General features: G+C 46.0%; 2 protein-coding genes across 4 annotated transcripts; both read right to left on the bottom strand.

Moving 5' to 3' along the window:
- Nucleotides 1-15,960: 15,960 nt before the first annotated feature.
- Nucleotides 15,961-37,588, bottom strand: LOC309557176 (uncharacterized protein; the record flags this gene model as incomplete). 3 transcript variants are annotated; one of them, XM_082259835.1, is made up of 4 exons in its annotated part: nucleotides 37,552-37,588; nucleotides 36,666-36,733; nucleotides 30,577-30,920; nucleotides 15,961-16,129 (listed from the first exon to the last, which is right to left on the bottom strand). In XM_082259835.1, exons 2-4 carry the CDS (start codon nucleotides 36,714-36,716, stop codon nucleotides 15,961-15,963), a joined length of 564 nt encoding a protein of 187 aa, XP_082115961.1. In that variant the 5' UTR covers nucleotides 36,717-36,733; nucleotides 37,552-37,588. The 3 variants fall into 3 exon arrangements, with proteins under 3 accessions (XP_082115961.1, XP_082115959.1, XP_082115960.1); XM_082259833.1 differs by lacking the exon at nucleotides 37,552-37,588 and adding an exon at nucleotides 37,028-37,477; XM_082259834.1 differs by lacking the exon at nucleotides 37,552-37,588 and adding an exon at nucleotides 36,934-37,023.
- Nucleotides 37,589-41,201: 3,613 nt separating this feature from the next.
- LOC309555668 (zona pellucida sperm-binding protein 2-like) lies at nucleotides 41,202-91,360 on the bottom strand (the record flags this gene model as incomplete). The annotated part of the gene is made up of 16 exons (XM_082257700.1): nucleotides 91,298-91,360; nucleotides 90,862-91,014; nucleotides 82,407-82,445; nucleotides 79,898-80,068; nucleotides 74,744-74,840; nucleotides 70,603-70,790; nucleotides 70,368-70,494; nucleotides 68,125-68,303; nucleotides 67,951-68,042; nucleotides 63,102-63,232; nucleotides 61,744-61,933; nucleotides 61,223-61,355; nucleotides 60,477-60,570; nucleotides 60,309-60,398; nucleotides 60,106-60,217; nucleotides 41,202-41,568 (listed from the first exon to the last, which is right to left on the bottom strand). The coding sequence occupies exons 2-16, from the start codon at nucleotides 90,970-90,972 to the stop codon at nucleotides 41,202-41,204; spliced, it is 2,121 nt and encodes a 706-aa protein (XP_082113826.1). The 5' UTR covers nucleotides 90,973-91,014; nucleotides 91,298-91,360.
- Nucleotides 91,361-144,179: the final 52,819 nt, after the last annotated feature.

The raw sequence follows: 144,179 nt of genomic DNA, 5'->3' as shown, positions 1-144,179 counted from the left end.
TTTTCAGTTGGAGCTTCACATTGATCCACATGTAAAGCCTATTGCACAGCCAGTACACAGACTTCCTTATAGCCTGAGATCACCTGTTGAGCACAAACTGGCAGAGCTGCTAGACCTTGACATTATTGAACCTGTGGAAGGGCCCACTCCGTGGGTATCGCCGTTAGTTGTTGTACCAAAGGGCACAGATATTCGGATTTGTGTGGACATGAGATGTGCTAACCAAGCTGTGCAGAGAGAGAGACATCCAATTCCCACTATTGAAGATGTTCTACATGCAATGAATGGGGCAAGTGTCTTCAGTAAACTGGATTTGAAATGGGGTTATCATCAGATTGAATTGACCCCAGCATCTAGAGTCATCACTACATTTGCAAGCCATAAAGGTCTTTTTAGATACAAGAGGTTGATGTTTGGCGTATCGTCCGCACCGGAGGCCTATCAACATGTGATTCAGCAAGTGCTACATGGTTGTGAAGGCACGCATAACATTTCTGATGATATAATTGTGTGGGGAACAAACACACAGGAGCACGATGAACGTCTCTGTGCAGTGCTAAATCGCTTGAAGGAGAAAGGGTTAACATTAAATGAGAAGAAATGCACATTTCAAATGAATAAAATGACTTTTATGGGCCATGTGCTGTCTGACAGGGGCATTGGTCCGGAGGACTGTAAAATTAAAGCTGTGTCTGATGCCAGAAATCCTGAAAACCCTGCAGAAGTACGCAGTTTTCTTGGGCTAGTGAATTACTGTGCCAAGTTTATTCCAGATATGGCGACTGTCAGTGAACCTTTGAGAGTGTTGACTCGCAAAGCAGTCCCTTGGAAGTGGGGCTTTTTGGAACAAGGTGCATTTGATGAACTTAAGAGACGGCTGACTTGCGCCACAACTTTGGCTTATTTCAATCCTACTGCACACACCCAAGTTATTGTCGATGCTAGCCCTGTGGGGTTAGGCGCCATCTTGGTTCAGAGACAATGCACAGGCGATTACAGGCCTATTCAGTATGCAAGCAGATCCCTCACTGATGTAGAGAGACGTTATTCTCAGACCGAGAAAGAAGCTTTGGCTGTTGTTTGGGGATGTGAAAGGTTTCACACCTATCTCTACGGCCTTGATTTTGAAATCATCACAGACCACAAGCCTATGGAAGTGATATATTCGCCACGCTCAAAACCATCCGCCAGAATTGAGAGATGGGTTCTCAGATTGTTACCATATCGCTTTACAGTGCGGTACAGACCTGGACCGACTAATGCGGCAGATGCACTTTCCAGATTGCCTCAGTCTTCTGCACCTGTTCATAACCTGGCAGAAGAGTACATTAGTTTTGTGGCTACTAACGCCATGCCTCAGGCATTGACACCGCGGGAGGTTGAAGAATTGTCATCTGTAGATCCGGAAATTGCTCGGTTGAGAAAATGTGTAAGACAAGGGGTTTGGGTGGATTGTGACCCAAGCTATCACAGAATCAAACAAGAGCTGAGTATTGCAGGACAACTAGTTCTACGTGGCAATCGTATTGTGATGCCTAAAGACTTACGGAAACGTACATTACATTTAGCCCATGAGGGCCATCAAGGCATTGTACGCACCAAACAAAGATTACGCGAGAAAGTCTGGTGGCCAGGAATTGACAAGGATGTGGAACGTTTGGTTTCTTCATGTCGAGCATGTCAGTTGGTGGGCAGCAAACCTAAACCAGAACCAGTAACTCACACTGTTCTACCTGAGGGACCATGGGAAGATTTAGCCATTGATCTGTGCGACATTCCATCTGGACACCATCTTTTAGTTGTTGTGGACTATTATTCAAGGTGGCAAGAGGTGGTAGTTCTCACTAAAGCTACATCATCAACTGTAATTGAGGATTTGGAGAGCATTTTTGCATCTCATGGGTTGCCTAAACGGATTGTGAGTGATAATGGTGCCCAATTTACTTCTCAGGAATTTCAGGATTATCTGAAATCAAATGCTATTGAACATCATCGTACAACTCCATACTGGCCACAGGCTAACGGGGAAGTGGAACGCCAGAATCGAACCTTGCTGAAAGCTTTGCGGATTGCTCATTTAGAGAGAAGAGACTGGAAAAAGGAACTGTGGCGTTTTCTTTTGGCTTATCGCACAACTCCGCATACTGTCACTGGCGTTAGTCCTGCGGAACTTCTTTGTGGTCGCAAATTCCGGACAAAATTGCCAGACATTGGGGGTCCTCCTACAAGTCAGAAACCTTTTCGGCATATTGATGAGGAAAGGAAGATCCGGGCTGAACAGTATGCAAACCACCGCCGCCATTGTCAACCTAGTGGCCTTCAACAGGGTGATAAGGTGTTGCTTCAAAGTGATCGGTTTAACAAACTGGCTCCGTCCTTTGAACCTGAGCCTTATGTTGTAAAGGAGAAAAGAGGTACTCAAGTGGTTTTAGAGGATTTAGATGGTCACACAAAAGTGCGTAATTCCTCATTTGTGAAGAAATTTATTGAGTCAGAAGGTCAAGTATCGGAAGATGGCGAACAGGCAAAGAGTAGTGATGATACTGCCAGTGATCCAGACTTCAATCCACAACCATCCACATCGGAATATCCAAGAGAAAAACGAGCAACAAATCCACCGGCCTACCTTAAGGACTATGTGTATAGTCAGGAGTTTATAGGTTACATTTTTAGTTGTTCATCCATGCATTTTGTTAATCTTATTAATACGTTGTGCATGTTATGTTTTATTCAAAGAGAGGAGGGAATGTAGTATGGTAAGCAACGGGTTAAGTTGCTGTCTGCAAAATGTTACAATTATGTATATGTCTGGGAGCTGGGTGTGGCTGAGGTTAGTTGCATGCTGATGTGCAGTGAATAAAGAAGCAACCTGTACAGCCTGTCTGTGTTAATACACTACAATTGGTTCTTCTGTATGCTGCCCCCCGCCACTCCTCCTATCCAGTTTACTTGTGTTCTGCTGTCTCTGGGCCCCTGTGTGCTCCCCTGGTCCCCCCCCCCCCCCACTGCTTCCTCCCTCCCCTCTCCTGCTGGCTGCTGCTGGGGATGTGTCACAATAGAGAACCAGGAAGGGGTCGGTAAATATGTAATTTGCCAGCTCCTACCTTTTCTGAATGGACAGAGTCATAGTCAGTCACATTGTAAAAAAAATAAAATTATAAAAAAATAATACAATTAAAATACCAAAAAATAAAAACCACTGACACCAGTGGGTGAACTTCCAGGATTGCAAAGGTCACACTTGTGACCGGGCCCTGGCATTCCACCACCGTGGGGAGGCCTCAAGATGAGAGGAAGGGGGCCCACTGCAGAACTTGTGAAAGGGTCCCGCTGCAGGACTGTAATAAAGGGCCCCGCAATGAGAGTAACAGGCCCCAGGCTCAGTGGGAAGAGCCCCAGGCTGGAAGGGAAGGGCCCTGGCCAGGGGTCCGGGGGGGGCCCTTCATGGTTTCTTGCACCGGGGCCCTGAAAGTTCTAGTTATGCCTCTGGCTTGACGTTACCCAGTCCGTTGCTCGGATTATACAGATTCATGGTCAGATTAAGATCGGCAGTGTTTAATGGCTTATTTCTCAGTGTTTTCGAGCCGGCGGGGGACAGATGCAGCATCGGACCAATGCTACATCCACCTAGGAGCGAGCCCAAGCGCTAACCAGTCAACCATTACAGATATTTGGACCTAAAAGTTGTTTATACATCCATCAAAGGGAACTGGCTGCTACTACTCTAAATGACAGCTCATTATCTGTTCTTGATGGATCAGATGCTGAGAAGGAAGTAGCATTCATAATAGAAGCCATAAACTATCTACCAAATTCAACTGAAGGAAGTCTTCTTCGTTCTGAGGTACTATTATTTTGAGAGAGAAGAGGGATGTCATATCTGTGACGGTGTTCACCGTCACTGGAATTTAAGGACAGATGGGGGATGGTTTGGATTGCTTCATATTTGTCAGCAATGTCTCCATGAAGAAATATTGAGATTTGTTCCCATTTGCCATGAGGTCTTTGGCCAGGAAGTACAACTCCTAATATGGTCATTCCAGGAAGTTCAATGAGGAGACTGACTGTCTAACAATGTTGCTTTTGTCTGAGGTGGCTTTCCATTCACCTATTGTCGGGGGTGCTAATGAACTCACCTGCTGTCTGCTAAGGGATGTATTGACACTCAGAGTAATGTGTATTGGGGGCTCGTTATGGAACCATTGTTCTGTGTCTGGCTATTGTGCACATCGATTGTCTCCTGGGGGTTTCTGTCTCATTACACATAACAGTCCTTCTGGTCAAGCTAACTGGCCGATCCCTGCTGACTCATTTTCAAGTCCTCATTTGCATGGCTAAGGAGGACCTGAAGGAGAACTGCATGTACTGTGCGATTGAGCAATGGGAAAGCTGTTGTTGGGGGCAGGATGTTCCAAATTCTGTATAAAAGTGTGCTGTGTTCTTCCAATAAATTGTCTTCCTGTTTGAACTTACATAAGGCCTGCTTGGTGTTTGTTCTAATGGATTCCGAACGGCACATAGCTGTAGTTCGGATCCCGGAGCCTTGGTTGACCGAACCATCAGACGTTGCGATCTGGAAGCTGACTCACTAAAAACAGAGGAGTGTCGGGAGAGCGGAAGCGAGCAAGCAAGGGTCTCGTCACAATATCTATTTCATATCTATGTCATATATGTCATATCATATTTTATCATCATATCCACATCCACTGGTTACATCTGATTGAATTCTGCCAGTAAGGGACTTTTGTATAGACCATACATTGATATCTCTATAGATATATTGGCCACTTGAGTATATATCAGGCCATTCAGTATCTATCGGTCAGTTCAGTACATGTCAGCAGTGCAGTATATATCAGCAGTACAGTATATATATATATATTATATATTAATCAACCAGTAATAAACCCCCCCCTCCCCCCAAAATCCACATCATGTCCGAAAGGCCGACAAGGAGAGGCAGACGCTCATAGGCCACGAAAAGAGGGCAAGCAGCCTCTGTGTCCATTGTGAAAAGTGGTGGTCACAGACATGGTGCATCCACTGCAGGCAGGGCACGCCCGTCCTTTTTTTCCGGTGCTGGCTGTGTTATTGAGCCACAACAGCAATAACTAAGCCATCCTCATCCTCCTCGTCCTCTTACACACAGGCTAATACTAGTTTGCCTTCCACCACAGCTGCCAAAGCAGCCCGTTTCACAGGCTCCTTCTCCACAGCTACTCCTTCTGTATCCTGAATTATTCGATCATAGTGTCTGTCAGTGACATGCTGCTGGAGGATGCGCAGCAATTTGAATGCTCCGATATTGATTCCCAGGTTGAGGAAGGAAACAACATGAGCCTAGAGAGAGGGGGTGACAATGACAGACAAAAAACTAGCAGTCACGTTCCCACAGTTGCAGCATACTGCCAAGTTTGCTCCAGTGACGAGGAGGGAGGGGATGATGAGGTCACTGACTGTACTTGGGTGCCTGAGAAAATAGAGGAGGAAAGTGAGGGGGAGGAGGAGGAGGAGGAGTTAGCACAACTCCAACGAGGCAGGATGTGCTCCAGGGGCCGCAATAGGAGTAGCCAACCTATTGCATCACACCACAGAGCTTCACAGGTGCAGGGTGCTGCAAACTCCCCGCAGACTTCCCAAAGTTCATTGGTATGGGCTTTTTTCAACACATGTGCAGTAGACCGCAGAATTATTGTTTGCGATATCTGTCTGAAGCGGATCAAGCGTGGCCAGAACACCAGCCGCTTGGGCACCACATGCTTGACAAGGCATATGACGACCTGCCATGCAGTCCGTTGGCAACAGCACCTGAAAGAGCCACAAGATAAAAACAAGCATACATCACCTTGCTCCTCATCTGGGATCTCTAACCCTACTATACCTCATGTCTTCTCAAAAACCTGCATTGAGAGGGTTGATAGTATAGCAATGAGTGCCACAGATACTTGCACCCAATCTGCTAGCAGTACATCACCTCTTGATTTCACCAGCAGGCAAATTTCACTACCCCAAATGCTGAACCATAGAAAAAAAAATACTGTCCCAGCCATCCACATGCTCAGCGTCCTAATGCTAGCTTGGCCAAATTGATAGCACTACAAATGCTGCCTTTTCATCTAGTAGACTCTGTCCCCTTTCATGAATTTAGGGAATGTGCCGTACTACAGAGGCAGGTTCCAAAAAAGACATTTCTTTTCACGTAAGGCCATTCCAGCTCTCTACCGTCATGTGGAAGGTAGTGTTTTGGCCTCGTTGGACAGAGCAGTCAGCAGGAAGGTTCACATTACTGCTGACTCTTGGTGCAGCAGGCATGGACAGGGACGTTACATTTCCTTCACGGCGCACTGGGTAACTCTGCTGGCAGCTGGGAAGGATGCAGGAAAGGGTTCGGTGTAGTGATCGACCGATATAGTTTTTTTATTGCCGATACTGATATTTTGGTGATTGCATATCGGTATCGGCCAATATTGGCCGATGTTTTCATACATTAAAATGTTTTTATTTTTTTTTGACAGGTACTCTTGTGGAGGGATCTGGGGGTCTAAAAGACCCCAAACCCCTCCTCTGCACTTAAAAGCATTCAAAATGCCAAGTTTGGCTGTTTTGAATGCTGTAATTTTTTTGAATTTGTCATGACATCACTTCCGGGTTTTTACATGGAAACCTGATTCAGTGCCGAATGCGGCTTTGATCAGGTCTTCTCTTTGGTGGCCGTGCAGGCTGGTTGCCCGGGTCTCCCGTTGGGATGGGAGACCCGGGCGAGCCGCAGAAGGCAGCGGAAGGGGGGGACGTCCCCTCCCGCTCCCTGTAATGATAGCCAAGCGGCTTCTCAGCCGCATCGGTTGTCATTACAAAACAGCCAACCGTCGGCTATGGACGCCAGTACTGGGGTGATGCCTCTAGCTGCAGCATTACTCCGGTACAAGCACTTTCCCGAAATATCGGCAATATCGGTAACCTCAGGGGCCGATTCTGATATATCGGGGAAAGTGCATATCGGCCCTCGATATATCGGCTTTGCCGATAATCGGTCAATCCCTAGTTCAGTGCTGGTGCTTGTTTTGCCACCACGCCTCCAAAAAGCTGGTGCTGGTTCTGCCACATCTGGCTACTCCACCTCCTCTTCTTCTTCCTCTATGTCCTCTTCTGCTGAATTTCTCCTCTGAAGCAGCAGTTCTCCCTAAGATGCCATGCAGTGCTTCAGTTGATCTGTCTAGGGGATAGGAGTCACACCGGTGCAGAGATTCTGTCAGCTCTGCAGGGGCAGGCTCAGAGGTGGTTGATGCCATGACAGCTTGAGCCAGGAGTGGTTGTATGTGACAATGGCAACCTTCTCTCCGCCCTCCGACAAGGACACTTGACCACATGTTCCATGCTTGGCACATGTCCTGAATTTGGTGGTGCAACATTTCTTGAACAGGTACCCGGGCTTACAAGATCTCCTCAGGCAGGCCAGAAAAGTCTGTGGCCATTTCTGGCGTTCATACAATGCCAGTGCTCAGCTATCTGACATTCAACGGGAATTCAACCTGCCCACCAACCGCCTCATTTGTGACATGCCCAACAGGTGGAACTCAACATTGGCAATGCTGCAGTGGCTGCTCACGCAGCAGAAGGCCATCAATGAGAACCTGTGTGAGTATGGCACAAGGACAGGCTCAGGGGAGCTTGGCTTCTTTTCGCCGTGACAGTGGCTAATGATAAAGCATGCATGCACCATCCTGTCAACATTTGAGGAGGCCACAAGGATGGTGAGCCGGGACGATGCATGCATCAGTGACACTATCCCTCTAGTCTACCTGCTGGAGCACACACTTCGTGGAATCATGGACAGGGCACTTGAGGCAGAACAGCGGGAGGAAGAGGAGGACTTTCTTTCCTCACAAGGCCCTCTTTATGCAGATATCATTCCTGCAGGGCCACAAAACACACAGGAGGAAGAGGAGGAGGAGGATTGTATGTAGAGGATAACATACAGCAGTCTTCAAGGGATGGTTTTCATTCCCCAGAAACCCCAAGAGTTGTAGGTGGTTGGGAAGAGGCTGCTCCTGACAATGTCATCCTTAGTGACCCAGAGGACTCAGAAGCTCATGCCTCCTCAAACTTACGTTGCATGGGCTCCCTGATTCTGCAAAGCATGCGAAAGGACCCGAGGATTCGTGCTATCAAGGAGAGGGATATTTACTGATTGGCAACCCTTCTTGATCCACGTTACGAGGGTAAAGTTGCAGAGCTCATCCTGCCTTTGCAGAGGGAGCAGAGGATGAAACATCTTGAGGATGCCTTGAAGAAAATTTTGTGGAACACCTTTTCAGACACTGGGAGGTTAACATTCTCTGGACGTGTTTCTGAGGCATCATTCGGCCAAAGGAGGAGTGGTGGAGAAGGCCGCCAGCTGACCGATGCCTTTAAACAGTTCTTTAGTCCTCAGCACCCAGGGCTTTAAGGTTTAAGCAACCATCGGCAGCATCTCCATCACATGGTGCAGGATTATCTAGGGGCAAGAGCAGACTTGGAGACCTTTCCAACTGAGCATCTACTGGGTTACTGGGTCTTGAGGATGAACCACTGGCCAGAACTCAATATGCAATGGAGCTACTGGCCTGTCCTGCTTCCAGCGTGTTTTCTGAATGGACATTCAGTGCTGCTTGAGGTTTTGTGACAGACAAAAGAGTGTGTTTGTCCACATACTCTGTTGACCAGCTGACTTTTATCAAAATGAACCAGTCCTGGATCAATAGCAGCTATCAAGCCCCTGATGCTGATGTAACTGATTGAATTTGCTATGGGTCTGCTAAACCCTTGAAGACTGCATATGCTGCCTATCCTATTCCTCAATTTTGATTCTGCTAGCTTCCAACAATTGTTTTTTGGTTTAGGTCACCACCAACCCCCAAGGCCTAATTTTTCTGCACTTGTATGACAGGTGCACACAATTTAAATTTCGTTTGTAACTGCAAGAGTAACTGTGAGGGGTTACGGTGTTCAGGTACTACCAACACCATAGGCCCAATTTTTCTGCACCCGTATGACAAGTTCATGCGATTTCAATTTTGTATCTAATTTTTAACGGCAGGGTCTGTCCCTGTGCCCAGCAAGAGAAACTGTGAGAGGTTACGGTGTTCAGGCACCACCAACACCAAAAGCCCAATTTTTCTGCACCTGTATGACAAGTACATGCGATTTTAAATCAAGTTTTTTACAGCATGGCTCGTTCCTGCGCCCTGCACCTGCGCTTTTTTTTTAAATTTTATTTTATGTTGGCCATTTTTTTCATCTTACCCCCCAGGCAAGATATATAAAGGAATTTTTCATTTTTATAGTTTCACTTTAAGCATCATTAAAATCACTGCTCCTTTAAAAACTATTGGTTTTTTTAAAAAAAAATTGCATTGGTACATGTCCCCCAGTACAGTACCCGGACACCCATACACTTTTTGGGGCAATAACTTGCATTTAAGCCTTTAAAATGAGGACTTTTGATTTTTGATGTTCGAGTAAGGATGTAAGGATCATTCTTCCCACTGACCACCAATGTAAGGGACATTCTTCCCACTGACCACCAATGTAAGGGACAGGGGCGTAACTACAAGGGTTGCAATTGCAACCAGGCTCCATGCTCCAGGCCTGTGCGGCTCCCCTGTACACCTGGATAGGAGGGAGGGCAGGGCAGCATGTAGAAAAATCACGGTCCTCCTTTTTCCTCCTGTAGCTGCAGGAGGAAAATGGAAGAGATTGGTTCCTCTGAATGCTGCCCCTGCCACTCCTCCTATCCAGTTAACTTGTGTTCTGCTGTCTCTGGGCCCCTGTATGCTCCCCTGGTCCCCCCCCCCCCACTCTGCTCCCTCCCCTCTCCTGCCGGCTGCTGCAGGGGATGTGTCACAATAGAGAACCAGGAAGGGGTCGGTAAATATGTAATTTACCAGCTCCTTCCTTTTCTGAATGGACAGAGTCATAGTCAGTGACATTGTAAAAAAAATAGAATGATAAAAAATAATACAATTAAAATACCAAAGAATAAAAACTACTGACACCAGTGGGGGAACTTCTAGGATGGCAAAGGTCACACTTGCGACCGGTCCCTGGCATTCCACCACTGTGGGGAGGCCCCAAGATGGCAGGAAGGGGGACCCACTGCAGAACTTGTGAAAGGGTCCCGCAACAAGAGTAAAGGGCCCCAGGATCAGTGGAAAGAGCCCCAGGCTTGAAGAGAAGGGCCCCAGCCAGGGGGCCCATCATGGTTTCTTGCACCGGGTCCCTGTAGGTTCTAGTTACACCTCTGGTAAGGGGCATTCTTCCCACTGACTGTGTAAGAGAGAACTTCTCCACTGACCATCAATATATCAGGGTCACTTTCCCATTGACCACCAATGTGAAAGAATTTTAAAGTTTTCACCATTTTATTTTAAATAGTATCAATATTGTTTTCATAAAGAGCATCCCTGAATATCAAACATGCTAAGCACACCACTATCTTTCTTTTTTTTTTATTCTTAGATCCACAACTTACTGTTCACACAAATGTCTTGTGAGCTGCAGATAGAGGAATTATCTTCTGGGGTTCCCCAAGAGTTGAAAGTTATTTTAGGGGTTCCTCTGGGAAATGCTGCTGTAGATAAGCAACACCAAGCTACACAAACCTAATATCTGAAATACGTTCCGCCATTATGTGGGCTCCACTGGACCTCCCCGGCCTAAGAAATACCGAGTGTGGGACATCTTCTACAAAACCAGCATCTATTTCTCTGTGTTCTATGACTCCAATCATTCAGAATTGTTCCTTCAGTAACAAAGAACGTGGAAAACAAAATATCCGTGTGATGTAAAAAATGACGCACTTTTTTGCAAAGATTCATTGGGAAACTATAAAGGTTTGGAGTAAATATAATTTTTTAAACATTTCTAAACATATATTTTTGTTTAGTTTACTATATATACAGTATATACAATATTGTTTTTTACAAAAAATACTTAATTTAAATATATTCCTCAATAGTTACAAAGGATATAAATCCACTTTGTGTGCACTAAATGCCTTTGCAAACCCAGATATTACTTTGTGATAATAACAGTGAACCAATACATTTCTGTACATAGTCTGTACAGAGCTGTGGGAGGGGCCCCACCGACTGCAGAAAACTACTGGAGGGGGTGGAGATAAGACTGGTCACCCTGCTCAAGGAGAGAGCAGAGGTGTAGGAGGGACCCAGTAGGCTCCACCCACTCCAAAATCTACCAGAGTGGGCAGAGACAAGACCCGTCACCCTGCACAAAGGAGAGGGGGCAGAGGTTTGGGAGGGACCCAGTATGCCCCACCCACTACAGAAAAGGGGCAGAGACAAGACCAGCCACCCTGCACAAGGAGAGGGAGCAGAGGGGTGGGTGAGGTCCAACAGGCTCAACCCACTACAGAAAACTACCGGAGAGGAGACAAGTCCGGTCACCCTGCACAAGGAGAAGGGGCAGAGATGTGGGAGGAGCCTAGCAGGCCTCACCTACTACAGACAACTACTGGAGGGGGTGGAGATATGTCCTGTCATCCTGCTCAAGGAGAGAAAGCAGAGGTGTGGAAGGGACCCAGCAGGTCCCACCCACTACAGAAAACTACTGGAGGGGCGGAGACAAGACCGGTGACCCTGCACAAGGAGAGAGAAAGCAGAGGTGTGGGAGGGACCCATTATGCCCCACCCACTACAGGAAAAGGGGCAGAGACAAGACTGGTCATCCTGCACAAGGAGAGGGAGCAGAGGGGTGGGTGAGGTCCAGCAGGCTCCACCCACTACAGAAAACTACCGGAGAGGAGACAAGACCGGTCACCCTGCACAAGGAGAAGGGGCAGAGATGTGGGAGGAGCCCAGCAGGCCTCACCTTCTACAGATAACTACTGGAGGGGGCGGAGATATGTCCTGTCACCCGTCTCAACAGGTCCCACCCACTACAGAAAACTATGGAGTGGCGGAGACAAGACCGGTGACCCTGCACAAGGAGAGAGAAAGCAGAGGTGTGGGAGGGACCCGTTATGCCCCACCCACAACAGGAAAAGGGGCAAAGAAAAGACTGGTCATCCTGCACAAGGAGAGAAAGCAGAGTTGTGGGAGGGAACCAGCAGGCTCCACCCACTATAGAAAACTACTGAAGGGGGTGGAGATAAGTCCTGTCACCCTGCACAAGGAGAGAAAGCAGAGTTGTGGGAGGAAACCAGCAGGCTCCACCCACTCCAAAAACTACCAGAGGGGGCAGAGACAGGACCCATCACCCTGCACAAGGAGAGGGGGCAGAGGTGCGGGAGGGACCCAGTATGCCCCACCCACTACAGAAAAGGGGCAGAGACAAGACTGGTCATCCTGTACAAGGAGAGAAAACTGAGTTGTGGTAGGGAACCAGCAGGCTCCACCCACTACAGAAATCTACCGGAGGGGGTGGAGACAAGACCAGTCACCCTGCACAAGGAGAAGGGGCAGAGTTGTGGAAGGGAACCAGCAGGCCTCACCTACTACAGATAACTACTGGAGGGGGCGGAGATAAGTCCTGTCACCCTGCTCAAGGAGAGAAAGCAGAGCTGCGGGAGGGGCCCGGCAGGCACCACCCACTACAAAAACTACAGGAGGGGTAGCGGGGACAAGACCAGTCACCCTGCACAAGGAGAAAGAGCAGCAGTGAGCGGTCTTTATTACAGGAAGCTCTGTACTTTGCATAGGGAAAATGTAGGATTTATTTTTATGCTGGATTACCACACAGATGTGAAAGAATTATACAAAGGATACCAAGATTTAAGTAAGAAGACACATGATCAATGGGTTTAGATTAAATCTGTTTATCCCAAAATTCAGCTTTTAAGGGCTTGTTGACAGCAGGTGCATTGAGCTGCGGTGATGTGCATTGATTAATGCATGCTCAATGCAAGGACACTCTAAAAAGAATTCATGCCTATGTGCCCAGTTTATGTGTGTATTGAGGAAAAAAATATAAGCACGTTGCATAAAAAATATATGCATGCTGCATTTTTATGCAGCACAACACACAAAAATATTAACACATTACGCCTATCAAAATACCAAAAAAAAAAAAAGAATCCTAATATAGCTTGCACAGAAAAAAGTAGAGAGCAACGCATTTCAATGCACAGTAAATGCAGCGCAAACCATTAAAAAAAGCATAGCAATGCATTTTAACTGCATGTTACTGTGTGTTTTGGTGTGAATAAGCCCTAAGGGGGGGGGGGAGTCACTGTTCTGATTCAGTTCTATGTCATTTCCATCTTCAGCTAAAGGCTTTGAACAACAAGAGTATGAAAAAGCAGGAGAAGTCAAGAGCTCCATCTGTAGATGAAAATACAATAAAAATATTCATATGCAATATTTTCATAATAACCTGACAAAAAATAAAAGAAAAAGCATTTCATTTTTCAGTCCTGACCATAATAAAGAAAGAAAGGAAGGAATATATTTACAAAAACCAGCACACGTTCCCTTTAAAGTGCAGCCCAGCTACGGTTGGAAGGATTTGTATTTGGTAAGTACGGCACACCTAACAGGCTGTATGCACCGTTTCTAAGCGATTTTGTTCTGTGCGGAAGCCAGTGTCACCTTATTTATTACAGTACTGTAGTGTGCTGCTGTAGGGTTCTTTAACCTTTATTTTTTCACTTACAACATAATACACCATTCACAACCTCAAAAGCAGGCACCTTTTGGCTTTGAAACCTCCATCGGCTTGTAGCACCTGGAGAACCCAAAATCTCAACTATGGAAGAGGTCTCCAAGAAATGCAGAAGGTGTGGTGTGCTCCAAACGGTATTGCCGCCAAGCACAGGAGAGTGCTGCAGAGAATTATGGCGGACAGTGCCACCATCAAGGATTCTCAAAGGCAAAGCATCCACCAGAAAATCTTACGATCCTCCAAGAGCAGTTTATTAGCCACCAATACAGTGACATTTTGGAAGCTAAAGTAGCAACTTCATCAGGCAGCAATCCACCATCTTGGACTATAGGTTATTGCCTATGGTACCAATATGGCACTTTTCCACTGCAAGTACCGGCTCGGCTCTACTCGGCCCTGCTTGGCCCGGTTTGCTTTTCCACTGCTGGTACCGCATGGTACGGTGTTGGAACGGTTCGGTACGGTACGGTATGGTTTGCTTTTCCACTAAAGTAGTACTAAAGTTAAGTGGGTGGGATAACAATGGGGTGGGTGGGATTCTCTGACCAATCAGTGGCTAGTAGTGACTGCATGCAAAGGATTGTGGGATATGGTACCGGGTATGGTACCTGTTGGAGCCACAATCGAGTAGGTACTGTTTTTGAGAGCCATACCGTTCGGTTCCATGCAGTGGAAAAGCGCCGCCGTACCGTACCGTACCGAACCGTTCCTACACCATACCATGCGGTACCAGCATTGGAAAAGCACAAAAGCAAGCCGAACCGTTCGGTTCCATGCAGTGGAAAAGCGCCACAGTACTGTAGTATGCTGCTGTAGGGTTCTTTATTCATTTTTTTTCACATACAACATAATACACCATTCACAACATCAGACGCAGGCACCTTGTTGGTTCGAAACCTCCATCGGCATGTAAGTATTTGGAGAGCCCAAAATCTCCACTATGGAAAAGGTCTCCAAGAAGTGCAAAAGGTGTGGTGCACTCCCAATGGTATTGCTACCAAACACAGGAAAGCGCTACAAAGAAAGATGGTGGATGGCGCCACCATCTAGGATTCTCAAAGGCAAAACGTTCACCAGAACATCCTAAGATTCTTCAATAGCAGTAAATTAGTCAATAATACAGTGATATTTTGGAAGCTAAACTAGAAACTTCATCAGACCGCAATCCACGATCTTGGATGATATGTAGTTGCCATGGTTTGGCCCAAAACTTCCTGTTGTCCTCCTAGTGGCACAAATGGCACCAATACATTTATGCCTAAAGGGTGGTCAAATGCTGGGCATTTTACACGTGTTATATGTCTTCCAGGATTCAAAGTACCCCAATATACTGGAGTATTCTGATAGTTGGGTAAAATGGTGATTGTATGTTTGGCAAGTCAGTCAAGCCCATCTAGTTCAACCAAAATGTAATTGATTACTGCATATTGGGAGTGGTCACTGCTAGGTATTTGAAGAGTTGCCTTTCCATTGGTTCTGGTTCACTCTCTATGTTTCAAGCTCTCATTTTGTTGTCACCATCTACCTGATGAAGGAGCTAGTTTAGGCACCAAAACAATGTTCTTATTATGTATTTGTGACTAATAAGCTGCTCTTGATGAAGCTTGTGATGTGCTTGTGACATTTTGTCATTGACAACTATTGCAAAAGCCAACTCAGCTCCATCAGTAACACAACCCATTCCATTTTCTGTACCTCCTAATTAGCCCATGATCATCAGGCATCATACAAATGGACCAGAGGGGAGGTACTGGAGGCCACAAGCCAACCAAATGTACCACAGGTAAGGTACCAGAAGCCACGACCCAAGCAAATAGGCCACAGGTGAGTTACCAAAGGCCACAACCCAAGTAAATGGACCATAGGTGAGGTACCAGAGGTCACAACCCAAACAAATGAACCACAGGTGTGGTACCGGAGGCCACAACCCAAACAAATGGACCACAGGTGTGGTACCGGAGGCCACAACCCAAACAAATGGACCACAGGTGTGGTACCAGAAGCCACAACCCAAACAAACTGACCACATGTGAGGTACTGGAGGCCACAACCCAAACACATTGACCAGAGGTGAGATACCAGAGGTCACAACCCAAACAGATGGACCCTAGGTGAGATTCTGGAAGACACAACCCAAACACATGCTCAATGATGGACAACCAGTATCTGCATAAATCATTCCCCTGGAATTCAGGACTCATAAGGGTTATGTGCAGGCTTTCCAGAAACATTATTACTCCCAAGTGCCTGCTTTTCAGGTCAGGTCTGCAAATGGTTAAAAATTGTCAAAGCCAAAACATTCTAGTCAAAAGCCATGAACTCCGCTGCATAGTCGTTGCACGAGTCCTGATCAGGAAAGGCAGCTCTGACTTTGTTCACGGTGCATGCGGGAACTGGTCTTCGTGCTCCGCTCCCCAGTTGGCCATGGATCCATGCGCTAAAGCCTCTGTAGGCAGTCTTCCTAAGTGACCTTAACAGGAATAAATTGAAAAAAAAAAAATATTAACATTGCGACCAACAATTTTTGCTTTACTTCATAAACACCATTTAACTGCTAATTAAAAAATTATTTATGGCTAGTGCTAGTTGGTCACTTTAAACTGGACTCATTCTGTAACAATAACCACTTCAATACCAGGCACTTTCACACCCTTCCTGCCAAGACCAATTTTTAGCCTTCAGCGTTGTCACATTTTGAATGACAATTACGTGGTCATGCAACACTGTTCCAAACTGAAATTTTAAAAACATTTTTCACAAAAATAGAGCTTTCGTTTGGTGGTATTTAATATCCACTGGGGTAGTAAATGGACAGGCTAGGATAGTATATAGACTGGCTAGGGTAATATATAGACAGGCTAGGGTAGTATATGGACAGGCTAGGATAGTATATAGAGGCTAGGGTAGTAGAAGGAAGGCTAGGGTAGTATATAGACAGGCTATGGTAGTATATAGGCAGGCTAGTGTAGAATATGGACAGGTTAGAGTAGTATATAGCCAGGCTAGGGAAGTATATGGAAAGGCTAGGGTAGTATATAGACAGGCTAGGGTAGTATAAAGACAGGCTAGGGTAGTATATAGGCAGGCTAGTGTAGAATATGGACAGGTTAGAGTAGTATATAGCCAGGCTAGGGAAGTATATGGAAAGGCTATGGTAGAATATAGACAGGCTAGGATAGTATATAGACAGGCTAGGGTAGAATATGGACAGGCTACAGTAATATATAGACAGGTTAGGGTAGTATATGGAAAGGCTAGGGTAGTAAATGGAAAGGCTAGGGTAGTATATAGACAGGCTAGGGTAGTATATGGACAGGCTTGGGTAGTATGTAGACAGGCTAGGGTAATATATGGACAGGCTAGGGTAGTATAAAGACAGGCTAGGGTAGAATATAGACAGGCTAGGGTAGTATATAGACAGGCTAGGGTAGTATATGGACAGGCTAGAGAGACTAGGGTAGTATAGGGACAGGCTAGAGTAGTATATAGACAGGCTAGGGTAGTATATGGACAGGCTAGGGTAGTATATAGACAGGCTAGAGAGACTAGGGTAGTATAGGGACAGGCTAGAGTAGTATATGGACAGGCTAGTGTAGTATATGGACAGGCTAGGGTAGTATATAGACAGGCTAGGGAAGTAAATAGACAGGCTAGGGTAGAATATGGACAGGCTAGGGTAGTATATAAATAGGGTAATATAAGGGCGGGCTAGTGTAGTATATAGACAGGCTAGCGTAGTAAATAGAGAGACTAGGGTCGAATATGGACAGGCTAGGGTAGAATATGGACAGGCTAGGGTAGAAAATAGACAGGCTAGGGTATAATATAGACAGGCTAGGGTAGTATATAGACAAGCTATGGAAGTACTGTATATAGACAGGCTGGGGTAGTATATGGAATGGCTAGGGTAGTATATGGAATGGCTAGGGTAGTATATAGACAGGCTAGGGTAGTATATAGACAGGCTAAGGAAGAATATGGACAGGTTAGGGTAGTATATAGACAGGCTAGGGTAGTATATGGACAGGCTAGGGTAGTATATGGACAGGCTATGGAAGTACTGTTTATAGACAGGCTGGGGTAGTATATAGACTGGCTAGGGTAGTATGTGGACAGGCTAGGGTAGCAGGCTAGGGTAGTATATAGATAGGCTAGGGCAGGGCTTTTTTTCTCAGAGAAAAGGTGCAGGAACTGCCCTTTCAAGTCATCCCTTGTCTCTGCCCCTACCAACCTCTGAGCACCATCCCTTGATTCCTCCCTCTATCCACCTTCCAGTTCCACCAAGTATCATTTTGTAGTAATTTTATGGAATTTGTTATTGATAAGCCATAAAATATATCCCCTGCATCCAGCAACAATACACACCCCTTTAATCAATAGTTTTCCCCAGCAACAAAAGGCCCCCCCTACAACAAAGTACCCCCCAAGCAACAATGGATCCATCACAGCATTATGAAGGCCCCCCCCAGCAACAATAGATCTCCTAGCAGCCGGCATCAAAAGACCCTCCAGCAGCCAAAAGTAGACCATCCCTCAATAGTAGATCCCTCCCAGCAACAAATGAACCCCAGCAACAATAGATCCTCCAGCACACCTCAACAACCCTTGCCATTTCATGCATTCAGTGCTAGAGGTGCCGGAACTGCGTTCCCCCGCGTTCCCGCTGAAAAAAAGCCCTGGGCTAGGGTAGTATATAGATAGGCTAGGGTAGTATATGGACAGGCTAGGGTAGTATATAGACAGGCTAGGGTAGTATATGGACAGGCTAGGGTAGTATATGGACAGGCTAGGGTAGTATATGGACAGGCTAGGGTAGTATATGGACAGGCTAGGGTAGTATATAGACAGGCTAGGTTAGTATATGGACAGGCTAGGGTAGTATATGGACAGGATAGGGTGGTATATGGACAGGCTAGGGTAGTATATGAACAGGATAGGGTAGTATATAGATGGGCTAGGGTAGTATAGACAGGCTATGTAAGTACTGTATATAGACAGGCTGGGGTAGTGTAGCACCCTCCTAGATAGGTGCTAGAGAGTGAGTATGGTTTTGACTGTGTCTGCCTATCAGAGGAGCAGCAGGTAAATTCTATATTCTCTCTGCTTAACAGGGAGCAGGATCTGGGGGTTAGGTCTGCTCAATGTGCCCAGTGTGTGATTCATATGTTCTGAGGGAGTGTCCCCAATGTGCCCAATAGGGAGGCACATTGGACAGTGGAGGAAACGTGGCCAATGAGGCCACAGGCTTTTGATACAGCCCCAGGGATTGGCACAGACTGCTGTCTTGGTGCATTGTGGGGTGGGGTATAAAAAGCCAGGGGCACGTGTGCACGAGGTCTTTGGCGGGACACAGAGTCCCGGAAGGAGGGTGGCGGCTGCCTCCTCTTCTGAAGTGGTTGGTGCGTGGTCACAGGCAGTCGGCCTGGTGAACCAGAGGTGTGGAGCTGAGCCCAGGGGTCCAGGAGAGCTGACTGGAGGAGTCAAGGCACTGTGAGAATCTGGAAAGCAGTATTATGAGTACAGAGGATCTTGCCTAAGGGTCTGCCCAGGAAGGGGACCACTCTGGAGAGTGTAGTTAGTGGACGGGTGTCAGCTGGAGGAAAGGGGGTACTGGGTGAGTGCCCTGAAGAGAAATACTATAAGGGACTTTTACCTCAGATTCATCCAGTGGCAGAATGAAGTAGTGGCCTTTCTGCATCCTCAAGTTAGAAGTGCTCACAATTGTGAATAGTTCAAGTGTTGGAGTATCCCACTCATCCCATCCCCATATAAAATAAAAACAGCAAAAACATCAACCCCTAGACTGATCATTGACTGAGCCAAGAACGTAAAGTGCTAAGATTTCTGCTTGCAGTTGCTATGGGTAACCCATGGGAATCCAAAAGTGTTAAAAAACCAGCAGCTCTTAAGGGGGCAGTGCTACAGTAGTATATAGACAGGCTAGGGAAGAATATGAATAGGCTAGGGTAGTATATAGACAGGCTACGTTAGTATATGGACAGGCTAGGGTAGTATATAGAAAAGCTATGGAAGTACTGTATATAGACAGGCTGGGGTAGTATATGGAATGGCTAGGGTAGTATATGGAATGGCTAGGGTAGTATATAGACAGGCTAGGGTAGTATATAGACAGGTTAGGGTAGTATATAGACAGGTTAGGGTAGTATATAGACAGGCTAGGGTGGTATATGGACAGGCTAGGGTAGTATATGGACAGGCTTTGGTAGTATATAGATAGGCTAGGGTAGTATATGGACAGGCTTTGGTAGTATATAGACAGGCTAGGGAATAATATGGACAGGCTAGGGTAGGGTTCTGTCCTGGGACCAATCCTGTTTAATTTATTCATAAATAATCTAGAGGAGGGGATATCGAGTAAAATCTCAGTATTTGCGGATGATACTAAACTAAGCATGCCAATATCTTCTATGCAGGATGTGGAAACCTTACAAGCGGACCTGAACAGAATAATGGGGAAACCTCTGGGTGGGTCTAGGATGGAAAAGGACCTGGGGGTACTGGTAGACAACAAGCTTGGCAGTGGCATGCAATGCCAGGCCGCTGCAAGCAAAGCCAACAGAATACTGGGATGTATAAAAAAGGGGATTCACTCCAGAAATAAAGAGATTATTCTCCCGCTCTACAAGACTCTGGTCCGGCCACATCTGGAGTATGCTGTCCAGTTCTGGGCACTGGTCCTCAGGAAGGATGTGCTGGAACTGGAGAGAGTCCAGAGAAGGGCAACAAAAATAATTAGGGGAATGGAGGACATCAGCTATGAGGAAAGACTACAAGCACTGAACTTATTTTCTCTGGAGAAGAGACGATTGAGGGGGGATATGATATCAATGTACAAATACTGTACTGGTGACCCTAGTATAAGGAACAAACTATTCAGAGAAAGGAAATACAATAAGACACGTGGCCACTCACTAAAACTAGAGGAAAGGCGGTTTAACCTTAAAATACGTAAAGGGTTCTTTACTGTCAGAGCAGTAAGGATGTGGAATCCTCTTCCACAAGCAGTGGTATCAGCGGGGAGCATTGATAGTTTCAAAAAACTATTAGATGGTCACCTTAAAGACCACAACATACAGGGGTATACAATGTACGGTTAGCAGCAAACACACACACACATCATAGGTTGAACTGGATGGACTGATGTCTTTTTTCAACCTCACAAACTATGTAACTATGTATATAGATAGGCTAGGGTAGTATATAGACAGTCTAGGGTAGTAAATAGACAGGCTATGGAACTATATAGACAGGCTAGGGTAGTATATAGACTGACTATGGTAGTATATAGACAGGCTAAGGTAGTATATAGACTGGCTAGGGTAGTATATGGACAGGCTAAGGATAGTATATAGAAAGGCTCAGGTAGAATATGGACAGGCTAGGGTAGAATATGGACAGGCTAGGGTAGTATATAGACAGGCTAGGTTAGAATATGGACAGGCTAGGGGAGTATATAGACAGGTCAGGGTAATATATGGAAAGGCTAGGGTAGTATATAGACAGGTAAGAGTAGTATATAGACAGGCTAGGGTAGTATATAGGTAGGCTACTGTAGAATATGGACAGGCTAGGGTAGTAAATAGACAGGCTAGGGTAGTATATAGACAGGCTAGGGTAGTAAATAGACAGGCTAGGGTAGTAAATAGACAGGCTAGGGTAGTATATAGGCAAGCTACTGTAGTATATGGACAGGCCAGGGTAGCAGTGGCGTCACTAGGGTTGGTGTCACCCGGTGCGGTAACTCATGGTGTCACCCCAACCCCTTTTAATAATGTTTTTTTTATGGCACTGATGGCCACTCCAGACCTTTGCCGCTCGTCTCGTTTGCCTGCTCCCAGGACCCCAGCAATGTACAGTACACAGGAGGAGCCAAGCCGAGGAGGTGGGGTCAGGTAACACACCCACCATCTGTTCGTGACAAACACTGCTGGAGGAGGCTGCTGGTCTGAATAGATTATAACACACTGCAATTTCGGCGGCCGCGAGACACAGAGGCAGCGAGTGGTGGGGCCACAGACTGGCAGCTTCGGCTCCCGCCTCAGGTACACTGGTGTCACCAGTGTTGCCAACCTACCAGACTGAAATTCACTGACACGACACTCAAAATTTACTGGCACAGCCAAGTTTTTACTGGCATTTTCCAAAAGTTACAAAATGACAGGTTTATTGCAAATTTCAGTGCATAAGCTACAAACAAGTACAATATGCAATTAGCAATGTGGTTTAAGATAGACATTAAGGTAAAATAACATATTTCTTATGTTATTTTTGATATAGTAAGCCAGATTAGATTATAACCCATCAGATTTTGTCACCTATGTCAAACTGGAGAGATTTCCCCTTAATTTCTGTTCCATAGCCATCACAGAAAGTGGGGGGAAATCCCTGGAAGCCACCAGGATCACCCAAATATTATGTCCCCAATTCTAAGGACCGCCTGTCTGTCTCCATCACTCCATCCCTCCATCACCTCCTGTCTCCATCATCTTCTGACGCCATCACCTCCTGTCTCCATCACTCCATCCCCCATCACCTCCTGTTTCCATCCCTCCATCATCTTCTGACTCCATCCCCCCGTTTCCATCACTCCATCACCCCCTGTCTGCATCACTCCATCACCCCCTGTCTGCATCTCTCCATCACCCCCTGTCTCCAACCCTCCATCACCCCCTGTCTCCAACCCTCCATCACCCCCTGTCTCCAACCCTCCATCACCCCCTGTCTCCAACCCTCCATCACCCCCTGTCTCCATCCCTCCATCACCCCCTGTCTCCAACCCTCCATCACCCCCTGTCTCCATCCCTCCATCACCCCCTGTCTCCAACCCTCCATCACCCCCTGTCTTCAACCCTCCATCACCCCCTGTCTCCAACCCTCCATCACCCCCTGTCTCCATCCCTCCATCACCCCCTGTCTCCATCCCTCCATCACCCCCTGTCTCCATCCCTCCATCACCCCCTGTCTCCATCCCTCCATCACCCCCTGTCTCCATCCCTCCATCACCCCCTGTCTCCATCCCTCCATCACCCCCTGTCTCCATCACCTCCTGTCTCCATCACCCCCTGTCCATCCAACCTTCCCTCCCACCACTTCACCCTCCATTATTTTCATTTTTCCATAACTCCATCGTTTTATCTCTTGGTCCATCCGTCCCTTGCTTCATTTGTCTGCCCCTTGCTCCATCTCTCCATCATACTGTCCATCCAAAAATCCTTGTGCCCTATATATCCCTCCCCCTTTTCTACCCACCATCACTTTTATCCTATTATTCTGTCTGTCTCTCACACTCTTTCCATAACTCCATCCCTCCATCACCCCATCCCTATATCCTTTGCTCCATTGTTCCATTTCTCTGTGTCTCTTACCATCCCTCCATCCCTTCCTCTATCTGTCACCCAATCTATACCTCCATCCCTTACTCACTCCTCACTCTTTCCATCTCTCTGTCCATCTTCCTCCCCCATCACTCCACCACTCTGTCTCTGTCTTTCCATTTTACACTAATAAAAATGCTCCAGAGCACTTCCACTGCAAATGTGCTCTCTACTTACTCTGATAGGTATATGAATGGTAAGCACCTTAAGACCACCAAGCACAATAAATAAATAATGATCATACAGTATACAGTACATATACACTATGCAAATTTAATCTGAAAATCAGCCTGATCTGTCTGCTGCTGCCTCCCCTCTCCTGGCATGCTTGGATTTGTAGTGCCACAGACATGAGGTGGTAATGCAGGAGAGGAGTCTGTGCCTGAACTGGACTGATGAGCAGGTAAGGGATAGGGATTCTAGGGAGGTGTATTAGACACTGGGGTAGAATGTAGAAAATATCCACCCTTCAGAAGCAGAGTAGATCTCACACAAAAAAAAAAAAAAAAAAAAACACAGACAGCAGCCTGCTAGAGAGAGCCCATTCTCTCCCCCCTCCCTCTAGACAACAAGCTACGGACATGACATGTTTATTGCCGAGTTTAGCTAGCAGCTTACCTTAGTGCTAGGCTAAACAAGTCTGTCCTCCCCTGCAGACTGCACTTCTCCCCCCTCCCGGCATCTCTTCCTGTTTAGATCAAATAAGGCGCGCTGGAGAAGGGGGAGGGTGCAAGAAGCATCAGAAGCACTCAGAAAGATCAGTGGAGACTCGTCAGGCAGGCTCCGGAACTGCAAGTGTCACAGACACAGGCTGAGACAGGCTGTTTTTTTTTTTTTACTGTCTGGCAGCCTTTTTACTTTACACTGGGTGTCACCCCCCCTCGATGGACACCCTGGTGCGGCCCGCCCCCCCCGCACCCGGCTCGTGACGCCTGTGCAGGGTAGTATATAGACAGGCTAGGGTAGTATAGGGGCAGGTTAGGGTAGCATATAGACAGGCTAGGGTAGAATATGGACAGGCTAAGGTAGTAGATAGACAGGCTAGGATAGTATATAGACAGACTAGGGTAGAATAAGGACAGGCTAGGGTAGTACAGTAGCTCACAAAAGTGAGTACACCCCTCACATTTTCTCAAATAAGAGGAACACAGGATCCCTGTGTTGATTGCTGACAGAACAGAGGTCTTCTGTGTTTACAACAGCACACCGCCTTTCTGTCTCCACGGGGAGCAATCGCAGGTGCCCGGCAGCAATCGCAGTCGCCAGACCCGCAGATCAGCTTCCCTGCTGGCGAATGGGCACGCGCGCAGGTCCCCATGATTGCTCCCGCAAAGCGTGGGAACCTGCTGACCTGCTGCCGTAAACCTGCTGCGGCAGGTCGGCAATTGGTTAATCGGCACTGATTAGAGTAAACTAAGGGTTAATAAAGGTTTAAACAGACGCTAAACAGAAGAACATTTTATGTAAAAACATGTCAGGTTGGTTTAATTTGCATCATCTGCAGATCTAAGTTCATTCCTTCGATCCTTTGATGAGAAAGATACAAATGTAACAATATGTTATTTTGTATCTTTGTATCTGAAGCATTGCTGTTTGTAAACATTGATTCAGACTCTTTTTTAGGCCTCTTTCACAGGGTTGGACCTATAGGGTCCGCCTGTCATTTTTTTAGGTGGACCTGATCAGACCATCCATTGCCCTCTATGGAGCAGCGAGGTCCGTTGACACCCGTCAAAATCTGATCCGATCCTATCTGCTAAAAACAGCCAGGTGGGGGATCCTTTACCCAGCCATCTGACGGATCGGATGACAGTGGGGTATAAACGGTCAGGCGGTCTACATCTGACTGCCCATAGAGGAGAGTGGGCTGTGTCTGTGTCCGCTCTGCATAAGCGGACACGGACCTGTCATGCGCCTGCTTAGAGGGGATCCACTAACAGATTCCCTGCTGAGTTGGCAGAGAGTGCCAGCGTGAAAGGGGCCTTACAGCTAGAGCTATTGACTTTACAATATACTCAGAGAAGAAGTTTGTATACAGGGAAAGAGGGTCCCAGAAGCAGGGCAGGGAGATTAGAGTTGCTACACACATCCTGTGTACAATGATGAGCTTTTTGTGGGCGTGTGTAGCATGCCCAAAGTCTGCAATTATTTAAACAGGTCTGTGTCATTTTCTGGTGAATATGTTGTGCTGTGATTGCGGGAATTCACAAGCACCGGCAAGGCCGGGACAAGGGGTGGGCAGGAGGGGCCGGCTGCCCTGGGCACCGTGGTACTATGAGAGGTGGGTGCGCTTAAAGGAGATTGGGAGAGAGGGGATTTGTGCTTGGAGGGGGAATTTTGGTGGTGATTGGGAGTATAAATTGTTCTGACAGTGGGGGGGGGGGGGGATTTGTGCTAGTAGGGAAGGATGGGGGGCATTTGTGCTAGGAGGGGAAATTTGGGGAGGAGAATTTGTGCTGGGAGAGGGGATTTGGAATGGAGGGAGAGGATGTGTACTGGAAGGGAATATTTGAGGGACAAAGGATTTATTTTAGGAGTTGTTTTTTTTTTTTTGGGACGATTTGTGTGGGAGGGATTTGCAGAGAGAGAGGATTTAAGCTGGGAGGGGGGATAGGAGGCAAAGATGCATGCTGGGAGGGGGGATTTCAGCAGGTGGTGGATTTGTCCTGGGAGGAGGGGGAATTTATGCTTAGGGGGTAAGCATGCAGATGAATGCTCATATTTGTTTTTTTTTTTGAGGGGGGAGGGGGGTTTGCTTACATATAATGCTTGTACATCTTGGGGAGGGGACAATTTGGCATGTTCGGCCTGGGCTCTAGATGACCTTGTCTCTGCACTAAGCACATGTGTCTGCAATTATATCCTAAACCCATCCAGAAATGTCAGAGAGTGCAGAGCTGTTGGCAGAATCATGGACACAAGAACGTAGGACCCGACACATCTAGTGGCTCCTTCAGGGGTAAGCGCTACACCTAGCAACAGAGAGATCTTAAAATGCGTGCATGCTAAGTAAGGAGTAGGTGTCTGGGGGAAACGAAGAGAAGCTTTCATGCTGCACATGATGTATGAGAAGAGAGAAGACTCCTTATACAAAATACAGAGGATGGGGACAGTGGCGTCACTAGGGTTGGTGTCACCCGGTGCGGTAACTCATGGTGTCACCCCAACCCCTTTTAATAATGTTTTTTTTATGGCACTGATGGCCACTCCAGACCTTTGCCGCTCGTCTCGTTTGCCTGCTCCCAGGACCCCAGCAATGTACAGTACACAGGAGGAGCCAAGCCGAGGAGGTGGGGTCAGGTAACACACCCACCATCTGTTCGTGACAAACACTGCTGGAGGAGGCTGCTGGTCTGAATAGATTATAACACACTGCAATTTCGGCGGCCGCGAGACACAGAGGCAGCGAGTGGTGGGGCCACAGACTGGCAGCTTCGGCTCCCGCCTCAGGTACACTGGTGTCACCAGTGTTGCCAACCTACCAGACTGAAATTCACTGACACGACACTCAAAATTTACTGGCACAGCCAAGTTTTTACTGGCATTTTCCAAAAGTTACAAAATGACAGGTTTATTGCAAATTTCAGTGCATAAGCTACAAACAAGTACAATATGCAATTAGCAATGTGGTTTAAGATAGACATTAAGGTAAAATAACATATTTCTTATGTTATTTTTGATATAGTAAGCCAGATTAGATTATAACCCATCAGATTTTGTCACCTATGTCAAACTGGAGAGATTTCCCCTTAATTTCTGTTCCATAGCCATCACAGAAAGTGGGGGGAAATCCCTGGAAGCCACCAGGATCACCCAAATATTATGTCCCCAATTCTAAGGACCGCCTGTCTGTCTCCATCACTCCATCCCTCCATCACCTCCTGTCTCCATCATCTTCTGACGCCATCACCTCCTGTCTCCATCACTCCATCCCCCATCACCTCCTGTTTCCATCCCTCCATCATCTTCTGACTCCATCCCCCCGTTTCCATCACTCCATCACCCCCTGTCTGCATCACTCCATCACCCCCTGTCTGCATCTCTCCATCACCCCCTGTCTCCAACCCTCCATCACCCCCTGTCTCCAACCCTCCATCACCCCCTGTCTCCAACCCTCCATCACCCCCTGTCTCCAACCCTCCATCACCCCCTGTCTCCATCCCTCCATCACCCCCTGTCTCCATCCCTCCATCACCCCCTGTCTCCATCCCTCCATCACCCCCTGTCTCCAACCCTCCATCACCCCCTGTCTTCAACCCTCCATCACCCCCTGTCTCCAACCCTCCATCACCCCCTGTCTCCATCCCTCCATCACCCCCTGTCTCCATCCCTCCATCACCCCCTGTCTCCATCCCTCCATCACCCCCTGTCTCCATCCCTCCATCACCCCCTGTCTCCATCACCTCCTGTCTCCATCACCCCCTGTCCATCCAACCTTCCCTCCCACCACTTCACCCTCCATTATTTTCATTTTTCCATAACTCCATCGTTTTATCTCTTGGTCCATCCGTCCCTTGCTTCATTTGTCTGCCCCTTGCTCCATCTCTCCATCATACTGTCCATCCAAAAATCCTTGTGCCCTATATATCCCTCCCCCTTTTCTACCCACCATCACTTTTATCCTATTATTCTGTCTGTCTCTCACACTCTTTCCATAACTCCATCCCTCCATCACCCCATCCCTATATCCTTTGCTCCATTGTTCCATTTCTCTGTGTCTCTTACCATCCCTCCATCCCTTCCTCTATCTGTCACCCAATCTATACCTCCATCCCTTACTCACTCCTCACTCTTTCCATCTCTCTGTCCATCTTCCTCCCCCATCACTCCACCACTCTGTCTCTGTCTTTCCATTTTACACTAATAAAAATGCTCCAGAGCACTTCCACTGCAAATGTGCTCTCTACTTACTCTGATAGGTATATGAATGGTAAGCACCTTAAGACCACCAAGCACAATAAATAAATAATGATCATACAGTATACAGTACATATACACTATGCAAATTTAATCTGAAAATCAGCCTGATCTGTCTGCTGCTGCCTCCCCTCTCCTGGCATGCTTGGATTTGTAGTGCCACAGACATGAGGTGGTAATGCAGGAGAGGAGTCTGTGCCTGAACTGGACTGATGAGCAGGTAAGGGATAGGGATTCTAGGGAGGTGTATTAGACACTGGGGTAGAATGTAGAAAATATCCACCCTTCAGAAGCAGAGTAGATCTCACACAAAAAAAAAAACACAGACAGCAGCCTGCTAGAGAGAGCCCATTCTCTCCCCCCTCTAGACAACAAGCTACGGACATGACATGTTTATTGCCGAGTTTAGCTAGCAGCTTACCTTAGTGCTAGGCTAAACAAGTCTGTCCTCCCCTGCAGACTGCACTTCTCCCCCCTCCCGGCATCTCTTCCTGTTTAGATCAAATAAGGCGCGCTGGAGAAGGGGGAGGGTGCAAGAAGCATCAGAAGCACTCAGAAAGATCAGTGGAGACTCGTCAGGCAGGCTCCGGAACTGCAAGTGTCACAGACACAGGCTGAGACAGGCTGTTTTTTTTTTTTTACTGTCTGGCAGCCTTTTTACTTTACACTGGGTGTCACCCCCCCTCGATGGACACCCTGGTGCGGCCCGCCCCCCCCGCACCCGGCTCGTGACGCCTGTGGATGGGGATATCATGTGATGTAGACTGCGGTCATGTGATGTGAGGTTACTGAAAAACTGTGAGACCATTGGAGCCCTTTCATCACCTACGTACCCGCACACCTTCAACCATCTCCTCCATGTTCTGTCAGCAGAAGTCCCTCAAAAATTGATAATGCCGACTCATGTCACTGACCAGCAAGGAGGAGCGGGTTCTATGAGAGAGGCCAGGGAGGTGGTTGGGTCAGTCTAGTGAGCTGTTAATAACAGCCAGTAGCAGTGGGTTCCAATGGAAAAGGCATTGCCTGCCTTGGTATGTGTACTGGTGATTACCAACACCTGGCCTAGCAGCTGCACCGCGGACGCTCTTCAGGGTTTAACCCAAAATATGCCCCAGGTAGGTGTAACAATGCCAAAATAAGTTACAACCCCACACCATCAGTCTGTTTGTTAGGACCCGGGTCAGAACCTGTGACCTCTGATGTGTCTGGTGATGTCTCATCTTGCTGAGCCACCTGAGATGCTGGACAGCTCCATGTCTCATCCATTTGACAATCTGGTGCCTTGTTTCTGCTGAACCTTGAACCCTTTGCTCCACGCAACCTCCTATTTAAGCCATGTCTCTGCACTTCCTGTTTGCCAGATTATTCTGGCAGGGGCCAGGCTCGGAGACCAGTCGCTATAGCTGACCAGCTGGATAAGCACACAAGCAGTTCACCCTGACAGATGACATTGGCTCGCCCAAGGTGAGGGGGGTCTAAGCACTAACCAGTATTCACCAGAGCTTCTGATGGGTGGGATGGGTTTTGCTGCATGTTAGTACCAGGTTAAGCTGCTCAGGATTTCCCCACCAAGGGTTGAGCAAGCCGGGGTCCAGTAGTAGATATAGCAGGTAGGGATCAAGCAAAGGTCAGTAACACATGGGGACGAACTCGAAGAGGTTTGACCGCACTCCAGTGGATGAAGATAAAATGATCCTTTATTAAGATAGTAACAACATCAACAAAACAAGACAATCGAGCCACAGACAGTTGACACGTTTCATGATTCAAGATCACTTGATCAGGTTCCTTTCAGTCAACCAGTAGCACATGGGCACAGGTTGGAATCAAGCAAAAGTGTAGTTGAGGAACAAGGTAAAGGTCGGTAACGAGTGGTAGTGAAGATACGGACAGCAGATGGAGTAACAAAAGCAAGATATTGGCTGGAGAGAGCACACTAATCTGGTAAACAGGAAGTGCAGAGGCATGGCTTAATAAGGAAGTTCATAGGGGAAGCAAAGGGTCAAGGTTCACCGGAAACAAGGCACAAGACAGGATTGCCCTGTGGATAAGACAAGGGAGCTGTCCAGCATCTCAGGTGGCTGAGCAAGAAAGGGACATTGTCAGACACAGCAGAGGTCGCAGGTTCAGACCCGCGTCCTGACAATGTTGCTGCTAGTGATCCTTTAATTCATAAAACCCTTGCTTTTTTCCATGTGATAGGAAGGGGGGGGGGGGGCTTAATGTAAACACATGGTGTGTTAACATTTGTGATCACTGTGATTGGTCATTATAAGAAACACAAGGTACAGAGCTGCTCTGTACATTGTGTCTGATCTGAGCCACCTAATGACAGCTCAGATCACAATCACTCATGGGCACACTGGTATTCTCTGCAATGCCATATATAAATGGCATTGCAGAAGTAAGCTCTACCACTGCGCCATTCTTGAAGGTACAGCAGTAGTAAAAAGGGCGATGAGACAGTTTGTAGCCCCGGATAGTAACAATAGGAGATCTCACACCTCTTCTACTGACTCCCCAACAATAAAAACTGGACAGAACTTCCAAATAACATAAATAGGTAAAAAGGTTTTCTATATTAATCCGGCGGTGAGGACCATACCTGTTCTTGTCCTCCGGAGGGGCTGACCCCGGTGCCGCCAGCATGTTCATATGGATTTGCACAATGTCGCTGTTCTCACACATGTACGGGAAGTATCGGTGCTGAGTGACGCATTGTATTCCTTCTAGATGGGGCTGTATATTGCCGATTTCAGTACAACACACAGACTCTATCCCAGTAGGCATGGCGATGCAGTGTCCGCAGCTACACCAGTCCGTGTGACCAATCTTGTGCGTGTCTACATCCTCCATGCAGTGATTGGCGTAGTAGGAACCCCGTTTAGGGTGGGATGGGAAGCAGTCTTCCTCCTCCACTTGGCCATATTTTTCCCTCATTTGCTGTAGCTGTTAAGCAAAAAAATAATGTTACAGATTACAAATCTTTATACAGAACCAGTAACAGCATTGCAGGGACAAGGTCATCCAGCGCCCGGGGACAAAGATGTCAAACTGCGTCTTTCCCACCCCCTCTCCCGTTCATGATGTGCAAGCTTAGGGTATCCTAAACCCAGCAGCCACTCACTTGTTAAAATCACTGCCACTGTCAGCCTTGCAACAGAAGGAAGGCGCCCCCCCCACCCCTACAGCTCAGGGCAACCACCCCTCCTGCCCACCCCTTGTCCCGGCCCTGAGTAACAGTATGTTGGCAAAAGCCATTCTTGTGGCTAAAAAATGTTCTGCATTGTTCCACAGGGCATCCTGCGTCCAGCAATTCACCGTCAAATGACCGGCCGCCTTATGTAGGGCAACCAGTCCTATACTGTACTAGACCACAACCTGCAGCACTGCTGTGATGATGTCACGTGAAGAGTGTGGATCCTTCCTGCAGATCAACCTTGGTCTTACCCAGGATTGTTTTTTAGTTGGAATGCGGGGGGCATGCAATTCCGGCACCTCCAGCATTGAACCTCGGCAATGGCAAGGGGTGCTGAGGGTCTATTGATGCTGGCTCATTGGAGTGCGCAGCCTATTGCATTAGGGTGTGCACCCCAGAGCACAAACCATACATGCATGTATACCAGTAGAGCAGTGGATGGTGTCAGTAGAGCAGTGGATGGTGTCAATAGGGCAGTGGATGGTGTCAGTAGGGCAGTGGGTGGTGTCAGTAGACCAGGGGACGGTGTCAGTAGAGCAGTGGACAGTGTCAGTAGAGCAGTGGATGGTGTCAGTAGAGCAGTGGACAGTGTCAGTAGTTTTTTATTTTTATTATTTTTTTATTATTTCTTACAATTTTATTTTTTAACCACTTGACACCCATGCTATGGCCAAAAGATGGCTACATCGCTGGCTTTAAAAGCCAGGAGGGCGTACATGGTCATCCTCCCGTTCTCGCACAGGGTGGTGCGCTCTGTGATTGTGGAGTTCTTGGGACTCGGCTGATCACAGAGCAGGGTAAAGGGCCAATCACAGCAGGCCGTTTACCACGTGATTAGCTCTCAGCCAATGACAGCTGATTACGAAAGTAAATGGAAGCCGGTTACCAGCTTTCTTTCAGCGTGAAGAAAAGAAGAAAGCTGTTAACCGGCTTCTGTTAGAGGGACATCGGTCCCCTAAGTGCCCATCAGTACTGCTAATCAGTGCCAACCAGTGCCACCTATCAGTGCCCACCAAAGCTGCTAATCATTGCCCATTAGTACTGCTAATCAGTGCCTACCAGCACCACCTATCAGTGCCCATCAGTGCTGCTAATCAGTGCCAACCAGTGCCACCTATTAGTGACCATCAGTGCTGCTAATCAGTGCCAACCAGTGCCACCTATCAGTGCCAATCAGTGCTGCTAATCAGTGCCCATCAGTACTGCTAATCAGTGCCCACCAGTGCCACCTATCAGTGCCCATCAGAGCTGCTAATCAGTGCCAACCAGTGCCCCCTATCAGTGCCCATCAGTGCTGCTAATCAGTGCCAACCAGTGCCACCTATTAGTGCCCATCAGTGCTGTTAATCAGTGCCAACTAGTGCCACCTATCAGTGCCCATCAGTGCTGCTAATCAGTGTCCATCAGTACTGCTAATCAGTGCCCACCAGTGTCACCTCATCAGTGCCCATCAGTGCCACCTCATCAGTGCCCATCAGTGAAGGAAAAAAATTACCTGTTTGCAAAATGTTATAACATTTTATTTCATTTTTTTTTTTTTTTGTTTGTCAAAAAATGAAAAAAAACAAAACACATTGGTGATTAAATACCACCAAAAGAAAGCTCTATTTGTGTTAAAAATGATAAAAATGATAAAAGGTGAAAAAACCTTGAGCTTTTACAACCAAGGGCAGAGGGAGGATATTATCTACAGATCCATGGTCATTCCCAGCCACCACTAGTCTGGGATTTTGTCGGTCATGTATGCAGAGCTGCCATGATTAAGTCACTTCTATGAGGATGGATCCCTTCTGCGGATCCTCCATGGTCATTGCCTTCCCACCATAGTCTACAGTACTAACATGATGAAATAGTTTCCAGAGGGTAAGCTCTTTCTGTGGATCCCCCTTGGTCCTTCCCTGCCCTCCACTAGTCTACAGTACTAACCTGATTAAGTCATGTGGAGAGGTTAAGCTCTTTCTGTGGATCCCCCTTGGTTATTCCCTGCCCACCAATAGTCTACAGTACTACCCTGATGATGTCATGTGGAGAGGGCAAACTCTTTCTGTGGATCCCCCTCTGTCAATCCCTACTAACCTCTAACCTACTGTACTACCATAATGATGATATGTGGAGAGAGTAAGCTCTTTCTTTGGATCCCCATCAATTATTTCCTGTCCACCGTTGGTCTATAGTACTACCATGAGGATTTCATGTAAAGAGGTTACCCTCTTTCTGTGGATCCCCCTCAGTCATTCCCTGCCCACCACTAGTCTACAATACTACCTAAATGAAGACCTGTAGAGAGGGTAAGCTCTTTCTGTGGGTCCCCCTTGGTCATTGCCTTCCCACTACTAGTCCACTAGTCTATAGTACTACCATGATGATGTCATGTGGAAAGGGTAAGCTCTTTCTGTGGATCCCCCTGAATCATTTTCTGCCCACCACTAGTCCACAGTACTACCATGTTGATGTCATGTGGAGAGGTTAACCACTTTCTGTGGATCGCCTTCGGTCATTACCTGCCCACCACTAGCCTACAGTACTACCCTGATGATGTCATGTGGAGAGGTTAACCACTTTCTGTGGATCGCCTTCGGTCATTACCTGCCCACCACTAGGATACAGTACTACCATGGTGACGTCATGTGGAGAGTCTAAATTCTTTCTGTGGACCCTCTCGGTCAATCCCTGCCAACCACTAGTTTACATTACTACCATGGTGAAGTCCAGTAGATAGGGTAAGCTCTTTTTGTTGATCCCCCTCAGTCATTCCCTGCCCACCACTAGCCTACAGTACTACAATGATGATGTCATGGGGAGAGGGTAAGCTTTTTCTGTGGATCCCCCTTGGGTATTCCCTGCCCTCTGCTAGTCTGTTATCATGCTGGTAAAGTTCCTGCCTATCACCATAACTACAGTCCCAACGGAATATGGGACATGTATTTCTGTGAAGCACGCCTAATTTCAGATTCCTCCTCTGCGGCAGAAGAGGACAATTAGGAGACTGTTGATGACCTAACGGAAGTAAATGTGACAATTTTTTGGCTCTGTGTTGACTCGTTACAAAAAATTCAAGGGTGTTTCAGCTGTTATTGGGGAACGGAAACATTGGTCTCATGCTGGAGTTCAGCTTTAAATACAACCTTGGAAGGAAAATGTCAGGTAATGCAGCTGGAATTGAATCTGAAAATGTCACCTCCCGTGTTACTTCTCTACCTTTCACTGTCTCTCATTCCTGCCAAGCTGTCTGGTTTAATAGAAGCATTACTGGCATTTGTCAGTGGAAGGTGCTGAAGAGAGCACGCTCTACCCACTCATTTACACCCACTACATGGCCTGCAATGTTGCTGTGGGTGAGAAATGGGGGCGTGTCCATGACTGCACTATTGTAACTTACAGGGGCTTCTGCACACAGTGGTCAGAAGCATTGCCAGACTGCCATCAGTCAGTTATCATTCTTCCTCCCCTGTATTGCCCTCACTCCTCCACCTACCCCGGCCTTTAGTCAACTGCCACCCTTCCTCCTCTTTATTTCCCCAGGTTCTTAGTGAACAACCTACCTACTCTTTCTTCCCCTTGGCCATCAATCATCTGCTATCCTGCCTCCTTTCTACCCCCTCCTGCCCTCCTGCCTCCTCTTTACTTCCCCTGGTCCTCAGTTTCCAACTTGCCCCCTCTTTCTTCCCCTTGTCCCTCAATCAGAGGCCATCCTGCCTTCTCTTTCTTCACCCAAGTCCTTAATCACTTCCATCCAGTCTTCTCTTTTTTCCCCTCACCCCTCCACATACCCTGGTCCTCGGTCAACTTCCATGCTTCCTCCTTTCTACCCCCTTCCCACTGGGTCCACAATCAGCTGCAACCCTGCCTCCTTTCCACCCTTTCCCCCTGGGCCCACAATCAGCTGCCATCCTGGCTGCTCTTTATTTCCCCTGGTCCTCAGTTCCCAACTTTCTTCCTCTTTGGCCCTCAATCAGCCACCACCCTGTGTCCTTTCCACCCCTTGCCCCTTGGGTCCACAATCAGCTACCATCCTGCCTCTTTTCCAACCTCTTCCCACTGGGCCCACAATCAGCTGCTATCATGTCTTCTCTTTATTTCCCCTGGTCCTCAGTCCAAACCTGCCTCCTCTTTATTCCCCTTGGTCCACAACCAGCTGCCATCCTGCCTCCTTTCCACCCCCTTCTCCCTAGGTTCTCCCTAGGTTAGATGCCACCCTGCCTCCTCTTTCTCCCCCCTGGTCCTCAGCTGCCATCCTGCCTCCTCTTTCTCTCTTTCTCCCCCCTGGTCCTCAGCTGCCATCCTGCCTTCTCTTTCTCCCCCCTGGTCCTCAGGTGCCATCCTGCCTTCTTCTTCTCCCCCCTGGTCCTCAGCTACCATCCTGCCTCCTCTTTCTCCCCCCCTGGTCCTCAGCTGCCATCCTGCCTTCTTCTTCTCCCCCCTGGTCCTCAGGTGCCATCCTGTCTTCTTCTTCTCCGCCCTGGTCCTCAGCTACCATCCTGCCTCCTCTTTCTGCCCCCTGGTCCTCAGCTGCCATCCTGCCTCCTCTTTCTCCCCCCTGGTCCTCAGCTGCCATCCTGCCTCCTCTTTCTCCCCCCTGGTCCTCAGCTGCTATCCTGCCTTCTCTTTCCCCCCCCCCTGGTCCTCAGCTGCCATCCTGCCTCCTCTTTCTCCCCCCTGGTCCTCAGGTGCCATCCTGCCTCCTCTTTCTCCCCCCTGGTCCTCAGGTGCCATCCTGCCTTCTCTTTCCCCCCCCCCTGGTCCTCAGCTGCCATCCTGCCTCCTCTTTCTCCCCCCTGGTCCTCAGCTGGCATCCTGCCTTCTCTTTCCCCCCTCCTGGTCCTCAGCTGCCATCCTGCCTCCTCTTTCTCCCCCCTGGTCCTCAGGTGCCATCCTGCCTCCTCTTTCTCCCCCCTGGTCCTCAGGTGCCATCCTGCCTTCTTCTTTCTCCCCCCCCCCCCCTGGTCCTCAGCTGCCATCCTCCCTTCTTCATCTCCCTCTTGGTCCTCAGATGCCATCCTGCCTTCTTCTTCTCCCCCCCTGGTCCTCAGCTGCCATCCTGCCTCCTTCTTCTCCCCCCCCTGGTCCTCAGCTGCCATTCTGCCTTCTTCTTCTCCCCCTTGTCCTCAATCAACTTCCATTCTGTCTTCTCTTCCCTGACCCCTTTGCCATGGTCCATGATTAGCCACCGCTGCCCCCACCACTAGGCCACAACTGTGTACTGCCCTCCCTCCTCTCCCTTCCCATCCACACAGCAATCAGCTCTCACACTATCCCCCCAAACCTTCAGTCAAAGTGAAATGACACATTTATCTAAATAATATCTAACATAACTGACATGATATAGCCCTTAGCTGACGTCCTGTCCGATTGGGCAGTCAATATACAGGATAGGAATGTATCACTCCTAGGTCAAAGGCCAGGCCCCTTAATGGATCTCATCCATGAACAAGCATGCATTTGCTCATTTCCATAATGACAGGTTGACCATGAACGAGGGGGGTCAATGTACGTACCTTTTCGGCGCGGTTCGTGGCCTGGATGCTTGAACTTCCTCCCCCGTCCATTCTTCCAGCTACAAGATCTGAAAAGGTGAGAGGAGAGAGAAGACTTAATACTGTGCCACCAGCTCTAAGTGCTCATTACAGATTTATCCCTTCGGCTTTACATAAACTGTTCTTGAAATCTGTACTGTATGACTGCGATTGCTGTGACTGCGTAATAGCTTTCACACAAAACCACCTACAGACAAAAATCACCTGGAAGGAAAAAAAAAAAACTTACAGTGCCACTAAAGATACGGTAATTAACAAGGACTTCCAACGACACCCAACAGCAGACAGACACAAGAAACGAAGACTCGCGGAATGAAGCTTACCACACCGAGGCTCCTCTGAAGCTTTAACGGGGGAGAAAACGAGGCGTTCTGCAACAAGGTAAAATTAGAGCTACGGATAAGCGACACGCAAAAAAAAAAAAATGTGTCAGATCAAGTTTGCAATAAAAATCTGGCGATCCAGCTGCTTCATCGCTCCGATTGGACGAAAGGAACGCAGCTGCACGTTACCAAGGAGAGAGTGTTACCGAAAAACCCAGCATATGCGGTCCTTACACATTTTGTACAAACTTGGCTAAAAAAAGGGGGGCTCTGCGCTGAGCGGGAACAGATTGGCACCTTATTACTATTTATTCCGACCGAAAGCTAAATGTTTGGAAGCGCGGCGGCTGAACGCTTGATTCATCTCATCAATATTCTCTATTAAAACAGATGGGGTTAGAAATGACAGACTTCGCTGGTGCCTACAGCTTTTTTACACCGTAGGATTAATCATAGGCTGGGGGGGACATGTGATCAAAAAAAAAAGGAGTATTGTGCCACTTTTGTGATGCGGTGACTCATACCGCAGATTCACGCATCGCGCTCCGTCCGTAGGTAGAAGAGACAGATGCACATCTCGGCAGAGAGCTGTCATACAAACCTTTCTACACACACATGCCTCGGATTGTTCCACGTGATCCAGATAAATATATCACAGAATACAGTATAAGGGGGGAGAGGGAGACGGATCTCTCTCTTCTCTCTCCCTCCCTATCCATCTATACATATATATATATATATACATATATAACAGGTTGGTAACTATAAAGGGTGGGGATGCCCCAAGTTGCTATATTACTGGCTACGAATGTATCCTTACTGTACTGTAATATATATATATATATATATATATATATATATATATATATATATATATATTATCAGGGCTTTTTTTCTCAGAGAATAAGTGCAGGAACTCCCCCTGTTCTAAGTCACTTCGCCCCCTACCTACTTCCGAGCACTGATCCTTGGTTTCACCCCCCACCCAGCTCCCAGTACAGACCCCTTTTGGAGAATATAGGGCCAAGTATCATTTTGTAGTATGGAATTTGGTAATGATAGCAAGAAAAGCAATAAAATAGATCCCCCACAGCCAGCAGCAATAGACCCCCCCCCTCTCCAGCAACAACAGATCTCCCAGCAGCTAGCCACAATGGACTCTCCAGCAGCCAGCACCAGCAGACCCCTCCCTAAACAGTAGATCCCTGCCAGTCACAATTAACCCCCAGTTACAAAAGATCCTCCACCAGCAACAATAGATTGGCATGCAAAAATAGATCCCCTCCAGCATCAATAGATCCAGCATCAGTAGACCCTCCAGCACCCCTTGCCATGGCATACATTCAGTGCTAGAGGTGCCGGAACTGCGTTCCCCCGCGTTCCCACTGAAAAAAAGGCCTACATATAGGACATACAGTGGGTACGGAAAGTATTCAGACCCCCTTAAATTTTTCACTCTTTGTTATATTGCAGCCATTTGCTAAAATCATTTAAGTTCATTCTTCTTCCTCATGAATGTACACATAGCACCCCATACTGACAGAAAAACACAGAATTGTTGACATTGTTGCAGATTTATTAAAAAAGAAAAACTGAAATATCACATGGTCCTAAGTATTCAGACCCTTTGCTCAGTATTTAGTAGAAGCCCCCTTTTGATCTAATACAGCCAGGAGTCTTTTTGGGAAAGATGCAACAAGTCTTTCACACCTGGATTTGGGGATCCTCTGCCATTCCTCCTTGCAGATCCTCTCCAGTTCTGTCAGGTTGGATGGTAAACGTTGGTGGACAGCCATTTTTAGGTCTCTCCAGAGATGCTCAATTGGGTTTAAGTCAGGGCTCTGGCTGGGCCATTCAAGAACAGTCACAGAGTTGTTGTGAAGCCACTCCTTCGTTATTTTAGCTGTGTGCTTAGGGTCATTGTCTTGTTGGAAGGTAAACCTTCGGCCCAGTCTGAGGTCCAGAGCACTCTGGAGAAGGTTTTTGTCCAGGATATCCCTGTACTTGGCCGCATTCATCTTTCCCTCGATTGCAACCAGTCGTCCTGTCCCTGCAGATGAAAATCACCCCCACAGCATGATGCTGCCACCACCATGCTTCACTGTTGGGACTGTATTGGACAGGTGATGAGCAGAGCCTGGTTTTCTCCACACATACCGCTTAGAATTAAGGCCAAAAAGTTCTATTTTGGTCTCATCAGACCAGAGAATCTTATTTCTCACCATCTTGGAGTCCTTCAGGTGTTTTTTAGCAAACTCCATGCGGGCTTTCATGGGTCTTACACTGAGGAGAGGCTTCCGTCGGGCCACTCTGCCATAAAGCCCCGACTGGTGGAGGGCTGCAGTGATGGTTGACTTTCTACAACTTTCTCCCATCTCCTGACTGCATCTCTGGAGCTCAGCCACAGTGATCTTTGGGTTCTTCTTTACCTCTCTCACCAAGGCTCTTCTCCCCCGATAGCTCAGTTTGGCCGGACGGCCAGCTCTAGGAAGGGTTCTGGTCGTCCCAAACGTCTTCCATTTGAGGATTATGGAGGCCACTGTGCTCTTAGGAACCTTAAGTGCAGCAGAAATCTTTTTGTAACCTTGGCCAGATCTGTGCCATGCCACAATTCTGTCTCTGAGCTCTTCAGGCAGTTCCTTTGACCTCGTGATTCTCATTTGCTCTGACATGCATTGTGATCTGGAAGGTCTTATATAGACAGGTGTGTGGCTTTCCTAATCAAGTCCAATCAGTATAATCAAACACAGCTGGACTCAAATGAAGGTGTAGAACCATCTCAAGGATGATCAGAAGAAATGGAAAGCACCTGAGTTAAATATATGAGTGTCACAGCAAAGGGTCTGAATACTTAGGACCATGTGATATTTCAGTTTTTCTTTTTTAATAAATCTGCAACAATGTCAACAATTCTGTGTTTTTCTGTCAGTATGGGGTGCTATGTGTACATTCATGAGGAAGAAGAATGAACCTAAATGATTTTAGCAAATGGCTGCAATATAACAAAGAGTGGAAAATTTAAGGGGGTCTGAATACTTTCCGTACCCACTGTATGAAAAAGACATATGCATATATCCACCAGTGATTGTCTCTAATCTACATCTATACTATATATAGAAATACAAATTATAAATAATATACCAAACCAAAGCAAGTCCATAAAGACATGGATAAGCGAGTTTGGGGTGGAGGAACTTGACTAGTCCTGACCTCAACCCGATAGAACACCTTTGGGATGAATTAGAGCGGAGACTGCAAGCCAGGCCTTCTCGTCCAACATCAGTGCCTGACCTCACAAATGCGCTTCTGGAAGAATGGCCAAACTTTCCCATAGACACACTCCTAAACCTTGTGGACAGCCTTCTCAGAAGAGTTGAAGGTGTTATAGCTGCAAAGGGTGGGCCAACTCAATATTGAACCCTACGGACTAAGACTGGGATGTCATCAAAGTTCATGTGTGTGTAAAGGCAGGCGTCCCAATACTTTTGACAATATGGTGTATATATATATATATAAATTCTCTCTCTCTCCCCCCCCCCCCCCCCCCAGTGTCCAGGTCTTGCAAGGACCAGCAGGGTGTGTGGGTGTGAGTCTAGAGGACTGAGAGAGTCGAGATGACTGAGCAAGTCTAGGGAAGTAAAAAAAAGTAGAGACGACTAAGCAAGTCAAGAAGACAGAGAGAGTTGAGGTGACTGAGCGAGTCTAGAGGGCTAAGAGAATCCAGACGACTGACCGAGTCCCGAAGACTGAGAGAGTCAAGGCAACTGAGCGAGTCTAGAGGACTAAGAGAGTTGGGATGACAGGACAAATCTAGAGGACTGAGACAGCAAAACAACTGAGTGAGTCTAGAAGAATGAGAGAGACGAGACGACTGAGCGAGTCTAGAGGGCTAAGAAAGCAAAAACAACTGAGGATGAGAGAGTCGAGACGACTGAACGCGTCTAGACGACTGGGTGAGTCTAGAGGACTGAGAAAGTCAAGACAACTGAGCGAGTCTACATCACTGAGGGAGTTGAGACGACTGAGTGGGTCTAGAGGACTAAGAGAGTCGAGGTGACTGAGCGAGTCTAGAGGGCTAAGAGAGTCAAGACTACTGAGCGAGTTCGAAGACTGAGAGAGTCAAGGCAACTGAGCGAGTCTAGAGGACTAAGATAGTTGAGATGACTGAATGAGTCTAGAGGACTGAGACAGCAAAACAACTGAGTGAGTCTAGAAGAATGAGAGAGTAGAGACGACTGAGCGAGTCTAGAGGACTGAGAAAGCAAAAACAACTGAGCGAGTCTAGAAGAATGAGAGAGTCGAGACGACTGAACGTGTCTAGATGAGTAAGCTTGTCTAGATGACTGGGCGAGTCTAGAGGACTGAGAAAGTCAAGACAACTGAGCGAGTCTACATGACTGAGAGAGTTGAGACGACTGAGCGAGTCTAGAGGGCTAAGAGAGTCAAGACGACTGAGTGAGTCCCGAAGACTGAGAGAGTCAAGGCAACTGAGCGAGTCTAGAGGACTAAGATAGTTGAGATGACTGAATGAGTCTAGGGGACTGAGACAGCAAAACAACTGAGTGAGTCTAGAAGAATGAGAGAGTCGAGACGACTGAGCGAGTCTAGAGGACTGAGAAAGCAAAAACAACTGAGCGAGTCTAGAAGAATGAGGGAGTCGAGATGACTGAACGCCTCTAGATGACTAAGCGTGTCTAGACAACTGGGCGAGGAGTCTAGAGGACTGAGAAAGTCAAGACAACCGAGCGAGTCTACATGACTGAGAGAGTTGTGACGACTGAGCGAGTCTAGATGACTAAGAGAGTTGAGACGACTGAGCGAGTCTAGACCAGTGTTTCTCAACCTTTTTTAAGTCAAGGCACCCTCTGAAATTATGGACAGTCTCAAGGCACCCCATTCTAAAATGTAAAAAACTATTCTAATAGTGTTACATAATGCAGCAGCATTAACACACATAGGACACCTAACATTAGAGGTGATTTATTCTTCCAAAGCAAATACACTTTTGCATACTAGTCCTGACTAGTATTCCAGTGTTTCTCCTCTCCCTCAGTTTCTCTCCATCACTCAGCTAATGTGACCCCAGTGTTGATGGAGAGGGGAAGGGGAGGGTCAAACAAGGATGCCGTTCAGGCGACCGACACCCTTCTTATCAACACTGATGACATCACTGGCTGTTAGGGTGCCCTGGCTGGAAGGTTAAAATGGTGCACAATAGAAACCTTTAACTAAAGGCCGGGCTTAATCCACCTGCTGAAGCACATTTGTGAGGTCAGGCACTGATGTTGGACGAGAGGGCTTGGCTCACAGTCTCCGCTCTAATTTATCCCAAAGGTGTTCTATCATGTCTTTTTGGACCTTGCTTTATGCATTTGGTGGAGGGGGAATTATGGTGGGGGGTTGTTTTTCAGGGGATGGGCTTGGCACCTTAGTTCCAGGAAGGTTTACTCTTGAGACCTCAGCATACCAAGACATTTTGGACATTTTTATGCTCCCAACTTTGTGGGAGGAGTTTGGGGACGGCCCCTCCCTGTTCCAACATGACTGCGCACCAGTGCACAAAGCAAGGTCCATAAAGCCATGGATGAGCGAGTTGGAGGAACTTGACTGACCTGCACAGAGTCCTGACCTCAACCCGATAGAACAAAGGGGCAGGAGATTGAGCATTTTTTTTTTTTTTGTGAAGTGATGGTTACATAGTAGGTGAGGTTGAATAAAGACAATAGTCCATCCAGTTCAACCTGTGTAGGTGTGTGTGGCCGTAATCCTCTAACATACCCCTGAATGTTATGATCCTTGAGATGTACATCTAAGAGTCTTTTGAAAGCCACCATACTACCCGCAGAAACCACCAGAGAATTCCACAATCTTGTAGCTCTAACAGTAAAAGAACCCCCCACGTTGCCTGAGGTTAACTTAAAACGCTTCTCCTCCAATCGCATTGTATGCCCTCGAGTCCTCATGCAATCCTTTCGACTGAATAGCTTTTTTTCTATGCTGAGATCACCGTTGAGGTATTTGTAAATTGCTATCATGTCCCCCCTCAGGCGTCTTCTCCAGGGAAAATAAATCAAGCGATTGTAGACGCTCTTCATAATTAAGGTCCTCCAATCCCCTAATTAGTTTAGTTGCCCTTCTCTGGACTCTCTCCAGCTCCAACACATCCCTCCTGAGGACTGGCGACCAGAACTGGACAGAATACTCCAGATGATGGTGGAAATCTCTATGTGGGAAATGCAGACGTAAGGAACTTTGCTTTATTTTAAATAAAAGTGGGCCACCAAGTCCTAAAAAATGCACTTCCTGGTTGGCATGAACTCATTAACAAGCTCTAGACCAGGGGTCTCCAAACTTTTAAACAAAGACCCAGTTTACTGGCCCTCAGACCTTAGGAGGGCCGGATTGTGGCCAGTGGGAGTAGAAAACGTCCTGGCATCAGTGGGAGTATATAATGCCCCATCTTTGGTGTCATTGTGAGGAATAGTGCCCTATCAATGTCCCCCTCCAAACTGCGAACCAGGCCTTCTCGTCCAACATGAGTGCCTGACCTCATAAATGCGCTTCTGGAAGAATGGTCAAACATTCCCATAGACACTCCTAAACCTCGTGGACAGCCTTCCCAGAAGAGTTGAAGCTGTTATAGCTGCAAAGGGTGGGCCAACTCAATATTGAACCCTACGGACTAAGACTGGGATGCCAATAAAGATACTTTTGGCAGATAGATAGATAGATAGATAGATAGATAGATAGATAGATAGATAGATAGATAGATAGATAGATAGATAGATAGATAGATAGATAGATAGATAGATAGATAGATAGATAGATAGATAGATAGATAGATAGATAGATAGATAGATAGATAGATAGATAGATAGATAGATAGATAGATAGATAGATAGATAGATAGATAGATAGATAGATAGATAGATAGATAGATAGATAGATAGATAGATAGATAGATAGATAGAACATTATATATACTGTATATATCCCACAGACAGATAAATATACAGTATGCGTGTTTTCACTTAGCATAACTCTCCCAATGGTCCTATACTCCCCCCCATTCGGCACCCCCCACAATCTGCTCTCACTTTTTATATCTCTCCCACGATCGGTTCACGAGCCACGGCACACTTGGCTAGACGTTCCCGGCTAACATATTGTCTGATTGGGCATTGGGCTCGCCATTGTGTTAAGAATTACTCATCAGCCAAAATCCATTCAGCTTAAAATTAACCCGTTCATGAACTGGCACAAACATTTGCTAGGGGAGAAAAGAAAGATTGAAATCTCCATCGTTCCTTGCTCTCTATATGAATACAGCTATGGCCCCCCTGCTGCACCATTTACCGGGCTGGACCGTACGGGAACACACCTTGACCCCCTTCCCTTTTTTTCTTTCTCCTTCGCTGCCCACCGAGAAGTCTAGGCGACTCTTTTCTATTCCTCTTTCCTTTTCCTCGAACACGGTGTTCGCCCCGAAACATCATCCCTCTCCCCCTTTTTTCCCCCTTTCTTTTTTCTTTTCTCCTTTTTTTTCCCTGGATGAGACAAAGATTTTGGAGGATAGTCTTTATTGCCACTGGACCGCTCTCCAAGTTACAAACATAAAAGTATGGGAATTGTTTTTATTTTGGAATCATACTTACCTAGGTGGATTCTGCATCTGTCTCCCACCCAGGGGAGGACTGGGCCAGGGGGGGCAGGGGGGCAATTGCCCCCTGGGCCGCTCTGATGCCCCGTAAAAAGGCTGCACCGCTTCTGCCACAGACATGCCTAAAGGATTCTTGGTGAAGAGAAGTAAAAAGTCCCCAACGCTGACCTACTGAGTGCGGGATGAAGACGAGGACAGAGCGCAGGCCTCCCCCCCCCCCCCCCCCCCCAGCATGGATGGTGTAAACTGTGTCTGAGAAGAGGCCGGTTCCATGCACCACTGGAGACTCTCCTTTGCCAGGCAGCTCCGACCGAGCTGTCCCAGCTCCACCCAACCGCCCCCTGCTTGCCAGATCAGAAACCCAGATTCAGCCAGTGAGTAGAGAGTAACTGGCAGCCTGGAATGGGGGTCAGGAGAAGGATGGGAAGAGGGAGAGTGGGAGGGGGCCGAGTCACTGCACCATGGGCCTCTGGTTTGTACTTGCCCCATTGACCGAAAGTTGCCAGTCAGCCCCTGCTCCCACCGCCTCTGACACTGAGAACTGAGCATTCTCACAGCTACCTGAGCAGCGAGCTGCTACCTGTCAGCCACCAGCTCTTTGCTTTGGCCCTTCCTCGCTCACTGGAGGGCTGGGCTGTGGAGGGCATGGGATCGGCCGGCTCAGGCTCTCAGCGGCTTGTGAAGAGACTGAGCCGGGTGCCGGTCCAGGCTTGTAAAAGACCATGACCATATAGTCTGGATCTGCCCACATGCCTGGATCGGCACCCGGCTCAGCCCCTCAGCAAGCCGCTGAGAGCCTGAGCCAGCCGCTCCCACCCCCTATGTGACTTCAGCAGGCTTTGGCTCAATATCTGCAGAAAACGGGTCACAGGAGTGCAGAACAAACTGCATGTCTATGATCCATAGAAGTACAGCCAAACAAGCTTTCCCTGTACTTCTCCTTTAACGAATGCCCTTGTCAGTACCTTTCACTTATACTGTGACCTTCCTGTGCTCCCGCCTCATATCTGATGTAATTGTAACCCCTTTATTGCCTCCGAGGTTCTTTGTACACCGACTTCACCCCTTCACCTCTGCATGGTTTATCCACCTTCAATGCCAGGAAATGTGAGGGACAGTCTCATGAATTCTCTGATGGGGCACACCTGATGTAAAGGGGCACTCTGATGGGGCACATCTAATGTAAAGGGGGAACTCTGATGGACACACCTGATGTAAATTGGTACTCTGATGGGGAACACCTGATGTAAGGGAGCACTCTGATGGGTACACCTGATATAAAGGGGCACTCTGATGGGGCACACCTGATGTAAAGGGTCACTCTGATGGGGAACACCTGATGTAAAGGGGGAACTCTGATGGGCACACCCGATGTAAAGTAGCACTCTGATGGGGAACACCTGATGTAAAGGGGCACTCTGATGGGGAACACCTTAAATGAAGGGGCAGTCTGATGGGCACACCTGAATTAAAGGGACACTCTGATGGGGAACACCTGATATAAAGGGGCACTCTGATGGGGAACACCTGATGTAAAGGGGCACTCTGATGGGGAACACCTGATATAAAGGGGCACTCTGATGTAGAATACCTGATGTAAAGGGGCACTCTGATGGGGAACACCTTAAATGAAGGGGCACTCTGATGGGCACACCTGAATTAAAGGGACACTCTGATGGGGAACACCTGATGTAAAGAAGCACTCTGATGGAGAACACCTGAATTGAAGGGACACTCTGATGGGGAACACCTGAATTAAAGGGACACTCTGATGGAGAACACCTGAATTAAAGGGGCACTCTGATGAAGCAGACCTGAATTAAAGGGGCAGTCTGATAGGGAACGCCTGAATTATAGGAACACTCTGATGGGCACACCTGATGTAAAGGGGCACTCGGGTACACCTTAATTAAAGGGGCAGTCTAACTTAAAGAGGCACTCTGATCTGTACATTTAGTGAACAACTGAATTATAGGAGCACTCTGATGGGCACGCCTGATGTAAATGGGCACTCTGATGGGGAAGCCCTTAAATAAAGGGGCACTCTGATGGGGAACACCTAAATTATAGGGGCACTCTGATGGGGAACACCTGATGTGAAGAGGCACTCTGATGGAGAACACCTGAATTAAAGGGATACTCTGATGGAGAACACCTGAATTAAAGGGGCACTCTGATGGAGAACCCCTGAATTAAAGGGGCACTCTGATGGAGAACACTTGAATTAAAGGTGCAGTCTGATAGGGAACGCCTGAATTATAGGAACACTCTGTAAAGGAACAATCTAATGGGTACACCTGAATTAAAGCGGCACTCTGATGGGCTCACCTGATGTAAAGAGACACTCGTAGGGTGCAGCCTGACTTAAAGAGGCACTCTGATCTGTACATTAAATGTAAAGCAGCACTCTGATAGGTACTTCTAAATAAAAGGGGCACTCTGAAGGGCAAACCTGCTGCAAAGGGGCACACCTCATGTAAAGGGGGCATTCTGATGGGATGCCTGACATAAGGGAGCGCTTTGAAGGGGACACCTGCTGTAAAGGGGCACTCTGATGGGGAGCACATGATGTAAAGGGGCACTCTGATGAGCAGACCTGGTGTAAAGCGGCATTTTGATAGGAACACCCGAATTAAAGGGGCACTCTGATGAGGAACACCTGTATTATAGGAGCACTCGGAAGGACTCACCTGATGTAAAGAGACACTCGGATGGGTACATCTGAATTAAGGGGACAGCCTGACTTAAAGAGGCACTCTGATCTGTACATTTAATGTAAAGCAGCACTCTGATAGGTACATCGAAATTAAAGGGGCACTCTGAAGGGCAAACCTGATTTAAAGGGGCACTACGATCGGCACACCTGGGGCATTCTGGTGGGCATGCCTGACATAAGGGAGTACTTTGAAGGGGACACCTGGTATAAAGGGGGTACTCTGATGGGGAACACCTGATGTAAAGGGGCACTCTGATGAGCAGACCTGGTGTAAAGAGGCACTCTGATGGGCACATCTGATGTAAGAGGGCACTTTAAAGTGGACATCCAATGTAAGGGAGCACTCTAACGGGGACAACTGAATTATAGGAGCACTCTGATGGGCACACCTGATGTAAAGGGGCACTCTGGTGGTTAACCCATTAAATTAGGGGGCACTCTGATGGGGAACACCTAAATTAAATGGGCACTCTGATGGGGAACACCTGATGCAAAGAGGCACTCTAATGGAGAACACCTGAATTAAAAAGGCAGTCTGATAGGGAACACATGAATTATTGGAGCACTCTGATGGGCACACCTGATGGGGAACACCTGCATTATAGGAGCACTCTGATGGGCACACCTGATGTAAAGAGGCACTCTGATGGGGAACACCTGAATTAAAGGGACACTTATGATGAAGAACACCTGAAATAAAGGAGCAGTCTGATAGGGAACACCTAAATTATAGGAACACTCTGATGGGCACACCTGTTGTAAAGAGACACTCGGATGAGTACATCTGAATTAAGGGGGGAGCCTGACTTATAGAAGCACTCTGATCTGTACATTTAATGTAAAGCAGCACTCTGATAGGTACATCTAAATTAAAGGGGCACTCTGAAGGGCAAACCTGATTTAAATGGACACTCCGATGGGCACACCTGATGTAAAGGGGCACCCTGGTGGGCATGCCTGACGTAAGGGAGCAATTAGAAGGGGAAACCTGATGTAAATGTGGCGCTATGATGGCACAAACATGAGATTCAGACCTTGGCTAAAAGAAAAGTTTTGCGTCTGGATCTATTTGAATTTAATCCACCTGTTACACATTATTCATGGTGTTTATTTCATGTTGATAATTGGACTCCCTGGGGTGACCTCAGGAAATATCCCCGACTCCCGAGTCCTCCTGCTTTCCCATTCTACATCCTCTTCTGTACCTCGTTACTGCAGTGTTTGGTAACCATCACATCAGATGTACAATAATTCCACTAATCTTTCATTTTTCAGAATACATTTTGATACAAAATGTACATTTATGTTATGATTTTTTGTTCCTGAGGATTGTTCTATTTATCTCCTCTTCCATTCTTCATCCATCTAGATTTGTTACATCTTTTTTCGGTTTGCACTAGATGCAGACGTTACACGCCCACACACTTTTTTTTTTTTCCCCATTCTGCGTAATCCTGACATTTATTTATATTTCATCATCATTTTTTTGTTATTATATAATGATCATGTGACATCAGTTGTAATGTATTGTGCCTCATGCCACCATTTACTATGACTTCTCTATTCATAACCTCTTACATTGTATCATTATGCCTTCTGCCGGGAAGACTGATTGTTATTTATTATTCTATAGACCTCATATATTTTTCAGGCACCTGCAGCATAAGTAGTCTCCATGTCATTTCACATTGTTTGCAATAACTACCATTTCCCTAGCAGAGCAGACTCGGGTCTCAAATGTCACTTTATGCAAAAAAAAGTAAAGACATATCTATATATAGACAGGATGGCAACTTGCTGACTTCCCAATCTCCACAGGCAGCGTAAAATTAAATGTAGCTTTATTGCAGGATGGCATGAAACCCAAAAATGTCAAAAATTGCAGCCTACCAATCAGACATAATGGCTGCATTTGTTTTTTTTTTTAAAGGCTTTTCCTAACAGTAATCGGCCCAGTAACACACCTACTGTGTTAGTGTCAGTGCTGTATTTTGGTTTTGTGCTGCCCTAGGCAAGACTAAAATTGGGCGCCCCCCTTCCCCCTCCTATGTAAATTTGCCCACCCTTTCCTGTTTAACGGATGTGACTCCCCTCCAAAATTGAAGGACTACAAGTCCCAGCAAGAACCCCTGGGAGGGCGTGGGCGAGAGAAGGGGGTGGCTGAGAGAAGGGGGTGGCTCAGAGGGGGTGGGGTAGAGAAGAGGGTGGGTGTGTGAGAGAAGGGGGTGGGCGAGAGAAGCAGGTGGGTGAGAGGGGGTGGGTGAGAGTAGGGGGTGGGTAAGGGAGGCTGTGGGGGGGATGAGTGAGAGACAGAGAAGGGGGGGTGGGAGAAGGAGGGGGGAGGGAAGGGGGAGAGAGGGGGTAGGGCCAGGGAGTCACAGCCGTGACGTCACTAGTTGCTAGACGATGATAAACATATGCACTGTTACTGTAAAAATGACACTGGCAGGGAAGGGGTTAACTTTATTGGAGAAGGAGGGGTTAAGTGTGTCCCTAGGGGCGTGTTTCTAACAGTAAAGGGATGTGGCTGTTTGTGTAACAACAGAGAAATACGATCCAACATAGCAGGACCGTATGATCTCTGCTGTTACGCAGGGGAGAATGACAGGCGGATGTGTTTACATTAGCCGCCTGCCTTTCTCCCTCTTCACCTGACTATCGCGAGTGACCGGCGGACATCAGGTCCGCCGGTAACACACGTGGGGGGGGGGGTAAGGGGGTCCGCGAGCGCGCGCCCTCTAGAGGCTCACAGGCAAGCGACGTAGACCTACGTCGCTTTGCCTGTGAGGGCCTGAATGCCACAGTAAATATACTGACAGCAGTCAGCAAGTGGTTAATAAGTGAAAAAAGTTTTTGATTCCCTATGAATCAGCAAGATTTCTGGCTCCCAGGTGTCTTCTATACAGGTAACAAGCGGAGATTAGTAGGATTCTCTTAAAGGGAGTGCTCCTAATCTCAGCTTGTTACCTGTATAAAAGACACCTGTCCACAGAAGCCATCAGATTCCAATCTCTCCACCATGGCCAAGACCAAAGAAGGATGTCAGGGAGAAGATTGTAGACCTATACAAGGCTGGAATGGGCTACAAAACCCTCTCCAGGCAGCTAGGGGAAAGGGTGACAACAGTTGGTGTGATTATTCGCAAATGGAAGAAACCAAAAATAACTGCCAATCTCCCTCGGTCGGGGGCTCCATGCAAAAATCTCACCGCAATGATTATGAGAACGGTGAGGAATCAGCCCAGAACTACACGGGAGAATCTGGCCAATGACCTCAAGGCAGCTGGGATCATAGTCACCAAGAAAACAATTGGTAACAGTACCCCATTGTTGGAGGCAACATGTGTTTTTCACGTTCTAATATCAGAGGTGTTGAACAATCTTTTCTATGAATAGTGTAGGACCCACTGAAAATGGGGTACTTTGACGTAGTGGTGGGCTTAGCCACAATATGGCCATATGGTGTGACCAAATCCCCATATTTACTAATAAGAGCAGGTGTTTTTAAGTAGCCTTGCAAGATTTGAAAGCAACTTTTTTTGTGCATGTGTGCGCGCCCCCCCCCCCCCCCCCATCCATGCGTCCGGCCCCCTAATCTACATGCGGGGCGCCGGACGCATGAATTCCAATGGGGATTTTTTTTTAAGCACCTGATTAGAGCCAGAGGCTGCAATAGGCTTCAAAAAAAAGGGGGGGCTTGGGGTGCAGAGAATATTTATTCGCTATTGTCACACTGACTCCTCTCCCAGCCAATCAGGGAGAGGGTTGTGAGATCCCTTTCCTGATTGGCCAAAAGGAGAAGCGATCTTACTGGCCAGGAAGAGGCAGAAGAGACATGGCTGGAGGAGAAGGGCAGCGGCTCAGCCATCCAGCACTGTCCTGTCTACTTATCAGGGAGCAGGATTTCTAGTCAGGCCTATTGCATGTGTCCAGGGTGTGATTCATCTGGCTGAGGGAGTGTCCCCACTGAATCCAATAGGAAGGCATGTTGGACAGTGGAGGAAACCCAGCTTAGTGACAGGCTTTGTAGCTGTCCCAGGGGGTTGGCACAGAGAGTGGTGCATCCTGGGAGTGGCTATAAGGACACATGTGGTGGTGGGGGGGGGGTCTTTGGGCAGGAAGCCAAGTCCCAGGAGGAGGGTGACGCCTGTCTGTTTGTTGAGGATGGTGGTCACAGGCGGTCAGCCTATTGAACAATGAGTTGTGCCGCTTCCAGAGGTGCAGGAAAGCTGACTGGTAGAGGTGAAGGCAGAGCAACCTTGGGAAAACAGTATCCGAGTACAGGGAAGCTTGCCAGGGGTCTGCCCAGGAAGGTGACCACTCCAGTGGATAGGCAGTGGACGGGTGTCAGCGCATAGACCGTAAAAGTAAAGGGGGTGCCAAGTTTAGAACCCTGAAGAGGATAATCAAGCAAGGATCTTGAAAAACTCTTCACTTCAGTGGCAGAGAGCAGCAGCAGCCTTGCTGCATTCTTCAGTGAGTTGTCCTCAAGATTGTGCATAGTTCATAGTTGCCCTATCCCACTCATCCCTTCCCCCAGCCCAGTTCTAAATAAAACCACAAAAATCCCATCCCCTGGATTGATTGACTAAGCCAAGGCCTTTCAATGCTGTTTGTCTGCTATCAGTTGCCAAGGATAACCCAGGGGAATCCAGAAAGTGCATAGTGCTACATAAGAATAGACAAGAGAATACATTTTTATAATTAACAGGGGAGGGATAAACCCACCCCACATTTCAGCTGTGAAGGACCGAAATCCTGCAGCAAGCACAAGGTCCCCCTGTTCAAGAAAGCACATGTACAGGCCGTCTGAAGTTTGCTCATGAACATCTGAATGATTCAGAGGAGAAGTGGGTGAAAGTGGTGTGGTCAGTTGAGCTAAAAATAGAGCTCTTTGGCATCAATAGAATCGAGCAACTATAGACCAGTGAGTCTGACATCAATAGTAGGCAAATTAATAGAAACCCTATTAAAGGATAGGATTGTGGAACATCTAAAATTCCATGGATTGCAAGATGAAAAACAACATGGGTTTACTTCAGGGAGATCATGTCAAACAAATCTTATAGATTTTTTTGACTGGGTGACTAAAATAATAGACGGTGGAGGTGTAGTAGACATTGCATATCTAGATTTTAGTAAGGCTTTTGACACTGTCCCACATAGAAGACTTATCAATAAACTGCAGTCATTGAGCATGGACTCCCATATTGTTGAGTGGATTAGGCAGTGGCTGAGTGACAGACAACAGAGGGTTGTAGTCAATGGAGAACATTCAGAACAAGGTCATGTTACCAGTGGGGTACCTCAGGGATCTGTACTGGGACCAATTTTGTTTAATATCTTCATAAGTGATATTGCAAAAGGCCTCGATGGTAAGGTTTGTCTTTTTGCTGATGACACAAAGATATGTAACAGGGTTGATGTTCCTGGAGGGAAATGCCAAATGGAAAAGGATTTAGGAAAACTAGAAGAATGGTCAGAACTCTGGCAACTGAAATTTAATGTGGATAAGTGCAAGATAATGCACCTGGGGCGTAAAAACCCAAGGGCAGAATATAGAATATTTGACACAGTCCTGACCTCAGTATCTGAGGAAAGGGATTTAGGAGTAATTATTTCAGAAGACTTAAAGGTGGGAAGACAATGTAATAGAGCAGCACGAAATGCCAGCAGAATGCTTGGATGTATAGGGAGAGGTATAAGCAGTAGAAAGAGGGAAGTGCTTATGCCGCTGTACAGAACACTGGTGAGACCTCACTTGGAGTATTGTGCGCAGTACTGGAGGCCATATCTCCAGAAGGATATAGATACTCTAGAGAGAGTTCAGAGAAGAGCTACTAAACTAGTACATGGATTGCAGGAAAAAAACTTACCAGGAAAGGTTAAAGGACCTTAACATGTATAGCTTGGAAGAAAGAAGAGACAGAGGGGATATGATAGAAACTTTTAAATACATAAAAGGGAACCAACTCGGTAAAGGAGGAGAGCATATTTAAAAGAAGAAAAACTACAAGAGGACACAGTTTTAAATTAGAGGGGCAAAGGTTTAAAAGTAATATGAGGAAGTATTACTTTACTGAGAGTAGTGGATGCATGGAATAACCTTCCTGCAGAAGTGGTAGCTGCAAATACAGTGAAGGAGTTTAAGCATGCATGGGATAGGCATAAGGCTATCCTTCATACAAGATAGGGCCAGGGACTATTCATAGGATTCAGATATATTGGGCAGACTAGATGGGCCAAATGGTTCTTATCTGCCGACACATTCTATGTTTCTATCAACTTAACTCATCTTGCCATGTTTGGAGGAGGAATGCTGCCTATGACCCAAAGAACACCATCCCCAGCATCAAACATGGAGGTGGAAAGATTATGGTTTTGGGATGTTTTTCTGCTAAGGGAACAGGACAACTGCAAAGGAACAATGGATGGAGCCATGTACCATCAAATCTTGGGTGAGAGTTTCCTTCCCTCAGCCAGGGCATTAAAAATGGGTCATGGATGGGTATTCCAGCGTGAAAATTACCAAAAACAAACAGCCTAGCCAAGGCAACAAAGGAGTTGTTCAAGAAGCACATTAGGATCCTGGAGTGGCCTAGCCAGTCTCCAGACCTTAATTGCATAGAAAATGTGCAAGGAGCTGAAGTTTTGAGTTAACAGCAGCCTCAAAATGTTAATTTGGAGAGGATCTGCAAAGAGGAATGGGACAAAATCCCTCCATCCCATGTGTGCAAACCTGGTGGCCAACTACAAGAATGTCTGACCTCTGCTTGCCAACAAGGGTTTCTCCACCAAGTCATGTTTTGGGAAGGGGTCAAATACTTTTCACTCAAAATGCAAATAGATTTATAACATTTTAAAATGCATTTTTCTGGATATTTATTATTTTTGCTTACGGGTCAAATAAACCTACCATTAAAATTATAATCTGATCATTTTTGTCAGTGGGCAAATGTACAAAATCAGCAGGGGATCAAATTCTTTTTTCCCCCTCACTGTATGTAGTGCAAAGGCTTGCCTAATTGGATAGTTTACAGGAGATACTCATGTGTACATTGTACAAAGTTCATAGGCATGCACACAGGGTGTGCAAGGTGTTCCTGGGCACACCCTAATCACCTTGTGTTGCGCAGATTTTCCCTGCTGCTTAGAAAAGGACTGGGGAACCTCCACCTCTTGAGCTTTGGGGTGCACACCCTAAGGCAATAGCCTGCACACACCTAAGACATCTATGCAGCAAGTAGGATGCTCTGGCTGACAATGCTCTTGAGTTTAGATCTAAACTATTTCAACCATTTGATTCACACCACCACACTCCTATACACTGGACTGTCCTCAAAGAATACCCAACCGCTCCTCTTTTCCACCTGATTGCCCATCTTCACTAATGCTTTTCCCTCTGCCTTCATTAAAGTAACTAAAGCCAAAATTGGATTTTTGTAAGATCTTACCGTAAAATCCTTTTCTCTTAGCTCATTGACAGACGTAGTCCTCTTTGATTCACATCAATTGGGTTATGCTGCCTCCGCAGGAGTAGGACTAGGCAGAAAGAAAAACGTTCTGGCTCCACCCTAGGGGCAGTCCCAGAGGGTATATCCTCTTCCTGTCTGCTACAGAGAATCAGTTCTGTTACGAAGCAGTGTCAGAGAATTTAACCCAACCCAATGATAGAGGGGCGGGTACTACGTCTGTCAATGAGCTAAGAGAAAAGGATTTTACGGTAAGATCTTACAAAAATCCAATTTTCTGTCGCTCATTGACAGACGTAGTCCTCTTTGATTCACATCAATTGGGACATCCAGAAGCAGTGCCACAAATGAGGGGTGGGATTGACAGAAATCAAAATCCAATCTAGAAGGCCCAACCGGAGCCAACCAGAAGTATCAAGGGACTCATCGAGCAAACAGATGAGACCTACCCAACAAACCCTCGAGGTAGACCAACAGTCTCCTCAAACAGCGGCCTGCAGGAACCTTGCGGCCAGAAGAGGCATCTGACGATGCCCTCACATAAACCTTATACAATCTTGTAAAGGTATGAACCAACGACTAGGTAGTCGCCTTGAAAACCTGAACCACTGACGCCTGAAGGCGGAAGGTCCAGGAAACACTAAGCGCCCGAGTAGAATGCGCCTTAACAGGGAACGGGGGATCCCGACCCTTAGATAGAATAAGCCTATATCACCGTCTGTCTGATCCATCTAAAGATGGTCGCGGCAGAAACAGGCAACCCCTTCTTAGGGCCATCCGTGATCACAAACAGTGAATCCGTCTTACAAAATGAATCCGTAGTATTCAAATATAGCCTAATCGCCTGAACTACATCCAAGGAATGCAACGCAATTCGAGGATGATAGGGCTTAGGACATAGGAAAGACAATACAATGTCCTCATTCAAATGAAACTTTGAAACCACCTTAGGAAGGATGGATTCGGATGAAGAACAACCTTATCCCTATGAACCACCAGATCTGGGGAACAGGATAATGCAGCCAGTTCTGACACCCTGCGTGCAGAAGTGATAGCCACCAAGAAGGCCACCTTCTGGGATAAAGTAAGCAAGGGAATCTCCCTGATATTTTCAAAGGGAGGTGTCTGAAGAACCGACAGCACCAAATTAAGATCCCAGGATGATAACAGCGCGCGCACTGGCGGAGCCAGGTGTCGCACCCCCTGGATGAAATTCCGCACCAAGGAATGAGTAGCCAAAACCTTCTGAAAGAAGATAGCTAATGCTGAAAACAGACCCTTGATAACACTCAAGGCCAGCTTCTGCTCAACTCCCTGTTGCAGAAAAGCCAATATTCGGGCTACCGAATAAAGACGTGGAGGGAACCCAAGGGATTCACACCACGCAATATAAGACTTCCATGTACGATGACAAATCTTTCTGGAAGTCACTTTCCTTGCTTTAACTAGAGTAGGAATAACTGAAGCTGACAATCCCTTGTCCTTCAGCACCTGGGTCTCAATAACCAGGCCGTTAAAGCCAGCGAACGTAAAGCAGGATGGAAGATCGGTCCCTGCGACAGCAGATCCTCCGTTAGAGGAAGTCGCCAAGGAACGTCTGTGACCAGGTCGGTGTACCAGGCCGACTAGGCCAGTTCTGATCTACCAGGATAATTGGAATTCCCTCCACTGCTATCCTGCGAAGAAGCTTCGGCAGTAACTTGGAGGGAAGTAGCTGATACTGCCCCCACGGGGCGATCAGCATGTCTGCTAGAAGATCGTGGGAACGAACCACAAACCTCCGCACTTTGCTGTTGAGCTGAGATGCCAACAGCTCCCATTCGGAGTGCCCCAACGGGGGCACAGTTGGTGGAATATCCCTGGATGAAGAGATCATACCCCTTGATCCAGAATCTGACGGCTGAGATAATCTGCCTGGCAATTCACCCCCGGAATGAATACCGCAGAGAGAGCTGGAACATTTGTTCCGCCCAACGAAGAATGCTGGCCACTTCTATGGCCGCCAGGACACTCCTGGTGCCCCTTTGATGATTGACATAAGCCACTGCTGTGGCATTGTCCGACTGGATCTGAACCGGGCTGCCCTGGAGCTGCTCGGTCCAGTGAATCAGACAGTCTGATCGCTCTCAGTTTCAATACATTTATCGGTAACCTGGACTCTTCCAGGGACCAAAGCCCCTGAGCCGAGAATTTCTCCTCACCCGGATAGACTGGCATCCGTGGTGATAAGAGTCTAAATATTGGTAGGAATGACTTCCCCTGGCTGAGCATCGGAGACCGAAACCACCAGACCAGGGACTTCCCTGGTCCGCTCGCTCAGCCGGATCCGATTGTCCAGGGAATCTGGATTTCGGTTACACTTGAGAAGAATCTCTCCTTGAAGGATTCGGGTATGGGACTGGGCAACTGGTACTGCTTCAAAGAAAGCCACCATCAAACCCAGGACCCTCATGCAAGCCTGGATGTGTCTAAAATTAGACCCAAATATTCCAGCCTTCTGGTGGGAACCAAAGATAACTTCTGCAGGTTCACCAGCCACCCAAACTCTTGCAAAGAGGTCATGGTGATCTCTAAGTTTAGTAATAGAGTCTGCGGAGACTCCACACGGAGCAGAAGATAGTCTAGGTGACCTAGAATCGATATGTCTCGTTGTCGTAACAACGTCAAGACTGGGGCCCACACCTTTGTGAAGACCCGGAGAGTCGAGGCGAGACCAAGGAGTAACGCCAGAAACTGAAAATGGTACTCTTTCTACGGAAAAACGCAGGAAATGCTGATGTCCTGCATAAATAAGAAAGTGAAGATAGGCATCCTAGATGTCTATGGACGCCAGAAAATCCCCCTGATGCAGGGAGGCCGCTACTGTGCGAATGGACTCCATCTTGAATTTTTGTACCCTGACAAAAAAAGATTAAGTGCTCTTAAGTCCAGAATTGGACGCACTTTGCCCTCTTTTCTGGGTATTGTGAAAAGGTTCGAATAGAACCCTTGAAATGCTCTGTCCAAGGAACGTGGACCACCACTCCTTGTTGCATTAAATCCGTGACTGCCCCCCGTAAGCTCTTAAGCGATCCGGGGATAGTCGAATATTGCAGAAACCGGCGAAGACGTCCCCCTGCTCCAGCTATGGGCGGGGGCGCACCTTCAGGCTTTAGTAGTCTTATCTTCAGGTCTGGAAGAGCCGGGCTTTTGCTTGCCCGACCAGCGCCCCTTAAAAAACCTCCCGAAGGAGTTTTGGCGGACTTTGCTTTTTTCGCCCGTGGGCTGAAAAAACTGAGTGAGCGGAAAAAGAAGGCCCCCGTCTCTGACGGGATCTTTTACCCTTAGTACTTGGTGGCAAGAAAGTGCTCTTTCCTCTAGTGAGATCCTTAATCTCATCTAAATTGGCCCCAAGATAGGCGCACACCCTGAAAAGGGAGATTTAACCAAAGCTGCCTTGGAGCCTTGGTCTGCCGACCAATATTTTAGTCACAGTGTACGCCTGAGGACCACTGCTGAAAACTGATGCTCGCCCCAATAGTGGAGTGGCGTCTAGTGCAATGTCGCAGACAAACTAACTCTTGTATCATCTGTTCCACCAGATCTGATACCGCCTGGGGGATATCTCTCCCCTCTAAGCCACTTGGTCCATTCTAGACCAGTAGCAATTACTGGTCTGAAAGCTGACCCAATTAGGGAAAGGATGGCGCGAGACAGTTTCCACCTTACGATCATCTTTAAAGGACGGAGCATCCTCCAATAGGATAACCGTAGCTTTGTTCAATCTGGAGATTGGAAAATCCACCACAGATGGTACTATCCATCTCTTGAGGAGTGATTCCTCGAACGGATAACGCCTATTAATGCGTTTAGGAAATAGTAGGGGCTCGTCCTAGATGACCCCATACCTCCTTAGTTACATTACCGAAACACTTGGGTAAGGAAAATACTTTCGCCATCTTGGTGCGTTTCTTAGTACCAAATGGGATCTCAGTATCAGCTACTTTTGATGGTGTAACCTCCGAACAGATACAATTAGTGCGTTTACCAACGCTTCCTCCCGGGCTATGGTAGATGCCGAAACATCTTCCTCACTGTCTGAAGAGACAGTACCCGAGTCACCAACCCCAGATGAGGTACCTGCAACTGCAGGAATAGGCTCAGACTGAAGTTTCAGATGAAAATGGGGATAGGCGGGGGTCGCTTCCTTGCGCCCTGTCCCTGACAAGCCAATTCCACCCGGGATAGACAAAAAATTTCCAAAAACTGCTGACAATGACTCACTATTAAGTGGGGAACTGGAGGGGCCTGCAGCCACTTCGAGGGGATCAGGTGGAGATACATGTGGCAGGGTCCATGTTAATCCAGGACACTTTGCCGGTAAAAAAGAACAAACTTTTTTTTTTTTAAATAAAAAATACCTTTAGTATATTGTCAGGTGTGCTAATGAACTCACCTGTTGTCTGCTAAGGGATGTATTGACACTCAGAGTAATGTGTATTGGGGGCTCGTTATGGAACCATTGTTCTGTGTCTGGCTATTGTGTACATTGATTGTCCCCTGGGGGCTTCTGTCTCATTACACACAACAGTCCTTCTGGTCAAGCTATCGGACCAATCCCTGCTGACTCATTTTCAAGTCCTCATTTGCATGGCTAAGGAGGACCTGAAGGAGAACGGCATGTACTTTGCAGTTGACCAATGGTAAAGCGGTTGTTGGGGGCAGGATGTTCAAAGTTCTGTATAAAAGTGTTGTGTACTTCCAATAAATGTCTTCCTGTTTTGTACTTCCAATAAATGTCTTCCCGTTTGTGAACTTATACAGCCTGCCTGGTGTTTGTTCTTATGGATTCCGAACGGCACATTGATGGTTCGGTCAACCAAGGCTCCGGGATCCGAACTACAGCTGACGTTGCGATCTACAAGCTGACTCACTAGAAACAGAGGAGTGTCGGGAGAGCGGAAGCGAGCAAGGGTCTCGTTACAGGGCTCTTAAGTAGCAAGACCGAAGTACCATTATTACAAGCCAACAAGGCCATCCAAGTGAAGGATACTGCATTTTCAGCAAACTTTGCTAAGACCTGACTGGGTTGTCCCATCAGGGGTGAACCCAACACACAAAAACCCAACACACAAAGTTGCCATGACTGAACCCTGAATAGGGGCTCATATGCTCAGTCCAGGTATTTAACACGCATTTATGGGTTTCAAAATTTTTATTACAAAAGATTTACAGTTCCAAAAAAAATTTACAGTTTGTTTTGCCTTTTCTTTGACAGCAGCATGACTGCCAGGACAACCACAGCAACGATACCAAAGGCAGGCAGGACTCCAAGAGTGATTTGTTTGATGACACTGGGCTCATCTAGAAGAATAGATGGAGGTTAGTGCACAGTTACTATGCTAATATTGTACAGTTACTATGCTAATGCCAATTGCTATGTGATGACTAATACCTTGGAGGACCAAAGCAGGCTCAGAGTCCACAAACACTAATGGTCCAGGAAGACTGGCCAGCATGGAATGTCTGTTCAAAAATAGCTCATCTGCAACAGAAATAGTAAAAAATTAAACAAAATAAATTGGGTATGAGGGGTATTTAATGGAAGCTTGGCAACACTTGCCTCTTTTCCTCCTAGACCCCGGGCAACTCTTTGTACAGAGAGGGTAGTCTGGAGACTGGATACTGCAAATAAGAGCACTGCAGTGGAAGTAGACCTGAAAATAAAAGATTTTGGTCATTTGCATAATAGATTTGTAGGATTTCCAAATGAAAGTATAACCTTACTAATTGGTACATGTTTGGGTGCAGGCCTGGCATTGGCCTAGAAAGCCAATAGTTATTGCCACTATCATCCCCTTAAATCGCAGCTCATTTCAAGGCAGTTTTCATAGGTTGATAGCTGCCATTTTGTTCAAATCCCAGAAACCAAATGGCAGCGATATGCTAATACAAGGTCTTAAACCCGCCCTCAAAAGGTCTTAAACCCGCCCTCAAAAGGTCTTAAACCCGCCCTCAAAAGGTCTTAAACCCGCCCTCAAAAGGTCTTAAACCCGCCCTCAAAAGGTCTTAAACCCGCCCTCAAAAGGTCTTAAACCCGCCCTCAAAAGGTCTTAAACCCGCCCTCAAAAGGTCTTAAACCCGCCCTCAAAAGGTCTTAAACCCGCCCTCAAAAGGTCTTAAACCCGCCCTCAAAAGGTCTTAAACCCGCCCTCAAAAGGTCTTAAACCCGCCCTCAAAAGGTCTTAAACCCGCCCTCAAACCCTGTTGATCCTGCTAGAATCTCATGCCTGTACACTGAACCAAGATCCCAAAGATATGCCAGCCCTCCTTGCCCCCAGCCCAGGCCTTTAAGACATCAATACTTACAAGGTTAGTGGATACATCACCACCCAAGGTAAATGCAAATGCCTTCACTTCAAACCGCTTACGGTGTTCTGGAAGCGCCACATTGGAGACTGGATGAAAAACTGTAAGGTAGTTGTCTTGGTCTTCCTCGCAACTAAAACAAAGTAAAAGTTACCCAATATAGCTAGAAAACACAAAAACCTCCCTCTAAACTAGACCAAGTCACAAACGCTCAACCCTTTCATGTTCTGGCCTCAAGTACAATTCGGTAATCCCTACTCATTGACTTTTTTTAGTGTGGTGGTGATAAGCTATGGTATTGTGTATACAATTCTTTGTAATATAGAAAAGGCTTCTAAAAATATCTACTGGAAGTCCGGCGAGTCTACAATACAGGATATAGGAGGTGGAATAGTTTGGATTTTGACGTTAGCTAGCAATATGCGATCTGCTGATAAATGAAGGTTTTGCTTCTTCAGTTGTATAAGGAGTCTGCCATCTATTCCCCAAAAACTGCAATGTGTATTTGGCAAGAGGTTTACCCATCTACAACGATCTTCCATTGAGGGGAGGCCTTGGGGTCAGGAGACATTGTTGCCCAGCAGTCATTCAGCACCAGCTCAATGTTCGGGTCACTGCGATTCAGAACCTGCACCTCAAGGTAGATGGGATCACGAAGAGTCTTCACAACTGGATACTGGTCATCCTTATACAGTACTGAATAGGAGTCATCTTATTCGGGAAAATAAAGTGGATTACAAAGTTTGAAGGCAAGTCCATCTAGTTCAAAAAAGTTAACATACATAATCCTATACCCACAGTGGATCTAGAGCGGGGGGGGGGGGGGAGATCTTTCAAACGATGGCCCTCCAGATCTTCCCATCATGTCTGAATGTCAGTTTTAGAATTCCTCATGGGAAGTTTAGTTCTGCGAACAGCTGGAGGGCCATAGTTTTGAGGATCCCCGATCTAGGAGGCAGGCAAAACATCTAGGAAGCATGATCCAATTTGCTGCAACAGTGGGAAAATTCCTTCCCGATCCCCCAGAAAGCAATAGCTATTCCCTGATCAACTAACCCTTGTCCTTTTTGCTTATAAAAAGGTTAACATCGTTATATTTGTGCATTAAGGAACGCATCCTGCAATATCCAGGTCTTTAAACAACCCAAGCTGGCCACAACTAGTTTTTGAAGGAGTCTATTCCACATTTTCACAGCTCTTACTTTGAAAAAGCCTTTCCATATATAGATGTGAAATCCCTTTCCCTCCAGAAGTAAAGAGTGCCCCCTGGTCCTCAGACCTTAAAGTGAATAACTCAACACCAATCTCACTATATGGACTAGACCACTTGTGTATTTCTACATGGTAATCAACCCCCCCCCCCCCCCCATGTATTTATACAGGGTGATCTTACCCCCCTATGCATTTATACGCAGTAATCAGATCCCCTTGTGCATTTATACATGGTGATCATACCGATTGGTGTCTCCAGAGGATACATTCAGTTCCTCCAATCTGTCCTCATAGCTGAGCTCCTCCATGCCTCTTATCAGTTTGGTTGCCCTTTCATTCTATCATTAACCCCTGCCTACAGAGAAACAAAATTGGCCCAACCACTAGCAACACAGGAGGGTGCTACATTCTGTTCTCAAATATCCTTGTTAGCTGGTTCTCAAAACTGAACTGCATAGTCCAACTGAGGTCTTAATACTTTATGTAGGACAAATTAAGTCTCTGGAGTCTACACCTACAGCTTGGCATTGCTGGCTGTTATGTCTATAAGCTACAAGACCACCCAAGGTCCCCCCCCCCCCCCCAACCTACCAGACCACTAAAGGTCCCCCCCCCACTATATGATTTGTTTTTTGCCCAAGAATTAAGGCAACAAGCATCAACATACCATGATAGAGATTAAGTACAAAGGAAATTGGACCATCGTATCTTTCAGAGACCGGAGGAGGAGACGGAGTCAGCACATTCACAGCGAATGAACCCACGTCAGAGACATTGTACCGACAACGAACAGTCTCCCTGCAAAATAAAATTTCTATTGTAAACTTTAAAGGCCCCAACTAGCAAATTACAGTTCTTCATGGAAGGTCTTAAGTCTAGAAATTTAGATAGAATTTGTTCAAATTCAACACTAGACCAGAAAGTCAGTTTAGGAGGGTCTCTAGACCATACAAAAAAAAAAAAAAAAAAAAAAGACCCCATATGCCATTTTATACTACACCAACACTATTACATTTAACTTAGTTTAGGCAGCAAGTTATGTTATGTTGTGTCAAGTCCTTTCTAATGTACCCTGGAAGGAGGTGTACAGGGGGTCTCCAAACTTGGAAACACAAGGGCAGTTTTTTGCCCTTCAGGGAGGCTGCATGGAAATTTTCCTGGGATCAGTGGCTGTAAACACCCAATTTGGCTTTGGGAAAAAGGTGCCCAATTGCCATGGTCAGCTGGCAGAATAGGGTCTTGCATCAGTGGAAGTGCCCTAATAGCAGTATAAAGGCAAGCAAAGAGCTGCATCGAGCCCCCAAGCTGCAGTTTGGAGCCCACTGTATTTGTGCATCAATGCTATACTCTAAGAGTATAGAGATACATTAGTTTCAAGACACCTTTAAAGTAGAAATCCCAGTTCTTTGAATCAATGAGCCCTTCAAGTCAATATTTTTAGATACACCCTGGGCACTAAAACTAAGGTCACAGGATTTACAAGAGGATCCATTGTCCTGATCAGACCTTCGTTTTTCAGCAAGTTCTTCATGCATACAGTTCAGATCAGCCTTTCAGCCAGGGTGCCTTGGACAAATGCCAAAAATTGCCCCAAAATTGTATACAAGCCAGTATATGAAGCCTGCTGTGACAGAACCCACTGTCACCGTTTGAGGGGACTGTGCACAAGCCTCCAACCAACAGACTATGGGCCAGAAGATACTGGAGACCTAGGGACATTGCCTTTTATTTCATTTTATGTTCCCTTTATTCATCTTCTGAACAGCTGAAGATGGCATGACTCATGGCATTGAGTTAATGTAATGTAATGCTACAGCCCTTCTCCCCCCACCTCCCCTCCTGTTTCTGTGTCCAATTGTGTGGATTCATGACACAGACAATGGTCTGGACTGGAGACATCTCTCCGCAGGGGGGTGTGTATTAAAAGACTACCTGTTTCAATGTACAAATGTTCCGTTCCCATTGGCTGGTCCTTGTCCCCTCCCCCCTTTGGCAAGGCTAAGGGGAGCGTTCCCATTGGCTGGTCCTTGTCCCCTTCCCCCCCCCCTTTGGCAAGGCTAAGGGAGTGTCCCATAACTGTAAAACTATATCTTGGAATTTAACAGTTTAAGCTCTGCATGGTTAACCCTCAACACCTGTGTGGATTGCCTCGTGATTGAGGGGTTACGGGCTGGGTATGGCTTCCCTGCAGGCGCGTTTGGAGGACAGGAGACACAGGTCCGGCAGATGTGCCCACCTGGGGTACCAAGATCCACTACACCTGCCTTTTAAGTTACACAAGTACAGGTTTTTGTTGGGCACCATTATAACCTTCTAGTTGCTGGAGTCCTAACCACCACTGACCCTCCCTTGCTCCTCTGAGCGCTGGGGGGTCACATTAGCTGAGTGAGCAAAAACTGAGGCAGAAGAGAAACATTGGAATACTAGTCAGTACCAGTGTGCAAAAGTGTATTGCATTTTGAGGAAATGACCCTCCAACATCGGGTATCCTAGGTATAGTTTTTTATTATGTAAAATCTAATAGCTTTAACATTTTATAATGGGGTGCCTCAAGACTGTCCATAATTTTAAAAGGGTGGCTTGACTGAAAAAAGGCTAACACTGGGTCTCAGAACTTTCTAAAGATCCAGTTAACTGTCCTTTGAACTCTATGGGGACCGGACTATGGCCGGTGGGAGCAGAAAGTTGTGGGGTCAGTGGGAGGAATAGTGCCCCATTAGTATCAGTGGGAGGAACCACGGTGCACTGTTGCTGATGTGGGGGGGGGGGTCTTCGAAGAATGCCCCAAGGGCCGGATAAGAGGGCAAAGGGCCACATCCAGCCCAGGCTGCAGTTTGGAGCCCAGTGGTTTCGAGAAACAGAAGGGACCTTAGAGCTTTACTTTTTGGCAACAAGTTGCTTAGGGGGAGATTTACTAAAACTGGTGCATACAGAATCTAATGCAGCTGTGCATAGTAATCAGCTTCTAACTTCAGCTTGCTCAATCAAGCTTTGACAATAAAACCTGGAAGCTGATTGGTTACTATGCACAGCTGCACCTGATTCTGTGTGCATCAGTTTTAGTAAATCTCCCCCTTAGTGTCAACTTAACGAATAAAAACCAAAGGTTAGGGATTACCACAATGTTGCAGTAATTAGCAAGGTCCAATGTGCTTTCCATTTTCTAATGGTACCTGGGGAACAATTATAACTACCCGGTATTAAGGGAAGCCTCCAGGAGGGCAGAAAAGGCAAATCTGTTCAAGATTGTGATCTAAAATCTAGAAAAAGGTTTTAACCAATTACAATTAGAGCAACTCCGTAGGACTGATTTGCTAAAACTAGAGTGCAAAATCTGGTGCAGCTGTGCCTAGAAACCAATCAGCTTCCAGGTTTATCATCAAATCTTAATTGAACAAGCTGATGTTGGAAGTGTGACAAAATTGCAACGACCGCTATTTGTTGCGCCAGAGTCTCTGCTTAAAATGTGTATGTGTTTGGGGGGGGTGTCTTAATTTTCTAGCAAAAAAATACTGATTTTAACTTGTAAGCAACAATGCTAGACCTGGTCAAGCTGGCAAACTGTCAGTAATCCCTCTTCTGGCCAATCCTACACTGCAAATGCTATGGTGGATGCCATGCCAACATAGGCATAAAGACTAGGTGAACTAATGTCCCCGTTTTCATTGCATAGTTTGCTGGAAAGGTTGTATAGTTGTGTGCAAAGGGTCTACCCAGAATTTCTAGTATTAATAAGTGGTCTCACCTTTAGTATCTGATAGTATAAAATTTACAAGCTATTGGGATTTAAGCACAGGAAAATCTTCTGTTTTAACGCAGGTCAGTGACCAGACCTGAACCTAGTAGCTCCCCTCACCTTGTTTATACCCCATTATTGGCATGGTCTACAGTGGCAAAGCAGCGTAGTACTGGCTATAAGGGATTACATAGATGCAGTTGGCCAGCTTAACCACTTGCCGACCGCGGCACGACTATTTAGTGCGGCAGTCAGCCACTCCTGGGCAAACCGATGTAGGGCTACGTTGCTCGCCCAGGAGCCTGTAGGGGCGAGCGCGCGCCGTCGGCACGCTCCCGCTCGTTTGCAGGGATCCCCACGCTAGTGACCGGTGGCTCCGATGTCCTCCAGCCACTCCCGATCTCCCGCCGGAGAGGGAAAGGCAAGCGGCTGATGTGAACACAGCCATCTGTCATTCTCTCTGATGTAACTGCAGAGATCATACGATCGTGCCATGTAGGATTGTAGGTCTGTGGTTACATCACAAGCCACGCCCCCCACAGTTAGAATCACACCCCTAGGGATACATTTAACCCACTGATCACCTATAAAGTTAACCCCTTCCCTGCCAGTGTCATTGTTACAGTAACAGAGCATATTTATAGCACTGATTACTGTAGTAATGTCACTGGTACCCCCAAAAGTGTCAAAAATCAGTCAGGGGGGTCCAATCTGTCCGTTGCAATGTCGCAGTCCCGAAAAAATAAAATAAAAAGCAGATCCCCGCCATTACTAGTTAAAAATAAAATTATGCAAATCTTTACTGTAGTTAACTTTTGCGCAAACCAATCAAAAAATGCTTGTGATTTTACCAAAAATATTTAGCAGAAAAATTGGATTAAAATGTTAAAATTTAATTTGAGAATTTCATATAAAAAAGTGAATAGTTCTCAAAATTGTCGATTTTGTTTATAGTGAGGGGGGGAAAAAAAAAAAAAAAAAATAAAAAAAAAAAAAAAAAAAAAAAAAAAAAAAAAAAAATCGCACAAGTGATCAAATACCACTAAAAGAAAGCTGTTTGTGGGGGGGAAAAAAAAGACCCTCCAGTTCATTTGGGTACAGCGTCGCACGACCGCAAAATTGTCCGTTAAAGTCACGCAGCGCCGAATCGCAAAATAGGGCCTGGTCTTTGAGCAGCAGCCAAATCCTCCGGGGCTTAAGTGGTTAAGCATGTATTCTGGGTCCATCCAGAATTTGTAGGCCAAAAAGTCTTCTCCAAGAGGTGCTAGGACTTGGATAGGAGTATAAAGGAAGCCAGTGGGCATAAAGGAAGCCAGTGGGCATAAAGGAAGCCAGTGGGCATAAAGGAAGCCAGTGGGCATAAAGGAAGCCAGTGGGCATAAAGGAAGCCAGTGGGCATAAAGGAAGCCAGTGGGCATAAAGGAAGCCAGTGGGCATAAAGGAAGCCAGTGGGCATAAAGGAAGCCAGTGGGCATAAAGGAAGCCAGTGGGCATAAAGGAAGCCAGTGGGCATAAAGGAAGCCAGTGGGCATAAAGGAAGCCAGTGGGCATAAAGGAAGCCAGTGGGCAAAAACCATTTGAAGAACCCATTGGCTCAGACTCAGCTGCTCAAAACAGGCAAGGCTATACATATTTCTGTAACTATTGGAAGGCAGCAGTAGGGTTTTGGGTCCGTGTCACAACCTCTTCAGGTGAAGGGGTTTCCTACAACAACCAATGGGCAAATTCATTTGTCATTTTAGATATGACCTACTTGTCAGCAACTATATTTCTTCTATACCTTAATTCGCTGTCTCTTGAGATTATTCTTTTAGGCTTATCTTTCCAGAGAGCATGGATTTCATTCTCATAGATGAGAATCCCACCTACAAACTACAAAAGGTTTTAGTTAAACAAGTCCTTCAAAATGGAAGTAGACCAATTGAGCCGCATCAAAAAATAAAAACAAACTTACGCTCCTTTTTGTGTCACAATCTGTCAGCTTGAACTGGAACACAACAAATTGGTCCGTTTTATTTATTGGCTGGCACCGACCATTGCCCAGAATCACCGTATCCAAGTTCAGACTAGGTCTTGTTTGCAGGGACAAAACCTGAACGGTCATAACGCCATCTTTCGAGCAGACTGGATTAACTGAAAGAAAAATCTTAGAATTATGAATTTAAATCTAGAGCAAACTAAAATATGCAATATAAAAACACACTAATCAAAAAAATTAAAGGAACACTTTTTAATCAGTAAAGCATCAAGTCGACTAAACTTCTGGGATATTGATCGGGTCTGTTAACTAGCAGAGGGGGTTGGTAACCAGTTTCAGCTTCTTTGGTGTTAATGAAATAAACAGATGCACTAGATGGGCAACAATGAGACAACCTCAAAAAACTTTTTTTTTTTTAAAGGTGAAGGCCACTGACTTCCCTTCTCGTCTGTTTTTCACAAGTTTTGCATTTGGCCAGGGTCAAGTGTCACTACTGGTAGCACGAGGCGATACCTGGACCCTATAGAGAGGGTCAGTGCCACTACTGGTAGCATGAGGCGATACATGGACCCTATAGAGAGGGTCAGTGTCACTACTGGTAGCACGAGGCGATACCTGGACCCTATAGAGGTTGCACAGACAGTCCAACTCCTCCAGGATGGCACATCAATACTTGCCATTGCCAGGTGCTTTGTTGTGTCTCCCAGCACAGTCTCAGGAGCATGGAGGAGATTCCAGGAGACAGGCAGTTACTCTAGGAGAGCTGGACAGGGCTGTAGAAGGTCCTTAACCCATCAGCAGGACCGGTATCTGCTCCTTTGTGCAAGGAGGATCAGGATGAGCACTGCCAGAGCCCTACAAAATGACCTCCAGCAGGACACTGGTGAAAGTTTCTGACTGGTCAGAGTCAGACTTCCATCAGGGTGGCCTGAGGTCCTGACATCCTCTAGTGGGTCCTGTGCTCACTGCCCGGCACCACGTAGCTCGATAGCATTTGCCGTTGAACACCAGAATTGTCAGGTCCACCACTGGCGCCCTGTGCTTTTCACAGGACACATGTTCACCCTGAGCACATGCAACCGATTTGAAATGGTCTGGAGAATGTTATGCTGCCTGTATCATGCATCATGACCAGTTTGGTGGTGGGTCAGTGATGGTCTAGTGAGGCATATCCATGGGACGCAGACCTCTACAGGCTAGACAATGGCACCCTGACTGCCATTAGGCATCGGGGTGAAATCCCTGGACTCCATTGTCAGACCCTACACTGGTGCAGTGGGTCCTGGGTTCCCCCTGGTGCACGAAAATGCCCGGCCTCATGTGGCAAAGTATGCAGCCAGTTCCTGGAGGATGAAGGAATACCATTGAATGACACCCATGCTCGTCTGACCTAAAACCAATAGAATGGGACATCATGTTGTCCAACCCGGCACCACCACAGTCTGTTCAGGAGCTCAGTGATGCCCTGGTCCAGATCTGGGAGGAAATACCCCAGGACACCATCCATCTCATTAGGAGTATGCCCCAATGTTGTCAGTCATGCATACAAGCACGGAGAGACCATATAAACTACCGAGGACCATTCGGAGTTGCTGCAATGAAATTTCAGTAAAATGGACTCACCTGTTGCATCATTTTTTCACTTTGATTTTCGGGGTGTCTTTGAATTCAGCCCTCTGTAGGGTGATCATTTTAATTTCCATCAAACAATGTGGCATCCTTTCCTTCCTAACCCATTACCCAGTCCATACCAGCAGAGATCCCAAACCATTACCCAGTCCATACCAGCAGAGATCCCAAACCATTACCCAGTCCATACCAGCAGAGATCCCAACCCATTACCCAGTCCATACCAGCATAGAACCCAACCCATTACCCAGTCCATACCAGTAGAGATCCCAACCCCATTACCCAGTCCATACCAGTATAGATCCCAACCACATTACCCAGTCCATACCAGTATAGATCCCAACACATTACCTAGTCCATACCAGTGTAGATCCCAACACATTAGCCAGTCCATACCAGTGTAGATCCTAACACATTACCCAGTCCATACCAGTATAGATATCCAGCATGAGATTTTCCCCATTGAGATATGAAGAGTTTTCAAAGCGTTCCTTTAATTTTTTTGAGAAGTGTACCTTTAGTCCTTTAAAAATATCAAATTAAAATATTTGAAGTCAAGTTCCCCGTGTATGATTGTTCATCCAACTCACCAGGATTTGTTTGATTGCCTGTGTTAGAGCATATAGAGCATATTCCAGTAAGACTCATTGGCACACCAATATCATCCACCACAAAGACTAGAGTGAAAGATGGCAAGCAGACAGCGTTTCCAGAAGCCTAGGAGGAAAAAAAAAAAATATATATATATATATTTAGGTGACCATTTTTTAGTGTTAGGGGGTTCAAAGCTTTTAATGTTGCACTCCTGCTGAAAATAAAGTTTACCTTTAGCTTTGCCTTACTGATCGTTATTTGTGTTCCACTGTTGGTGTCAATGGTCAAGCCTTGGTTTTGGAGTGCAGCCTCACTACTCGGTATTGGAATTTGTACATTGTTCATGGTAATAGACTGTAGATAACCATTAAACTGAGGAACTAAGATGTCCATATGGGTTTCATTGCATTGGAAAGGCCCTGCAAGTAAAAGTTAGTTATAAATTGATGACAAGACTGGCAATGAAATTTCAGCATGAAACCACCTACTTCATAGGACAGTTTAGAGGAACTTTACCCATATTTAAAAAAAAAAAAAAAACATTTATGCTATGAAAATTAGTGTGCGCTGTAAATTGCCTCCAGCATTGCTCCCATTTCTTGCTGGAAACGGCCATTTTGCTGAAGCCCAGAGCCCCTGAACAGCAGTAAATCCTAAAGGAACTAAACCCATCGATTTACAGGTTTCAAAAACAGTTGCATTGCTGGGATTGCCACCTGTCACATTTGCTTGTGTCCTCAACTAAACCGTCAAACTATCAAATGGCTGGTGTCATAACTGAACTCATGTACAGTACCATGGCAGTTGCAGATCAAAACACGCAGCTTCCTTGGCTGCAAGTGCCGGTTCACAATACTGCGGCACAACCTGTGAAGTCACGTGCACCGCGACTTCGGCACGACTTGCACGGACTTTATAATGAATGTCAATGCAAGTCGCTCCGATGTCACCCTGAAGTAGTACAGGAACTATTTTCTAAGTCGGAGCTACTTGAGTCGCTCCTATTAGAACGGTTCCTGTAGCACTGCATGGACCGCGACTGGTCAGACTGACCAATTGTGGTAGTGTGAATGGGCACTAAAGGATAAGAGGGTTTAATTGCTCTTTAAGGCCGTCAGCCGCTACAAATTTGGCACAGTGCCTAAAATAGAGAGCAACTGAGCATGTGCAGAGCAGGGTGAGACCCTGTGTTACTGGATTATATTAATAATTTATTATTATTATACAGGATTTATATAGCACCAACAGTTTGTGCAGCGCTTTACAATGTGAGGGAAGACAATACAGTTACAGTACAATTCAATACAGGCGGAATCAGAGGGCCCTGCTCGTTAGAGCTTACAATCTAGAAGGGAGGGTCAAGTGATACAATGAAAATAACCGAGGGAGATGGGCAGATGGATAAAATGGAGGTGGAGTTGTTAGGTGTGGGTAGGATAGGCTTCTCTGAAAAGGAGGGTTTTCAGAGATCACCTAAAAGCTAAGAGGAGATAATCGGACAGATTGGGGTAAGGAGTTCCATAGGATTGGAGAGGCTCTGGTAAAGTCCTGGAGGAGAGCATGGGAGGAGGCAATGAGCATAGAGAGCAGGAGGTTTTGAGAGGAACGAAGAGAGATTAGGTTGGTATTTGGAGACGAGGTTAGTGATGTAGCTGGGGCTAAGCTGTGGATGGCTTTGCAAGATGTTTGTATTTTGATTCGTTGGGTGAGCAGAAGCCAGTGGAGGGCTTGACAGTAGTGGACACTGAGCGATTGGTAAGGTGGATGAGTCTGGCGGCAGCATTCATGATGGATTGAAGGGGGAGGAGCCTATGTAGAGGCAAGCCAATGAGGAGGGAATTGCAGTAGTCGAGGCGCGAGATGACCAGGGAGTGCACTAGGAGCTTTGTTGTGTCTTTGGTTAGGAAGGGGCGTATTTTGGAGATGTTGGAGGCTGAGGCGGCAAAATTTGGACAGCGATTGGATGTGGGGTTTGAAGGAGAGTTCAGAGTCCAGGACAACACTTGTGCATTTGTAAATTGTATAGACCTTTAACCACTTCAGCCCCGGAAAATGTTACCCCCTTAATGACAGGGCCATTTTTTGCGATTCCGCACTGTTACTTTAACGGAAAACTGCGCAGTCGTGCGATGCTGCACTCTAAATATAATTGGATGTCTTCTTCCACAAATAGAGCTTTTTGGCGGTATTTGATTACCTGTGTGGTTTAGATTTTGCGCTATAAACAAAAAAGCGACAATTTAGAAAAAAGCCATGTTTTTAACTTTGCTATAAAAACATTCCCAAGAAAAAAATTATATCAGCTTAGGCCAATTTGTATTTTGTTACATATTTGTTAAAAAAAATCCCCAAAAGCGCATTTTAATTGGTTTGCGCAAAAGTTATAGCGTTTACAAACTACGGGATAGATATTCTAGTTTTTTTTTTACTAGTAATGGCGGCGATCAGTGATTTTTAGCAGGACTGCGACATTGCGGCGGACAGATGGGACCCCTGACATTTTGACACTTGGGACCAGTGACACCAATACAGTAATCAGTGCTAAATATGCACTGTTACTGTATAAATGACTGCAGGGAAGGGGTCAATACTAGGGGTGATCAAAGGGGTTAAATGTATGCCTAAAGTGCTTGCTCACTGTGTGTGGGGGGGCGGGGGAGTTCTGTGACAAGCACAGAGATCAGGGGGGAATGTGACAGTAATAGGAGTGACAGGTACTCTTTATGGAGGGATCGGGGGGAATGTGACAGTAATAGGAGTGACAGGTACTCTTTATGGAGGGATCGGGGGGAATGTGACAGTAATAGCAGTGACCGGTACTCTTTATGGAGGGATCGGGGGGAATGTGACAGTAATAGCAGTGACAGGTACTCTTTATGGAGGATCGGGGGTCTAAAAGACCCCAAACCCCTCCACTGCACTTCATGTATTCAAAGTGGGGAAAACGCATTTTTTGAATACAGTCACTTTTTAAATTCGGCGCTTTTAGCAGCTGAATAACCCGGACGTGACGACATGGGACGCCGCCTACGGGTTAAATCAGAGACCCGATCAAAGCCGAATCCACCTTTGATCAGGACTCAAACCAGCTGGCGGAGGTGCGGGTCTCCCAGTGGGCGCGAGACCCCGGGCAAGTCCGCAGAAGGCGGCGGGGGGCATCCCCTCCAGCTCGCTGGGGTAACGATCAAGCGGCTCCTGAGCCGCATCGGCCATTACTGCCTGAAAGCCGACCGCCGGCTCTAAATAAAATCGTACCGGATAATGCTTCTAGCTTGCAGGTATCACCCCGGTACAACCACTTATTGCAGCCGTCAGAGCTACATCGGTTTGCAGAAAGTGGCCAATGTCGTACATGGCTTCATTATACCAGCAATAGGGGCCAGCATCATCATCTAGCAGGACTACTTTTCTGACTAAAGATCCACTTCAAAAAAAAAAAAAAAAAATCAAAAAATTGAAAGGTAATGCTCAGATGTTTTAAAGTCCAAAAACTTTACTGGAAGCCACCAGTAAAATTTTGTTCCAATAACTAAATTTTGGAAATGGTCAATTTTCTAATGGTTTGTAAGGTATACACCAACAACCCTCACCGGCCACTTTATTAGGCACACCCGTTCCAACTGCTTGGCAACACAAATTGCTAATCAGCCAATCACATGCAGGCATCTAGATGTGGTATAGACTTGCTAAAGTTCAAACAGCATCAGAACAGGGAAGAACGGGGATTGAAGTGACTTTGAACGTGGCATGGTTGTTGGTGGCAGACGGCCTGGTCTGAGTATTTCTGGGATTCTCACACACAGCCATCTCTTGGGATTACAGAGAATGGTAGGGAAAAAAAAAAAAAATCCAGTGAGCGGCAGAAAATGCCTCGATGTCAGGTCAGAGGAGAATTGGCAGACTGGTTCCAGATAGAAAGGCAACAGTAACTCATAACCACTCGTTACATCCAAGGTATGCAGAAAACCATCTCTGAATGCACAACAGCCAACCTTGAAGAAGACCACACTGGCTGCCACTCCTGTCAGCCAAGAGAAAACTGAGGCTACAATTTGTACAGGCTCACCAAAGTTAAGACATTAGATTGGAAAAACTATTGCCTGGTCTGAGATTAATCTCAATTTCACCTGCTACATTCAGGTGTTAGGGTCAGAATTTGGAGTAACACATGAAAGCTTGGATCACCAGTTCAGGCTGGTGGTGGTGTAATGGTGTGGGGGATATTTTCTTGGCACACTTGGACCCCTTAGTACCAATTGAGCATCGTTTACACCCACGGCCTACCCGAGTATTGTTGCTGACCATGTCCATCCCTTTATGACTAGTTTCAAGAGTTTAGAAACTTTAAATTAACTGTATGCAACAAAATTACCTTTAACACATAGAATTTTCACTTCAATGGTGATTTTTGGGTTAAGCTTCTCCAGAATGATATCAATGTCTCCAAAGTAAAGGTTTTGATTCTTGGCCTAGGAAGAAGAAAAACGTTGGAGTAAATAAAGTATGGAGTAAATAAAGTATGGAGTAAATAAAGTATGGAAAAAAAAAAAAAAGTATGGTTTTGAGGAGCAAAAGTTTGAGCAAAAACTGAAAACAAAGTGAACGTCCCATCTAGACCAGCATTTCTCAACCGGGTGCAGTCAACAATTGTACAGTCCACTCCGACTTGGAAAAAGGGTCCTGTACTACTTCGGGGGCGACCTTGGAGCGACTTGCATAGACATTCATTCTGTGAAGTCCGTGCAAGTCGCGCTGCATGCGACTTCACAGGTCGCCCCCCGAAGTCGTGCCACTTCAGTGTGAATGCGGTGTAATACTATCAGATGCTAAAGGTGAGACCACTTGACTCCTGTGCACAGAGGCAGAGAGCTGCGCCCACACCTCCTCCACGCTCAGTACTCTTGCTGCAAACAAAAAGTTGAGCCAGCTGCCCAACTGCATCCTACCAACCGATCGGTTGCTAAGGACTTCCCAGTAAGTGTACAGAGGAGCAGAGAGAAGGGGTTGGGGGGAGATGCGGGCTGGGCTCTTGACTCTGTACACCAGAGTTTAATAGCTACAAGATGATCACTCAGATCCAAAATGTACAGAGTGAAGTTTGGGGGGGGGGGGGGTGAAGTACAACCCCCCTCCAGGCTATCCCCCTTACTGCTGTGGCCACTACTGTAGGGTTAGAATTTGTGCACGGAAGAGGGGGGATGGGGGGGAATAGTGCTGAGGGTAATTTGGGTGAGGAGTTGTGCTTCGGAAAGGGTAACGTGTGCCAAAAGGTTTTCATCTTACAGACCACCAAGTACATTTTGGGGGTTCACACCAGGAGCAGTGTGGTAACCAGGTGTAAAAATCATGCGTTTACCCGCACAAAAAGCTGAGTTACTTACCGGTAACTGATTTTCTGAGAGTCTTCCAGGACAGCCCATGAGACCTAGGGCTACTCCTACCAGGACAGGAAATGCATTAAAATCCAATCAGATAAAAGGCAGCCCTCTGGTCCGCACTCCAGTATTCGAGAACTGTAGGACATGCCTATAAAACACCAAGATATTGGGTGGGAATCCGGCTGTCCTGGAAGACTCTCAGAAAAGGAGTTATCGGTAAGTCCAGCTCAGCTTTTCTCAAGTCGTCTTCCAGGACAGCCCATGAGACGAGCCAGAAACTTACCAGTCTAGGGAGGGACCACTGCCTGGAGCACTTTGACCAAATGCCTGCTCCTGAGGGTCCAGGCGATAATCTCTCAAAGGTCGAAAAGTTAGACCAGGTAGCTGCCTTACAGTCTTGTTCCGGTGAGGCACCCACCCAAGACGTGGACAAGGCCCTTGTTGAATGTGCATTGACAAGAGGTGGAGCAACATTCTTTGCTTTATAAGCTTCTGTAATAGCCAGCTTTATCCACCTAGCTATGGCGGCTTTAGAAGCTCTATTACCCCTATGTGTGCCAGAAAAAAAAGTACAAATAAGGTTTCACATTTCCTAAAGGTTTTAGTCACCTCTAGGCAAGCCAGAAGAACTTCTGACATCCAAAAAACAATTTTACTTATTTTTTGGAGGAGAACTACAAAAATTTAGGTAGTACAATATCCTATGCTCTATGGAAGGAAGTAGCTACCTTAGGTAAAAACCTTGGATCGGTTTTTAACACCATTCTGTCCTCAAAAATCATAAGAAAAGGCTCCCTAATTGAGGGCCTGCAACTCACTGACTTCAAGCTGATGTCACTGCAACCAGGAATGCAGCTTTTAGAGAGTAATCCTACTGTTGAACCCTTCAAGGGTTTGGAAGGAACTGTTACTAAAGCCCCGTACACGCAATGAATTTCCGCCGACCGGTCGTCTGTCTTTTGTCCAGAGTGGTGTCTGTTGGTTGGAATGTGCCTAGACTGCACACAAATTTTCCCATATGACAGAATTCTACTTCAGAAGTGATGTCATGTGTTGGATTGCTTTCTATGAGTTTTCATTTTTCGATTGCCTTGAAGAACCTAGCTATAATGGGATTTTCCGGAAGGGAATACTGGAGAAAAATGCTAATGGCAGCAGCCTGCACTTTCAAAGTACTAAAGGGAGAGACCATTATCGACACCCTCTTGAAAAAATTCCAGACTTGACTGTACATCCAGGGATGGTCTATGATTTTCAGCCAGCCAAGAGTTAAAATTTCTTCTAAACTTTGGAATATATTGCTCTCGTGACAGGCTTTCGACAACTGATCAAGGTCTTCACTACCTTGTCTAAGAATCCTTGGGAACTTAGCATCTGCTCTTCAGATACCAAGCTGTCAGTTTTAAGGACGTGATGTGCGGATGGGATACTGGACCTCAAGTCAACAGGTCCTGTCTCAAGGCAGAGTTATTGAAGGTTTTGAGGTTAGGGTAAAGCCTGTAGGCGTGAAACCACGGCCTTTTGGGCCAAAAGGAAGCCATTAGTATCAAATCTGTATCCTTCTGGAGAAGTTTCCAGAGGACTTCTGAGATTAGCCTGACGGGGAGGGGGCATAGCAAAGTTTAAAAGACCAGGGGCTCACAAAAGCGTAGATCCCCAGGGATTGATCCCATTGGTTCAGGAAAAAAAAAAAAAAACCTTGTTTTGTTGTTTGAGCTGCAAAGAGGTCCACCTGGTAAACCCCACTTGGCTGCAATTTCTGCAAAGCCCTGTGGGTTGAGGGCACCAATTGTCCCGACACACTTGGTGGTGGCTGAGGTGGTCTTGCCAAGACGTTCCGAGTCTGCCCCGGTCCTGAATACATTTTGGGGATTCTCTTTTCTGGAAAAGACTTTTCATAGCAGTACATTCCAGAGCTTCCGTCAGCCCAGGGCCGGAGAGATGGTCACCTGTAAAGGGGAGACCACAGAGGCGCAATTTGCAAGCAGTCACCCAACCATGTTTTGAGCCAAAGACTTCTGCTGGCTAAATTTGCCTAAGCTGAGGTTCTGGCTGTCATTCTGACAGACTCAATGGATAAATCAGTCAAAAAACCCACTGCTCCAAATGGAAGGAAAGATTAACAATCTGATCCCTAGGTGTCCTGGCAGATAGGCGAGATTGAATCTGAAAGCCATAACTCAAGATTTCTGGCCACACAGGTGGAGGACAGCTGGTTTCAGACTCACAACTGAGGCTTCCCATGGCCTGCGTAACATAATGTCAGCCCTTTTGTCCATTGGGTCCTTGAGTGTACCCATGTCCTCAAATGCCAGATCTGTACTCTTTTGAAAGAGGGGCATCTAGTTTTGGATTTTTATTCCATGGTTCTTTGCCGTCAAAGGGAAAACTTTTTAAGTTATTAGAAAAAAACGTTTCCTTTCAGGATTTTCCCATTCCAGCTTGATTGCATCTAGCAAGGAGCTGTGTACAGGGAAAACTAGCTTTTTTCTTATGTGTTGCATACACAAGATCATACCTAGATAATTGCACCTTCTCCTCATTTACCAGTGCAACATAGACGGCTTTAAGCAATTTTTCCACATTGTCAAGTGACAATTTGTATCTGGAACCCCTACTGGAATCCCTATCCCTGGTCCCTATCCCTAATCCAGATTCCTCAAATGAGGAAAGAGGGGACTCCAATTCTTCCCTCATGTAGTCACCATACACCCTCTGTGTTGGATTAGAAACAGATTTAGGGGCCTGAGATTGTAATCAATGAGGGCCCTAAAAGGAGCTAAAAGTTGAAGTCAGCTCATCCCTGACCAAAGTTAACATTCTCTGGGTGGATACAGTAGGGTCATCCTTAACCAATCCATCAATACATGTGCAGCACACCATTTTGCTCCATGTGGAACCTAGTCCTGCAAAACGGCACATTTTTTGTGGGGGGCTGCACCTGGACCTTGTCCTGAGCCTTGTGGGGGGCTGCACCTGGACCTTGTCCTGAGCCTTGGTCTATAACAGACAACAGGGATTAACAAATTGAGTTATGAACCCCCAAAACACTGCAGGGTAGAGAAATAGTGCCCCCTTCACCAGCCCCTACTTTAAGCCAGAGGGAAGGGAAAGGAAAAACCCCACAGGTATCTGCAATAAGGGAGACCCCCCCCCCCCCCAGCGCTTACCTGGGAGGTGCCAGAGCCCACTTCTGCCGCCTGAGCGGATGCTGCCATGGAATCCATCCTGCTCTATCTGGTGGTCCGCAGCCTCTGCTGGGTCTTCACCTCACACCGGCAGTCCAGAGTCTCCGGTTCGTGCCCTGGAAATCGGAACCGTTTCCGACATCCGTCACTTTTTAGGGCCAGGGTGGAACGCAGGAGTTCCACCCTCTCCACTCGTGGCGCCAGATTCAAACCGCTGCAGGGTTTTGAATCGGCGGCGTCATGGGAACACAGCTCCCCGCTGCTCCAAGGACGCCACCAGGAACAGAAAGGGCTCCCCCTGCATTTCCATGATCATCCAAGGTCCTGTCTTCCCCAGACCTCAAGACGCAGGAGACAAAGCGGTCACCCCTATGCCAGCAAGTAGGGGTACCGCACTTGGGCAAGAGAAGATGCAAACCAATTTTTCCAAGTCTTCAAAAGGACAGTCCATGAGACCAGGAGCATGTTACCCCAATGTCCAGAGGAAACACTAATACTGAAGTGTGAGGACCAGAGGGCTGCCTTTTATCTGATTGGATTTTAATGCGTTTCCTGTCCTGGTAGGAGGAGCCCTAGGTCTCATGGGCTTTCCTGGAAGACTACTTGAGACAATGTGCTGCCTTTTGCAGATGCCTCTGGGTGGCATTGTTTAATGGCCCACACCACGTATCTAGCATATGCGCATATGTTTGCGCCTGCTAAAAAACAAATGGTACCATGCATTTTGGTGTTGTGCCGTTTTAAAAATCATGCTGGCCCCCCTTTTGCAAGTTCACATACCGAGCCAGCCGCTCAAAAAAGTGCAACACGTAGGAATGTTCAAAAACAATTTCACCTACTGGTGTGAATGAGCCTTCAGACTGGTGTGGCCCTGAGATTGAGAGCCTTCAGACTGGTGTGGCCCAGAGATTGAGAGATTATAAAGGCCTTACTTAAGGTTGGTTGCCGATCTAGACTTACAGATATTGTATTTACTCCCAAGGCGTCATAGCGGATCTGGATTATAAAATTTTTGTCGTCGCTTGTTAGCGTGTATCCATAAGTCTTAGCTTTTGAAATGTTCACTTTGGTGGTCTGGGTTCCATTGTAGATGAGTACCATCCAGGTGGCCATAGGTGGTACAAAACCAGGCTGCAAGAGATTTGTAAAGTCAGCATTAGTTGATAAAGTACCTACTTTGGAAATACCCAGTTTGAGAATGCGCATGCTGCCTCTAGAGGAAAATTTGTTGTGTTTTGGATTAATTCAAATTTTGTTTCATATTCAGATTTGTTTTCTATCTGTATCTTATTTTTTTTCAGATTAGCTTCATATATTCATGGTTTTCAAGCCAATTTGAAATTTGGCTATTCTATTTTTCGCTACAGATACAGAGTTGCGCTAAAACCAAAGGAATGAGTAAAGTAAAAATCTAAATTGGAACACCGGAAGGTTCAAATATAATCATAATCAAACAAGGTCCTTCAGTAATAGATGCATTATTCGTCACTCAGGGGGGGGGAGCGACGCGCTGACGTCACCACGCTACGCTAATCCCGGAAGGACGGGCTGCTACATGGAGCCAGCCAGTTTAATATCTACATGCGATTTAAAGTGCTGTGTTTTAAGTGCAACCTAGTTTTATTTAATAAAATGTTTAAAGGATTTTATACTATGGTGGTTTTCATTTTGGGATCTTGCATGACTGAGTCTTTGAGTGGTGGATTTCCCCGCTTCATCCCAAGTTCCCCTGGATGGATAAGAGGCCTCAGCAGGGTTTGAGCCACAAGCAAAATGGACCTTCAGTAATAGGAAGTCAACATAAGCTGGTAAGCAAGCATTTCATGAGGTGGAGGCATTCACCAAGGATCACATTCCCTTTCTGGTGACAGATGGTGCATCCATTTCTGAAGGACACTTTTATATTTGGACTTTTATTTCCAATTTTGATTTGGTCTTTATTCACTCATAGGTGAGCTTGATGTTAGAGTCCAAGGCAAGTTAGACTCAAACATCGGGTGTTTGCGAGTTCACTGAACACACGGGGCTGCTCAGCAGGAAGTTTGCACCCCATAATGCACTGTGCAAATGCAGTGCATTAAGTGCTTGTGATTGGCCAAAGCATGCACCTGACCTGTATGTTCTGGCCAATCACAGCACAATGTCTTGTCAGCCATGATTGGCCAAAGGCAGGGTGCCTTTAGGCAATCATGGCTCAGGGGCTAAGTAAAGGCTGCTGCTTTACACGGCAGCAGTGTATAATGCGATAGAGATTAGGCAGGTAGTTAGTGGATAGTGTGTTGAGTTAGTTTAGTGCAGTCAGTGTAGTGTACAGGCATACCCTACTTTAAAAATTTATAGATGGGTTGTAGTCCTGGACCACTCTGCTTCCCAAGTTGTATATATTTAAATTTAGAGTCTATACATGTAGGCCAATACATATTTAGACATGTCTGTTTAAAAAAAACCCCAATATAAGCATATACTGTGGTTAATGTCTGCAAACTATGGGATATATACTGTAAAAAAAAAATTATACTAGTAATGATCAGCAGCTTCTAGCAGGACTGCAATATTGCAGCAGACAATCTGACACCAACTGATACTTTGTGGGGGAACAGGGACACCAATATAGTAATCAGTGCTAAAAAAAAAAAACTAATGACACTGGCTGGAATGGGGTTCCACATTTAAGGCAAACAAGGGGTTAAATGTGTACATAAACAGCACTTGGGTGCGTTTACTGTGAGGCACTTTTACTAAGGGATGTGCTTTTGCAGGGAAACAAACTGGCACATCTCTGCTGACAGGACCATAGGTGTGCACACACAAAAGCCACGTGAATATTATATTTTAATTATATATTATACATGCTAATTTTTCTTTTAACAAATATACATTTTTATTATATTATACATTTTATTTTTAATACATTATGCATTTTATTATAATATATTAAAAATAAAATGTATAATATAATAAAAATGTATATTTGTTAAAATTAGCAAAAATAAATAAACTAATATACATTTTATTAATATATTATACATTTTATTTTTAATATATATTAAACTTTTTTTATATATATTTTAATATATAATAAAATGCATAATGTATTAAAAATAAAATTTATGATATATTAAAAATAAAATGTTTATTTGTTAAAAGAAAAATTAGCAAATATAATAAAATATACATTTTATTTTTAATATATATTAAACATTTTTTTTAATATACATTTTAATTATAATAAAATGTATATAATATATTAAAAATTAAATGTATATTCGTTTTTATTTTTGCAAATTTCTTTTTTTTTTTAAACAAACTTCAGAGCCCAGTTAGGGGGCTTTGGTGAAATATCAGTGGTTTAGGAGAATAGGAGAACTGCATTTAAACTAGCAAAAGCTATAGTTCACTTGGTCTGAACCAGCCACACCACAAGAACATCTCATCTTGTTAGATTACTGTTAAATTCCATTGATCGTACCTCATCGCTGAAGCCAGGGACAGTCCGTGATATGTTTGCCTGTGGAAGGGAAAAAAAAAAAAAAAAAAAGTCATATCTGTGCTCCACATATTTGTATGCTAGGATTTGCAAAAACTGCTTCCAAGAATAGATCTTTAAATAAGGTCTCAAGGCCTAAGTTTTACCGTTTAGCAAAATTACGGCCAAATTCTTCAGAAACTTGCAACACCAACCCTCTGCCCACCACCATGGTGCTCTAAATTCTGAGACCATGCCATCAACTGCGACAGCCAAACAACCAGCTGCCGTTATTGATTGATTCAGTTAACCTACTTGACCTCTGGTAGGTTTTACCCCCCTTCACGACCAGGCCATTTAGTATTGCACTAGTTTAGCCACTTTAGCCCCGGAGGATTTGGCTGCTCAATGACCAGGCCCCATTTTGCCATTCGGCACTGCGTGACTTTAACGGACAATTATGCGGTCGTTAATGCTGTACCCAAAGAAAATTGACGCCTTTCCTACAAAGCTTTCTTTTGGTGGTATTTGATCACCTGTGCGATTTTTAGATTTTGCGCTATAAAACAAAAAAGCGAAAATTTTTGAAAAAAAAAAATGCAAATTTTTTTTATATGAAATTCGAAAAAAAAAAGTAAAAAATCAAAAGGCCAATTTTCTTTCTGATACATATTTTAGGGGGGGGGGAGAACAAGCACATTTTGATTGGTTTGCGCAAAAGTTAATGCATTTACGAATTACAGGAAAGTTATTGCATTTACCAAATATGGGAAATGTCATTTTTGTTTTTTTTATGAGTAATGGTTGCAATCTGCGATTTTGCAGGACTGCAACATTGCGGCGGACAGATTGGACCCCTAACTGACATTTGACACTTTTGGGGGCACCAGTGACATTACTACAGTAATCAGTGCTATACATATGCACTGTTACTTTAAAATGACACTGGCAGAGAAGGGGTTACCTGTATGGGTGATCAAGGGGTTAGAGGTGTCCCTAGAGGCGTGGCTTGTGAAGCAATCAGAGACATACAATCAGAGGCGGCTCTAGACTTTGAGGCCTTAGGCGAAATTAAAATATGAGGCCCCCCTTGCGCGATAAAACCCCAGGCGCCAGGTCGCTAATTCTAGTCGCCAATGCGCCAATGTCGAGCCCTGTGTTAATATTAATATATTAACAATATATGAATATATATTATAATAATTAATATAATAAAAATAATATATCCACCATCCTAAAGTCTGTTTCTGATTGTTTAGTCAGACATTTACATCAGTGCCCTGCTGGAGGACATTTTGTAGGGCTCTGGCAGGGCTCATCCTGTTCCTCCTTGCATAAAGTAGCAGATTCCGGTCCTGCTGAAGGGTTAAGGACCTTCTACGGCTCTGTCCAGCTTTTCTAAAATAACCACCTTTCTCCTGGAATCTCCTCCATGCTCTTCTGGCAATGGCACATATTGATGTTCCATCCTGGAGGAGTTGGACTGCCTGTGTAACCTCTATAGTGTCCAGGTATGGCCTCATGCTACCAGTAGTGACACTGACCCTAGCCAAATGCAAAACTAGTGAAAAACAGTCAGAAAAGAGGAGTAGGGGGAAAAAATTCAGTGTCCTCCACCTGTAAAACCATTCCTGTTTTGGAGGTCAACTGTTGCCCATCTAGTGCACCTGTTAATTTCATGAACACCAAAGCAGCTGAAACTGATGAACAACCCCCTCTGCCATTTTACTGACCATTGAGTATTGATTGCTATACTCTGATTAAAAAAGTGTTCCTTTAATTTTTTTGAACAGTGTATATATCATAGTTTGTAGACTTGATAACTTTCACACAAACCAATCAATCTACACTTATTGGGATTTTTTTTTTTTATCAAAAACATGTAGCAGAATACATTTTGGACCAATTTAATGAAGACATTCTATTTTTTTCATTGGATAGGTTTTACAGCAGAAAGTAACATATTTTTAACACCAAAAGAAAAGCTCTATTAGTGTGATAAATTTGAGTATAGTGCTGCAACTGCAAGAGCTGCAATAGCCAGTTAAAGTAATGCAGTGCCGAAATAGCAAAAAATGGCCTGGTCATAAAGGGGGTAATATGTTCTGGAGCTGAAGTGGTTAAGAGTCAGTGCCGGTTCACATATGTGCGGCTGCGGCGATCGCATGTAATGTCGGAGCGCACTGCTCCTTCATTACATGCGATCGGCTGTGCGGTGCGAGTTCAGCCATACACTTTGTATGGCTAAATTCGCACTGCACACGCAGCAAAGATGCACATGACCCTTTTTTCAGCCTCATCAGGATCGGATCGCACAGGGGTTCACACTTGTGCGATCCGATCCTGTGCGAACTGTCAGATTGCACTGCGATATGTGATCAAACTGGGGGTGTCGTTAACATTTAATTGACACCCCCTGCGTATCGCATATGGCCGTGTGAACTGCCAGGGGTGCGTTTGCAATGCGGGAACAGGCTGTGAATTCACAGCCTTCCCGCATTACACAAGTGTGACCCGGGACTTAGTGAATTGTTAATTGTTTATATTTGTAAAAAAATAAAAAAAGGCTGCAGAGACGTTATTAATCCAGTTTGGTGTGTCCAGTATTCTTTGTATATTTGGAGTACATGTAATGCCACCTACCGTCCCGTTACATCACTTTTGCTTTGAACGCAAAACATGTCGTCACTTTGACATCTGCGATTCATGAAGTGTATCCATATTTTTGACCAAACTCTGTGTGTGTGTGTAAATATATATATATAAAAATAAAATATATCAGACGGGGTTTCTCTTTCCCCACCTATCTTTTACCACTTGCTGACCAGCCACCGAAACATATACTGCAGGTTGGCAGATTCCCGCAAAATGATGAGCCCATGTGTCGCTTTGCAGGAGCGCACGCACCCATTTGCTAGAGCAGAGGGGAAGCTGATCTTTGAATAAAATAACTGGAAGGTACCTCACTATGGAGATCTTTTTTATACCCATGGGGGGAGCTATGTAAGAGGCACCGTGACCCAAGGACTCGCAGAACTTCTGCTGAAGATAAGACCGTGGCATAAACATGGCTTTCGAGTCCTTGGGTCACGGTGCCTCTTACATAGCTCCCCCATGGGTATAAAAAAGGAGATCTCCATAGTGAGGTACCTTCCAGTTATTTTATTCAAAGATCAGCTTCCCCTCTGCCCTAGCAAATGGGTGCGTGCGCTCCTGCAAAGCGACACATGGGCTCATCATTTTTTGCGGGAATCTGCCAACCTGCAGTATATGTTTTGGATGGCTGGTCAGCAAGTGGTAAAAGATAGGGGGGAAAAATAAATATGGTACACTTCATGAATCGCAGGTGTCAAAGTGACGACATGTTTTGCGTTCAAAGCAGAAGTGATGTAACATGGGACGGTAGGTGGTATTACATATACTCCAAATATAAAAATACTGGACACACCAAACTGGATTAATAATGTCCCTGCAGCCTTTTTTTTTATTGGTTTTTAATATAAACAATTAACAATTCACTAACTCTTTTAACCACTTCAGCTCCAGAACATGTTACCCCCTTTATGCAGAAGTGCAGGCAGTCTACACCAGTGTTTCTCAACTCCGGTCCTCAGGGCACACTAACAGGCCAGGTTTTAAGTATTACCTTGGGGAGATGCAGACTAGAATACTGCAATCACTGAGCAGCAAATGATATCACATGTGATGTATTTCAATTTTCTTGCAAACCTGGCCTGTTAGTGTGCCCTGAGGACCGGAGTTGAGAAAGACTGGTCTACACCATTCATCTGGGATCTGGCACCTTATTAAGGCTGTGACAGGTGAGGTGTTATCCCTTGAATTGTCCAGTGAGAGGGGGATTGAGAGGGGAGCACTAAGTGGATGTACTGCCTGGATATAAAATAAATTGTGCGGAATCTGAGCACAGAGCACTTATATAAAGAAACCATACCATTTGGCTCTCATAAGAAGCATGAAGCAGCTGCAGAAGCACTGAGCATTTTTTCAATTGAATACAGTGTTTCCCATATTAATTAACAGACTTTTCAATGGTATTACTTAAATATTCAGGACTGAGTCACACTGCTGGCGGTGGGCTGGCTGCCTCTTGGACAGGACAGACCTTGTTGTTTTGTGGTCAGTCACTCACTCTCCTCCAGCTCCAGTCCCGACTTACCTTTCATTTTCTTGGTCTGCCCTTTTCTTCTCCTCATGGAAGCCGGGAGAATGCAAGGGAGGGGCTACGTGACATCACGTCGTGATGTCAGCGCTATCCAGGACCATGATTGGTCGAATACAGGAGCAAGAGGTGGAGACTCAGTGCAGCATCAGCCAGCAGCCCAGAAGAAACTGATGTGAGTGCCGTGCCCGTGCGTGCGGGGCCTGGCTGGAGTAATGCTATTGCTTGCTACAATACAGTCTAGCTAGCACGTAGTGCCGGCAATGTTGCGGAATGCGGAGTCGGTCTTGCGGATGTGGCCGCCGCCGCCGGCGACCTGCCGTGTAGCAATTCATGATCTCAGTATAAAAAAATAAAAAATTGGGAAGGATGCGAGGCCCCTTTAAGTGCGAGGCCTTCGGCGGCCGCCTTACCCGCCTAATTAGAGAGCCGCCTCTGCATACAATCCTATATAGCAGGATCACATAGCCTCTGTAATTACTTCAGGGAGAATGGCAGACGGCTACGTTTACATCAGCCGTCTTTCACGCTCCGCTGTGGTAGATCGCAACTGGCCGGCAGCCATCGGAGCCGCCGGTCAAATGCACTGGCTGCCCAGCTGACAAGCAGAAGTGCGCCGCACACCCCCTACAGCCTCCTGAGCAAGTGACATACTATTACGTTACTCTGCCCAGGAGCAGCTGCCTGCCGCAGTACAACTGTGGCCGGGCAGTCGCTATGTGGTTAACTGGCAACTGTGCAGTTATGCAACACTATAGTCAGATGAAATGTATCTTTTTCACACCACACTCTTTTGGTGGCATTTGATCACCACTGGGCTTTAATTTTTGTGATAAAAAAAAAAAAAAAAAAAAACTGATGATCAGTGACTTCTAGTGGGACTGAGTGCAGCAGGCAATCTGATACTGACATCAGTGCTACTATAATACTATATGTAGCACCCTCCTAGGTAGGTGCTAGGTTAGTAAAAGCTTAGCAGCTGTGCTCATCAGAAGAGCCTGATCAGTAGTTAGGCCTGTTGCATGTGTCCAGGGTGTGATTCATCTGGGCTGAGGGAGTGTCCCCACTGTGTCCAGTAGGGGAGCTTGTTGGACAGTAGAGGTAACCCAGCCAGTGACAGGCTTTTGTGGCTGTCCCAGTGAGTTGGCACAACAGTGGTGCATCCTGGGATAGGTCAAAAGCCAGGAGGCACATGTGACGGAGTCTTTGGGTGGAAAAAGCAGGTCCAAGGAGGAAGGCGATGGCTGTCTCCTCCTGTCAGCAAGGAAGGTGGCCACAGGCAGTCGGCCTAGTGAACCAAGTGATGCTGAGCCAGGAGGTCCAGGATACTGTGGAGCTGAAGGTAGAGAAACCCAGGGAAAAACAGGGTGCGTAAGTACCGGGAAGCTTGCCAGGGGTCTGCCTAGGAAGGGGGACCACTCCAGTGGAGAGTCAGTGGACAAGGGCTAGCATGCATGGGAAGGGGTGCCAGGTTATGACCCTGAAAAAGAAATCTTTCAGAACACATTTACTTTGCTTCAGTGGCAAGGTGAAGCAGCGGCCTTGCCGCACACACTACAGTCAATGTCCATAGTTTTGAAGTATCCCACGCATCCAAGTTCTAAAAAAGACAAACCAAATCCCCTGGACTGTCTGAACCAAGTCTTAAAGTGATCAGTTTTACAGACTTGCTATGGGTAACCTAGGGAAATCCACACCAAGCAGCTCCCTAGGGGCAGTGCTATATATAATATACATACACCAAACACAAGGCCCATGGGGCAAATCCGGCCCTCCAGGCCACGCCATGTGGCCCTCCCACCTCCCCTGCAGCATCCCCTTCCATGTCCACTCCCACCTTGTCTCAGAGTTGGTTGCAGAGAAGACAGATCTACAGATCCTGCACCTCTGCAGCCACAGAACCCCTCATATCCACCTCCCCTAGTCTTTGCATTCAGCAGACTCCGGCAGATGTTTCCCGTCCTCCAAACCCAACTTTTTGCTTCCCAGCTCCTACCCTAGCTTCTTCCATACAGCAGGTAAGTGGGTTGCACTGATGTAAGGGAGGTTTGGGGACTCTGGACTTTGATGGTGGGGCGGAGGCTCCTGATATCTCGTCCTTGTTACAACCCACCCTTTGAGGGAAAACCATAATGCTGATGCAGCCCACAATGAAATGGAGTTTAACATCCCCGCTATACACGGGTCACTTTACTAATGGGCACTGGCTGGAAAAGGGTTAAATTAAATTAGTGCCCAACAAGGTTTACGTTGAGCAAAAAGGGCAGCTTTTGTCTTGCATGAATAAAAACCAGCAAGATTGCCTGTCAGTATTCAGAGCTCTGTATTAACAGAGCTCCCTTTCCTAAATGGCAGCAATCATTTGGCCGGCACCCGCTGATCGGCTTGTACTTTTAACAAATCACAGCCGAGGTCCCTGGTGCCCCCTACCTGGAAGCGCTGATCACGTATCATGAAATGTGATCCAGCACAAAGCAGCCACCCTGCCACAGTATAGCTGTGGGGCGGTCGGCAAATGGTTAAACCAGCCTCAACCTTCAGAGGCACTCTTGAAATAACTTTCAAGTCTCAGGGAACCCCTGCTAAAAATTCTAAATCTACAACTTGACTGGCGGCCCGTGGGAAGAAGACGCCCCCGACACTGGCGGCCCGTGGGAAGAAGACGCCCCTGACACTGGCGGCTAAAGAGCAATGGTGTCAGTGGGAAATTATCAGAGGCAGAAATTGCTCAAGGACCCCCTAGCAACCTCTGGAGGAGCCCTAGGTTTCCATGGAACCCTGGTTGAGAAACCCTGATTTACACTGCAAGGTTTAACATTTTTTGAAAGGATAAAACTGAGGGAACACACAGCTTCCTCAGAATTCTAATTGTTTGCTGTAGTACAAAATATCAAGATCCTGAAGAACCCCCAACCGCAGCCCAGCTATGGTAATCTGATTGATGGTTGATAGGCAAGGCTGGGTTCATAGTGTGAATTGGATGTGGGCAACATCCCACACCAACCAATGAAGATGGCCAAAGACAGGCACAGACGATGGACCATGGGCTACTCTGGTTGGCCCAGAAAATACACATACACCTCCCCTCCTTTAATGCGGGGGAAGGGGGGGGGAACTAGTTCCAAGAGCCTCGAGGTCTACATTGCTAGCAGACCAAGGGAGGACATCAGCACTGGATGATACCCTCTCCCAACAACTGAGTCTACATGGAATTTACAAGCTGCCAACAAGGTGACAATAGGTGAAGTCTTCAACACAGTCACACCAACCCCCCCCCCCCCCCAATATAAAAGTTTGCTCTAATCCAAGGCCGGATTAACATAGGGGCTATTGGAGCTTCAGCTCACAGCCCCTTTAAGATAGGCCCAGCTCAGTGATGTGAGTGAGTCACTAATGCTGCCCAGCCCTGCTCTGTTGCACTGATATGTAAATTGTGGCGGCATTGATATGCAATTAGTTAGAGCATTCCCAATCTCCCTGAGCCCTGGTCCACCATCACCTTTTCTGAATGCTGCCGACATTGGGGATGTACAAGGAGCCTGCACTGCAAAGGTGAGCAGATGGATGGGGGGGCGGTGTCCAGAGGTAAAACGGGATTACAGTTTGAAGGGCAAACATGACCGAAGAGGGATTTATTTATATCCATAAAGAGGCCCACCAAAATACCAAGCAGCAGGCCCATGGCGCTCCTAATCCAACCCTGCTCTATCCTACCATGAAGACAACAAACCAAGAGGAATGGGTCTTCTGTTAGGAGGAATCTATTGGATTGCCAGTTAAGGAAATCACACTTCATCCAGAAGCTCAACATAACCCATGTTAGAGAAATGTGGCAGCCATTCCCAGGCTTCTAGAATTGCTTGTTGACTAGTAACCCAACTGTTCCTCCCATCAAGGCATCTGAGTTGTTTAAATATGCAGATAAGTCCCAAGTCAGAATGCCTGATGCGCACACTTGCTCTGGGTTTCCAACCGAGGAGGTCAGTGGTTTCCAACCGAGGAGGTCAGTGGTTTCCAACCGAGGAGGTCAGTGGTTTCCAACCGAGGAGGTCAGTGGTTTCCAACCGAGGAGGTCAGTGGTTTCCAACCGAGGAGGTCAGTGGTTTCCAACCGAAGTACAGACTGCTGCATTGCCAATGATCTCAAATTAAAAAAAAAAAAAAACACCTTGACCCCACCACAAAGGATTGCTAGTCTGCTTTGGACATCTCCCATCTGAAATCCCAACATGAACATGTCCCATTTTACCAAGACCACCAGCATGTCCTTCCAACTTACCCTAATGAAATCCTTTCCACACTCAATGACTGGCCCATCAATAAATAGATCCTCAGTAAGAGTGTCTGCTTGGTTATCATGGCAAGTAATCTTGTAGACTAGATTCTTCATTGAGGATTCGATAAAAGAAACGTAAGCAATCTTATTTCCAGCCTACAAGAGAAGGAATTCCATTAAGGCAACCTTTGGATATATTCAAGCAAGCTCACAAAATGTGACCATGCCTGTGCCCCACGCCACTATTGCCCGTTATAACTGAATACCGTTATGCCTGTTAAAAGAAATTGACATCACTGACAGTTACACAAATATAACACCCCTCATTTGTGTGTGAATAGGTTAGAACAGAGGTCCTATTCTATAGGACCCCAAAGTAACCACTAACTGAATATGGGATATTCAACATTGCAAGGTCTCTTCAGACATTCAATCTTACCTGATAGCGGATGCATGTCTCTGGGATAGTTCCAGTTCTTTCATCTGGATTAACATCACAAGCCTCTACTCTACCTCCACTAGGATCTGCAAAAAAATAAAAATTGTTCCAGCAAGAATGATACCTTAAGCATTAGCAAGTTGTGTTTTTGGTGTCCCAGAGACCATCAGGCCATCGCCCAGTGTCCCAACAGCACTGTGTTCAATCCATGTTTTTGACCCTTTGTTACCATTGTGATTTGGATACATCCAATATCTATAAATTCTGAAAATGTGTCTGAATTTAAATTTGCAATGAAAGTTAATTGCAAAAGTCTACCATTTTATACCCACATGGGTGTGAGCAAAGTGGGCCACATGTCTTTTGTGGTCTGTATGCCCAATACAGGGGGAGGAATACAAACCGAAAATAGGGCCATAGCACACAAGTGATACTGAGCCTTTGTGGCAAGTTTTTCAAAGAATCACTGGAACACCCCTGGTTAGCAAATCACACAATGAGCAGAATAATTTGTTTCCTACCTACAATATGAAGGCTCTTCCAGGAACTCAAGGAAATGCTTTCTGGCTTTGATAATTGGATCCCATCATCCAAACATGTATAAGGACCTACAACAAATAAACACAAAATTATATCACACAAGGAGCATATAAAAAACCTTGGTATTCTATGGCATTAAATGAATAGAGCTGTAAACATGTGCAATAAGTGCACTTTGGGTCAGCTCACCAAAGAACCATCACAGACATTGGCCAACACCAAATGTTGTTCCAGTCCTAGGCTGGAACGCAGCCATTCGGTTTTATTTCTCCAGCACTTTTCCACCCAGGGGCTTTATCCACCGTGGGGCAGATAATGATGCAGCCATCTTGGACATCTCAGAATGTAATGCTAAGGCCAATTTTAGAGTCAGTTCACCTCCCAGGATGTGTTTGAAGTGAGGTAGCTCCCGGAAGAGGAACCCATACAAGCACGGTGGGGGGGGGGGGGGTTGTTAAGCATGTGAATATGCAGGTAGTGTCCTGGTCAGGATTTGAACAAAGTGCCCCAGCGTTGCAAGAGGGAGGTGGCAATCACCAAGGACACTGTGCTGCCAGTTAATTGCCAAGAGTAAAACCATTTTGCAGACAAAGTCATCAAGAAGGCTGTGGTCATGGCCATGCACATTACAATATAAAACTTTACATTGTGTTGACTGTTCTACAAGGGCCTGTGATTGGGTAAAGCTGTATGTATAGGCAGGACCTTCCATCATAGAAATGGTAATAAAAAAAAAAATATTATATTTATAAAAACAGTTGAGTGGCTCTAATATATATATATATATATATATATATATATATATATATATATATATATATATATATATATATATATATATATATATATATATATATATATATATATATATATATATATATATATATATATATATATATATATATACATACATACTTTAAATTCCTCCCTTCTTTGATCTACAAGAAAAACCAACCCAAAAAACACCCCACAAACCGGTTGAAGGGCTTGAGAGGGATTATGGTCAGAAAAAACATAGCCGCTTTAATTCCTCCTTTCTTTGGTCTACAAGAAAAAAAAAAAAAAAACCCCAACCCAACACAAACCCAAAAAAAAACCAACAAACCCGTTGAGTGGCTCAACAGGGATTAATGTTAGAAGAAAAATATTTATTGAAATCCTCCCTTTGGTCTTCAAGGAAAACAAACCCCAAAGCCAACCCAATAAACCAACCCAACAACCAGTTGAGTGGCTTGAGGGGGAATAATGTCAGAAAAAAAAAAAAAAAAAAAAAAAGCTTCATTACTCCCTTCTTTGGCCTACAAGGAAAACCAACCCAACAAACCCAAAAACCAACCCAACAAACCCATCTAGTATCTAGTATCTAATTCACACCATGTGCCAAATTCAGATACTAGGTTTAACTGCCGATGCACACATCTGCAATGCAGAAACCCCGCAAATCCACTGCAGGTTCCCACATCGCACCGAACTCGCAAGCAGTTCACATGGTCCTATGCAAATCACTGGGGGGGGGGGGGGGGGGGGTGACAATACAAAGAAGTTAACACCCCAGATCAGTTTGTACACCACAGTGCAAACAGTCAGTTTGGACATGAATTGGATCGCACCATGGGATCCGATTCTGGTGCAGACAAAGCTATTTTTTTTTTTGTGCCCACACCAGAATCAGATCCCATGGTGCAATCCGATTCATGTCCAAACTGACAGCTTGCACTGTGATATGTGAATATCCATCTATAAATAAAGGTCTAGTGCAACTTTGGGTCCAAACACAATGCAAATTCCAGCATGCAATCAGTAAGGCTGAATTTGCATCGCACAGTGATCTGCAGAGCAGTGCGCACCGAATCACACAATGTCTGACATGGCTATAGTGCGAACCGGGACTTGAATATAGCACACGCTGCACCACTTTTTAAAGACTGTATATAATGAGAGGCAACCATGACAATGAAACTCCCCCACCCCCAATCCACTCCCCACTCACCTGGGAACTCCGGCAACATCACAGCATCAGAAACCGCAAACAAATTGCACAGGAATAAAATTCTGTAAACAAAAGAAAAAAATAAATAAAAAATATTCAATGAAGACTTCCAATGGGAAAAGGAAGATGGAGGCCAGGAAAAATTACCTAAAAAAAGAACGCAAGCATCTCTGCCAAGGTTTCGGCCCCCTCATACCTTTTGGGGGGGTAAATCTCCTTATTACTAAAGATTAGGAAAGCTGCTCTGCACTCAGCCTACCAATCCACACCTTCCCCCAACCAAAGCAGAAATGGGGTAATATCAGCCAGCCTCTATATATATGTATGAGGCAATCATTAGAGGCTGACCTGAGGGCCAATTAGATTAATGGAAACTTCCCACCTTTGTGACACACCTGGGCAGGAGATTACTATGGGAGAAAATCCAGAGGGGGAGGGGCATTGATCGATCGCACAGCAGGACAATGCTAAAGCTGGATACACACTATACAATTGTCTATAGATTTTTTACCTTTAAGCTGGACACACACTATACAACTTTTGTTGTTAGATTTTCTTTAGATTTACCTTCAACTATGTAGTGCAAGGGCCAGCCTGATTGCATACAAATTGAAAGTGTTTAGATTTGATTTATTATATGGTTTTGGTAAATCTAAAGACGATTGCATAGTGTGTATGGCCCATTAGATTTACCAAAACCATACAATTTGAGGTCAAACCTAAACACTTTCAAAAAACTTTTTTTTGGAAAAGCAATCTGCTGTGGATCATTTTTCAGAGGGTGATTGGCAGGCAGCTGGGAAGTGATATGTCACCTGACTGCAGCACAATGTCACAACTTCATGCTTTGCATGCAGTTTCATTTACTTTGCGCCAATACTGCAGTGGGTATCATTTTTGCAAAGCATAGAGGCTGCAGCATGCGTAGGACCTGCTCTGGCCATTGTGTTGGGTGGAGGGTGGTAAAACTGGATCAACCTCCTATTTTCACCACCCCTCTGGCTGCACTACCACCCCAAAACTGCATGCATCCCATGCAGGGCAGCTGATAAGGCAGTACAGCCAGCCCCCCCTGTACTGGGCCTGGGCTACATCAGTTCAAAAGGGGGGTCTGGCAACTAGCCAGCAGTACTGCCTTATTGTTGACTCTTGCGGCTCCCCCTGCAGCTCCGCTGGATTCTCCTCCTTTTTCTCACCGCAGGGGAATCAGTATCTGTGCCCCCTTCCACCTGCTGTCCGGGCTCCCCTATGTGCCCCCCTCCCTCTGCAGCTCTGCTGGCTTCCCTCCTCTCCTCTCCTGCCAGAAGCTGCTGCGGGCACACAAGGGGATTGTTTCAGGATGGAAAGCCTAAATAATCACAGTGAGTGATCGGTACTGATTGCTCCTGTGTCCATTTATCACTGAAACATAGTAAACTGTGTTAACTATGCATCAGTGTGTGAATGAACAGGATTTTTTTTCAAAGTGTTTTTTAGAATTTTACATTTTTTTTTTTCAAATAATTTTTTTGGATTATTACATTTTTTTTTTAAATTTTTTTCCACTTGCTGTCCGGGCCCCCCTGAGAGTCCCCTCCCTCTGCAGTTCTGCCGGCGTCCCCTCCTTTTTCTCCCTGCAGGGGAATCAGTATCTGTGCCCCCTTCCATCTTTGGCTTCGGTTTGAATCCCAACTCTTGCACTACCTGCCTGGAGTTTGCATGTTCTCCCTGTGCTTGCATGGGTTTCCTCCATCACTCCACACACATGCTGGTAGGTTTGGCCCTGGTATGTGTATGTATGCATGTGAGTTAGGGACCTTAACCACTTAAGCCCCGGAGGATTTGGCTGCTAAACGACCAGAGGGTATTTTGCGATTCGGCACTGCGTGACTTTAACGGACAATTGCGCGGTCGTGCGACGCTGTACCTAAACGAATTTGGCGTCCTTTTTTTCCCACAAACAGAGCTTTCTTTTGGCGGTATTTGATCACCTGTGCGATTTTTTGATCACGCGCTATAAACAAAAAAAGAGCGTCAATTTTGCAAAAATAGCAATATTTTTCCCTTTTTTTTATATGAAATTCCCCCCAAAAAAATGTAAAAATCAAAATTTTTTAATATTTTCGGCCAATTTGTTTTATGCCACCTATGTTTGGTAAAAAAAATCGCAAAAAGCGTATTTTGATTGGTTTGCGCAAAAGTTATTGCGTTTACTAACAAAGGGAAAGATTTTTGTCATTTTTGTTGTTTTTTTTTTTAACGCGTAATGGCGGCGATCTGCGATTTTTTTTGCGGTACTGCGACATTGCGGCGGACAGATCGGACCCTTGACTGACATTTTTGACACTTTTGGGGTTACCAGTGACATTTCTACAGTAATCAGTGCTATATATATGCACTGTTACTGTAAAAATACACTGGTAGTGAAGGGGTTAACTTTATTTGAGAGGGAGGGGCTGTGTGTGTCCCTAGGGGCGTGATTCTAACTGTGATTGGCTGTGGCTTCAGCTGTATGCAGAGTGATCAATGGATCTACATAGTAGATCCATATGATCATCTCTCATACAGAGAGGAGAATGACAGGCAGCTTGTTTACACAAGCTGCCTGACTTTCTCCCTCTCCCCCGCCGATCGCAGAGTGGCCGGCGGCGATCGGGTCCGCCGGTCACACGCGCGGGGGGGGTCCGTGACCACGCGGGAGCGGAAGCGCGCCTCCGGCGGCGCGCGCTCGCTCCCTAAACCCTCACAGGCGAGCGACGTAGACCTACGTCACTTTGCCTGTGAGGGGCTAACCGCCGCCGTAGATAGTCGTGCGGCGGTCGGCAAGTGGTTAAGCTCCTTGAGGGCAGGTCTGATGTGAATGTGCAATATACCGTATATATTAGAGTATAAGCTGACCTGAATATAAGCCGAGGCACCTAATTTTACCACAAAAAAACTGGGAAAACGTATTGGCTCAAGTATAAGCCTAGGGTGGGAAATGCAGCAGCTACTGGACCCAACTGGACCACCACGAGACACAAAACAGGGGCTGCGGGCATGGTGCAGGGGCTGCAGACATGGTACAGGAGATGCAGGGCTGTAGACATGGTACAGGAGATGCAGGGCTGTAGACATGGTACAGGAGATGGTACAGGCATGGTAAAGGAGATGGTTCAGGCATGCCACAGGAGATGGTTCAGGCATGGCACAGAATATGGTACAGGCATGGCACAGGAGATGGTTCAGGCATGGCACAGATGGTACAGGCATGGCACAGGAGATGGTACAGGCACGGCACAGATGGTACAGGCATGGTACAGGAGATGGTTCAGGCATGGTACAGGAGATGGTACAGGCATGGCACAGTAGATGGTTCAGGCATGGCACAGGAGATGGTACAGGCATGGCACAGATGATACAGGCATGGCACAGTAGATGGTACAGGCATGGCACAGATGGTACAGGAGATGCAGTGCTGCGGGCATGGTATAGGAGCTCCGGCGCCAACACATCACTGCGCATGCACCGTCTGCCCGGGAATAACCGAACGTGTACAGGCATGGCACAGATGGTACATGCATGGTACAGGAGATGGTACAGGCATGGCACAGGAGATGGTTCAGGCATGGAACAGGAGATGGTTCAGGCATGGCACTGGAGATGGTTCAGGCATGGCACAGGAGATGGTTCAGGCATGGCACAGTAGATGGTACAGGCATGGCACAGGAGATGGTTCAGGCATGGCACAGATGGTACAGGCATGGTACTGGAGATGGTACAGGCATGGCTCAGTAGATGGTTCAGGCATGGCACAGATGGTACAGGCATGGCACAGGATATGGTTCAGGCATGGCACAGGAGATGGTACAGGCATGGCACAGATGGTACAGGCATGGCACAGTATATGGTACAGGCATGGTACAGATGTACAGGCATGGAACAGTAGAGGGTACAGGCATGGCACAGTAGATGGTACAGGCATGGCACAGGAGATGGTACAGGCATGGCACAGATGGTACAGGCATGGTACTGGAGATGGTTCAGGCATGGTACAGGAGATGGTACAGGCATGGCTCAGTAGATGGTTCAGGCATGGCACAGATGGTACAGGCATGGCACAGGAGATGGTTCAGACATGGCACAGGAGATGGTACAGGCATGGCACAGATGGTACAGGCATGGCACAGTATATGGTACAGATGTACAGGCATGGCACAGATGGTACAGGAGATGCAGTGCTGCGGGCATGGTACAGGAGCTCCGGCGCCAACACGTCACTGCGCATGCGCCGTCTGCCCGGAAATAGCAGAACATGTACTGGTTTCCTGAGCGGCGGCGGCGGTGCATGCGCACTGACTGGGGAAAAGGCAAGAGACTGTGACTCGAATATAAACAAAGGGGGGCCTTTTCAGCATAAAAAAACATGCTGAAAAAGTCGGCTTATACTTGAGTATATATGGCATGTGTAAAGCGCTGCGTAAATTGATGGCGCTATATAAGTACCTGTAATAGATAAATATTAAGTAAAGTTGTGTTATATTCAACTTCTGTGTCTTATTGAAGAGTTAAGCTGCCTGTGGATGGTGCTGAGTCAGAAGGTGCCCATACTGTCCAGACAGACTGGGTCTAAGGAGGTGTGTCAATGTATAAAGCTGCATTTGAAATAGAACATTTACCTTTTTTTCATGGTTGACTTTCCCCCACCATCATTCTTGTCTAGCCGCTTGCCGACCGCCGCAGTAAATAGTCTGCATTTTTGGGCCCATTCAGACTGTTGCAGAGGGTTAAAGAGGAACTCCACCCATTCCCATTAAATGAACCCGGAATATGCCACCTACCTTTGATGATCTTTTATCTGGAAAAAAACCTCCTCACGAATCCATTGAATCTTGCATTGGCCTTGGTGTTCTCTCCCATCTAGGGCCGCCATCTTTATTTATCTTGCCATTGGGATCCAAATTTCTCTTCCATGTTGCAGCTGTCCCCCTGATGACCCATCGCCATATAAATTATAATTTGACTGGCGCCATGGGGAAGCTTCCTGCATCTTCCATGTGACATTAGTATCCCAGGAGGCTGCAGGGTCAGGCCTCATGTCATTCTTGTCTAGCCACTTAAGCCCCGGAAGATTTTACCCCCTTCCTGACCAGGGGGTATTTTGCGATTCGGCACTGCGTGACTTTAACGGACAATTGCTCGGTCGTGCGACGTTGTACCTAAACGAATTTGACGTCCTTTTTTTCCCACAAACAGAGTTTTTTTTTGGTGGTATTTGATCACCTGTGCGATTTTTACTTTTTGCGCTATAAACAAAAAAAGAGCGTCCATTTTGCAAAAATAACAATATTTTTCACGTTTTTTTTTATATGAAATTCACAAAAAAAATGTAAAAATCAAAATTTTTTAACATTTTAGGCCAATTTGTTTTATGCTACCTATGTTTGGTAAAAAAAATCACAAAAAGCGTATTTTGATTGGTTTGCGCAAAAGTTATTGCGTTTACTAACTAAGGGAAAGATTTTTGTCATTTTTGGTGTTTTTTTTTACCGCGTAATGGCGGCGATCTGCGATTCTTTTTGCGGTACTGCGACATTGCGGCGGACAGATCGGACCCTTGACTGACATTTTTGACACTTTTGGGGGTACCAGTGACATTTCTACAGTAATCAGTGCTATACATATGCACTGTTACTGCAAAATGACACTGGCAGGGAAGGGGCTAACTTTATTGGGGAAGGAGGGGTTAAGTGTGTCCCTAGGGGCGTGATTCTAACTGTGATTGGCTGTGGCTTGAGGTGTAGGAACAGTGATCAACGGTCCTACATAGTAGAACCATATGATCACCATTCTTACACAGGGGAGAATGACAGGCGGCTTGTTTACATTAGCCGCCTGCCTTTCTCCCTTCACGGCGGACGATCGCGAGTGACCGGGTCCGCCGGTCACACGCGCGGACTTCCCAGGGAAAGAGCCCGCTATTGGCTCACAAGCAAGTGACAGGCTAGTGACGTACCCATACGTCACTTTGCCTGGCCGGGGCTGTATTGCGGCAGTCGGCAACCGGTTAAGGCTGAAGTCCTCATGATTTAGTGCAAGGGTCTTCAAACTATGGCCCTCCAGCTGTTAAGAAACTACGATTCCCAACATGCTTAGTCATGTCTGTGAATGTCAGAGTTTACAATGCCTCATGGGATGTGTAGTCCTGCAACAGCTGGAGGGCCGTAGTTTGAGGATCCCTGATTTAGTGGAAGATAGTGGAATGTTGAGGGGTTTAGAGCCCTTTTACTCCGTGTACCCCTCTGTGGGTGTGGCGGAGCTCCACTAAAGGATCTAAAGAGATGGGAGGTGATGGGCCCACCATACATGATTTGAACCATTAATGGGCAGGCTGAATGTACTAAGTTGATCGAACTTGGGTACAACCAGCCTGCCAGATTTGCTTCTGATTACTGCAAGCGGCTGCTGTAGCCACTAGCAACCATCACTGTCTTCCGCCGCCCAATCCCGCCAACCCCCCCTCCCCCACTGGGCACAGACAATGGCCTGGCAGGAGGGATTCCCCTGTCATCACTGTCTGTGCTGATGGGGGAATAATGCAAATTTCTTTCCTGTAACCCATGGCTGAGTGAAGAGAAGGATGTAGCAGATGGAGGGGAATGGGTTTCCACTCTGGGGTAAGCAGCTTGAAGCTGAAGTCCTCATGATTTAGTGGGGGTAGTGGAATGTAGAGGGGCTTAATGCCCTTTTACTCTGTGTAGTGTACCCACCATGAGTGTGGAGGAGCTGAAAGGGACACAAAGTGAGTGAAAAAGTTTGGATCTCAATGGCAAGATACTTAAAGATGGTGACCCTGGATGGGACACAACACCAAGGCCAACGCAAGATTTGCCGGACTTGTGAGTACATTTTTTTCAGCTAAAAGATCATCAGAAGGTACTGTAGCAGGTATATTCCGGGTTCATTTAAAGGGAATAGGTGAAGTTCCTCTCTGCAACAGTCTGAATGAGCCCAAAGGGTTTCCTTTAAAAGATGAAACTTGGTTGAAGACCACAGGCCGTGGCTCAATGTTGTGCTCAGGTTTTGTTTGCTCCATCTAACAGATGCCATCGTGTAGAGTGGGGTTGTCCCCTTTCACTCTGTGTACCCTCCCTGTAGGAGTGGTGTAGCCCCCTTCGAAGGTTTTAAGGGATGAGAGGTAATAGAGTGGAGGGTTCTGAGTTCTAGAGCTGCTGCAGCCTAAGCATTACGTAAGAGTTGGAATGGAGTGAGTTTCTCCTCTGGGTACCCAACTTGAGGCTGAAATATTCATGATTTAATGGGGGGGTAGTGGAATGTAGAGAGGGTTTATTGCCCTTTTACTATGTGAGTGTGGAGTAGCTCCGCTATAGGATTTAAAGGGATGTGGAGTTATATAGTAGGGAGCAAAATGTGGGAGTTGGAATGGAGAACCTTCCCTTATGGGGTTCCGAGCTTAAGGCTGAGGTCCTCATGATTTATGGGAGGGTAGTGGAATGTTGAGGGGGTTTAAAGCCCTTTTACCCTGTGTACCCCTCTGTGGGTGTGAAGTAGCTCCCCTAAAGGATCTAAAGTGATGGGAGGTGAGTGGAGAGCAAGATATATCAGTTGGACTGGCATGGGTTTCCACTCTGGGGTACCCAGTTTGAAGCTGAAATCTTCATTATTTGGTGGGGGTAGCAGAAAATACCGTGAATGTGGAGTAGCTCCCCTATAGGACTTAAAGGGATGTGAGGTAAGTGGAGTTTCCCCTCTGGGGTAACCAACTTGACGTCCTCAGGTTTGAACATGGGAGATCTTACATAGAGGACCTTGCTACTGATGCCTGAGTACCGCAGTTGTAAGTGGGTGTCTCATTTCCGACTACGCCATGTTTGGGGGGCGGGGTCTACTCTCCCTGCACGTGGGGGTACCTTTTGCATTGAGAGCCCTTAAACCCTGAGACCAGACGGAGACTGCGGTCATGTGAAGAATCTAACATTAAGGCAGTTCCCCGACTTAGAGATGGGCCTTCACTGTGTGCAGCAATTAAAGTACAGAGTTCCTCTGTGAAGTGCTATCCTGTAACTTGTATGTTGCATTAGAAGGGATGTGCTGAGCCTACGCCCACTCCACCAGTCCAGTGTACCTCACTCCCCGTAACAGAATGGGGTCTTGCCAGGTACCATGCATGCACTCATTAACTTCTTCACTCCCCGTACCCTGTAATCGAGCCATGAATCTCTGTAATGTGGGTTTGGATCTGGTTGCTATTGGATAACGCCTGCTAGGGAGGGAGCAAGACATAGACCCCCTCCCTCCTGTTGCATTAGGAGGGACGTGCTGAGCCTACGCCCACTCCACCAGTCCAGTGTACCTCACTCCCCGTAACAGAATGGGGTCCTGCCAAACACCTAGCGTGGACCTCATGCATGCACTCATTAACTTCTTCACTCCCCATACCCTGTGATTGAGCCATGAATCTCTGTAATGCGGGTTTGGATCTGGTTGCTATTGGATAACGCCCACTAGGAGGGAGCAAGACATAGACCCCCTCCCTCCTATTGCATTAGGAGGGACGTGCTGAGCCTACGCCCACTCCACCAGTCCAGTGTACCTCACTCCCCATAACAGAATGGGGTCCTGCCAAGCACCTAGCATGGACCTCATGCATGCACTCATTAACTTCTTCACTTCCTGTACCCTGGGATCAAGCCATGAATCTCCGTGATGAGGGTTTGGATCTGGTTTCTATTGGATACTGCCTGCTAGGGAGGGAGCAAGACATAGACCCCCTCCCTACCGGAGGACCTATCACTCTTACAGGTACTCAATAATTGCTTGCTTTGGGCTTAATTCACTATGACGCCTAGTAGGCGAACGTGCGTATTTTTAGTCACAAGCGGCAGAAAGTGCGTAGATGTACTCCTAAACAGAATTCAGTATAGCGTGCGGGAGGACGTAGTCGGGAAAGCAAATTCACTATAGGTAACAGAATTCAGTAACCAAGATAATCAGTAGTCGTGGTAAAAGTGTGACTATTGCACATGGAAAGGATGTTTAGAGCATGATAGCATAGCATAAATGGTTCCTTACCACTTGCAGACCAGCCACCGCAGATATACAGTGCCAGGTTGGCAGGTTCCTGCGAATCGATGTACCTGTACAGCAGTACATGGGAGCGATCCTTGGGGCTTAACGATGTCTGGAAGCCTCCTTTAACACGTGGGCCCCCAGATCCTAGCCCCTCCCTCACGTGAATGAGTATGGGGTGCATTGTAATTACCGTATATATTCTAGTATAAGCCGACCCGAATATAAGCCGAGGCCCCTAATTTTACCACAAAAAAGTGGGAAAACTTATTGACTCGAGTATAAGCCTAGGGTGGGAAATGCAGCAGCTACTGGACCCAACTGGACTACCACTGGACACAAAACAGGGGCTGCGGACATGGTACAGGAGATGGCACAGGTGATGGTACAGGCATGTCACAGGTCATGGTACAGACATGGCACAGGTCATGGTACAGGAGATGGTATAGGCATGGCACAGGTGATGGTAAAGGCATGGCACAGGTCATGGTACAGGAGATGGTATAGGCAGGACACAGGTGATGGTATAGGCATGGCACAGGTCATGGCACAGGTCATGGTACAAGCATGGCACAGGTCATGGTATAGGCATGGCACAGTAGGTATAGGCATGGCACAGTAGGAACAAGCATGGCACAGGAGATGCAGTGCTGTGGGCATGGTACAGAAGAATGTCCTGTACCATGCCCGCAGCACTGCATGAGGAAATGCAGGGGCTGCGGAGGAGTCTCACTTACCTGTCGGTGAGGGGCCTTCGATTTAAAAATCGTGCCGCCCGGCGCCAATACGTCACCGCGCATGCGCCGCCGATGCTCGGGAAAACCCGTACACGTTCGGCTATTCCCGGGAATGCGGCGCATGCGCGGTGACATGTCGGCAACGAGCGCCGCCATTTTTAAAAAGACAGTGAGCCAGTGACTCGAGTATAAGCCGAGGGGGGCTTTTTTCAGCATGAAAAAACATGCTGAAAAACTCGGCTTATACTCGAGTATATACGGTAATTGCACTCTTAAAAATTAAAACAAAGGTAATAATACAAACAGTTTTTGACAAGTCCTTTATTTAAGTTACAATAGGAAACATCACTTTCCCCCATGGAGATCCATTGTCAATTACGACACCTATCGCAGCCCAACAAAAAAAAAACAAGCATTGGTTGGTAATGTCACAAGGGGGGGGGGGGGCACCAGGTGATAGCGCCAGACACACCTATTTAACAACTGACTGACAGAGGAGCAGCCCATTAGTGATTAGCCTTTGCTGTGGGTGGAGCTTATGTTTTATTCAACCTTTTTTCTGCTCCATTGTGATTAACTATGGATGGACATTTGTGGAAAGTGTTTTTGTGTTTGGGAAAATTGCTTAATAAACCTCGGTTTGCTAAAATGTAGGTTTGTCTTTTTTCTTCTGGGACAACTTTGTTTAGGGGAATTAATAGGGGTACAATGCAACCCATTCTCACTCACATGGTGGGAGGGAGGCCAGGAAATGGGTGACATATTTTAAAGGGGGCTTCAAGATCCTGAAAAGCCCCCTGCCCACAGACCCCCCCAACCACTGCCCAGGGTTGTGGGGAAAAGGTTCTTGTCCTCATCAACATGGGGACAAGATACTTTGAGGTGGGGGTTTAGAGAACTTGAACTTGGGTCAATTATGGCATCTGAGAATGTAGATTTAGTGGCTGTTACGGAGACATGGTTTAATGAAAGAAATGACTGGGACATAACCATACCAGGGTACTCTTTATACAGAAGAGACAGAGAAGGCAAGAAAGGAGGAGGAGTGGCCCTGTATGTGAAAGATAGCATTAAATCTAACCTAATACAAGTTGGTGAAGCCAACATAGAGTCAGTTTGGGTTACGTTGCAGTTTGCTAATCATGCAGTAACTCGTGTAGGTGTGATATATAGACCACCTGGTCAAGTCAAAGAACTAGATGATCTACTAGTTGAAGAAATAGCTAAAATGACAATGAAAGGAGAAGTTATCATTATGGGAGATTTCAATCTTCCAGATATAAACTGGAAAACCAAAATAGCAAGTTCTACCAGGAGTACAGATATTCTAAATTCCCTACTGGGGTTGTCTTTGCAACAAGTGGTTGAGGAGCCAACCCGGAGGGAGGCCATTTTGGATCTGGTATTCACAAATGGTGATTCGGTATATGATGTCATTGTAGGCGAAACCTTGGGATCCAGTGATCACCAGTCAGTGTGGTTTAATATAAGAACTGTGAAAGAGTCACACCACACAAAAACAAAAGTTTTAGATTTTAGAAAAACAGACTTTTCAAAAATGAAATTAGTCATAAATGAGTCCTTATCAGACTGGAACGGATTACATGGAGTCCAGGAGAAATGGGACTACTTAAAAGGTGCATTATTGAAGGCAACAGAAAATTGCATTAGACTTGTCAGTAAAAGCAAAAAAAGGAAGAGACCACTGTGGTACTCAGCAGAAGTGGCCCAAATCATTAAAAATAAAAAGCTAGCATTTTGTAATTATAAAAAAACCCAGAGCAATGAAGATAAGGAAATCTACAAGATTAGGCAGAAAGAGGCCAAGCAAGTTATAAGAACTTCTAAAGCGCAGGCAGAAGAAAAACTAGCTCAGTCTATGAAAAAGGGGGATAAGACATTCTTCAGATATATAAATGAAAAAAGGAAATTAAAACAAGGAATAACTAAATTAAAAACAAAGGACGGAAGGTATGTAGAAGAGAATAAAGGGCTAGCCGACTGCCTTAATGAATACTTCTGTTCAGTTTTTACAGAAGAAAAAGGAGAAGGACCTCCACTTCAAAGGATGACTAATGAATCATTTGATGCATGTGTCTTTACAGAGGAAGACGTTCTAAGATTGCTGTCTAAAGTGAAGACAAATAAGTCACAGGGTCCTGATGAGATACACCCAAAATTATTAAAAGAGCTTAGTGGTGAGCTGGCAAAACCATTAACAGATTTATTTAACCAATCATTAGTAACAGGAGTCGTCCCGGAAGATTGGAAATTGGCAAATGTCGTGCCCATTCACAAGAAAGGTAGTAGGGAGGAATCGAGCAACTATAGACCTGTGAGTCTGACATCAATAGTAGGCAAATTAATGGAAACCCTATTAAAGGATAGGATTGTGGAACATCTTAAATCCCATGGATTGCAAGATGAAAAACAACATGGGTTTACTTCAGGGAGATCATGTCAAACAAATCTTATAGATTTTTTTGACTGGGTGACTAAAATAATAGACGGTGGAGGTGCAGTAGACATTGCATATCTAGATTTTAGTAAGGCTTTTGACACTGTCCCACATAGAAGACTTATCAATAAACTGCAGTCATTGAGCATGGACTCCCATATTGTTGAGTGGATTAGGCAGTGGCTGAGTGACAGACAACAGAGGGTTGTAGTCAATGGAGAACATTCAGAACAAGGTCATGTTACCAGTGGGGTACCTCAGGGATCTGTACTGGGACCAATTTTGTTTAATATCTTCATAAGTGATATTGCAAAAGGCCTCGATGGTAAGGTTTGTCTTTTTGCTGATGACACAAAGATATGTAACAGGGTTGATGTTCCTGGAGGGAAACGCCAAATGGAAAAGGATTTAGGAAAACTAGAAGAATGGTCAGAACTCTGGCAACTGAAATTTAATGTGGATAAGTGCAAGATAATGCACCTGGGACGTAAAAACCCAAGGGCAGAATATAGAATATTTGACACAGTCCTGACCTCAGTATCTGAGGAAAGGGATTTAGGAGTAATTATTTCAGAAGACTTAAAGGTGGGAAGACAATGTAATAGAGCAGCACGAAATGCCAGCAGAATGCTTGGATGTATAGGGAGAGGTATAAGCAGTAGAAAGAGAGAAGTGCTTATGCCGCTGTACAGAACACTGGTGAGACCTCACTTGGAGTATTGTGCGCAGTACTGGAGGCCATATCTCCAGAAGGATATAGATACTCTAGAGAGAGTTCAGAGAAGAGCTACTAAACTAGTACATGGATTGCAGGAAAAAACTTACCAGGAAAGGTTAAAGGACCTTAACATGTATAGCTTGGAAGAAAGAAGAGACAGAGGGGATATGATAGAAACTTTTAAATACATAAAGGGAATCAACTCGGTAAAGGAGGAGAGCATATTTAAAAGAAGAAAAACTACCACAAGAGGACACAGTTTTAAATTAGAGGGGCAAAGGTTTAAAAGTAATATGAGGAAGTATTACTTTACTGAGAGAGTAGTGGATGCATGGAATAACCTTCCTGCAGAAGTGGTAGCTGCAAATACAGTGAAGGAGTTTAAGCATGCATGGGATAGGCATAAGGCTATCCTTCATATAAGATAGGGCCAGGGACTATTCATAGGATTCAGATTCAGATATATTGGGCAGACTAGATGGGCCAAATGGTTCTTATCTGCCGACACATTCTATGTTTCTATGTTTCTATGTTAGAGCCCCCTTTTCCCAATGCACCCCCCATTTTGAGGTCATGTGGCCTGGAAGGGTTAAGGAGGGGGGGGCACTTGCTCTTCCTCCCCCGCTTTCCTGGCATGCCAGGCTGTGTGCTTGGATGAAGGTATGTTATGGGGGGGGGGGGGGACACAAGCCATTGAATAATTTATTTTTGCCATGGGGCTGTCAGGGTGCCAGGAAACCAGACCACACAAAGATGCAAGTAAAATGGCGCTTTTCCACTGCATGGAACCGAACGGTTTGGCTCGCTTTTGCGCTTTTCCACTGCATGGTACCACATGGTGTTGGAACGGTTCGGTACGGTACGGCGGCGCTTTTCCACTACATGGAACCGAATGGTACGACTCGCTTAAACAGTACCACCTCAGTTGTGGTTCCAAGAGGGCCGTACTGGTACCATATCCCACAATCCTTTGCATGCAGCCTTGACTGTTTGGCACTACTAGCCACTGATTGGTCAGAGAATCGTTGTTATCCCACCCACTTTACTTTAGTGGAAAAGCAAACCGTACCAAACCGTTCCAACACCGTACCATGCGGTACCATGCAGTGGAAAACCAAACAGGGCCAAGCAGGGCCGAGTGGAACCGAGCCGGTACTTGCAGTGGAAAGGTGCCAAAATAAGCAGTTTATTAGGGCAACAACAATAAATGAACAGCAAGAGTGAGGAGCGAAATCAGGAACAGCCGGGGTCAAGTCCAGAAGTGGGTAGTCATCCAATCCGGAGTCGAGTCCAGTAGTGGGTAGTCATCCAAGCCGGAGTCGAGTCCAGTAGTGGGTAGTCATCCAAGCCGGAGTCGAGTCCAGTAGTGGGTAGTCACCCAAGCCAGGGTAGAGTCCCGTAGCGGGTAGTCTGCAGATGCCGGATCGTCTGTTGAAAGTGGGGTCATCTGCTGATGCGAGATCGAGAGCCAGGAAAGTCATCAGCCAAGCCAGGTCATATACAGAGGAACACGGAGAACAGAAGATTGCTAACAGAGATGCACCTTGGAGCAAAAACACAAGGGCAAGGACTGCGATCCATCAGGTGATAGATATAGTCAGGTGTGCAGCATCATCACTGTGCGACACCCAGGCAGCAGGCAGATGATGATGCAAACAGAGTTTTTAAGAGACAGAAGTTTGCACATGTCCAAGATGGCTGCCAACAGGGTGGCAAGTTAAGACCTTGACAGGGGCATCACCTCCAAATCCAGAGCATGCCTAGGGGTCTGGAATGGATTTGTGGGGGGTGGTGGACAAGAAATCCAAACTAACTCTGCAAAGGAAACAGAAAAATGAAGAGGTCAGTCCCCAAACTTGAAAGGCCACAGCACACTTCAGGACCAGACACTCACCAAATGCACAACAAAAATAAAACGCAGGCGAATCTGCCAGGGGGGGAGGGAAAAGAAAACTCTGAAACGGAAAAAGAATACGGTCATTAGCCACACTTCTAAGGGCACAGCGCACATTGGAACACAGACACTTAACAAACACACACACACCAACAAACAAAGGGGAGGGCCACATTTTCTGGCCAAGAGGAAGTACTAAAAAGTGTGGGGAAGACAAATAAAATTTGTCATTTATCTGCCATCAACTGCAGAAGCTGCAGGCATTTGCAAATAAGCCAGCTAAAAAGCACACACCAGGGGCGTAACTACAGAGTAAAATAAGAAGAAACAACTGCGCTAATCCACCAAAAATATGTGAGCAGCGACTTCAAGTGTGACTAACACCCCAAAAACAAATAATATTAAAAAAGTTGCGCTAAAGATGATTTAAACAATATTCAAATTGTATCAAACTTTGGATAAATTGTCCATATAGTCCATACAAGGTGACTTGTAAAATGTAAAAAATTATCAAAACAATATCAACTTTTGAACACGTTATTCCATATAGTCCATAGAATCAACTGTTAAATGTGACTTGTGAAAAGCCTTATGAATGAGAGGCTTACTAGAAACCAAATAAACACGTGCGAAATGAGAACACAAATCCTGACGTTTTCACCGAGGACAATCCACAGGGGATCTCGTGGTCCAGACTAATCCCTCTCGATGTTGGGGTTATATGCGGGATAAAAGTGAAAACGCCATAGCGTAAAACCAAATACCAAATTGGAGTAATAAAGGTATATATAGGATAGCACTATCTCAAGATGTGAATCACCGCAGTGCCAAAAATTATTTGGAAAAGAAAGGTGAAAAAATGAAAAACCTCCACCAACAAATCCAATAAATACTCCTTACCAAAAGTAAAAATCAAATAAACGTAAATATGTTGTGATGTGAACAAACCCTCCACCAACAGGACTGCAGCTTACCGGATAGTTATATCCAAAATGCCCATAGGGAATGCCAAGATCACACACACATGCTGTAATTATAACACCATATACCCTAAACGACCTTGCCAGATGACAATAGGTGACAAGCGGATGGTAATAACTGGCATATGCCGGGATGCGGGACCCTTAAGGCCGCGGTGGCTCAGGATACGGTGTATGTTCAAACATGAAAATAAAAAGGGGGCGCAGATAGCGTAAAATCCCACAATTTATTAAAGACAAGAAAAGGGTCACACTTACAGTGTACACGAAGAATAACAGCAAGGGAGAGGATTGCAGCCGCCGGCCGGACGGCTCCGCTCGCCCGTACTCCTAGACGCTATGGAGGTGACGTCAGCACGCCGTGACCTGGCGTGTTTCGTCAGAGATGACGTTATCGAAAGTACGGGCGGCGTGCTGACGCCACCTATTTAAAACAAAAAAGGCGCTAAATCGATGACCGGAAGTTCCACGTTAGCCATTTTTGGAATGGTAAAGGAAGCCGGAACTGACATGCATGGACCGGAACTGCTCGATCAATGAAAATGAATAAATAATCCCCATTTATAAATATTGAATTGATATAGGAATAAAACATTAAATATATTAAAATGTATTAAATACATTATAATGCGGCATAAATAGCATTACATTAAAAACAATATGTGGATTATCAATAAACTAGGCATTATCAATAAAAGCATTAACCTCTGTATCTATATTTAACCCAAATGGCGTATAAGTCTTTAACCTGTATATCCAGGACATCTCAAGTCGGGATAGACCTCTAATGAAGGGTTCGCCTCTCCAATAACTACAGAGGTTGCAGGGGTTGCAATTGCAACCGGGCCCCATGCTCCGGGGTGCCTGTGCGGCTCCCCTTTACACCTGGATAGGAGGGGCGGCGGGGGCAGCATGTAGAGAAATCACTGTCCTCCTTTTTCCTCCTGTAGCTACAGGAGGAAAATGGAGGAGATTGGTTCCAGTGAGTGAACTTCCACGATCTCAAAGGTCACACTTGCGACTGGGTCCTGGCATTCCACCACCGTGGGGAGGCCACAAGATGGCAGGAAGGGGGCCCACTGCAGAACTTGTGAAAGGGTCCCGCTGCGGGACAACATTAAAGGGCCCCGTAACCAGAGTAAAAGGCCCCAGGATCAGTGGGAAGAGCCCCAGGCTTGAAGGGAAGGGGGGCCCTTCATGGTTTCTTACACCGGGGCCCTGAAGGTTCTAGTTACGCCTCTGGCACACACCCAAGAGCTTGGCTATGACACTCATGCTTCCTTTACAGTTTTCTGACTCCAAAGTTGGGCCACTAGATTTTTAAGCTTGGATCATTGCTCACAATATCCCATGGCAGTTGCACATCTTCTAGCTCCCAACATACACTCTTCAGTGCTTCCTCCAGGCCAAATCTTTCGCTCCAGGAGTAATTAAAAATAGGCCCCCTTTGCTATAGATGGGAGCTCAATGAACATTTAGCAGACTCCAGCAGGACTGCCTCAAAGGGGCAGAAGCCATTGAGGCTGGCAACGTCTCCAGCAGAATAAGAACCAAGGCTGCCCCAGACCCCAGTCTATTTATGTTCTCCCAAGCTACCTATCAGGCACACCTCCCCAGGAATTGGCTGAATCACACTAAGTATTCAAGCTGCCTATTTGCTTCTCCTTGCCCTCTATGTTCTGGAAGCTTCCAGAATACAGTGGGAACCAATGAAACATGTTGCCTTTGAGATCTAGAACAGCCCAAAGAAAGCAATAGCTGCTCCAATGATCACAGTGAAGCTAAAAAGCACTACATTTACCTAGCAACCTATCTAGGAGGGGCTACAATTGTATCATTCATTTCCTGGCTAAGCATTTCTCATTATTCTATGTATGCATGTATTATAATATTCGGGGGGAGAGGACTTTGCTCCCACACTTATACCAGCACAGATCACTTCCGGATTTTTACATAGAGAACCGATCAGAGCCGAATGCGGCTTTGATCGGGTCTTCTCTTCGGTGGCCATGCAGGCTGGTTGCCCGGGTCTCCCGGTGGGACAGGAGACCCGGGTGAGCCACCATGCGAGGGGGGGACATCCCCTCCTGCTCCTTGTAAAGACAGCCGAGCGGCTTCTCAGCCTCATCGGTTGTCATTAATAGACAGCCGACCGTTGGCTATGAATGCCGGTATCGGGCTAATGCCTCTAGCTGCAGGTGTCACTCCGGTACAAGCACTTTCCCGAAATATCGGTAAATTCAGTAACCTCAGGGGCCGATTCCGATATATTGGGGAAAGTGCATATCGGCCCCCGATATATCAGCTTTGCCGATAATCGGTCAGTCCCTACATCATACACACTATTGCCCTTCGGAAACACTGGGCAGCAACCAGCCTTGCAAAGCCAGATTAACCAGTGCCCAAGGCTAGTGCAAGGATTTTTAAAACCCTAGGCCAGTGATGGCAAACCCTGGCACCCCAGATGTTTTGGAACTACATTTCCCATGATGCTTATGCACTTTTCAGTGTAGTTGAGCATCATGGGAAATGTAGTTTCAAAACATCTGGGGTGCCAAGTTTTGCCAGCCCTGCCCTAGGCAAAACCTTATCTTGCCACCCCCCTAGCTCTGCCCCTCTACTCCATCCCCTTTGCACTGCCCATGAATACTATAGAGGGGGCGGGGGTGGAGATTTTTGCAGCGCCTCTCCCCCTATTTCTTCAGCCTTGGACTGCTCACCCACACCTTTGCCTCTGGACTCGGCCTAAAGACAAAGTGGTGGCTCGCTTCCTCGCGCCAGCCTTGATCTGCAGAGCCCACATCTGCTCCTCTTGACCCAGCTGGAAGACCCGGAAGACAAACAGCACCGGCGTGCTTGCTTGACACGGCAGCGGCACGCCAGACTGAAGTGCGCTCTACCTTGCCTCTAGGTAGCACCGGCCCTGCCAGTGGCACTATGGAGCCCAAAAGCTCTTTAACAGTGAATTTCCTCTTTCTTCCATACACAAATCCTTCCATCGAGAGGATTCCACAAAGCAAATAAACAAATGTCCAGACGAGATGGACTTTCCTTTTAATAGGAAAATACATTTTTTTTTAATGATTTCTTTATTTGGAAACAAAAAAACAGAACTTTATGCACATCATGTAGACGACCAAAGTTTATTGCATATTAAGACAGATGAAATAGGTCTATGCCGTGGTGTATTTTGGTTTTGTGCTGCCCTAGGCAAGACTAAAATTGAGCGCCCTCCCCCACCTATGTAACTTTGCCCTACTGCTTCTTTTTTAATGGATGTGGCTCCCTCCAAAATTGAAGCACTACAAGTCCCAGCATGAACCCCTGAGATCTCACGAGAGGGGGGGGTGGGTGAGGGAGAGAGAGAGGGGGGTTAAGAGAGAGAGGGGGAATGAGAGAGAGAGAAAGGGGGATGAGAGAGAGACAGAGAGAGAGACAAAGAGAGGGGGATGAGAGAGAGGAGGGGTGAGAGAGAGAGGGGGGGGTGAAGAGAGAGAGAGGAGGGGTGAGAGAGAGAGAGAGAGAGGGGGTGAAGAGAGAAGAGGGGTGAGAGAGAGGAGGGGTGAGAGAGAGAGAAAGAGGGGGTGAGAGAGAGGGGGAATGAGAGAGGCGGCTCTAGCAACCAGTGGCCAATAGAGTCTCAGGTGGAGTGGGGCGGCTTCTTTGCTGCCCCCCTGCAAAGTGCCGCCCTAGGCCTGGGCCTTGTTGGCCTAGGCCAAAATACAGCACTGGGTCTATGATGCAAGAAGGGACACTTCACGTTGTAAGACAATGCAACTCACAGTACATCACAATAATGTCTGGTATGATAGAATAAGAAGATTCAATATAGTTGAAAAAGGGAGATTGTTCTAAACTGTGTATTTGATAGCATGAGGAAGGGAGGATAGATGTAGGTAAATTAGGGGTTGTTGTTGTTCAGTCGTTTAGCCGTGTCCGACTCTTCGTGACCTCATGAACCATAGCGTGCCAGTTTTGTTTCTCTTCATGAGGTTTTCTTGGCAGGGACACTGGGGCGGGTTGCCATTTCCTTCACCAGTGGATCACGTTTTGTCAGAATTCTCCATTGTGACCTGTCCATCTTGGCTGAGCCTACATGGCATAGCTCGTAGCTTTACTGAATTACGCAAACCCCTTCACCATGGCAAGGCAGTGATCCATAAAGGGAGAATTAAGGGTAGAAGGTGTATTTTAGAAGAGATTTCTAGAAAGTAGGTGAAAAGCTTGAGGTCAAAGAGGAGGTGCGACGAGGGAGGAGTTTGAGAAAAAAAAATGTAGGGAGCTGGGCTGGGACAAGGGGTGGGCAGGAGGGACGGCTGCCCTGGGCACTGTGGTATCATGTAAGGTGGGGTAGCGAGGTTGGGGGGAGGGAATTTGTGTTGGGAGGGGGGATTTGGGGGGCTGCAGGGGATAGTTTTTCTAGGAGGACATTTTTGGGGAGATATGTTAGGAGTGGTGATATGAGGGGATTTGTGTTGGCAGGGGAGATGGAATTTTTGGGGGGGGGGGGGTTGTGTTAAAAAAGCTAATGTGGTGGGGGAGTGAATTTGTGCTAGGAGGGAAAATATGGGAGAGATTCGTGCTGGGGTGGGGCATTGGGGAGAATTTGTGCTGGGGGGGGGGGGCTTGGAGTGGGGGAGAGGATTTGTTCTCAGAGAGTAAATATGAGGGGTAGAGGATTTGTGTTATGTAGGAGGATTTTTTTTTCAGGGGGGGGGTGGTGGATTTGTGCTGGGGGCACATATGGGGAATGAAAGGATTTGAGCTGGGGGGGGGGCAAAGATTTGTGCTGGGAAGGGGATTTTAGTAGGAGGCAAATTTGTATTGGGAGGAAGGGGAATTTACATGCTTAGGGGGTGAGCATGCAGATTACTGCTCAATTCTTTTTTTTTTTTTGGGGGGGGGGGGGACACATAGTGCTCATAATTTGTTTGCTGACACATAATGCTCATGCATCTTGGGGAGAGGGGGCATAATTTGGCATGTTCGCCCTGGGCTCTAAATGACCTTGTCCTGGCACTGTGTAAGATTCTGGTACCTCTGGTACCCTTAATAATCTATTTCCTTCCAAATATGCGTCCCACCTTTCTTACTAGGTGGTACGCATACACCTTTAAGACAGATGATGTCATCGCTGAGCGCCGCAGAGCGGCTATTTCAACCGCCGGCGTTCTCACTCACATCGTTCGTTCAACCTGCCTTGTGTATCCACATGCTTTCAAGCCTGTCTTGCTGTCGGAACCTCCAGCTGGTTGCTTCTACCTGGAGCAGACCGGAACCTCGCTACTGATCCCTGTATCTCGCTACCGGATCTTCCCCTCTCTACTGGACCCCTCTACTACTAACATTTACTAGTCATAAGTACCCCACAGGGGAATCCTCCATAACCTACTTACACTATCTATCATCTGCACTGTTGCATAGATTGCTAGCTCTTGAGCCTACTACCATCTACTATCTGCACTGTTACATAGATTGCTAGCTCTTGAGTCTACTACCATCTATCATCTGCACTGTTACATAGATTGCTTGTTCTTAAGTCTACTACCATCTATCCTTGCACTGGGTTAGTCTATCCTGTAATTGTCATCTGCTGTCCTTACCACCTGTCACCATACTCGATTACTAACCTATCTGCACTCTACCTAATACCATCTAGTACTCTCCTGAACAAACCTATCAAGTGATTACCATCTCTATCACTGTTCACACCTGTCCCTTCAGCACAACACCTTCATACTGTCATATACATTCTACCACTCCAGGAACATCTTATTGAGTGTGTATATTTCTGTATGTTGAAGCTGACAGGCCCACAGTGATGAGTCTGGAGAGTTGGATCTGGTATTCCAACACATCTCTACATGACTACTAAGTGGAGATTTTGCAGCTGCAAATCCAGCCTACTATAAAAATGCAGGAGCGTTACAGATTGAACGAACCAGAAAAAAAAATGGATTCAGCAGAATTACCCACTCAAGTGACACAATTAACACAACAAGTAAATGCGTTAATACTTGCTCTTACTGAAGTAAAAGAAAAGAATCAGACTCTGACGCAGCACATAACCCGTCTCTCACGGCTTACTACTGTTCAGCCCCCTGAACCTAAAATAAACCCTCCTCTAGTGTTTACAGGTGATCGGAAAAAATTTTGTGAATTCAAAAACGCATGTCAATTGCTTTTTTTGTTAAAACCTCGTACATACTCTACTGATCAGATTAAAGTCTGTACCGTTATTTCATACTTAACGGGTGATCCACGGGCCTGGGCAGACTCTCTCTTTGAGAAAAATGATCAGATTCTCAACTCCTATTCCTTATTTCTAGCGGAACTCGCTAGTTTATATGATGACCCCAATAGGCAGAGTACTGCTGATATTCAATTAAGGGCTTTAAAACAAGGAAGGAGACCTGTAGAAGACTTTGTAGCAGAGTTCAAAAGATGGACCCTTGATTCAGGGTGGAATGATACATCTCTGCGAACTCAATTCAGACTCGGGTTATCGGAAGCTGTTAAAGACGAGCTCGCCCGAGCGGATTTACCTGGCACCTTGGATGCCTTGATACAACTCAGCATCAACATAGACAGATGACTACGAGAAAGAAGGGCTAAAAAAATGGGAATGCCATTAACTAGTCCTTCTCGGATTGCGGCCGTTGACCCTACTCCCATGGAGGTAGGAACCATACGCCCACCTTTATCAACTACTGAACAATCCAGAAGGAGATCCAGAAATCTCTGCATGTACTGCGCATCCCCGGATCATTTGATATGCGTCTGTCCCCTTGTCCGCAAAAAAGAGGGTGAGTGTTCACATGTCTTGCTAGGAGGATTAACGACTTCCTTTTCTAACCCCAATCTTTTTGTTCATTTAACATTACAGTGGGACCAGACTAGGATCACCACCAAGGCTATGTTCGACACTGGATCTTGTGGAAACTATATTGATACACGTTTTGTTACCTTAAATAAAATACCTATTATTTCAAAGCTTAAACCTGTTTCTGTTAGTTTCATTAACGGTATTCCATTGTCTTCTGGTCCAATCACCAACCAGACACAGGCACTCCTTGCCACTGCCAACGAGTCTCATGTGGAGACCATCACCTTTGATATACTATCCTCACCCCATTTTTCCATTATTTTGGGACTTCCCTGGTTACACACACACCAACCAATCATAGATTGGAAAAGACGGACTTTGGCCTTCCCTTCTCACTATTGTGAGATTACGTGTAACCTCCCATCTTATGGGAAGATCCTGTCTGTGGTGTCAGATGAGATTGCACCACTATGCTATCAGGATCTGTCCGAAGTATTCCTTGAGAAAAATGCTCAAGTGTTGCCTCCCCATAGGGATTATGATTGCACTATCGATCTACTCCCTAACAGCAAATTGCCTTTCGGTCATGTTTATCCCCTTTCACAGGATGAACTTTCTCATCTCAAGGCATACTTGGATGAGAATTTGAAAAAAGGGTTCATCAGACCCTCTACTTCTTCCACAGCTGCAGGACTTTTCTTTGTCCGCAATAAGGATTCCAGTCTTAGGCCTATTATCGATTATAGGCAATTAAACACGATTACGATAAGCCCCGGTTCACACTTGTGCGTGTGCGGGGTTCGCATGTAATGTCGGAGCGCACTGCTCCGACATTACATGCGATCGGCTGTGCGGTGCGAGTCTAGCCATACAGTTTGTATGGCTAAATTCGCACCGCATCCGCACCAAACACGCACAGGGACCCTTTTTTCTAGCCGCATCAGGATCGGATCGCACAGCGGTTCACACTTGTGCGATCCGATCCTGTGCGAACTGCACGATCGCACTGCGATATGCGATCAAACTGGGGGTGTCGTTAAGATTACATTGACACCCCCAGCGTATCGCATATGGCAGTGTGAACTGCCGGGGGTGCGTGTGCGATGCGGGATCAGGCTGCGAATTCGCAGCCTTCCCGTACTCGCATAAGTGTGAACCAGCCCTAAAGGATCGCTATCCTTTGCCGCTCATCCCTGAACTCATTGAACAAGTGCGTGGGGCTACTTACTTCTCTAAATTAGACCTGAAAGGGGCATACAACCTAATCCGAATCCGTGACGGAGATGAGTGGAAAACAGCATTCAGAACCAGATACGGATTATTCGAATATCTTGTGATGCCATTCGGGTTGTGTAATGCTCCCGCAGCCTTCCAAAGGTTCATAAACGACATCTTTAGAGACTTACTTGATGTCTGTGTTGTGGTATACCTGGACGATATACTTATATATTCGCGATCTATGCCCGAACATATAAAACATGTAAGACTTGTGTTATCCAGATTACTCTCACACAATCTATACGTGAAATTAAAAAAATGCTTATTTCATAAAGAAGAAATATTATTCCTGGGATACATCATATCCAAAACTGGAATTAAGATGGATATGAGCAAGATATCCTGTATTCTGGACTGGCCTATACCAACAACTCGTAAGGCATTACAGCGATTCCTTGGATTCTCCAACTTCTATAGGAAGTTCATCAAGAACTTTTCCGCTATTGTGAGACCTCTCACACAACTTACAAGTATAAAGAAACATTCAAATGGTCAGAAGAAGCAAATCAAGCTTTCTGCTTGTTAAAATCAAGCTTTACTTCTGCTCCCATACTACGCCATCCAGACCCATCCCTCCAATATATTCTGGAGGTAGATGCGTCAAATATGGCAGTAGGAGCAATACTCTCCCAACGACCAACAAATACTTCACCACTCCACCCAGTTGCTTTCTTTTCAAAATCACTAAGCAGCCCAGAGGTGAATTACCCAGTGGGCGAAAAAGAGTTACTTGCCATAAAACTGGCACTGGAGAATTGGCGACATCTACTCGAAGGTACCCGGTTACCAATACTCATATATACAGATCATAAAAACCTTCAATACCTCCAGACTAACAAAACTCTTTCCCACCGGCAGGTACGATGGTCATAGTTACATAGTTACATAGTAGGTGAGGTTGAATAAAGACAATAGTCCATCCAGTTCAACCGTTACCTGTGTAGGTGTGTGTGGCTGTAATCATCTCACATACCCCTGAATGTTCTGATCCTTGAGATGTAAGTCTAAGAGTCTTTTGAAAGCCACCATACTACCCACAGAAACCACCTCTTGTGGTAGAGAATTCCACAATCTTGTAGCCCTAACAGTAAAGAACCCCCCACGTTGCCTGAGGTTAAAACGCTTCTCCTCTAATCGCATTGTATGCCCTCGAGTCCTCATGCAATCCCTTCAAATGAACAGCTTTTTTTCTAAGCTGGGATCCCCATTAAGATATTTATAAATTGCTATCATGTCCCCCCTCAGACGTCTCTTCTCCAGGGAGAATAAATCGAGTGATTGTAGACGCTCTTCATAGTCAAGGTCCTCCAATCCCCTAATTAGTTTAGTTGCCCTTCTCTGGACTCTCTCCAGCTCCAACACATCCCTCCTGAGGACTGGCGACCAGAACTGGACAGAATACTCCAGATGCGGTCGGACCAGAGTTTTATAAAGTGGAAGGATTATAGTCTTATCTCTGGAATACATCCCTTTCTTTATGCATGCTAATATTCTGCTGGCTTTGGCAGCTGCCGCTTGACATTGCATGCTGTTGCCTAATCTATCATCAACCAAGACTCCCAGATCCTTCTCCATTTTTGATTCCCCCAAGGGTTCCCCTCCTAACGTGTATTGTGCTTTTATGTTTTTAGTCCCCAAGTGCAAAACCTTACACTTCTCCACGTTAAACCTCATTTGCCATGTCGTTGCCCACTCTGTAATTTTGTCCAGGTCATTCTGTAGGATATCTGCTTCATGCTGTGCAGTTATTGCTCTGGCCAATTTTGTGTCATCTGCAAAAACTGATATCGAACTACTGATCCCGACCTCAATGTTGTTTATGAATAAATTGAACAAGGTTGGTCCCAGGACTGAGCCCTGGGGCACCCCGCTTACAACCTCAGACCAGTCTGAGTATGCGCTGTTTATTACCACTCTTTGGACACGCCCTTTAAGCCAATTCCGTATCCAAGAGCAAACCCTGCTGTCGATACCTGCAGACCTTATTTTATAAATTAAGCGCTTGTGGGGAACTGTATCAAACGCCTTAGAGAAATCCAAGTACACCACATCCACTGGTCTCCCCCTATCTAGCTCACAGCTCACCTCCTCGTAGAATGTTAATAGATTGGTTTGACAAGAACGCCCATTTGTAAACCCGTGCTGATTACTGCTGATGATGTTGTTGTCTTTAGCAAACTCTACGATATAGTCCCTTATCATCCCCTCCAGAAGTTTACATACTATCGATGTCAGACTGACCGGCCTATAATTTCCCGGGATATGCCTCTGGCCCTTTTTGAATATCGGAATCACGTTAGCTTTCTTCCAATCCCCTGGTACATCTCCTGTCCTAATACTGTCAGCAAAGATCAGGAACAGTGGTCTGGATATAACCTTACTGAGTTCCTTGAGTACTCTCGGATGTATGCCATCCGGGCCTGGTGATTTGTTTGTGTTGAGTTTATCCAGCCTTTCCCTGATTTCACCCTCTGTTAGCCATAGTGGCTAACAGAGGGTCATTATTCTTCCTAAGATTCAACTTCCTAGTGACCTACACGCCTGCAGACAAAAATAAAAAAGCGGATGCGCTATCACGATTAATCGAAGATAACTGCGCCGAAATCCCTTCCATTCCCATAATACCCTATGAACGTATTATTGGTGTTGTCCGTTCCTTGAAGGAAGAGATTTTGCACAGTATAGGATTGGATTCACCTCCACCACAACTGAGTACTGATGCAGAAGGCTTCCTCTATTACAACAACAAACTTTACATACCCCCTACTATGCGCACCAAGATCTTGGAGTTGTCAAATGATGTGCCCATGGCAGGACATATGGGTATGACGAAAACCCTTAATTTGCTTACCAGGCAGTTTTGGTGGCCTGATATGAAGACGTCTGTACAAAAATTTGTTTCTTCATGTGACATCTGTGCAAGGTCCAAGATTGACACTACAAAACCATCTGGTCTACTCTGCAGTCTACCAATACCCCAGGTTTCATGGGAAGTTATGTCCTTAGACTTTATAGTAGAACTACCACCTTCTAAGGGATTTAATACCATTCTAGTGTCAGTGGACCACTTGACAAAGATGGCACATTTCATTGCTATCCGTAGACTACCTTCGTCTAAACAAACAGCGGAACTACTGATGAAACATGTGTTCAAGTTGCATGGAATTCCAAAGACTCTTTTGTCCGACCGTGGTTCACAGTTCATCTCTAAATTTTGGCAAGCACTTTGTCAAATATTACGGATTGAGCGAAAGCTCACTTCTCCCTACCATCCTCAGACCAACGGACAGACTGAAAGAGTCAACCAGTGCATTGAGCAATATCTACGTTGCTATACATCATACCTACAGGATGATTGGGTGGATCTCCTCCCTCTGGCAGAATTTGCTTACAACAATGCAACCCACAGTACTACTAAGCAAAGTCCGTTCTACTTGAATTATGGGTTTCATCCCACTCTTCTTCCACCATGCATCCTGCCATCAAGTAACCCAGTAGCCTCGGATTACCTTACCCAAATAAAAGACTCTCTGGGTTTACTCAATACCACTATATCACACGCTCATAGTCAACAAAAAAGGTACTACGACCTACGTAGAAGACCTTCTCCTCAGTATGCTATTGGGGACCTTGTTTGGCTATCAACAAGAAACTTAAGATTAAAAATCCCTAGCAAAAAACTTGGACCTCTATTTTTGGGACCCTTCCCAATTAAGAAACTTATTGGAAAAGCTGCAGTACAGCTCAACTTACCAGCAGATCTTAAGATCCATCCCATCTTCCATGTGTCGCTACTGAAGCCCCATGTTCCTAACCAAGGAATAAGGCCTACCATCTTGCCTCCACCTCCAATACAAGTTGAAGGCGGAGAAGAATATGATATCAAAGAGATTCTGGATTCTCGCATCCATAGAGGAAGACTCCAGTATCTCATAAGATGGAAGAACTATGGACCCCAAGACGACACCTGGTTGGATACCTCTGATGTTCATGCACCTAGGCTTATACGAAGGTTTCACTCGAAATACCCAGAGAAACCAGTGCTATAGGCCTTCCGGAGCCGGCCTTAAAGGGGGGGGGGGGGGTACTGTAAGATTCTGGTACCTCTGGTACCCTTAATAATCTATTTCCTTCCAAATATGTGTCCCACCTTTCTTACTAGGTGGTACGCATACACCTTTAAGACAGATGATGTCATCGCTGAGCGCCGCAGAGCGGCTATTTCAACCGTCGGCGTTCTCACTCACATCGTTCGTTCAACCTGCCTTGTGTATCCACATGCTTTCAAGCCTGTCTTGCTGTCGGAACCTCCAGCTGGTTGCTTCTACCTGGAGCAGACCGGAACCTCGCTACTGATCCCTGTATCTCGCTACCGGATCTTCCCCTCTCTACTGGACCCCTCTACTACTAACATTTACTAGTGATAAGTACCCCACAGGGGAATCCTCCATAACCTACTTACACTATCTATCATCTGCACTGTTGCATAGATTGCTAGCTCTTGAGCCTACTACCATCTACTATCTGCACTGTTACATAGATTGCTAGCTCTTGAGTCTACTACCATCTATCATCTGCACTGTTACATAGATTGCTTGTTCTTAAGTCTACTACCATCTATCCTTGCACTGGGTTAGTCTATCCTGTAATTGTCATCTGCTGTCCTTACCACCTGTCACCATACTCAATTACTAACCTATCTGCACTCTACCTAATACCATCTAGTACTCTCCTGAACAAACCTATCAAGTGATTACCATCTCTATCACTGTTCACACCTGTCCCTTCAGCACAACACCTTCATACTGTCATATACATTCCACCACTCCAGGAACATCTTATTGAGTGTGTATATTTTTGTATGTTGAAGCTGACAGGCCCACAGTGATGAGTCTGGAGAGTTGGATCTGGTATTCAACACATCTCTACATGACTACTGAGTGGAGATTTTGCAGCTGCATATCCAGCCTACTATAAAAACGCAGGAGCGTTACACACTGGTAGGGAGGCAAAGTAAGATGATAGGGTTCAGTGTCAGAGAGGGGGAGATGAGGGGAATGACATATGGCTGTCAGGACCTGGGTCACCTGCTGGTGGCACCAGCAAATTGTAGTTCCACCAGCGGGTGGCAGTTTATAGTAATGAGTTGCCACCTGATGCTGGTTGCTGGGAGAGTATTTAGTCTTTCCTCTGCTAGTACACTTCATGTCAGTGTTTCACTTTGTTGTGCTAAGTCAGATGTTGCTTGCCATTTATCCTGCTTCTGACCTTGCTCTTGCCCTGCATCCTGTAACCTGGCACCCCGCTGCCTTTTTTTTCTCCCTTTGTACCTGGTCCCAATCCTGGTCCCTCTGGCATCTCCAGTATTCCCTGTGACCTGTGTTCTTCATCTTGTATATACTTTATTATAGTTAGGTGGTTAGGTATTTTGTCATTCTGTTAATTGTTCACAACTTTGAGTTAGCTGTTTGCTGGTGTTTTATTAAACAAACACAAGAGGGCGCCTCCATCCAGGTGTGAACAATTTATTAATAAGTATAAAAGACAATAAAAATGCACTCGCTAGTTAAGTGCCGGTTCACACTGGTGCGATACGGGAACCCTGCAAATCCATTGTGGGTTCCCGCATCGCACCCAACTCGCAGGCAGTTCACACTGCCATATGCAAACTGCTGGGAGTGCCAATACAAAGTTGATTACACCCCCCAGATTAGTTTGCAGATCGCAGTGCGAACTGTCAGTTCGGACATGAATCAGATCGCATAGGTGTGAACACCAGGGCCGCTGATGAGGGAGAGGAGGGGCAATTACAAAAGGAAGCCCTGAGCGGCTCTCTGCAGCAGCTGAAAGCCAGTTTCTCCCCCTCCTGCCAGCTTTCAGCTGCTGCGGGGAGAGACACAGACACAGGGCATCATTCCTGTAATCACTTCTTCTACACCGATCCCCCTCCATGTTCTCCGACACCGATCCCCCTCCATGTTCTGCCTGCTTCTGACTCCCCCCCCTTTTGCCCTCCTTTCATTGTGCCACCCCCACCCCCCCCTCTCCCGCAGCGCTACAGGCTTCCCTGCCCTGTGAAAAAAATAATTTAAAAAGAATATTAATATTTAAACATTGTAATGAATCATTTTTAAAAATTGAGAAATAAGGAATTATAAAAAATGTTAACATTTTTAAAAACATATATAATTTTTATAAAATTTTATTTTTTTTTATGAGATAATTCACACAGGTTCTCTGTTATGTTCGTGTCTGCTATTAATGATTTTAGTGTATTTTTAGTGAATATATTGTGCCCGCTTCTGACTCCCCCCACCCCCCCGTATGCCCTCCTTTCATTGTGCCACCCCCCCCCCTCTTCCACTGCGCTACAGGCTTCACTCTCCTGTAAAAAAAAAAAAAAATTGAAAAAGAATATTAATTAATTATAACATTTGTTAACATTTTTGAAAAAAATATATAATTTTTTTTTATGTAAAAAACAATTGAAAAGGGATAATAACACAGGTTTCTTTGTTATGTTCGTGTCCGCTAATAATGATTTTAGTGTATTTTTTGTGAATATATTGTCTTCATATATTTGGGGGGGAGGGGGGGCTGCCAGGTAGCCTGTACGGGGCTCCGTTATTTCTAAAAGCAGCCCTGGTGAACAACCAATGTGATCCAATTCTGGTGCGGACCAAAAAAAGGTTCCTGTGCGACTTAGGTCGGAATGCGACGCAAATTCAGCCATACAATCTGTATGGCTGAATTCGCATCGCACAGACATCGCATGTGATTTGCTGAGCAGTGCAGTGCGAATCACATGCGATGTCTGACATCGCTACAGTGTGGCACTAAAAGTGGATCAAGGCTTGCCATGAAACCCATATAGACCTCCATACAGACAAGCCTTGATCCACTTTGAACTAGTGAGTGCATTTTTATTGTCTTTTATGCTTTGCCTAGATGGAGGCGCCCTCTTGTGTTTGTTTTATATATGTGCATTAGGTTGTAATGACCAAATCTGAGATGAGCTGCAGCCACTGCACCTGGTGTTCCCTACCACTCTTCTGGTGCTCTAATTTTCACCTTTAAATGACAGTTGGAGTCTTGTCAGCACAATAGATTATTCATTTTCTTTGGTTTTCTGGTGTATGAATGTCTTTTGTTTTACTAGTAATAAATTCCCTTCCGCGCCACAATAAAATGACGTTCGGCGGGTACCCTATTGTTTTGGGAGGATGTCATATGATGTCCTCCCGAGAACAGGCTGTGCTACGGCAGGATCAGATACCCGCTGTGCCCACTGTACACAATGATGATTGATCAGTGTAGCGGCCCGCTGCCAGCACCATGTGATCGCTGTGACCAATCACAGCAGATCACATGACAGTTCTAACCAATGGATGGCTTCCTTTCATGCCATTCATTGTATACAATTGTGTTTGCTAGCTGTCAATCACAGCCTGTGATTTAGTCGCAGTGACCACATAGTACAGACATAGGCGTGCGCACAGGGTGTGCCAGGTGTGCCTGGGCACACCCTAATCATCCTATGTGGCGCAGATTTCCCCTGTTTAAACCCTAAAAATATTGTAAAAAAAATAATAAAAATAAATAAAAATAAAAAATAATTTAAAAAATTAATAAAAAAAACTACAGTCACCATCCACTGCCCTACTGACACCAATCTCTGCCTGACACTGTCAGTATATATACACATGCACACACAAATATGTGTTTGGGCTTTGGGGTGCACACCCTAATGCAATAGGCTGCGCACACCTATGAGTACAGACAGGGCCAATCACAGCCCATTTGTACCACGTGACTAGCTGTGGCCAATCACAGCTAATAACAACAATACACACGGTCATTCAGTAAAAATATTTGCTTATAGCAGTGAAATCCACTGCTATAAGCAAACATAGTTTTTACCACTTGCCGACTGCTCGCGACAAGGCTGGCTCGGCTGCGCGAACCGCCGTACCTGTACGCCGGTTTCGCGGGAGCGCTCCTGCGGGCGCGCGCCCGCCCCCATTAAGCAGCAGGAAGCCGCTTCAAGGGGCTGGCGTCCACGATTGTTGTAAACACAGCAGACTGTTCTTCTCTCTGGAATGAACATAGAGCGCCTGTGTTCCTCCTGTTTAGGATCACAGGTCTCTGTGTTGATTCCACAAGCCCATCCCCCTCACAGCTAGAAAACACCCCCTAGGCTCACATTTAACCCTTCGATCGCCCCTGGGTTAACCCCTTCCCTGCCAGTGTCATTAGTACAGTAACAGTGCATATTTTTAATGTTACTGGTCCCCCCCAAAAGTGTCAAAAATGTCAGTTAGGGGTCCGATCTGTCCGCCGCAATGTCGCAGTCCCGCAAAAAATTGCCAATACCGATCTGCGATGGGTACAGTGCTGCATGACTGCACAATTGTCATTCAAAGTGTAATAGCGCTGAAACCTGAAGGGGGGGGGGGGGTTCTGCTGATCTAATGGTTGATTACCAATCAGTAGATCAGCAGTCAGTACCCACTCTTAGGGACCCCCATTAGCTCACAGTCCCCTTATATCAGTGCCCCCCACCCCCTTCCTTAGAGACCTCCAGAGATCAGAGAGACCCCCTCCCTCCTGATATCAGAGCCCCCCGCCCTCTTTAACACATCCATTCAGATTGCCTTACCAGGGGGACCCGGGGAGCTACTGCAACCAAGGAGGGAAATGTGAGAGCCGAGCTGGGGGGTGAAGCGGCTCTACGGCTTTTTACCTCCCACTATGCAGTGTGAATGGCAGGAAAAGCATGCTAAGACAGAAACCATTGACTGCAAAGGAGATCATCGAGGCGACGGCAGTGGCAACGGGGGTGGGGGGGGGGAGAGAGGCACCGAGCGGGGGAGGCAGGGAGACGCAGCCAACAGAAACCTCATTAAGTGGAGCGCAGTGCTGGAACTTGGTCCACTACTAGGCTCCATCCCCAGGACATATAACTGGATGGATGGGACTGGAAGTATGTTGTGTCCGGGTCACAGGTGGACAGAGCCCCCGGCACAAGTGTCTAAACCTGGATGGTAGGTGGCAACCCTATTCGGGGACAGACTTGGTCTGGGGACAGTGTCCTCAGTCCAGGGATATTCGGTTACCCTACCTTAACCCCTTAAAATAATGGATTTGGGGGCCCTTTGGTGGGCATGATTTTTTTTGTGGGGAGTTGAGGGGCAGCATTTTATTCTTGGACCCAGGCAGCACAATGTCTTAGGCCAGCCCTGCCTCTGGCAGTAAAAAGTCTATATTTTTGGGATATGGCTCGGACTTCCATTCAGGAGGTCTATCATCTCCAGTAGTGATGGGCCGAACACACCCCTGTTTGGTTCGCACCAGAACATCTGGAACAGGGGAAAAGTTCGTTAGAACATGCGAACTCTATTAACCACTTGCCGACCGGTCACGTTGACCGTACTGCGGCAAAGTGGCTCGATTCCGTCCAGCGACGTAGACCTGTAGGCGGCGCTCGCGTGCCGCCGGAGGCGCGCTCCCGCTGTTTTCATTCACAGCGGGAGTCGGGCCAGGGGAGGAGCGGCGGCGATCGCCGCTGCTCTTCCCCGATCGTCGGGGAATCCAGTTTGGAGATCCGCCCGCTTGTGTAAACACAGCGGGCGGATCTCCTAAGTGACAAGGAGTGACAGATTACAGGATTCAGCATAGCTGAACCTGCGATCTGTCCTTGTGTCACTCAGTCACCTCCCCCCACACACGTCAGTAAGCACCAGGCATACATTAACCCCTCCCTCTCCAATAAAATTAACCCCTTCCCTGCCAGTGTCATTTTTACAGTAACAGTGCATATGTATAGCACTGATTACTGCAGTAATGTCACTGGTCCCCCAAAAGTGTCAGAAATGTCAGTCAAGGGTCCGATCTGTCCGCGGCAATGTCGCAGTCCAGCAAAAAAAATCGCAGATCGCCGCCATTACGCGTTAAAAAAAAAAACACCAAAAATGACAAAAATCTTTCCCTTAGTTAGTAAACGCAATAACTTTTGCGCAAACCAATCAAAATACGCTTATTGCGATTTTTTTTACCAAACATAGGTAGCAGAAAACAAATTGGCCAAAAATTTAAAAAAAATTAGATTTTTACATTTTTTTGGGGGGAATTTCATATTAAAATATTGTTATTTTTTCAAAATAAACGCTCTTTTTTTGTTTGTTTTTTTTGTTTATAGCGCAAAAAGTAAAAATCGCACAGGTGATCAAATACCACCAAAAGAAAGCTCTGTTTGTGGGAAAAAAAGGACGTAAATTTTTTTGGGTACAGCGTCGCAGGACCGCGCAATTGTCAGTTAACAGCGCCGAATCGCAAAAAGTGGCCTGGACGTAAGACAGCAAAATCCTTTCGGTGGTAAAGTGGTTAAAGTCTATGGGACACGAACATAAAAAATCAAAAGTCCTCATTTTAAAGGCTTATATGCAAGTTATTGCCATAAAAAGTGTATGGGGACCCGGGTACTGCCCTAGGGGACATGTATCAATGCAAAAAAAAATGTTTAAAACAATAGTTTTTACAGGAGCAGTGATTTTAATGAGGCTTAAAGTGAAACAATAAAAATGAAAAATTCCTTTAAATAGCGAGCCTGGGGGGTCCCCCCAATGTGCCTGTAAAGTGACGCATCTGTACGATGTATGGAGCCTGCTGCAGCAATACTGACATTTCTGAAGGAAGAAATGTCATTTAAACTTCGGGTCTGGTATGGAATTTGAGGGGGAACCACAAGCCAAAATTTAAAAGAAAAATGACGTGGGGTCCCCCCAAAAAACCATACCAGACCCTTATCCGAGCATGCAGCCTGGCAGGACAGGATGGGGGGGATGAGCAAGCACCCCCCCCTCCTGAACCATAGTAGGCTGCTTGCCCTCAACATGGGGAGGGTGCTTTGGGGTGCCCCCCCCCAAAGCACCTTGTTCCCATGTTGATGGGAACAAGAGCCTCTTCCAGACAACCCTGGGCTGTGGTTGTCTGGGTCTGCGGGTGGGGGGGCTTATCGGAATCTGAAAGCCCCCTTTAACAAGGAGGCTCCCAGATCCTGCCCCTCCTATGTGAATGGGTATTCGGTACTTCGTACCCCCACCCATTCACCTAAAAAGTGTACAAAAAAAATAAACACATACGACAGTTTTTGACAATGCCTTTATTCAAAAATAAAAAAATAGTGTCCCTCGATGTAAATCCATCGTTAATCATGACGCCCGCCAACCAGAAAAATAAAAAAAATTCAAAGACATTTCTGCCTCTTTTGAGGCCTCCGGCCGTATGCCGCACTTGAGCTTTGACAGCTGTTTTATAGGCAAGGGGCGAGGCCACCCAGTTACGTCACCCGGTGGCACCGCCCCCCGTCTGACCTCACGTGAAGGGGGGAGGCACCCTCCCCATGTTGAGGGCAAGCAGCCTGGTATGGTTCAGGAGGGGGGGGCGCTCACTCGTCCCCCCTATCCTGGCCTGCCAGGCTGCATGCTCGGATAAGGGTCTAGTATGGATTTGGGGGGGGGGGGCCCACGCCATTTTTTTTACATTTTGGTGTGGAGTTCCTCATAAAATTTATTCCAGACCCAAACGGCGTGCTATAGATTTGGGGGGGGGGGGCCATGCTGTTTTTTTAATTTAAATTTGTCATAGGGTTCCCCTTTACCACTTAAATACAGGGCACTTTCACCCCCTTCCTGCCTAGACCAATTTTCCCCTTTCAGTGCTCATTGGCATCTATGGGAAATATTGGTCAGCTTGGCATGGCACTGCTCCCTCTGTTTACCATTGGTATCTATGGGAAATCTTGGTCAGCTTGGTATGGCATTGCTCATGAATTATAGGTGACAGGGACACAAAACTTGGGGAGCACCGAGAGGGGACTACAACATATCTATACATTATAAAAGTGGGGTATGCCTGTTCACTACACTGACTGCACTAATATAAATCAACACACTATCCACTAACTACCTGCCTAATCTCTATTATCACACACTATACACAGCTGCCGTGTCAGCAGCAGCCTTGTATAGTGTGGGGCGTAGACTTAGCCCCTGAGCCATGATTGGCTAAAGGCACCCTGCCTTTGGCCAATCAGGGCTCTGACAGGACATTGTGCTGTGACTGGCCAAAGCATGCAGGTCAGGTGCATGCTTTGGCCAATCACAAGCACTTAATGCACTGCAATTATGGGGCGCACATTGGCGGGCGAACTTGCCGCCGAGTGCCCCGGGTGTTGGTGTGTTTGGCGAACACACCAACACCCGATGTTCGACTCGAACATCCAGCCCATCCCTAATCTCCAACAGCGATCTACAATGTTCAGAATGAATTTATGTTGAGCGGATGCCATTGCCATCTTAAGAGCATTAAAGGGCCCCGGGCAATGCAGTGCACTGGGGCCCCGCCTAAATAATCACTCATGAGAAAAAAAATGCAAATTATCAATAAGGCGATATTTATTGGTACAGCAGTGCCAGGCTAATGACAGCTTCCATGTTCGGTGGCTGGGTCCGGTGAACACACACATGGACGGGAGTCAGACAACTGTCCTGAGTGTGCCTGTTCCTGTGGAGGCAGACAGGCATTCCTGCAGTTGTAGGCTCCCCCTCTATGGCCCAAGTGGCCTGACAGCAGTGCAGGGCCGACAGGCGCTTGCTACCTGCTAAGTTCAGTGGCAGGATGCATGCGGGAATCGGGACTAATGCTTGGCTGGGGCTAGGTCGGTGGGCAGGTGGGGCCCCCTGGGCAAGTGGGGCCCCCGGGGAACTGCCCAGCGTGCCCATTCGGTAAGATGGCCCTGGCGGATGCAGTTCTGTACCATCTGGAGAGGAATTGGAAGTTGGTTTTCTGGTATCTGGTACAGATAGAGGATTTTAGAGGGAAGGTGAGTTCTTTGCTTCTGTAATCAAAGTTAGTATCTGTTTCTTCACAGTAATGCACTTTGTATCTTCCAAAGTAGGACAACTCCCATTTGAGAGATCCAATGTTCACACAATTCTAATATACATCACATAACCTTGTTCTTCTCCTGAAGACACTGAGGAGGGGGGGATCCCTCCGTCTCATAGGGATACAAGCCTTGGTGATGTGGAATAAGGGTCTGAGAACTAATTTATTCTATGCTTTCGTGTTTCTATGTAGAAGGAATGAGAAGGGGCCTCTAGCTATTGAACATCTATACATTTATACATTTATTTTTGGTTCAGACTTCTTGGCATCTGGTACAGATAGAGGATTTTGGAGGCAAGGAGAATTCTTTACTTGTACAGTATAATCAGTTACAAAATCGAACATCAGGCAAAAGTAGCTGTTTCCTCACAGCTGTATCTTCCAACTCCCAACTGAAAGATCCAATGTCCTCACAATTCAAATAAGCATTTCAAAACATTCTTCTCCCGAAGAAAGGGAAAATGTTCTCCTTCTTTCCCATCTCCACCAATGAAGAACCCAAGCATTCCTCTGAAGGGCAGAGTACAGCCCTGTTCCGAAACACTCACACGATGGACTTCTAAGTGCACCCCGTGCAAGAGTTCCTCCTCAAATTCCTCCCCTTTTAAGCAGGTTGAATTAGCCAGATAGCTGCTGGAGGGTAGGAGTTAATGCCTTTCCCGGTTCTTCAGTCTTTTTGTGAGTTCTTCTCTGGGTCTAGCCCGCTAATCCTGTGATGTATAAATATGGGACAGTGGTCCAGGACGAGGGTTCTGTCTGGAGGACAAAGGATTCAGGGAAGTTCATATTCCCATCGTACACCTTCCTGGATATAGGCACATATGTTGTGGTTGCTGAAGCGATCACCAGCTGAACATTGGATCTATCACGGATCACGCGCCTGACGAAGGGGTCCTGCGTGACTCCGAAACGTTGCACTGTTTTTGATGTGATCCTCTCTGCAATAAAAAGTTTTTGGACTGCTTTTGCAAGATCTATGGTGTGCTGGCGAATATGTATGTACCAAAGATTTCAGGGATTCTCCTCTTTGGAGAGCCCAAAAGAGAGAGAAAGCTGTAACCAGGGCACGTAAGGGAAAGGGACAGAAAATGATCTATTACCATCGGGATGTAAAGTCATCAAAACCTGGGGTTCGCCCCGAAGATACCAGCACTTGAGCATGCCTCTTAAAGGACTTCCATTTATATGAGAGTGCCTTGGAAAGACTGAAGTTACTTGGACTTAACCTTTACAGGTATGCCAGGGCAGCACAAGTCCGTAGTTAGGAGTAGGAACGTACAGTACAAATAACATTGCATTTATATGTTGGACTTTGGAATGTGCATTTTGCACTTTTCCTAAGTAAAGTATAGAAACATTGTCCTGGCCTGGTCTAAAGTTAATAAAGAGGTGTATTGAAAGTAACCGACACACATAGTTCACCAAGTGGGTCTTAACACATTGGGTTATTAAAACATCAGTGTAGAGTGGAGTAATGCAGAGATACATGTTCTTACCTAGAGTAATGGAAGTTTAACAAGCAGCCTGCCAATAGTGCGTGCCTGTTATAGGTGGAACAGCACTGAGGGAGATGTTGTTGGCACTCCTTCCACCAGCAGTCTGTCTCCCAGAGCAATGGGAGCTGATTCAAGCCGCAGAGGTTCCCATCCTGTACAGAGGTATGGAGGTTCAAGAGTTTAGTTCACATGTGAAGCCTGTGCAGATTGCATGCGGGGCCCACTCCGCTACTTGGGAGTAGTAGTAGTGGAGAACGCTGGAAAGGTGGATGTGGACAGAGCTTGGGTGCAAGGATACACTGAATGCTTTTGCTGCGATTGTACTTTTGCTGGGCGTCATGTGTGTCCTTGCGCCTCTAGGGTTATGGGCTCCATCCAGGCATATCTGCCCTCTAATCTTTCCATTTTTATATGTTCTTCTACTATGGAGGCTGTAACGGAACCGCCGACCCACACTGTACTTGTGGTCTTCCTTCAGTATACGGCTTCCTTTAAGTCATGAACATATATCCCAGATTTTCTCAGCCGCCCTCATACAAAGCTAGCCAACAACTTAGCTCATACAAGTTTTGGAACCTTCCAGAGATCCAAGCACACAGAATCATGCCATCCTAGCAGGACCTGCTCTGGCACTGGTCCCCTGTGCTGTATCCGCATCTCTTGCAACCTCCTTCCAAATTCCTCTTCCATGGCGGCTGATATCTGGACCTTGGATCCCGGTGGAGGTATGAATTATCCCAGACTGCAGGAAGCATCCCACAGCTTGCCACCAATGTAACTGATCAACTGGCACCCCGACTGGGTACCTCCGTTGATGGATGCTCCTAGGGACACCATAACCACTGCAGACCCCGCGAACCGCCGCAGTTCGGTTGGGGTCTCGCCGTCTCCTACCCACCCTGGACCTACAACAAGGCTCCAGGCTCCAGTGGGTAAACCTCTCTTTCCCCAGAGAGGGAAGCAGGAACAGGAACAAGCTCTTACAAGAGCTTAGTGATTATCCAAGGGAGTATGAAGAGCATAGCAATGCCTTGTAGCAGATTCCTCCAATAAGAGACAGGACTCTAGATTGAGGGTGAAGTAAAACTCAAGGTTTAATGGTACATCTGCTCTTTTATACAGTTTTCCCTAACAAGGTTACCTCCCAGATGCACCTTGTGGGGAACAGGGCATGAAATTCTCATTCCAATAAAAACAGAGTTTTACATTCAGTCACTCCCATACAGTGTACACAATCCCTCCCCTCTGCCTGATTACATTATCATATGCAGATGAAATTGTATACAGAAACAGAATCAACCTGAACTAATTATCTAGCCATCTGGACAGAACAATGTGATGTCATTAACATTTAACAATGGGACAGGCAACACAATACACATTATCTCCATACACAAACAATAGGGAAAGCCTGTCTCTGACATTGAAGGACATGGAACAGATGCCAATGTGATTAGCTCTTTCAATGAACATGCTCAGAATAAAACAGGAAAAATCCTCACATATTTCTCGAGATACAAGGCTGACAAATATTACTGTCCCACTTGAAGCAATCCAAACCATTAAGTATCTGTCTTTCACTCCAAGTGACCGTGAGTACCGTCACAGAGGCTAAGGAAATTTAGAGTTAGGACCGCAGTTCACAGAGGTCCTTTGGTTTTGGCACTGCGGCTTACCCGTATACTGTATTTGCAAATGTGTGCAAACAAACCCCTTTGTGTTAATGTAAACTGTTAGACAGGGTGGGTTTGGTTGTTTTGCTGGCTGGCAGGTAAGTGTGGTGGGAGGCTTTGTTTGGGATTTGGAAAATGCTTAGCGTGTCGCTCCTAAATGCAGATTACAGAGAAGGTGTGCACTGCCACGGGGAACAGAGAGTTAACTGGAGGACACTGAGAATGCAGGTGTGCATGGCGTACGTTCATCTTTAACAGTAGATGCACGTCTTAAGGTCAAATATTTCCCCACCGGAGTCTCAGCCTTGTCCCAGGGCATTGATGAGGACAGCACAACATAAAGATACCCCATGTGCAGTAAAGTGACCTTGTTCAAGGTGCCTAGCACAGCCCAGAAGAACCCAATCAGGGGTAGGCCCCTCATGCTTGCTTGGCGCCCAATGAGGAGGGAAACATGGAGGAGCCCCCAACCCCTACACCCTGACTGACCCAACTGAAAGAACCCAACTCCACCCACTCATACTTAAATACCCTCAAGTAAACAAGGAACATTGACAGGAACAGCTGTCCAGCAACCATCTTGGCAGCACCTGGCTTGCGTTCCACTCAGGCACCCATGACGTAGGCAGCGTGCGTTCCATCTATGACGTAAGCAGCGTACGTTCCACCTGAGTGCCTGAGTGGAACGCAAGCCGGTATTCACCGCTCTCCACTCACAGGCACCATTTTAGCTGGCGGTTTTTACTTTTTTATGTATTGTGTACCTACCAATTCTATTAAAAACTTTACATTCTTCAACAAAATAAAATAAAATACTTAAAAACATTTTTTATGGTAATACACTATCTGGAGCTTTTTGATTCTTCATACCCTGACCGGACCCTGTGGATCGAGGCTATCCAGGAGAGGGAAATCCGGAGTACTGTGGTACTACAAAGCCCAGCAGTATCTACTCTGGCCCTGGTGGCCAAACAAGCCTTAACAGGTCTTAATACCATAAGGTATATAAGACCCACATCATCTGGTGAGTGTGTTCTTCTATTACCCCCCACGGTGACACCAAGTACCAGCACTGGATCATTGAAGGATTCAACACAGAGCACCTGCAGCTTTTTTTCCCTATTTGCACTCAAGATATACCTGCATGTTTGCACCTGAGTCACATGTGAACTATTATTTATTATTTTTTTATTTTTTTTACCTGCATATTTTCACCTGAGTCACATGTGAACTATTATTTATTATTTTTTTTACCTGCATATTTGCACCTGAGTCACATATTAACTATTGTTAATGAACTTTTTTTGGCAAACATTTTTTTCACCTGTTTGAATGATCACTATGTATATAGCACCTTCCATCACCTTTTATCATTTTTAAAAATTGCATTATAATATATTTAACTTATCAACCTTGTATATCTATATTGTGATATTTACCCTAAACAATATTTTGGAAGGTTATTTGTCATTTATCACACATTGGGTATACACATATATATTTTATCTTTGCACAATATTTATTTAAGGTATTAGCACCAAGCACTTTATTAAGGTCATATGCACCAATATATTCTAAGGCCCACCAACCTCACACGTTTTTGTAATCATCTTCTGTATTGACAAGCAATTGCCCAGCAGAGGTTCACCTAAAGCAAGTGCTATAGCTGGCCCCAATTTATTGTGGCCTTACTCCTATTATCTTTACTCTCCCTATAGCAGCTGCATTTCCAACCATTTATTTATTTATATAATACTGCTCATTTAATTTATTTTAATAGAACATACCTTAACCTTACACCTAGGCGTGAGGGATATACAAATTCGAGTATATTAATATGTATATATTATATACCAGCAGCCCTGTCTACACTAGTAGAGTGCCATAAAATTGTTGTTTGCTTCCCCTTTACATCAGGGTCCGCAGTGCCCCCCTTACATCAGAGTTGCCCTTTACATCAGGGTCCGCAGTGTCCCCTTACATCAGAGTTCCCCTTTACATCAGGGTCCGCAGTGCCCCCCTTACATCAGAGTTCCCCTTTACATCAGGGTCCGCAGTGCCCCCCTTACATCAGAGTTCCCCTTTACATCAGGGTCCGCAGTGCCCCCTTACATCAGAGTTCCCCTTTACATCAGGGTCCACAGTGTCCCCCCTACATCAAATTTCCCCTTTACATCAGGGTCCCCAGTGTCCCCCTTACATCAGAGTTCCCCTTTACATCAGGGTCCGCAGTGTCCTTCTTACATCAAAGTTCTCTTTTACATCGGGTTCCCCAGTGTCCCCCTAACATCAGAGTTTCTGTTTACATCAGGGTCCGCAGTGTCCCCCTCTACACCAGATTTCCCCTTTACATCAGGGTCCGCAGTGTCCCACCTACATCAGATTTCCCCTTTACATCAGGTTCCCCAGTGTCCCACTTACATCAGAGTTCCCCTTTACATCAGGGTCTGCAGTGTCCCCCTCTACAACAGATTTCCCCTGTTCATTAGGGTCCGCAGTGTTCCCTTTACATCAGAGTTCCCCTTTACATCAGGGTCCACAGTGCCCCCTTACATCAGAGCTCCCCTTTACATCAGGGTCTGCAGTGTCCCCCCTTTCATCAGAGTTCTCCTTTACATCAGGGTCCGCAGAGGTCCTTCTTGCACTGTAAGGGGGAACCCTGCAGATTCTGATGTAAAGGAGAACTCTTAGGTCTCTGATGTAAGGGGGATCTGCTGACCAGAGACCCCCTTACATCAGAGCTCCCCTTTACACCTTAGGCCGCAGTGTTCCCCTTTACACATATAAAAATATTTCATCAAGACAAAAAAAGTCGGTCTAATTGTCTTTTTTGGGGGGGGGGGGGGGGGGGATGCTTCAGAATTCTCTGCCTATAGGCTCCTGAGATGTAAATCCGGCCCTGCTCTCACCTGTCCCTGAAAATTTTTGCAACCATTTGTACCTCAACACATTTCATTTTCTGCATACCTAATTCTCTGTTTATTAATAATTCTCATTGGATTCCAGCTAATAACTGCAAGTCTTAAACCCACCAAGCAGATGGTATAGGAATAATAATGCCATCTGAGAGGTGGGTTTAAGACTTTCATTTAATCAATATTTGTATTACAAGTACGATCCTACAAAAGAAGTAAAATGTAGCTGAAGTTTTTTCTGTTTTATATCCGAGTCCAATAGATACTTTTTACTACATTGTCCAATCCACTTCTGGACCGGAAGGATTTCCCCCCTTAATGACCAGGCCATTTTTTGCGATTCGGCACTGCGTTATTTTAACTGACAATTGTGCAGTCATGCAACGCTGTACCCAAATAAAATTGATGTCCTTTTTTTTCCCCACAAACAAAGATTTCTTTTGATGGTATTTGATCACCTGTGCGATTTTTATTTTTTGCGCTATAAACAAAAAAAGTGACAATTCTAAAAAAAAAAAAAAAAAAACAATATTTTTCACTTTCCCATTCCCCCCACCCAGAAAAAAAATAAAAAATTAAATTTTTTCATGATGTTAGGCCAATTTGTATTCTGCTGCATATTTTTGGTAAAAAAAAAAATCCCAATAAGCGTATTTTGTTTGGTTTGCGCAAAAGTTATCGTATCTACAAACTAGGGTAAAGATTTATGTCATTTATTTATTTTTTTACTAGTAATGGCGGCAATCTGTGATTTTTAGCGGGACTGCGACATTGCGGAGACAGATCTATAATAATAAAGATATATATATATCTATCTATATATATATATATAGATATAGATATAGATATCTATATCTATATCTATATATATATATATATATATATATATATAGATATATATATTTTTTAGCGGGACTGCGACATTGCGGCGGACAGATCGGACCCCTAACTGACATTTTTGACACTTTTGGGGAGACCAGTGACATTACTACAGTAATCAGTGCTAAAAATATGCACTGTCACCAGGGCTGCTGTTAGAAATCACGGGGCCCTGTACAGACTACCTGGCAGGGCCCCCCCAAGAAAATATTAAAGACATATTTAGCTAAAATTACAACAAAATCCCTATTAGCAGACACAAATATAACATAACTCACATAATTCCTGCAAAATCTAAAAAAAAAAACTATGTTAAATAAAAATGAAGATGAGATGAGAAAAATATACAGGCTGGGCAGTTGGAGCTCAGTGATCAAAGAGACAGAGAGAGAGAAACAAAGTTACAAATAAACTCCTGAGTAGAGATAACATTAGAGCCAGTGCTGGGAGGGGGGCCCACACAGGGAGGGGGATTAGTGAAGGGACGACTGTCTCTTTCTCAGCAGATAAAAGCTGATAGCAGGGAGAGGGACAGATCAGATTCAGGTGCTGGAGGAAGATTTCTGTATTTGTTCTCCATCACTAATCCCCCTCCCTGTGTGGGCCCCCCTGTGTGCTCGGGCCCCCTACAAGAGGGCTGGTGGTCCCCCCCTATCAGCGGCCCTGACTGTCACTGTACTAATGACACTGGAAGGGAAGGGGTTAACCCCAAAGATTTAATTGTGAGCTCAGGGGAGTGTTTTCTAACTGTGAGGGGGATGGGCTTATTGGATTAACACAGAGACCTGTGATCCTAAATAGGAGGAGCCCTGTGATGATAACTGACAGAACAACGGTCTGCTGTGTTTACAACGGAAAACCAACATTCTGTCTTCCTGGGGAGTGATTGCGAGTGCCGGTCCAGCAGATCAGCTTCCTCTCTCGCAAATCGCCACGCGCACGCACGCCCCTCATGCTTGCTCCCGTAGAGCGACGTATGGGTACGGCGATTCACGCAGCCGAGCCAGCCTGCCGCAGTATATATCGGCAATTGGTTAAACAACAAGACTACCAAAAGCTTGAAATTCAACGGGAATCAGCAAGAATTTGAGTCTTGTTCAGCCAAAGTGGAACTTCCGCTCATTTTCTTTCTTCGCCCCCCCCCTCCCCCCTCTGGTGCCACATTTGGCACCTTTCAGGGAGGAAGGGGGAACGGGTACCTGTTTTTGATAGGTACCCTTCCCCACTTCCGGGAGACCGTGCCGTCCACTGGAAGTTCTGTCCTTCTTCTCCTTACCCCGCCGCCCAGCCTATGAGAATGCACAGCACACTTCGCGCATGCGCAGTAGGGAACCGACTGTGAAGCCGAAAAGGGCTTCATTGCCGGTTTCCCTTAGAAAGAATGGCGGCAGCAGCACCCGGCAGCGGATCCAAAAATCGGCTGGGGTGCTGACATCGCGGGCTCCCTGGACAGGTAAGTGTCTATGTATTAAAAGTCAACAGTCAAAAGTCAATTCCTCTTTAATCCATTATAAACAAGCAAAAAATTGGGGGAGCAAACCCTGAACATGTATATCTAAAGCCAGTGCAGCTATGGACCAAGCAACATGTATATTAAAAAAGAATAGCGCACACATGCAAAAGAAATGGCTATCAAATATGGAGACAATCCATAAATAAAAATGGGGGTTTGGTCCCACCATATGGCCATATCGTGCTCAAGCCCACCACTACGTCAAAGTACCCCATTATCAGTGGGTCCTACACTATCCATAAAAAAGGATGAATCCAGTCTCTCTAACCCTTGGAGACAACACTCCTTGCTGGGAAGGTGTGCTAATGCACTACAAAGGACTCCTCCTATATCTACTTGATAGTGGACACTGATAGAGTACAGGTGTGTGTGGGGGATGGGATGCTCAACCTCAGAAGTCTGATCAGACCGAATACATAATAAACAAGCAATATATTGGGGGAGCAAACCCTGAACATGTATATCTAAAGCCGGTGCAGCTATGGACCTCTTTAATCCATTGCCTGTGTCACAGTCAGGGGTCAGACTGGGAGACCAGTAGCTATAGCAGTGGAGAGGCTCCCGCGCCCAGCTGGATAGGTACACAAGCAGGTCGCCCTGGTGCAGGACACGGCTCACCCGAGGTGTGGGGTCTAAGTACTAAACGAAGTATAAAATAAAAAAACAATGCGCTACCACGTGAGAGGCAATAATAATAAGAACTGTGTATAACGAACTGGATAAAGCAGCCAATCCTTACAGTGTCACCACATAAAAACAGAATGAAAGGATATGGAGCGGCGCTATAACAATAATAGTAAAATAATACAATAGTGAAACAATATTAAAATGGCATAATATAAATCTCAAGCTTCAAGGCATAAGACCATGCATCTACAAATGATACTATGATGAAAAAAGTGCAAACATCCAAATCATCAACAAGTGTTAACACATTAACCAATAAATATATATATATATATATACTGTATTTTCTGGCATATAAGACTAAGAACCTCAAAAAAATCCCCCAAAAATGGGGGGTCGTCTTATACGCCGAGTTGTAAGATTCTGGTACCTCCGGTACCCTTAATCACCACTTTCTCTGTAATGCGTCCCACCTTTCTCTTCAGGTGGTACGCATATACCTTTAAGAACAATGATGTCACTGCTGAGCGCCGCAGAGCGGCTATTTCAACCGCCGGCGGTCTCACTCACATTGTTCGTTCAACCTGCCTTGTTACCCACATGCTTTCAAGCCTGTGTCTCGATCGGAACCTCCAGCCATTCCCTTTACCTGGAGCAGACGGGAACCTCGCTACTGATCCCTGTATCTCACTACCGGATCATTCCTTATCTACTGGACCTCTCTAAACTACTAACATTACAAGTGATAAGTACCCCGCAGGGGAACCCTCCATAACCTTATTGCACTATCTACCTATGCACATTAAGGACTGTTACTACCTATCTATACTATCCTATCATCTGCACTGTTACATAGATTGCTAGCTCTTCAGCCTACTACCATCTATCATCTGCACTGCTGCATAGATTGCTAGCTCTCCTGTCTACTACTATCTATCCTTGCACTGGGTTAGTCTATCCTGTATTTGTCATCTGCTGTCCTCACCACCTACTAACATACTCGATACTAACCTATCTGCATTCCTAAATACCATCTTGAACTCTCCTATACAAACCTATCAAGTGCTTACCATCCTTGTCACTGTTCACACCTGTCCCTTCAGCACATCACCTTCATACTATCATATACATCCTATCACTCCAGGAACATCTTATTGAGTGTGTATATATCTGTATGTTGAAGCTGACAGGCCCACGGTGATGAGTCCTGGAGAGTTGGATCTGGTATTCAACACATCTCTACATGACTACTGAGTGGAGATTTTGCAGCTGCAAATCCAGCCGATAATAAAAACGCAGGAGCGTTACACGAGTATAATATCTCCAAGGTAACCTAAGTATAAGTATTACCAGTAGATGTAATCTCTCAAGACGCTGGCTGTGTGGGAATCCTGTACCGGAATACCGTATGTACCGTAGCTTCGGCTACATACAGTGTACTGCGCTGAGCCAATCAGGGAGAGCGATGTATTCTATTATTGGATGCAAAGCCTGCTCGGATTGGCGGAGTAACATCAGCCCGCCTCTCTGACTCTGCCAATCCAAGCAGGCTTTGCATTCAATAATAGAATACATCGCTCACTGTGATTGGCTCAGCGCGGTATACTGTATGTAGCCGAGGCTACGGTACATACGGTATACCGGTACAGGATTCCCGCACAGCCAGCGTCTTGAGATTACATCTACTGGTAATACTTAGGGTACCTTGGAGATATTATGAGAGATTACATGTATTACAGTACTAGGGTACCTTGGAGATCTATGAGAAATCTGATGTTTTTCAATGGTGTTGCCTTGCTTCGGAAGGGGGGAAGTCTTATACAGCGAGTATGTTTTAACTTGAAAATCAGGGGGGTAGTCTTATACGCCCAGTCGTCTTATACGCCGGAAAATATGGTATATATATATATATATATATACAAGTCCCAAAAGGACCTGTGAGATGCTCAAAAAATGTGTCCAAGATAACACTGTGCAATGGTGAGGAGTGAAAAAAACAAAAAGCCTGTTGATTCAAAAATAATGTGATCCAAACAGTGATAAAGTCCTTTTCCCCACATCCGATATCCAACATTGAGTACAGTGGCCGCTCATCTTAAGAGGAATGGTATTCCATAATAGTCAAACGCAGCTCGTATAAAATAAAATGAGGATCTCCATAGTGTAGTAAGTAAAATAAGGCTTTTTTGTAAACAATAGCCACTTCCAGTTAAAGAGGTTGTATCCTCACAAAAAAAAAAAAACCTGCAGGACAATGGCATAATGCGCTAGTATGCGTCGCATACTAACTCATTATGAAATACTTACCTTAGAACGAAGCCCCGACACGGTCGCCTGGACACCGCTGAGGGAGCTGTCATGTTCCCTCGGCGTCTCTTCCGGGTTCGGCGACTCCGGCGCTATGAGTGGCCGGAGCCGCGATGATGTCACTCCCGCACATGCGCGCGGGAGTTCACTTTCTGGCATGGAGCCAGCAAGGAGCTCTGAAGGTCTGCCGTTGCTTCAGAGCGCATGCGCCGCTGGTGTCAGTGGCTGCGTGCAGGGCGAATAGATCCTAAACCATGCAGGTTTGGAGATATTAATTTTACCTACAGGTAAGCCTTATTATAGGCTTACCTGTAGGTAAAAATTAAAAAACTGAGTATACTACCACTTTAAGTAGGAGCCAACAGATGTATCAAAAAATTTGATTTACTGGATGAGTAATCATCCAGTACCGAGGGATATGTGTACTTGCTGAAAACAGATGTAGCCTAAGGAACCAAAACGAGGGGTTCTAGGAAGATAGCAGCTAAAAAAATCCAAACTTCCGGTCTCAGTCATAGACCAGAAGTGACGTCACCCAGTTCTGCATAACGTGTTGCGTCACAATCACGTGACTTTTTCAAGGGCCCATCATAATTGCTGACATCATTTACAAAATGATAGCATAGGGGGAGCGAGGTCTTGCTGTTATGAGCTGTGGAAAGATATAGCCAGGATTTCGTTGATATACTTTGTAGCATTTAAACGATGATAGTGTTCCATCATTTTTATATTTTTTTAAAAGTGCTTTTCTTATTTTTTATAGCTTTTTTTTAACTTTGGACGTGAGCGACATAGGTTTTATGTTTAGCCTTTTAAACATATTGCCCATGGGAATATACTTTGCAGTGAGTTCACATACAGTGAACACACACAGCAGAGGTCGTGGGTTTAGATCCCGGTCCTGACAGCCGGAGAGGTTTGCAGAATGCTCTTCTTCCCTTCTCCAGAAAAAAAAAGCATGCACATGTGCGTTTGTTGAACAACCTTTATTTTGAGCAATCACTGGTCTTATCGAGCATAATTAGACAACAAAAAGCAGGCAAAGGTAGAGTAAAACCTTGGTACCAAAGTATGCCACATTATCCAATATTATCCAATAAGTGCTACATGCCAAGAAAACATGTCAAGATACCAAGCTAGCTGTAATGTTCTGGTACCTTTGGTACCTTAATTCCACTTTTCCTAAGTGTATGCGCCCCACCATTCTCTTTTGGTAAGGTGCGCATACACCTTTAAGACCGATGCTGTCATCACTGAGCGCCGCTGGAGCGGCTATTTCAACCTCCGGCGGTCTCACTCACATGTTCGTTCAACGCCGCATAATCTGCCTTGAAGCTCTCATGCTTGCAAGCATACCTCTCTATCGGAACCACGCTGCTGATCCCTGTATCCCGCTACCGGATCATCCGCTCTTGCCGAACCTCTCCTCTGCTACATTGCTACTAGTGATAAGTACCCCACATGGGAAACCTCTATAACCTTCATACTAAAGCTTACACTATCTAGCTCTGCATACTAAGGACTATTACTACATCTGCACTAACTAAGATTGCTAGCCCTTGAGCCTAATACCATCTGCTCTTGCACTGGGTTGGTCTATCCTGTATGTTCACCTGCTACTCTATCATCTGCTACCATACATGATTGCTAAACCTATCTGCATCCCATCTGCTACTATCTTACTTTCAAGAACATTCCTTTCAATTGTCTGTCATCTACCATCTCTACCCAACCTGTCTCTTCAGCCTATCATCACTATATTACTATACATATAAGTCACTCTAGGAACATCTTATTGAGTGTGTGTATTTACTTGCTGAATTGAGACTATCCACACATGATGAGTCTTGGGAGTTGGGATTGGTGTCTCAGCGTTTCTCTACATGACTACTGAAGTGGAATATTTCTGCAGCTGTAAATCCACATTATACATAAAACGCAGGAGCGTTACACTAGCACAATGTTCCAAGAAGGCAACTGCCTGGATTTATGAGTACCTTCTAAGGACAATGGCTTAGAGCAGGGGTCTCCAAACTTTCTAAACAGAGGGCCAGT

The sequence above is a fragment of the Pelophylax lessonae genome (assembly GCF_965119305.1).
Source record: "Pelophylax lessonae genome assembly, chromosome: 5".
NCBI classification, from domain to species: Eukaryota; Metazoa; Chordata; class Amphibia; order Anura; family Ranidae; genus Pelophylax; species Pelophylax lessonae.
Note: the sequence above shows the minus strand (reverse complement) of the source record. Positions and strands in the feature narration are given on the sequence as shown.